Source organism: Neomonachus schauinslandi, chromosome 2 (genome assembly GCF_002201575.2).
Source record: "Neomonachus schauinslandi chromosome 2, ASM220157v2, whole genome shotgun sequence".
Lineage (NCBI taxonomy): Eukaryota > Metazoa > Chordata > Mammalia > Carnivora > Phocidae > Neomonachus > Neomonachus schauinslandi.
The window spans coordinates 117,217,031-117,361,209 of record NC_058404.1 but is presented as its reverse complement, the minus strand read 5'-3'; the positions used below and the strand labels follow the sequence as shown (position 1 = coordinate 117,361,209).

General features: G+C 37.3%; 1 protein-coding gene and 1 pseudogene across 1 annotated transcript; one reads left to right on the top strand and one right to left on the bottom strand.

Annotated features, from left to right (window-relative positions):
• Window positions 1-141, top strand: part of LOC110572132 — a 457-nt pseudogene extending 316 nt beyond the window's left edge.
• Window positions 142-43,804: 43,663 nt separating this feature from the next.
• On the bottom strand, window positions 43,805-128,214 carry PPA2 (inorganic pyrophosphatase 2). The gene is made up of 12 exons (XM_021680367.1): window positions 127,962-128,214; window positions 112,695-112,759; window positions 110,802-110,846; window positions 105,460-105,513; window positions 103,634-103,753; window positions 95,360-95,446; window positions 90,080-90,206; window positions 71,760-71,887; window positions 69,280-69,365; window positions 61,664-61,733; window positions 45,070-45,109; window positions 43,805-43,998 (listed from the first exon to the last, which is right to left on the bottom strand). Exons 1-12 carry the CDS (start codon window positions 128,134-128,136, stop codon window positions 43,970-43,972), a joined length of 1,026 nt encoding a protein of 341 aa, XP_021536042.1. The 5' UTR covers window positions 128,137-128,214; the 3' UTR covers window positions 43,805-43,969.
• Between the last annotated feature and the right edge of the window lie 15,965 nt (window positions 128,215-144,179).

Sequence of the window (144,179 nt, the reverse complement as noted above, 5' to 3'; positions counted from 1 at the left end):
TGGCGAAGACAGGATCGTTTTCAGATGAGGATCCACAAGTGACTCATTGATTTGCACAATCCTTCTGAAATTGTTAAGCAGATTACTTCCATCAGTATTGAACCAGGAGTTGAGGTTGAAGTCACCATAGCAGATGCTTAAATCAACCTTTTTAATAAATTGATTATCAGTTGTTAAAAAAAAGAAGGAGGAGGAGATCTAACATAATTCCATGTGGTATTAGCCCTGTCTCACACTTCTAACCACTCTTTTATCAGGACCACTTATCATAACATCTAAGATTGTCCATCTCAGGATGCACTTGATATCAGTGAAATCATTAACTTGAAAGGGTAAAATCATATAAGTGGCTGGGAGATGACCAGCCAGAATTTTTTTTTCATGTAGTTATGCTGAGGTTAGCTTTATAACTTTTTTCCCCTGGAACATAAAAGATGACATGTTTACTGTAGAAAGTTAAGCAATATAGAAGAGAATCAATAAAAAGGCTAAATGTCAACCCAAATCTACCAGACAGAGATGACCACTGTCATTGGTGAACATCGTTTTAAACCTCTCTTCATGCAAAGACATCATTATAAAATTATATATAAATAAGTTCACAATTCATGTGAGCTACTTTATCCCTTTATTTGTCTGCTTAGGCTGTTATAACAAAGTATCACAGACTAGGTGACTTAAACAACAGAAATTTATTTTCTCACAGGTATGGAGGCTAGTAGAAGTCTAAGATCCAAGGGGAGAACAAGGCCAGCTTCTAGTGAGATCCTTCTTTCTGGCTGTAGACTACTAACTTCTCACTGTGCCCTCACATGGCTTTTCCTCTATGCATGCCAAGAGAGAGCTCTAGCATCTCTTCCTCTTCCTGTAAGGATACTAGTCCTATCAGATTAGGGACCAACCCTAGTTACCTCATTTAATTTTAATTACCCCATAAAGGCCCTATCTCCAAATATAGTCACAGTGGGGGTTAAGGCTTAAAAATATGAATTTGGGGAAGACACAATTCAGTCCATACTATCCCCCATAAAAATTTTAAAGATACTTAAATTCACATAAATAAATATAGATCTATATGATCGTTTTAAGGATTTCCTAATATTCCTTTGTATGGATGCACTATCGTTTAAACAATTACACATTTGTGTTGTTTCTTTTTATCTTGATACTGTAAAAAATGCTGCAATGAAAACACATGTATTGTATGTATATGTATGTTTACACTCTTTCCAACAATTTTCCTATGATAAGTTCCAGGTAAAAGTGTCCTTGTGGGAAATGAGGCTTGGGAAATGGGTACCAAAGATGCTGCTGTTCTGGCTATTGTCATTGATGTGAGTAATACAGTCTTCTGTTTCTGACCCAGGCACTCATGAACTGTGACAGCGTAACTCGTTGGTTTTGCCAGTAATGTAGAATCTCAGATGCTTCCCTACTCTTGACACATTTTTACCACAATTTATGATAGCATCCATTATCCTTGCTAATGTAGGGCATTCTCTACCTCAAACCTCATATGGCTAATAATAGTTTTAAAACAGTAGAATCTTTTTTGTAATTTTTATAGGTTTATTGGGCATTTCTATCACGTATTTGGTAAGTATTGATTTTTCTATTATGTGTCATGTTTTTTGTATAAAATTGGAAGAGTTCTTTGTACATGAGGAATATTGGCCTTTTGTCTGATAGGTTGAAAGAAACTAGTTTGTAAGTATTTAAATGTGTGTTTTATTTTTCAATCAAATCTAAACATCTTTTGTCTTATGGGTTTCATCTTTGTGTCATGTTTTCTCCTTTATAAAATACATGCACATTGATTTATGCCCCTCTAGAAAATCAGATGGGCCACGGATGAGCAGGAAGAGTGCACAACACAAACAGACACACACAGACACACACATATACACTTCCTGATTTATTCATCCAATTTGGTGAAAGTGAAGTGACTGCACAAAGCAGAAGCAAATGCTTCATATCTCATTATAGCTTATCTTGGCCCACACCCCAACATGCTAATTACAGGGAGCCCAGTGACACTATTCTGTCTATGCTGGGGCTACCACACTAAGCCACGATTCTCTTATACTTAGAAGTTACATCCCTATTCAGGAAGACTTACACAAACAATTCCTGAACTTAATTACACTTACCAAGACCCAGATCTCTTGCACCAAAATTCAGTTTAGCCACATCTTTACCCCTTTTAATCCCCTTTCAGAGAATTAAGCAATTCTGGCTTGTAGAATTTTTATCATACCAATAACATACTTTTACTTGTCCAGAAAATTTTAGATTCATTTTTCAAACTTCTCCATTTCACTCCCCACCACTAACACTAAGATTTTAATTATTATTACATTAAATATACTATTTTAAGAAAAAATGACTTCTGAACATATTGTATCTGGCTATACATTTTTTTCAAGAATCTTTCATGCCCCTTACATTTTACAATTTTCTCCATATTATCCTATACATGTCTTGATAACTTTGATCTTTATTCTTTTATTGTTGACTGCTAATTTAAGTATCTCTGGATCAAGATGGTGACATAGGAGGCTCCTGAACTTATATCCTCCCATGAACATACCAAATCTACAGCTACATATAGAACAAATCCCTCTGAAAGAAAACCAGAAACTAAATGAAAGACTCTGACACATTGGTTAGGCAAGCAAACACCTACATCAAAACAGTTAGGAGAGGATGAGACACAATCTCTCCATAAACTTCATCTCTAATGCAGTTAACACATGGCCAGGAAGAAACTCACAACTCCCAGATGCTCCCTGAGGGGTGAAGGGTTTGGACCTTACATCTGGTACCCCCAACATTTCAAACTTCACATTGAGAGAAGGAGCCCCAAAATATCTAGTTTTGAAAGTCAGTGGGGCTTGAATCCGTGAGGTCCACAAGGCTATAGTGGATGTGAAACAGGCCTTAACAGGCTCCCATGGACTCACTGAGGTTATCTCCCCAGGGCACAGTGCAGAGGCAGCAGAATAAAATGGGCTCAGCCATCCTGTGAAAGAGGCCTATTTGCTTATCTCAGAAACTTTGGTCTGAGGGGCAGGTTTCTAATTTAACACACACCTAGGGACAACTTTAATAATCTCCAGAGACCACAGAGACTGGCAGTTGTCATTTTCATGTTCTCGCTCTGCCTTATTCCATGTGCCAGTATCTCCTGGGAATGAAATTAAGCACATGACTGGCACCCTGACTTTTGTGGCTGCCATCAAGGGGATGCATCCCTTGATTGCCTGGATCTGATGGCCAGTGGGGCTTAAGTTCAAAGTTTCAACAGGACAGTAGCAAACAAACAACAGTTTTGAACTATTCCCCCCAGGGCTCAGTGCAGAAGGAACAGACAGAAACGCTCATCTCCCAGTCTCCTCTGAAAGAGGCATATTTGCATATTTTAAAAGTGATGCCTAGGAATCTGACTTCCAATCAGCATGAATCTAGGCACTGACGGAGATCCTCCACCTTGGGACATTGGCAGGTCTTGGCACACCCTCAACTACTGGGAGCCACTAAAAATACAGAGGCCTGCTTGGACAGTCAAGAGATTTAAGACAACTAAAAGCTAGGGCAGGGTTGAACAGTAAGGTTCATCTACACAACAATTTCTTCAAGAATAGGAGAGGCAGTTGTTTTATGAAATGCACAGAAACCAAAACAGAGTCGAGGAAAATGAAGAAACAGAGGAATATGTTCCAAATAAAAGAACAAGATAAAACCACAGAAAAAGACCTTAATAAAATGGGGATGAGTGATTTATCTAAAAAAGAGTTGAAAATAATGTTCATAATGATGTTCACAGAAGTCAGGAGAACAGTGTGTGAACAAAGTGAGAATTTCAACAAAGAGAAAACATAATAAAGTGCCAAACAAAAATACAGATCTAAGAATACAAAAACTAAACTGAAAAATTTATTAGAGGGGTTCTATAACAGACTAGATGAAGAAGAAAAGATGGGTGAAAAAAAGACCGGGCAGTGGAATTTATCCAATCAGAGGAGCAAAAAGGAAAAAATAATGAAAAACAATGAAGATAGTGTAAGGGACTCATGGGATACCATCAAACCAATCAATATTCACTTTATGGAGGCCCTAGAAAAAGAAGAAAGAGGTAGAAAACTCATTTGAAGGAAAAACAGAAGAAAACTTCCCTAACCTGTAGAAGGCAGAGACATCAGATCCAGAAAGCCCAGAGTTCCAAATAAGGTAAACCTAAAGAGACCCACACCAAGACACATAATTAAATTGTCAAAAGTTAAAGGCAACAAGACAATCTTAAAAGTAGCAAGAAAAAAACAACTTCTAATGTACAAGGAAACCCTCATAAGACTATCAGATTTTTTTCAGCAGAAAAAATTGTTTCAGCAGAAACATACTGAGAGCAAACCACTGCCAACCAAGAATACTCCATCTGGAAAATTGTTCTTTAAAATTGGATAAAGAGTTTTCCAGACAAACAAAAGCTGAGGGAATTTATCATCATTAGACCAGTCTTATAAGAATTATTAAAGGGACTTCCACAAGCTGAAACAACAGAATGCCAATTAGTAACAGGAAAAATATATGAAAATATAAATCTTAACAATAAAGGTAAATATATAAATTTAGAATACTCTAATGTAATGGTGGTGAGTCAATTGCTTATAAATTTAATATGAAGGCTAAAAGACAAAAGTAGTAAGAATAACAATAATTTTTAATGGATATACAAGATAAAGAGAGGTAATGGTAACATCAAAAACATAAAAGGTGGGAGAGGACAGTAAAAATGTAGGAGTTTAGACTATGTTCAAACTTAACCTGTTATTAACTTAAAATAGACATATAAATATGTTTTATGTAAGCTTCATGGTAACCGCAAAGCAAAAATTTATGGTATATACACAAAAGATAATGAGTAAGGAATCTAAGCATACTAGAGAAAAATCTCAAATTACAAAGGAAGAGAGCAAGAGAGAAAAAAGGTACAAGACAACTAGAAAACAATTAACAAACTGCCAATACTTACATACTATTAATAATTACATTAAATGTAAATACACTAAATTCTCCAATCAAAGCAGAGTGGATGAATGGATTAAAAAGCAAGACCCAACTATATGCTGTCTACAAGAGACACTTTAGTTGTAAGGAAAAGGATGAAAAATATATTCCATGCAAATGGAAGCCAAAAGAAAGCAGGCAGGGGTAGTTACTCTTATATCAGACAAAATAGACTTTAAACACTGTAAGAAGAGACAAAGAAAGTCCTGATGAAATGACAAAGGGGTAAATCCCACAAGAGAATCAATTCCAGGAGAGGATACAACAATTGTTAATACGTATTCACCCATCATAGGAGTGTGTATATATATATATATATATATATATATACACACACACACATATCGAATATTAACAGACCTAAAGGAAGAAATAGACAGCAATACAATAATATAGGGGACTTCAACACACCACTTTTATCAATGGATAGATCATCCAGACTGAAAAAATCAATATGGAAACACTGGACTTAAATGCCACATTAGACCAGATGGACTTAACAGACATTTCTAGAACATTCTACCCAAAAGCAGAATACACATTATTTTCAAATGCATATGGAACATTCTCTAAGATAAATCATATCTTGGGCTCAAAACAAGTCTCAATAAATAAGAAGACTGAAACCATACTATCTTTTATAACCATAAGATAGTATGAAACTAGAAATCAATTATAAGAAAAAAATGGAAAATTCACAAATTATATAGACAATACAAAGTCTGCTCCTGAACAACTAATGGGTTGAAGAAACCAAAAGAGAAATCGAAAAATATCTTGAGATACTTGAAAATGGAAATAAAACATACCAAAATTTATGAGATTCAACAAAGGTGGTTCTAAGAGGAAAGTTTATAATAATAAAACACCTACATTAAGAAAAAAAAGAAACTCAAATGAACAATCTAACTTTATCCCACAAGGAAATTAAAAAAAAAAATGAAGCCCAAAGTTAATAGAAGGAAGGACATATCAAATATCAGAGTGGAAATAATTGAAATAGAGATTTAAAAACATAATAGAAAATATGAAACTAGGTGGGAGGAGCAAGATGGTGGAGGAGTAGGATACCTAAATTTCATCTGGTCCCAAGAATTCAGCTAGATAGGTATCAAACCATTCTGAACACCTACAAACTCAACAGGAGATCAAGGAAAAGAATAGCAGCAATTCTATGGACAGAAAAGCGACCACTTTCTGGAAGGTAGGACGTGCAGAGAAGTGAATCCGAGGCGATATTCAGGAAGATAGACCACGGGGAGAGGGAACCTCTGTCATCCAGCTATTGGCAAGTGAGAGAGCAGCGGAGCACAAAATCAGAACTTTTAGAAGTCGGCTCCACTGAGGGACGTCGCTCCAGTGGCTAAGCAGGGGGGGTGGAACCCTCGCTGGGACAGTGTGGTCTAAGGACCCTCAGTGTCACAGAAAGACTGGGGGTGCCTGAGTGCGGCAGAGCTCCCAGGTATCGGAGTAGGGAAGGAAGTCAGCTGCAGAGACGGAGCCGAGGAGTGGGCTCTGACCTCAGGGTTGCCATAAACCATGATCTGCAGCACAGTCGGGCCACTGCTCTCCAGCAGGGACCCAACAAGTGGCAGATCCGGGGAGACTCCCCTTCCTCCCCTGGCAGGAGTGGAGCGGGAGCGCACCTCAGGGATCTGCTGGGTTTGGAGACTCCACACGGGGTTGGGTGCCAGAGATAGAAACGCTCGGTCACAGGCCGGGTGAGCATGGAGTGTGGCCGGAGACCGGGGAGATGAGAGTGATTGATGCTTTTCTCTGGGGGCTCACTGAGGAGTGGAGCCCCGAATTCTTTGCTCCTCTGGGGCGGAGATTGGGAGGCCGCCATTTTCACTCTCGTCCTCCAAAGCTGTGAGGAAAGCTTGCAGGGAACAAAAGCTCCCAAGAGCAAACCCAAGCAGATTACTTAGCCCGGACCTGCAAGGGTGGGGCAATTCCACCTCTGGCAAAGACATTTGGGAACTGTGGCAACAGGGCCCTCCCCCAGAACATCAGCAAGAACAGCCAGCTAAAACCAAGTTTACCGATCAATGAGAACGGCAGAACTCCAGAGCTAGGGGAATACTGCACATAGAATTTGTGGCTTTTTTCCCCCTTGATTCTTTAGCCTTTTGAACTTAAATTTTTTCTTTTATTCTTTTTCTATTTTTTAATTTTTCTTTTTCCTTTTTTCAACAAACATCAATCCCTTTTTAAAAAATCTTTTTTATTTTTCATTTTTAGAGTCATATTCTATCCCTTCATAGTAGTTAAACTTATTTTTGGTATATATATATATATAAGTTGTTCTCTCTTTAAAATTTTGGGATACAGTTTCTTCTAACAGTCCAAAATATACCCTAAATCTCTAGTGTATGGACTTGTTCTAGTCTCCTGCCCAATCACATTCTCTCCCTTTTTTTTTTAATTCCTCTTCTTTCTTTTTTCAACCAACTTCTCAATTCCTTTTATAAAATCTTTTATAATTTTCATCTTTATAGTCATATTCCATCCCTTCATCATATTTACCCTTATTTTTGTACAGATATGTTTTTCTTTAAAATTTTGGGAGGCAGTTTCTTCTAACAGACCAAAATATGCCAAAAATCTAGTGTGTGGCACTGATTTATGCACCAGCCTGATCATATTTGATCATATTCTTTTTTTTATCTTTTTCTTTATTTTTCTTTTTTCTTTCTTTCTGTTTCTTTTCCCCAGGTTCAGGTCTGTTCTGATTTATTTATTGTATATTTTTCTGGGGTCGTTGTTACCCTTTTAGCATTTTGTTCTCTCATTCATCTATTCTCTCCAAAATGACAAGATGGGAAAACTCACCTCAAAAAAAAAAAGAACAAGAGGCAGTACCGACTGCCAGGGACCTAATCAATATAGACACGGGTAAGATGTAGGAAATAGAGTTCAGAATGACAATTATAAAGATACTAGCTGGGATGGGCGCCTGGGTGGCTCAGTTGTTAAGCGTCTGCCTTCGGCTCAGGTCATGGTCCCAGGGTCCTGGGATTGAGTCCCACATCGGGCTCCCTGCTCGACGGGAAGCCTGCTTCTCCCTCTCCCACTCTCCCTGCTTCTGTTCCTGCTCTCGCTATCTCTCTCTGTCAAATAAATAAATAAAATCTTAAAAAAAAAAAAAGATACTAGCTGGGCTTGAAAAAAGCATAGAAGATAATAGAGAATACCTTTCTGGAAAAATAAAACTAAAATCTAACCAAGTCGAAATCAAAAAGGCTATTAATGAGGTGCAATCAAAAATGGAGGCTCTAACTGCTAGGATAAATGAGGCAGAAGAGCAAATTAGTGATACAGAAGACCAAATGATGGAGAATAAAGAAGCTGAGAAAAAGAGAGATAAACAACTACTGGATCACAAGGGCAGAATTCGAGAGATAAGTGATACCATAAAGCAAAACATTAGAATAATTGGGGTCCCAGAAGAAGAAGAAAGAGAGAGAAGGGCAGAAGGTATATTGGAGCAATTTATAGCAGAGAACTTCCTGAATCTGGGGAAGGAAACAGGCATCAAAATCCAGGAGGCACAGAGAACCCTCCTCAAAAATCAATAAAAATAGGTCAACACCCCAACATCTAATAGTAAAACTCACGAGTCTCAGAGACAAAGAGAAAATCCTGTAAGCAGTTCAGGACAAGAGGTCTGTAACCTACAACAGTAGAAACATTAGATTGGCAACAGACCTATCCACTGAAACCTGGCAGGCCAGAAAGGACTGGCATGATATATTCAGAGCACTAAATGAGAAAAATATACAGCCAAGAATACTATATCCAGCTAGGCTGTCATTGAAAATAGAAGGAGAGATAAAAAGCTTCCAGGACAAACAAAAACTAAAGGAATTTGCAAACACGAAACCAGCCCTACAAGAAATATTGAAAGGGGTCCTCTAAGCAAAGAGAGAGCCTAAAAGTAACATAGGACAGAAAGGAACAGAGACAATATACAGTAACAGTAACCTTACAGGTAATACAATGGCACTAAATTCCTATCCTTCAATAGTTACCCTGAATGTAGATGGACTAAAGGCCTCAATCAAAAGACACAGAGTATCAGACTGGATTAAAAAAACAAGACCCATCGATATGCTGTCTGCAAGAGACTCATTTTAGACCCAAAGACAGCTCCAGATTGAAAGTGAGGGGGTGGAAAACCATTTACCATGCTAATGGACACCAAAAGAAAGCTGGGGTGACAATCCTTATATCAGACAAATTAGATTTTAAACCAAAGACTGTAATAAGAGATGAGGAAGGACACTATATCCTATTTAAAGGGCCTATGCAACAAGAAGATCTAACAATTGTAAATATCTATGCCCCTAACATTGGAGCAGCCAATTATATAAGCCAATTACTAACAAAATCAAAGAAGCCCATCAGCAATAATACAATAATAGTAGGGGACTTTAACACCCCCTTCACTGAAATGGACAGATCATCTAAGCAAAAAGATCAACAAGGAAATAAGGCTTTAAATGACACACTGGACCAGAAGGACTTCACAGATATATTCAGAACCTTCCATCCCAAAGCAACAGAATACACATTCTTCTCTAGTGCGCATGGAACATTCTCCAGAATAGATCACATCCTAGGTCACAAATCAGGTCTCAACTGGTACCAAAAGATTGGGATCATTCCCTGCATATTTTTGGTCCACAATGTTTTGAAACTAGAACTCAATCACAAGAGGAAAGTTGGAAAGAACTCAAATACATGGAAGCTAAAGAGCATCCTACTAAAGAATGAATGGGTCAACCAGGAAATTAAACAATTAAAAAAATTCATGGAAACTAATGAAAATGAAAACACAACTGTTCAAAATCTTTGGGATGCAGCAAAGGCAGTCCTAAGAGGAAAGTATATAGCAATACAAGCCTTTCTCAAGAAACAAGAAAGGTCTCAAATACACAACCTAACCCTACACCTAAAGGAGCTGGAGAAAGAACAGCAAATAAAGCCTAAACCCAGCAGGAGAAGAGATTAATAAAGATCAGAGTAGAAAGCAATGAAATAGAAACCAAAAGAACAGTAGAACAGATCAACGAAACTAGGAGCTGGTTCTTTGAAAAAATTAGTGAGATTGATAAACCCCTGGCCAGACTTATCAAAAAGAAAAGAGAAAGGACCCAAATCAACAAAATCATGAATGAAAGAAGAGGATCACAACCAACACCAAAGAAATACAAACAATTATAAGAACATATTATGAGCAACTATATGCCAGCAAATTAGATAATCTGGAAGAAATGGAGGCATTCCTAGAGATGTATCAACTACCAAAACTGAACCAGGAAGAAACAGAAAACCTGAACAGACCTATAACCACTAAGGAAATTGAGACAGTAATCAAAAATTTCCCAAAAACAAGAGCCCAGGGCCAGATGGCTTCCCAGGTGAATTCTACCAAACATTTAAAGTAGAATTAATTCCTATTCTTCTGAAACTGTTCCAAAAAATAGAAATGGAAGGAAAACTTCTAAACTCATTTTATGAGGCCACCATTACCTTGATCCCAAAACCAGACAAAGACCCCATCAAAAAGGAAACTACAAACCAGTATCGCTGATGAACATGGATGCAAAAATTCTCACCGAGATACTAGCCAATAGGATCCAACAGTACATTAAAAGGATTATTCACCACGACAAAGTGGGATTTATTCCCGGGCTACAAGTTTGGTTCAACATCTACAAATCAAGCAATGTGATACAATACATTAATAAAAGAACAAGAACCATATGATCCTCTCAATAGATGCAGAAAAATTATTTGACAAAGTACAGCATCCTTTCTTGATTAATATTCTTCACAGTGTAGGGATAGAGGGTACATACCTCAATCTCATAAAAGCCATCTATAAGAAACCCACAACGAATATCATCCTCAATGGGGAAAAACTGAGAGCTTTTCTCCTAAGGTCAGGAACACGGCAGGGATGTCCACTATCACCACTGCTATTCAACATAGTACTGGAAGTCCTAGCCTCAGCAATCAGACAACAAAAAGAAATAAAAGGCACCCAAATCAGCAAAGAATGAGTGAAACTCACTTTTTGCAAATGATATGATACTTTATGTGGAAAACCCAAAAGACTCCACCCCAAAACTGCTAGAACTCAGTTCTTGGGGAATTCAGTGAAGTGGCAGGATATAAAAATCAATGCACAGAAATCAGTTGCATTTCTATACAAAAACAACAAGACAGAAGAAAGAGAAATTAAGGAGTCGATCCCATTTACAATTTTACCCAAAACCATAAGATACCTAGGAGTAAATCTAATCAAAGAGGCAAAGAATCTGTACTCAGAAAACTATAGATCACTCACGAAAGAAATTAAGGAAGACACAAAGAAATGGAAAAACATTCCATGCTCATGGATTGGAAGAACAAATATTGTTAAAATGTCTATGCTACCTAGAGCAATCTACACATTCAATGCAATCCCTATCAAAATACCATCCACTTTTTTTCAAAGAAATGGAACAAATAATCCTAAAATTTGTATGGAACCAGAAAAGACCCCAAATAGCCAGAGGAATGTTGAAAAAGAAAAGCAAAGCTGGTGGCATCACAATTCCGATTTCAAGCTCTATTACAAAGCTGTAATCATCAAGACAGTATGGTACTGGCACAAAAACAGACACATAGATCAATGGAACAGAATAGAGAGCCCAGAAATAGACCCTCAACTGTATGGTCAACTAATCTTTGACAAAGTAGGAAAGAATGTCCAATGGAAAAAAGACAGTCTCTTCAACAAATGGTGTTGGGAAAATTGGACAGCCACATGCAGAAGAATGAAACTGGACCATTTCCTTATACTGCACACAAAAATAGACTCAAAATGGATGAAAGACCTCAATGTGAGACAGGAGTCCATCAAAATCCTTGAGAACACAGGCAGCAACCTCTTCGACCCCAGCCGCAGCAACTTCTGCCTAGAAACATCGCCAAAGGCAAGGGAAGTAAGGGCAGAAATGAACTATTGGGACTTCATCAAGATAAAAAGCTTTTGCATAGCGAAGGAAACAGTGAACAAACCCAAAAGACAACTGACAGAATGGGAGAAGATATGTACAAATGACATATCAGATAAAGGGCTAGTATCCAAAATCTATAAAGAACTTATCAAACTCAACACCCAAAGAACAAAGAATCCAACCAAGAAATGGAGAGAAGACATGAACAGACATTTTTCCAAAGAAGACATCCAAATGGCCAACAGACACATGAAAAAGTGCTCAACATCGCTCCACATCAGGGAAATCCAAATCAAAACCTCAGTGAGATATCACTTCGCACCAGTCAGAATGGCTAAAATTAACAAGTCAGGAAACGACAGATGTTGGTGGGGATGTGGAGAAAGGGGAACCCTCCTACACTGTTGGTGGGAATGCAAGCTGGTGCAGCCACTCTGTTAAACAGTTTGGCGGTTCCTCAAAAAGTTGAAAATAGAGCTACCATATGACCCAGCAATTGCACTAATGGGTATTTACCCCGAAGATATAAATGTAGTGATCCAAAGAGGCATGTGCACCCCAACGTTTATAGCAGCAATATCCACAGTAGCCAAACTATGGAAAGAGCCTAGGTGTCCATCAACAATGACTGGATAAGGAAGATGTGTGTGTGTGTGTATATATATATATATATATATATATATATACACACACACACACACACATATATACATACACACACACACACAATGGAGTATTATGCAGCCATCAAAAAATGAAATCTTGCCATTTGCAAGGACATGAATGGAACTAGAGGGTATTATGCTAAGCGAAATAAGTCAATCAGGGAAAGATAAGTATCATATGATCTCACTGATATGGAGAATTTGAGAAACAAGACAGAGGATCATAGGGGAAAGGAGGGGAACAAATGAAACAAGATGAAACCAGAGAGGGAGACAAACCATAAGAGACTCTTAATCTCAAAAAAAAAAAAAAACAACTGAGGGTTGCTGGAGTGGAGGGGGGTGGGAGGGATGGGCTGGCTGGTGATGGATGTTCGGGAGGGTATCTACTATGGTGAGCACTGTGAATTGTGTAAGACTGATGAATCACAGACCTGTATCCCTGAAACAAATAATACATTATATGTTAATACAAAATTTAAAAAAAGTGAAACTAAGAGCTGTCTTTTGAAAAGATAAATAGACAAATCTTTAAAAGTTAGACTCACCAAGAAAAAAAAAAAGAGGACTCAAATACATATATTCAGAAATTAAAGAGGAGACATTATAACTGATAAGGGATTATAAGAGACTACTATAAACAATTTTATGCCAAAAACTGGAGAACCTAGAAGTGGATAAATTTCTAGAAACATACACCTACAAAAACTGAATCATGAAGAAATAGAAAATCTGAACAGACCAATTACTAGCAAAGAGATTGAATCAGTAATGAAAAATTGCCCAACAAATAAAAGTCCAGAACCAGATGCCCTCATAGGTGAATTCTACTAACATTTGAAGAATTAACACCACTGTTCTCAAAAATCTTTAAAAAAAAAAAAAAAATAGAAACTCATTTTACAAGGCCATTATTATTCTGATTCCAAAACCAAACAAGGACACAGAAAAGAAAATCGCAGGCCAAAATACTTGATGAACACAGAGGCAAAAACCCTCAACAAAGTATTAGCAAACTGAATTCAACATATATTAAAAAGATCATACACCATGACCACGTGGGATTTCTTCCAGGGATGCAAATTAATCAAGGTGTAGCACAATGTGTTTTCACAAATGAAAGATGGTCTCTTCAACAAATGGTGCTGGGAAAACTGGAAGGCTACATACACAAGAATCAAACTTTCTTACACCATACACCAAAATAAACTCAAAAATGGATTAAAAATATAAATGTGAGACCTGAAATCATAAAACTCCTAGAAGAAAACAGGCAGTAATTTGGCATTGGCTGTAGAAACATTTTTCTAGGTGTCTCCTCAAGCAGGGGAAACAAAAGCAAAATTAAACTATTGGGACTACACCAAAATGAAAAGCTTTGCATAGTGAAGGAATCTATCAACCAAATAAAAAGGCACCCCACCAAATAGGAGAGGATATTTGCAAATGATATATCTGATAAAAACTTAATATCCAAAGTGTATAAGGAACTTGTACAATTCAACACCACAAAAGTAAAATAATCCAGTTAAAAATGGGCAGAAGACCTTAATAGACATTTTTCCAAAGACATATGATGGCAAACAGACACATGAAAAGATGCTCAACATCATTAATCATCAAGGAAATATAAATCAAAATCACAAGGAGATGGCATCTCACACCTGTCAGAATGGCTAAAATCAAAAAGACAAGAAATAACAAGTGTTGGCGAGGATTTGTTAAAAAAAAAAAAAAAAAGGAATGCTCATGCACTGTTGGTGGGAATGCAAATTGGTGCAGCCACTGTGGGAAATATTATGGAGGTTCCTCAAAAAATTGAAAATGGAAATACCATGTGAAGTAGTAATTCTACTACTGGATATTCACCCAAAGAAAATGAAAACACTAATTTGAAAAGATATATGCACCCCTTTGTTTATTACAGCATTACTTACCTTAGCCAAGATATGGAAGCAACCCAGTGTCCACTCATAGATGGATGGTTAAAGACATGGTAAGTATATACAATCGAATATTACTCAGCCATAAAGAGAGTGAGATTTTGCCATTTGTAGTAACATGGATGGACCTGGGCAGGCGGGAGGGCAATAATGTTAAGTGAAATAAGTCAGACAAAGAAAAGCAAATAGCATATGATTTCACTTATATGTGGAATTTAAGAAAGAAATCAAACAAACAAAAAAAGAAACAGAAAAATAGATTCTTAAATACAGAGAACAAACTGGTGGTTGCCAAAGGGAAGGTAGATGGGGGGATGGATGAAACAGATAAAGGGGATTAAGAGTACACTCATTGTGATGAGCACTGAGTAATATATAGAATTGCTAAATCATTAAATTATACACCTGAAACTAATACTGTATGTTCATTATACTTTGATTAAAAAATAAAACAAAGGATGAAAATTATATGATCATTTCAACAGATGCAGAAAAAGCACTTGACAAATTTCAACATCCATGATAAAAACTCTCAACAAACCAAGTATAGAAGGAACATACTCCAACACAATAAAGGCCATATATGACAAGTTCACAGCTAATATCATACTCTAACAGTGAAAAGTTCAAAGCTTTTCTTGTAAGATCATGAACAAGATGAGGATGTCCACTCACTACTTTTCTTCAACATAGTATTAGAAGTCCTAGCCAGAGCAATTAGGCAAAAAAAAAAAAAAAAAAAAGGAGAAGGAGAGGGGAGAGGGGAGGGAGGTGGAGGGGGAGGAGGAGAAAGACTAAAAAGTAAAAGGTACCCAAATTGGGAAGGAGAAATAAAACTGTTTCCAGAGGACATATTATATATAGAAAACCCTAAAGATGCCCCAAAACTCTTTTGGAACTAATAAAGAAATTCAGTAAAGTTGCAGGATTAAAAAAAAAAAAATCAATATGAAAAAATCAGTTGTATTTCTATACACTAATAATAAACTATCAGAAAGAGAAATTAAGAAAACAATGCTATTTATAATTGCATAAAATGAATAAAATGCCTGGGAATAAATTTAACCAAGGAGATGAAAGACCTGTACACTGAAAACTATAACACATGAATGAAATAAATTAAAGAAGATACAAATGATCTCATTTATATGTGGAATCCAAAAAACACCAAATGCATAGATACAAAGAAAAGATTGGTGGTTGCCAGAGGTGAGAGTTGGAGGGTGGGGAGTGGAAGAAATGGGTGAAGGTGGTCAAAAGGTACAAACTTGCAGTTATAAGATTAAAAAGTACTAGGGACATAACATGTAGCATGGTAACTATAATTAACAATATGGTTTTGATTATTTGTAAGTTGCCAAGAGAAAAGATCTTGAAAGTTCTCATCACAAGACAAAATTGTAACTATGTGTGCTATGGATATTAATCAAACTTATTATGGTAATATAATATATGCCTATATCAAATCATGTTGTCCACTTAAAACTAATGCACTGTAATATGTCCATTATATCTTAATTTAACAAATAAGTTTAAAAAGTACTATTATCGGTTAGGTCTTCCAACTAATTACGGTTAGTGTATGCAAAAGCCATTGACTTTTATATATTTTATAGCCAGCCATTTAGCTTATCTTCTATTGATACTAATAGTTTTTCAGTTGATTAGTTGAAAATTATAGTCATATATTTTTAGTCTTATATAGCTGCATTTAGGGTAGCCCGACAAAATAAAGGACCAAAAACTATTTGTTCAGTTAAACAATAGATAAGTCCTAAGTATTTCCCATCCAATATTTTAGAAATATCAATACTAAAAATTATTTTGTTTTTCTGAAAGTCACATTTAACTGGCTGCCCTCTATTTTTATTTGCTCAATCTGGCAAATCTGGTTGCATTGCTAGCACAAGTCATGCCAAGTAACACTGATTAAAGCATTGATGTACTGTGTCTGATTTAATAGGAATACTCTACAGTGTTTCTCTAAGTACTTTAATGATACTGATTTTATAAATTCAACAGGGGTAGGGACCACTCACAAATCTGTAAACTCAATCCCAGCAGAGAACCTGCCATATAGTTGTTGTTCAATAGATTCTGGCTCAGGGACTGATATGCTTTCTTATGTTAGCAAAGTTTGATAAAGATAAAATTATATAGCCTAAGCTTTATTATTTTGTAAAACTATGTAGGAATGTTTAACTTGAATGGTAAGCAAGACATGAAGGCATCATCAGCTGTGGAAAAAAAAAAACATAAGAAATCAATAGCAATGAAGAGTTTAGGTTCTAGAATCAGACCTCCTACGTTTATATAATCACCTCCATTTTTCTCCGACTGCCTGATTCTGGGCAAGTTTCCTTTGAACCTCAGTTTGCACGTCTATAAAATGAGAACGATTGCGTCTACCTCACAGAGTTAATATGAGGATAAATCAGGCAAATTCATAGTAAATAATTAGCACAATGCCTGGCAGAGAGCATTTTAGGAAATGCTATCTACTCATGTCAGTTATTATTATAGCTTCTCATTATTGAACACTCAGCAAGGGCTGAGCACTCTTCTAAACATTTTACATGTTATTTCATTTTCAAGATTTTTTTAATTTATTTATTACTTGACACAGAGAGAGAGAGAGACGGTGAGAGAAGGAACACAAGCAGGGGGAGTGGGAGAGGGAGAAGCAGGCTCCCCGCTGAGCAGGGAGCCCGATGCGGGGCTCCATCCCAGGACCCTGGGATCATGACCTGAGCCGAAGGCAGACGCTTAACAACTGAGCCACCCAGGTGCCCGTTATTTCATTTTAAATAATAAAAATAGAACCTTCATCTTAGTGTTCACTCTCTGAAGAAAAACAAAGAAAATGCTGAAACTTTTCCAGAAGTCTGTAAGTTGGTAATAAGACTTACGAAAGAGAAGCCAGTTATTCTCCAGTTGTGTTCCTGGGACGAGCAGCATTAGTATTACCATGTGTGTGAATTTGCTATTGCCACTGTAACATTATCACAAATTTAATGATGAAAATAACAGAAATTTATTATCTCACAGTTTCTGTAGATCAGATGTCTGGGCATAGCATGGCTCAGCTGGTTCTCTGTTTAGAGTCTCACAAGGCCAAAAGCGAGGTGTCCTCAGGGTTGCACTTCTTTCTAGGAGTTCTGGGAATGAATCCACTTTCCAGCTCATTCAGATTGTCGTCAGAATTCAGTTCCATGTAGGACTGAGGTCTCTTTTTCCTTAAGGTGTTTGAAGCTCTTCTCAGTTTCCAGAAGCCAACCACAGCCTTGGCTTGCAGCCCCCCTTCCTCCATCTTCAAAGCTAGCAAGGACAGAGTGAATGTTTCTCATGCTTGAACTCTCTCTGACCTCCCCTTTCACTTTTAAGGGCTCCCGTGATTACATTGGGTCCACCCAGATAAACCTAGATAATCTCCTATTTTACAGTCAGTTGATTAACAGCCTGAATCCCATCTGCAAAGACCCTTCACAGCAGTTCCCAGACTGGTATTTGATTGTATAACCAGAGGGTGGGATTCCTGGTGGGACATCTTTAGAGTTTTGCCATCACACCTGGGAACTTTCAGGAATTCAAATTCTCTGGCCCTAACCCAGCCTTATTGAATCAGGACTCTCAGAATGGGGTCCACCAATCTGGGTTTAACAAGACCTTCAGCTGCTTCTGATTCGTGCACACCAACATTTGAGAACAATTGAGATAAGTGGAAGGGTTAAAGCATCTGGTTTGATTTCAAAACTTAAAGCCAAGAAAATCTGTTCTCAATTTTAAAGTGAATCTCTGGAACTTACTTTAATAAATTATTTTATAATACATGGCTATATTAATTTTATCAACTATTACTGATTTCAGTTTTATTCAATAGTGATGGATCTCAATTGAAGTATTAATGGATTCAAATGAAATTTTTATTTCCCCAGACAAAGAAGTTTTCTGTGTGTGTACCTTCTTGAAAGAGTCTGGTTTATGGAGGAAAGTCCTTAAGCATGAGGATGATATATAATTAAGAACACATGAGGAACTTCATACAGGAGCCTAGAAACCCCTTTAACTCTGGTTAGTTAGGGGGGTCTGAGCAGGACTTTCCAGGCACGACTCACTGTTTATTTATTATTTACCTCCTTGATTTGCAATTTTTTCTTATTTCTTCTTAACTTCTTCTGAAATCTCAATTCTAACTATCAAATGAAATGAGACTGATGCAGAAGAAATGGGGCCCAAGGGTAAACAGGAGGAAAACAAAAGTGGGACACCTGGGTGGCTCAGTCGGTTAAACGTCCCACTCTTGATTTCAGCTCAGGTCATGATCTCAGGGTCGTGAGATCGAGCCCCGCATTGGGCTCTGTACTGGGTGTGGAACCTGCTTGGGATTCTCTCTCTCCTTCTCCCTCTGCCCCACTCCTCCCTCTAAAACAAAACAAAACAAAACAAAAAACAAGGAAGACAAAAGCTGTCTCTAGAAAATGAGTCTTCTGGGGCACTTGGGTGGCTAAGTTGATTAAGTGTCTGCCTTCGGCTCAGGTTGTGATCCCAGAGTCCTGGGATGGAGTCCTGTATGGGCTCCCTGCTCAGTGGGGATTCTGCTTCTCCATCTCTCTCTCTCTCTCTCTCTCCCTTTGCCTCTCCCCACTGCTTGTTCTCTTCCTCTCTCAAAGAAAGTAGAAAGAAAGAGAAAGAGAGAAAGAAAGAAAGAAAGAAGAAAGAAAGAAAGAAAGAAAGAAAGAAAGAAAGAAAGAAAGAAAGAAAGAAAGAAAGAAAGAAAAGAAAAAGAAAATGAGTCTTCAAGTTGGTTTCCCAATTGGCCGGATTGTGTGTACAGACAGTTTGCAAATGTAGACCAGAGGGTAATTATTTCCTGACTAAACTATGCTAAACAGACCCTTTTATCTTATATTTTATCTATACTAAAGTTATATTAAATGCTCTAAAGACATTTTTAAATGAAAGAAGAATAATGTGGCATGAAACATCTTTGCAAATGAAATGGCAAAAGAGAGCACTGCTGCTCTCACCTATAATAGAATACATGTCTGTAAACTCTAATGACTCATCTTCACTTAAATTTGCCCATTGTCTATAAAATTTGGGGGTGTGCAATCATAGTATGTATTAAACCTGACATATAAATCATTATAGAACACTTCCTTGAACTTCTTTCCATACACCTTGGGAAACCTACCAAAACCTCAGTGGATTTTGGACATACAATTGGTTTCCAGGATCCACATTCTGGATCAAGCTCAAGAGCCACCACATTAGCCTTCTAAGTCCACAGTTGTAGTTGAGCTGGTCTATCAGAATTGTTGGAGACTGAAGGTTTAGATACCCCCAACATCCATATATTAATTCCTAATGCCCATTGTCATGGTATTAGGAGGTGGAGCCTTTGGGAAGTGATTAGCTCACAAGGATAGAGCCCTCATGAATGGGATTCGTACCCTATAAAATAGACCCTAGATGTGAGGGCACTGAGAAGACAGTCATCTATGAACCAGGACTCTGGCCCTCGTCAGACACTGACCTTGCCAGTGCCTTGATCTTGGACTTGCCAGCCTCCAGGACTCTGAAATAAATCTCTGTTGTTTGGAGGCACCCAGTCTGCGGGGTTCTGTTACAGCAGCCTGAGTGGACTAAGACAATAATGTTTTGTTCTGTTGTTTTTGAAGTTTCTTGAATACCTAAGACAATTCTCCACCACCAGCCCCCAAATCTCCAGAAAGTGTTCGTGTGAAACCCCCTGCAGAATCAAACTCTGACTCAGGGCATACATAGTGAGGATTCGGGGAACGAGGGGTCAGATACATTGTGCAAATTGTTTAAACACACGATGGAGGAGTGGGCGCCCTTCCATTTGTTTTTAAAAAGATCCCCACTAAAGCAATCTCACAGCTAAACCTGTCACTTGAAGGGGCAGATTAGCTTAACATTATCTAAAACGGTCTTTTTCCTCTCCCTTGTGTGTTTCTGAGGCAGAAACAGTTACAATTCTATTTCAAGCTTAAAAAAATAAGAAGGCTCCACCTCCTACTCCTGGCGGTGGACCCGGTTTATCACATCCCCCCGCAGGCATTTACGCGGGAGGATTGCAGTTAATGTGGCATGTCAGTAAATTGAGACTCTCAGAGTTAAGGGTTAATCAAAATAATTGAGGTGATAGCAGTTAACTCTCGGGAGAATTGGAGTCCTCATCAGAAGCTGGCTGCACATGAGAGGGGAAGAAGAAAAAAAAATATTCAAGCCACGGCTCTTTGAGTAGAAACCTCTAGGTCCCAGCTGGCGCACGGGCTCAATTATCGGCTTTTAGCTTTAGTAGAAAGTCGAGCCTCCCCAAGCCCACTGGTGCTCCAGGCATTTTATTGGCTCATTAACTATAGGATTTTGCTTTGCAGCCCCAGCCAAATGTGATGTGCTCTCCAAACAGAACGTCTGATGAGCACGGCAATAGGGGCCATGTGCGCTTCCTTTTCCCCTTCTCGGGGCTTCTCTTTTTCCACCCACCTCCTATACACTGTATCCGCATCCCGGGATTCGTATACACATACACAGCTGGAGGCTCTGCTGCAGATTTTGCAGCGTCAGAAGGATGCGAACCTCAATCAGTACGTTTTCAGTGCGTGTGAGATTGTCACTCAGACATATATCCTACCCCAAATGGTTCACGAAGTAGAAGACGATGATGAGGAAGAGAGACCCAGTGGACTCACATACTACTAAATAAACGTCGCTTCAGCAAACGAAACTGTCTAAAAGTCAGAAATCATCCACGAACATGAGAAAACACTGGAAAGCTGCCTAATGAGAGCTGGGAAAGTCGAAAAAGAGGTTTTGCCTCAATTACTCATCCTAATAAAGAATAATTTGTTCTCTTGATTAATCTCCTCTATAACAAAAGTTCCACGCATTTTGGAATAGTGACCTGTTCGATGCATGCCTCGGGTTGGACTTTTAAACACTTAAAATAAGCCAATATAATGGAAGTGGGTGAGCACTGCAGAGAAATGTGCTGAAATTCCTGGATGCAATCCCAGCACACCCTGGAGGTCCCTCCTCCTCTGCACACTTCCAGATCCTTCCTTTTCTTTTTGAAGTAAGCAGCTTAGAAAAACTGAAAGAAATCTATCTAAAAACAATCTGCCATGCCATTTGCCATGCACATAAATAATCCTACTAGATTATTTTTAAAAATAATAAATATTAAAACCATCCAACGGATATAGATGAAGTTGTGGTGACACTGAACACATTCATATGGTACTGCTCACGTTCCAAAGTAATGAAACACTTAACTGGTGACACCCTGAGAGCAATCTGGTCATATGTATTAAGAACCAAAAATATGTTTATACCTTTTGGCCAAGGGATCCCACCTCGAAGAATGTATCTGAAAATGAATAAATACATAGAAGAAAAACTCATATACTGAAATTCATGTAAAAACAAACAAACAAACCATAAAACTACTGGGCTCTGGTTCTGTGCTAAATACCTACTCCACAAAGATGAATGGAAATTGGCTTCAGTAACAAACTTCAACCCCTTCACTCTCCTAGTGGGAGAAGACAGGGACCTAAAAACTTGCAATATGATGGGAAAAAATTACGTCGCCTGAGGTGTGTTCTAGGTGTAGTAGTTTACACAGAGGAGGTCGGAGAAGAAATAAAGGAGCATTTATTCCACACATATTGTAAGTGCCGTGCTAGGTTCTGAGAATAAGAAGTAAGCAAAACAGATGATACATGAGTTCAAGATGCCCAGTGTTTCCAGATGAAAAGAGTGGCAGATGCAATGGCCCCTGAGGAATAAGGTAGCCTAGTATATTTTGGGGAACGGAATGCAACACGTATTTCTGGAGCCTAGAGTCAAGGGTTAGGGGAAAGGGAGTGAAGAGTGAAGAGAGGCCAGGCTGTGGGGAACTCGCATGCCAAGAAAGGTGCTGAGACCATTCACCCGGTCCTTGATGTAGCATCCCTGAAGGATTTGTAGGGAATGACAAAGAGCTGCATTTTTCAAGGCGGTTCTGTCGCTAGTGTGGACAATGAGTTGGGTCGGGGTAGGGGTGGGCAGTGAAACCAAATGGGCGTCTCCTGTAATCGCCCAGATGAGAATCACAAAAACTTGAACTAGATTAGTGTCAGAGGGGACAGAGAGAAGACCAATTCAAAAGATCTGGTAAAGCAGGCCTTTGACATTCACAAAGGATTGTTCCTTGTAAATGTCCCATCTGATGACCACGGCAGTGTCTACAGAAGTGCCTGGCTTTCTCCCAAATAACTTTCAATTTCCACTTAGAGTTTCCTGTCTAAATACCATAAATTAAATAATTTTTACTTTTTCATTAAATCTTGCTCTTCCGCTTGAGCAGTCTTGCACTTAAACAGGAAGGCCCACTGAATGTCCTTCATAATGATGAAGTTGGTTATGGTGCTGACCTGAGCCACTGCCAAATACCACACGCCACTGATTCATCCACCCAAAGGATTTTCTTTAGACTGTCTTCTCTTTCTCTTCATTTTGGTCATTAGCAATAAGTAGTTAAGTATTAAGTTCTTTTTTTTTTAAGATTTTATTTACTTATTCATGAGAGACAGAGAGATAGAAAGAGAGGCAGAGGCAGAGGGAGAAGCAGGCTCCCCGCTGAGCAGGGAGCCCGATGCGGGACTCGATCCCAGAACCATGGGATCATGACCTGAGCCGAAGGCAGATGCTTAACGACTGAGCCACCCAGGTGCCCAAGTATTAAGTCCTATATAGAATCATATTTCATAAGAAGTAAAGTTTTGCTTTTGTCACCGTAAATGCTAGGACAAATAGGGAAACACAAGTTGAAGGCAGGATGATCTTGGCGGATAGCTCAGAGCAGTGATTTGCTTCTGCATATTAGCCTGACAAGATCCTACATTAAATTTTGCCTCAGAATGTAATGCAATAATGCTTGTAAAGCAGTTGGCTTAGTACCTGGTATAGAGGAAGCACTCAGAAAGTGTTAGTGATACAATGTAATTCAGAGTCTACAACTAATTAATTTTTTTCAATTAATGAATATGAACCCTCCACCTCAGGCCAAAAAGATTTTAACTACAATTTCAAAATACATACAAATATGCAAAAAAAAAAAAAAAAAGGGTTGCACAAGAATCAAAAAGCTATGCAAAAAACTATACATACTTGTACACAAGGGTGCTCAAGATCATCAGTAAGTGAAAAAAGTGCAAGCTGATGATGCACATACAGCAGGATCTTCTCTGTGTAAAAAAATATATAAAAATTTTGTCTCAGGGAAATATCAAGTTTTACAACTCTTAAAGTATCTCCTTGTGGTGCCTGGGTGGTTCAGTCGGTTAAGCATCTGCCTTCGGCTCAGGTCATGATCCCGGGGTCCTGGGATCGAGTCCAACATCGGGCTCCCTGCTGAGCAGGGAGGCTGCTTCTCCCTCTGCCTCCACCTGCCGCCCCCCACCCCACCCTGCTCATGCTCTCTCTCAAATAAATAAATAAAATCTTTAATAAAAAAAAGTATCTCCTTGTATTTTCAAAATAAAGTGATGAAAAACTTCACAATTGTTTTAGGGAAAATACTCATGTGTTATTTCCAGGATAACATGGCTGATATGGCCTGAGGACATTTTTGGAGTCTTTTGCTGGCAATGGAAGCTCTCACGCTGAGAGTGACGGAGGATGATGGAAAGTGACGTCTCAGTCACTGTTGAGAAGCTTTTATGTTCCCAGCGTGCAATTCCAATACCTGTATTCCCAGAATGGTGGGGTTTTTTTCTTATTTTTTAATCTTTTAGGAGTTTACATGTCTGTAAAATGTCATGTAATGCCACTGGGATTCATGCAAGCTGAAGATTTTACCTCTGGTATAAAAATAGAGCTTATTACCTACCATGAAAAAAATGTGAATGGGTCAGCTCTCTGAGGACTCCCTTCACCAGAGGGAAAGTATCGGCACAGTGTTGCCGATCTGTGAGAGCCAAGTCTGAAACTTCCCCCAGTAAGATGGTGATGATATGGGGCAAGAATTCCTTGAAAGGCGAATGAACATGACTTTGGGTGGAAAGCCTAAGGTCCTGCTACCGTAAGCGGGGTCTTCTAGCCAGCAGCATGAGCATCGCTGTGGAGCTCAGGCTCGGGCCCTATCCCAGACCACCTCGATCAGAATCTACATTTTATCAAGATCTCCAGGGGACTTGTAAGCGCATTAGAGTTTGGGATAGTCAAGCTTGAATCAGTGCTTTGTTGGGGCACTGTCATTAACATGTTTTTTATGAAAAAAAAACTTGGTACATTCATTCTTCTATAAACTTTCTATTATTCACATTCCTACAATATGGCTATTCTATTTTAACTTACTTGAATATATACACCTCTGATGCTGCCACTTTTCTGACAGAAAATTCATTTTTATGTATTGATTTTTATTTATTTACTTGAAAGAGAGAGCGCAAGCGAGAGAGAGCACAAGTTGGGGGGAGAAACAGGCAGAGGGAGAGGGAGAAGCAGGCTCCCCGCCGAGCAGGGAGCCCGATGTGGGGCTCGATCCCAGGACCCTGAGATCATGACCTGAGCCGAAGGCAGACGCTTAACCGACTGAGCCACCCAGGTGCCTCCTCATTTGTATTTTTTTAAATGACTCACTTTTAGGAAATGAACCATCCCTTAATTAAGAGAAGAAATTACTCTAGATGATGGACTTAAAAAAGAGCCCAGAATAGTGCAAACCCCAAAGTCACAGGTTTAGTGGGAGGCAGAACTGACCAGACTGAGTGAAACTAAACATGGAAGCAAATGGAAGAGGAGTTGCTGAGAGTAACTCCCGGGTTTCTGGCTTAGGCATGTGGATGGACGCTGAAACCTATAAATTAAATAATTTTAAATTTTTCATTACATCTTGCTCTTCTGCTTGAGTAGTCTTGCACTTAGGCATGTGGATGGGCCTGAGCCGTTCTGAGCACATGAAAGGAGGTGTATAATTTGGAAAGAAAAACCATGAGTTCAATTTTTGGACATGCCGACATCTGTGGATTTTCCAACTGGAGATACCTAAAAGGCAGCTAGACACACAGGTCAGGCTAAGGAAAGTTTAAGTTGACAAGATAGTGGGCCACTGATGCAAGGCCCAGAGCAGCCTCCTCCAGCATCAGGATTAAGGTCTGGTCCCTTCACTCCATTTGTTCTCAGTCCTAGCCATTTAACAGCAAGGGCACCTCTGATGTTCTCCACAATGTCCACGCAATCCTGAACGTGTCAGTGAGATGTGATGCACCCACCACGAAACCATATTGTTACTCCCTAGCAGGAGAGGGCCTTCTAAGTCCACTCGATCAAGGCCACTGGGGCAGTTTCAGGAAGTCTGCACCAGAGTGGACTGGGTCCTGGCAGGGCATATATGGGTTCCTGATATTATTCCCAAACCAGGCTGAAGACTGGACTTCTCCCCCAATTTCTCCAGCCTAAAACCAGAGGTAGCCATAACCACTTCACTGACACGTGCAAGATGTATATTTCTTCTCAGACCTTGTGTGTCCTGGTTTTCTAGGAGCGGTCTTCTAAAGCTGCATCGGTACCCTTGCTTCTAAAATAAATATTGGCCTTAGACTAAAGTAGAACTTAGCCCTGAAGGGTAAGGTCTGGAAAGCTGCAAGTGAGAAAAGAAGGAAATGTACTAGGTAATGTCTCCCACTATGAAATCATTAAAAAATCTTTCAGAGAGAAGTTAATTTTTTTGCCCTCATTTATATTTTTTAGTTGTTAAAAGCTGACAGTCCGGCAAGTGAAGGCACTTCTTTCATTTGGTAAATCAAATCAGCTCAACAAGAAATGATTTGGTGTGTTTGGGCTTTTGAATTTTTCAAAAAGTTACTTACTCTACAATATCAATTATAGAACACAAGTTTATTGGGATAACCTCTGAAACAAATAATACATTATATGTTTAAAAAAAAGAAGATAGTAGGAAGGGAAAAATGAAGGGGGGGAATCAGAGGGGGAGGGGAACCACGAGAGACTATGGACTCTGAGAAACAAACTGAGGATTCTAGAGGGGAGGGGGGGAGGGGGATGGGTTAGCCTGTGATGGGTATTAAAGAGGGCACGTTCTGCATGGAGCACTGGGTGTTATACACAAACAATGGATCATGGAACACTACATCAAAAACTAATGATGTAATGTATGGTGATTAACATAACATAATAAAATTTTAAAAATAATAATAATTTATCTTTTATAGACAGCACCCACCTAGAAAATCCAACTGCTGCAGGTGCGGGAGAAAAAGTGCATTCATACCTATTTCATAATGTCTCTTTAATGAGAGGGGATATTTAAATTCTAAAAATAGACAACCGATTCAAGCAGGAATGAAACAGCACATCTTGGGTAGTTGTTCGTGTTTCAGCTGAGCTTGGCTTTGGGTGGGGAGGGGGGAATGAATGCTTCTTTCTGCTTGAGAAATACTTTTTCACAGCCCAAGAAGAGGAGCTTGTGAAGGGTAAATACTACTTTAATGTTAAAACAAGGAACTTTCATTTGGATCCCATGTCTTGCTTCTGGTACTCTATACTCCTCAAAATCAATGAAGGAAGAGAAGGCTATGTCACAAAAAAAGTTAGTCAACAGCCACATGTCTTTTATATAAACTCAAAGACAATATCCAAATAATTTAGTCATTCTGTTAGCTAGTTTTTCAAATAGCCCTCTACATATAGTAAACATCTATAGGAAGCTCAGACGAGACCGCAGAGATGGAAGGCAGGATGAGAGTGTTGACCAGGTTGGCAGAACTTGATCACAGTAACATCAGCTGCTGGGGTAGCTCCTTTTCATAGTGGCCACTTTGGTTGAGAAAGAAATTTTCAGAGACATCACATGATAATGTTTCTGTGAGCTTCCTTCTCTGATGACAAGTGCAGGAAAATACGATTTCAAAGATTAAGTGGATGAGATTTTATGGCCATTGCCTATCAGCAGTATTATTTCCCAGGCTCCACATTTATTGAACTATGTGCCAGGCACTGTTCTAGGTATTTCACATACATTATCTCATTTGATCCTTAGCAAGTCAAGTTTCAGTTATAGAGAAGCCTATCCTTTTCTCTTTGCTCCCATACCTTGTTACACTCCAGGAAGGGGTTGACCTTCATATGACAAGATTCTAATCCACCAGGTCACAATTGACTAGACCAGAGGTGGATACCCGACATCAGGTAAACTGTGCCAATCACATTCATACTGGTAAGAATTTGTAGTTGTATATAGTAACCAGGTTGGTCTCTATTGAATGTTAGAACCAATAAATGTTCTACTGGAGAGGCCATGTTGGATCCATTTTCAAGTCTTCGGGGATAATGAAGAATGATACAAAGACCATTTGGCCTTCATTTACTCAGAAGTCACATTGGTACCAGACTGTGTTTCAGTTACCAGATTCATTTGCTTATGAGGCCCACTATACTTCCTGCCCTTGGGGATTCATAAGACACCCGTATCCTTACAATTATTGCTCCTTTCTTCTTAAATCACGTTGAGTAGATTTCATTCAATACAACACAGTGGTCTCAAAGAGAGTATTCTTACCTCCACTGTACTGATGAGGAAAGAGACTCAGAGAGTTTAAGCATGTTGCCCAAGATCATGCAGATAGTAACAAGTAGAATTCAAGCCCAAGTCTATATGACTCCTAAGTCTGGGCTTTTCACCACTAGGTTAATTTAGATCTCAAAATTTCAGCATACATTGAGGACTGCTAAAGCCGTCTGAATCTACTAAACTAGAGCCTTTGTGATTTTCAGAAGTTACTGCTGTGGCTTCTTGAAGTTTAATATGCAAAACAAATGTTCATTGGAAACAGACAGGCATAGAGCGTCCATATTTTTATCTACATCATTACGTCGAGGGAAGTGAAACTTCCTGCTTTCTAGCTGAGTTGGCCTTCTTTCAAGGACTCCAATTCTAATTGCTTTTGCAGAACATGTATACCTCCAGTAAGTTAGACCCATCTCCTCCCATGAAAAAATTTCATTTTCTTCTGGTCAATTTTCTATGCACAGTTTATCATCACTAGACCGTCCTTACTGTTTATCTTCATGGACTGTTTCCCTGAAGAAATTGACATATATTTTTTTTTTTCTCTTTGTAACTAGCTGTGAACTCAGTTACTCATACAACTTCTGAACAGCCCAGCTTTAGATTTAGCTATTAGCCCTCCTTTATGGAGAAAGAAAGCTCACTTAAGTGATCCTATTACCCCTTCTGAGCTCTCTTGGCTCTCATCCTAGGATGTGAGGCCTCACCAATCTATCACCCCATATAACTGCTTGGCTCACAAGAATCTGGACTTGGGCCACTCTGATTCAGTGATTATGTGCATGGTTTAGGTTAAGATGTTTTTATTGTAGTTCAAGCAAAAAACCATCACTTGCTGTAAATCCATCAACTCTGGTTACTTTAAATTTGTTACACTCATAATACTACAACATCAATGAGAATTTTAAAAAATTATCCAGGTTCCCACCACTTTAATAAATCACCTTCCTCAGTGAGTCTACATTCTTTTGTGTCCTGTTTGTGTAAATGTATACTTTTTACCCACTTTTAACCATAACAGATGCTACTTTGTATTTACCTTCCCTTCACCAAACTTGTCAGGAAGAACTTTCCTATAGTGCTAATTTTTGAAATTATCATTTGAGAGACCACATCCACCAATGTTAGATGTGAAACTCTGTGTGTTTCCTGTTACTTCTTTAAACAATTCTAAATCTGGTAACTACTTAGCCTTTTAGCTGACAAGCTCATCGTCGGCCCCCTTACCGTGAGCATCGACCAGCATTGGCCATGTGCAAAGGTCAAACTAGCAACAGGGGAGGTAATCCCAGGATCTTATCAGTTAATCATTTGCCTGGTAGGGGGTAAACCTGGGTCTATCACTTCCTTGGCAGTAATCTTGGCAGAAGATTTTGAGAGTTTTCTTCATAATTAATTTAGGGTCTAGGCCTGGAGAAATGTAAATCTGGGCAAAAAACCCCACAAAACCCTACTATTTATCCTAAAACACACACACACAAACACACAATCAAACCTTATCAAACACAAATACATGGAACCACACAACAAAAAAAGGGGGCATGGGGAGTAGGAAGTATCCTATGTTTCTTCATGTGTATATGAGGACTGTCACTCAGCTTTACTTTTGTGAGGGATTACTTCTACTTGTAAAACTGACCTTTTGTTATTGAGCAGGTATATCTCTTTCAGATAGTTGGATGATTCACACAGGTTTGAGGACACTGGGGAGAAGAGCAGGGACTGTGGTGGGGTTTTTTTGATGGTTGCAAGGAAGCGATAACATTTACAGCTGACACCAGAGACCTGATAGGGACCTATTAACGGTATTGAACATGTTTTCCTTTGCTTTTGACCCTATGTATAGTTATGATGTCAGATTAGATTTATAGCAGCTTCAAGTTGTATTAAATGATATTTTGCTTTCTGTAATACTGTTATAAAATAAAGTGTGTTTATTCTCTAAAAAAAAAAGGGCTTTTTTCCCATTCAATCTCAGTGTTTAAAAAGCTAGACAATTTGCTACTTTGTTACTTGGTTGCTGTGAGCTACAATGTACTCAATTCACCTGTTCAGCCTATCTCTGATCAGTTCCATTCTCCTGGGTCCTACTTAGTTCTGACCAGGGCCACTCCCTTCCCGAAAGGTCTCCATTCTAGTCTTCTGGGAGCAGCCTGAAATACCCCACTTCCCCTGCCTTTTGTAGTGGCCACCATGATGTTCCCCCCAGCTGTTTCTGAGCTGGTTCCTAAGCTCAAGACTAAGTGACTCAGCCCACATCAGTAAACTCGTCATTAAAAGATCAAACTATTTGAGCCATAAACAATGTAGATTAAATGCAGTCAATCCCTTTACCCAACAATTCTAAATTAAATACAGACACACTGAACATATATGCTATGAAGACATAAAGGAGGAAACACTGTTTGCCAAGTTCCAAAAAGTTTTAAAAAGAGATTTCATTACAGGTAATCTGCTGAAGATGGTAGGTATCTTTAAAGTTACCAGTGGTAATGCCAAAAAAACTAATTTTAATTAAAAGCTTTAATTAAAATTAAAAAATAAGTTCAGGGGGCTTTCCTTCAACCTCATTCTCACTGGCCACTCCTGCCTTTGGGTGGCTAGCCACCTTGTCCCTCCAGCTTGGCCTCAATTCCCATGCCCCACCCCCACCCCCCGCCACCCAAATTGGCTTAATTTTGCACTCATTCTCATTCTCACTGCACCTTCTCGTTCCCCTTCCTGGTACTTCCTATTCCTTCAGGGAGTTCATTCACTTCAAATACCTGCAATTATCACCTACACATGGCTTCTTAGTATTAGCTGGAGTCGCAAGTAATAACAACCTAACTTGAACAAGCATAACAATTTAAAAGGTATTTACCTAAGGGATCCTAGACAAGAATGAAGTTGAACCTTAGGAACACCTCGGATCAGGGACTCAAAACATGTAGCCTTTCTTACCTATTCTGTTTTCTTTTTTGGTATGTCTGTTTCATTTACTTTTGTGCAGTCTGAATTTATATCTGTTTTGATACAGAGAACAGGAAGCCTGGACTGTAATGTCTTGGTCTCAATTCCAAATCTTTAAGAAAAGATATTGATTGGCTCAGCTTGGGGGTAGGTCTTAAATAAATCCATTTTGACTGCGGGTACCATCATGGGAAAGGGTCAGGTGCTCACCTTGAATGGAGCAACTATGACTGAGCGGTCATAAGAACACGGTATCTCTAATTGTCACCTCCAGACTGAACACATAAAGAATTGCTGGGTATTGTCACATGCTAACACTTCAAATTTCACAAGCCTGAAACTGACCTCATCATTTCTCACCCAAATCATATGCCACCCTCACCCCCACTTTACTCTGCATCAATGAACAGCCCTGGCCAAAGCCTTGAATCATCCTGTCTCATCTCTTTCTCTTTCCGCTGTGATGCAGACATCTGTTTACATAATAGTAACAGCTAATGTTTAGTGGGCATTTACTGTGTACCACTAAATGGCATAAACATTATTGCACTTAATCAAAAGAAACCCACAAGGTAGATACTATTGATCAAGCCATTTTACAGTTAAAAGAGAATGAGGCTCAAAAAAATAAACAACTTGCCCAAGATCACACAGCTACAAAGTAACAGTGCTAATAAGCGAATTTAAATTAGTTTGATTTCAGAACCAAAGATTTTAACAATCATGCCATACTATCTTATTGCTCTGACACATGCTTGTTCCTTAATATTTCTGATGTCTCCTATCCTACAAATTCCTCTCCAATCACCTTATGCATCTACCAGAAGAGCCTTGGCACTGTCATTCCCCTACAGCCACTAAGAATTCTGAAACTGCCCTGGGAACCTGGAGTTAAGTGTGACACCCAGACCCTCAGCAGTCACAGTGTTATGTTTCTTGACACTTGTGTGTTAAAATCTCTAATAGTTGTTTAAAGTTCGGGTTTTTTTTTTTTTTTTAAAGCAGTTAAATGTATTAGCTTGTTCTATCTTCCCTTAAAACAATTCATTCCTCTGTATCTTCTGTTTTTCATTACTCACCAGGCACCTTACAAAAATCTCAAAGCGTAAAATTCTTTAGTTGCACATTATTGATTGCTGGCCTATGGTACAGACTTCACCTTTTCCTTGACTGGATGTCCCTCACTTTCAGACTCCTATTACTATTTCTAGGAAAATCTTTTCCCATAATGAGCCTTAATTTTATAGAATAATACTTTTTTTTTGGAAATTCAACTCAGGTAAACCTCATGAATTCTCTGCCAGAGTCCATTTTCCCCAGGAACATGGAATATTGGCCTCCTGTCACACACAACGTTCTGCTGGCCGGTGTTGAATTTCTGCTGGTTACAGCTAGTGGTTGTGGTAAGCAGACTTTAAGGGTGCCCAATGATCCTTGCCTCCTAGTATCTACTCCTTTGTTTAGTCCCCTCTCTCACGTGTAGGCTGAACCAGTGACTTGCTTCTAACCAAAAGGATATGGCATGGTGATGTGATGTCACTTCCATGATTAGGTTACAAAAGATGGTGATGGCCATCTTGCTGGGGCACTATTTCATTCCTGGCTGGCCCATGGAAGAAGCAAGCTGCCATGTTGGAGAGGCCTCCATGGCAGGTTACTAAGGGTGGCCTCTAGCCAGTAGCCGGCAAGAAACTGAATCCTCCTAACAAACATGTGAGCATAGAAGAAAATCCTTCCACAGTCAAGGCTTAAGATGACCTGAGCTAGAGGACCCAGTTAAGCCTTTCTTGTGTTTCTGACCCAAAGAAACTGTGACCCACAGAAACAGTGAGATGAGTTATAGCCTGTCAAATGCTACGAGAGTTTATTATGCAGAAACAGATTAATAAAGTAACAAAATTAAAAAAAATCAGTTTTTTAATAACCGTTTTAACTTTTATGTTTGTTAGACAATAGGGCTATTTATGTTCATTCTTTTAGAGTGTTTCCAATTGATGGCTCTCAGTATACTGTGCTAGAAACAGAGAAGGAGGCCAATGCAAATCTGAGCCTGTGTTTCCCTTGTTATACTCCACTATTTGGGAAATCGGAGCAAGCACACTCCCAACATAATCATGGGACACCTCAGTCTAAAGGTAACCTGATGATTGTTCTCTCATGGAAGTCTTTCAATATGACTTCAACGAATGGTCACTCGGCTAACATTCTTTCTACACCATTTTTTTTTTAAGATTTTATTTATTTATTTATTTGAGGGGGGGGAAGACATGAGTGGGGAGAGGGAGGGTAGAGGGAAAGGGAGAAGCAGACTCCCCATTGAGCAGGGAGCCCAACATGGGGCTCGATCCCAGGACTCTGAGATCATGACCTGAGCTGAAAGCAGACCCTAAACCGACTGAGCCACCCAGGTGCCCCTTTCTACACCAAATTTTTGATGTAATATTCTTTTGCCTAAATCCTACACAATGGTGATTTAAATTTCAATATGGAAAAATAGACCATATTAGTTCAAAGGTCTTGAATAAATGAGAATAGCAGGGAAAATTCTCTAAGCTCTGAAATGACTCCAACATCAATCCCAGAGTTAGTGCAAATCAGGCTGCCAAATAATCCAATTATCGGTTGTAGTGAAGAAATTAAAATTACCAAACCCTTCTTATGATGTTGTCACAACATTGGTGTTAATGACCATGTTTTCTGTGATAGTAAAGAGCAAAAAGGGCACCCCCCCCAAACTGACAATAACATTAGTTCCTTATATGTGAAGTTACTGTACTCCTCATGAATTACAGGAAGATAATTGTTTTTGTGAACTATTTTCTTGGGAGCAGAATTTTTACACTGATTCTGTCATCAAAGGTTTATGTCCAGTGATGGGTATTAAAGAGGGCATGTACTGAATGGAGCACTGGGTGTTATACGCAAACAATGAATCATGGAACACTACATCAAAAACTAATGATGTAATGTATGGTGACTAACATTTAACATAATAATAAAAAAATGTAAAAAAAAAGTAATGGCTATTCATAATAAAAATTTTTTAGAAAAAGAATCCATATCTCTCCCTTTAGAAATAACCCCAATTAAATTTTTGTTGCATTAAAAAAAATTTATATCCCACTAAAGCAATAGCCAAATTTCCGTTTGTGGAGAAAATAAACAAGGATTCATTGTTTCTCCCTTTTCTTCCCCCCAAGAGGCACCACCTTACATCATACATATGGGTACACACACCAAGATGGTCAAATATATGTTGTAATAGTATATGTTATAATAATGTTCGCCAGTGGAGGAAAGGGGGATAAGAAGCCAAATGCCATTTGCATGTAAAAAGTATCTCCTTTCTCCAAGAAATTTGTACTAATCTAAATTGAAATTGCATTCTAAGCTGGACACTCTCATGTGCATGTTTGTATCGGCAAGGAATTGTTTGTCACAGTCCTCCCAAGTATCCAACCCTGAGGCCAGCCCTTAACATTCCTCACATAATATGTTTCTGGTAATACATTGCAAAGAGCTTTCATGGGATGGACAATTGGTTAGAAAGGATGAATCTGTGCCACAGAGTAGTTGGCCAACATCAATTCCAGCCCCCCCCGCCACCTGTTTCGTCTGAAATTCTGTTTTAAATCTTCCATTCGCTGCACATTGGAAAAAAGCAGTAAGGAGTGGCAAACCTAATTTGTTGCACTTTTTGTTTTACACCATGGGAAAACATCCACCCAAACAGATGTTAGTATAAGGGCAGCATTTTTGATAGCCTGGCTGGTTTATGTCCCTGCCGTTTGCTTCAAGTACTGACACATCATGAAGAACTTAAGATTGGCCCATAGCTTCATGGCCCAGTGTAAATGTGAAGGGGGAAGAGCCATAGATTTGCATTTAGCTCTTTCCTGTTCCCAGCATGGGATACTGGGAGCCAAAGACTAGACACATGCCACCAAAGATGAGCAAAAAGCTTATTGTCAGACTCACACACAAAGATCAAACATAATTTTGCAGGAAAAAGTGGCTGTAAATCACTCACAAGTACTATTTTCCAATTTTCAATAAAACTTGCGCTGTGCTGAAACTCAAATTAGGGTTTGAGAGCCTACCAGGAAGTTCTTATGACAAAAAAGAAATCTCCATATAAAGATTACTGCAGACATTTCAAATAACTTTTGGTGGGGAAGAAATTTACAGCCCAAAATGGCAAAATGTTGCATATCTTCATTTCCACAGTCATAACAACACATTAAAAAAAAAAAAAGATTTATTTATTTTAGAAAGAGAGAGCGAGAGCGAGCATGAACAGGGAGAGGGGCGGAAGGAGAGGGAGGGAGAGAGAATCCTCAAGCAGATTCCCTACTTAGTGCAGAGCTTGACTCGGGGCTCAATCCCAGGACCCTGAGATCATGACCTGAGCCAAAATCAAGAGTTGGACGCTCAACCGACTGAGGCACCCAGGCGCCCCAACACAATTATTTTTAAACACATCCTCACAAAGGGGCAAATGATTACCTCTCTACTTTAAAGGTGGCAAAGTCCAACAAAACCAAAACCAAAACTAAAACCCTAGGCTTGGATTCAGAAAATCTACTTTCTGGTCAGTCTCCCCTACTCGCTTGCTAGATAGCTTTCGGCAACCAACCTCTCTGGACTCTACTCGCCTCATCTTACACGCAAGATTCTTTCCAGTTCAAAACATTCTATATTCTAAATCCTCCTTTAGATTCAGAAAAGCAACTAATAGCCTACAGCGATTGTGCTTTTGGCAGACTGCTGAATTACATAAAATTTATTTGTAAGTGGTTAAGTATATTCCAGAGGCAATACTACTACCAAAGAAAATTACATTTGTAGTACTTGTTTTGAGGGGCAGAAGGATAGAGGCTTGGGATGGGTATTGGTAAAAATCAAATTATGGTTTAAGAGCCTACCAAGAACGGGGGGGAAATCGGAGGGGGAAACAAACCATGAGAGACGATGGACTCTGAGAAACAAACTGAGGGTTCTAGAGGGGAGGGGGTGGGGGGATGGGTTAGCCTTGTGATGGGTATTAAAGAGGACACGTATTGAATGGAGCACTGGGTGTTATGCACAAACAATGAATCATGGAACACTACATCAAAAACTAATGATGCAATGTATGGTGATTAACATAATAAAAAAATTTTAAAAAAAAGAACCTACCAAGAACTTCTAAAGTCTTCAAGAATAAATAAGCAATTTTAAATTGCTATAAAAAACTAAAGGAGAAATCAGAGGAGCAGCATTTGATATTGTAGAAAGAAATGGGAAAACTAAACTTTCTGTGAGAAAATCATTCTCTGAAATACAGTTTAGAGTAAGTGGAATTTTGAGTGCAATATATGCTCTTTAAAACTATTTTTTCACGAGAGTTCCTCAGCTAAACTATTTATATGAGATCCACATGGATTGCATTTTTCTAATTTCTCACTATATATTTTTCTCATTTGTTCTATCACTCTCTCAAGATTATTTAGCTCTTCTAGCACTGAACTACTCACAGTATTTCTAACTTGAAAACCAAAAATGTGTTATTTCTACTTTCAAATTTGGGAGATCATGTTTCAAACATGGAAGTTATTATCAATAATTACACTAAAACTCATGTAGGAAGGCACTGTGGAACAAGAAGTTTAGCCTTTGGGACCTGAGCCTATTTTTAAGTGTTTCATGTTTATTTTTGTCCCATACTCCACAAAAAGAGCAGCAGTAAACATGTGATGATCAGCCTTAGTACTTTCACAGTTAAGGTATTGTTTTTGTGTAAGTTAAACTTTTCTTCCTGAGTATTAGAGAAATCTTACGGAAAAATTCTCAAAATGCCTTAAATACTAATAAGAGATAAGATCCTTTTCAAAATTCTCAAAATGCCTTGAATACTAATAAGAGATAAGATCCTTATCTTTCTGGATACCACTTACTCACTTGGGAGGAGAAAAAAAAAAAAACAGGTAACACTAGTCATTGTTTCAGAAAGGACACAATATTCTAGGCTGCATTAAAAAGGTATGTGGAATGCATAAAATAAATGATCAGTTTTTTTCTTTTTTCTTTTTTTACACTGGGCAGATGTCTACTATATATTCATTTGGGGGCCCCACAGGGGAAATAAAAGATAATAAAATAATTTGGAAAGGATTTCAAGAAAATTCTCAACAAAGAGTACAATCTTAGGAACTAAGAATTACACAACTTGGAAAAAAAATTTAATACTTAACTTGATACCTGAGATTTATGAGGAGTTCTAAGAATACAGTGATCAGGTCTATATATATTAAAAATAAAACAAGCTAAATTAAAAGTACTGTTATATTAGATATGTTAAATTTCCTCTTTTGGAGATCCCTAAAAGGAATAGATTCTTTTTTTTTTTTTAGATTTTATTTGACAGAGACACAGCAAGAGAGGGAACACAAGCAGGGGGAGCGGGAGAGGGAGAAGCAGGCTTTCCGCCGAGCAGGGAGCCCGATGTGGGGCTCTATCCCAGGACCCTGGGATTATGACCATGTGGGGCTCTATCCCAGGACCCTGGGATTATGACTGAGTCGAAGGCAGATGCTTAATGACTGAGCCACCCAGGCTATAGATTAGATTCTTATATTTCAAAGATATTATTACATGGGCTTTTAGAAAACAGCAGAGGTAGCCCTCAAAATGCTTTCGTTGCAGTAATAAACACTGACAGCAGATGCTAAAGGCCTGTGATTTCCGGGCATCCACTCAACCTCTGAATTTACTTAGTGTGGTAAGTGTAATGGAAAGAATATCTGTCTTCCTCACAGGATGCTGTATCAATATAGTACAACAAACGTGAATTGTTAATGTGTAAAACAAAAACGCCTAAGTCGTCATTATCCAATCTCTGCTCTAAGTTTATAATCCAGTAATAGAGACCATCCGAACAATTTTAGTAGAAGCCAGAATGACCCAAATCCTGGGAAGGAGGAATAAAGCCATCGTGCCATTCTCCCCTCAGAGAGGAGAAAATGGTTGATTTCAACAGGAGGGCTGGGGAAGGAAGGGTTCACAGAAACGGCAGCGTTTGAGTTGCGCTGCAAGGATGAGAGCTCCAGGTTGTAAGTGGTTAAGTATATTCCAGAGGCAATACTGGATATTGGAGGAGCATCGGGATACAGTGGAAAGGACGTCATCACGATGGAGTCAGTAGCCTGAGCTCTAGTCCACTTCTGCCTGCCCCGGCCCCGGAAGCTCCCAGGCGTCTCCAGCACAGAGGGGGCCCTGAGCACGTGCCTTTGCCCGCCTTGCTGGTGGTTTAGGCAGGAAGGAGCAGTGAAGTGTACGTGCTGATTTAACTGTGGACTCAGCTGTTTTTGTCCACCTGTGCACAGAAAGGCTCCTCATGTAGGAGATTCTGGCCGGAATCCTAGTGTGTATGTTCTACTTGCCAATGGGAAGGACGCTTGCCGAAGGATGGTAATCCCTGATCTTGCCGACTGCCAAGTTCTCCTAGCTGGAAGACTATAGATGCACTTCTGCCATCCAGTTTTACCTGCTTTGATTGGAGAAGTCTCATTGTTTGCTACTTTTTCATGACTTTTTTTTTTAATTGTACTGGTTCTACCAGATTTTGTTCATTTTAGAGTGTGAGTCTTAAAAATTTATCTTACTTTTCATGTTTAACTTTTGACAGACATCAGGAAGCAGTAACGTAATATAGTCCTTTGTTAGTCCTGCTTGCAACAAGGAAAATTAGCATATTTTGCCCCTGCTTCCCCAGTTAGCTCAGCATAAATACTTTCAGGATCCAGGTTTAGATGTTTTTATTTGAATGTGGGCTTATGTCTTTAAATTTGGATGCAGTTTTCAGGATTCAATTTTTGCCCCTGAGACTAAGGATATCATCATATACACTGATAAAAACATTCAGATCCAGTAGATAAATAGGTAAAGAAAACAAACAACATTTGTAAGACACTATTACTAGTCAAGATGTAGGAAGAAATTTAAACCTATCACAAATAACAACAACAAAATACCCTGTCACAGGAAGGGTGGGAATAAAGAAACTAGAAATCTCATGTTGCTGGTACCAATATAATATGGAACAGCCCTTATGAAGATCTTTTTGGTCCTGAAGTGTTCTTATTCTATGAGTACATCTTATGGAACTTATACTAAGAAAATGGCCTCAAAGAAAATGTTTTCCAGTGTACTGGATTACTGTAGAAACCTCCTCAGTGAACTTCCTGTTTTTATCCTGGCTCTACACTGCCCCCAACCCCTCACTTCCAGCACAGTCCATTTTCAACACAGCAAGCAGTGACCCACTCTTCTGCTTAGGACCCTTCATGGCTCCTGATTTTATCAGGGTGTGAGGCCAAGTCCTTACATGGGCCTATAAGGCCCTATTTGCTCTCTCTCCGTAACCTGTGGGACCTCATCTCTGCAACTCTGGCTGTTCCTCCTGCCAGTCAGCCATACTCCTGCTTCAGGGCCTTTGTTCTTGGTGTTCCCTCTGCCTCAGTGCTCTTCTTCCCCCAGACACCCACGTGAGCCCACTCCTGCTTCTCAGCAACCCTCTGCCCAGCTGTCGTCTTCACAGGGAGGCCTGTCCTCACCTACTCCATTTAAAATTTCAATTCACACTCCTACCCCTGGACCCAGGCTGGATTGCCCATGTTCACCTTACCCTGTTCTTGTTCTTCCATATACAATATAAATTACCTACGATGTTCATGATCTGTCTTCCCCACGCAAATGCAAGGTCAAGGGCAGGGACTTTTGTGTGTCTTGCACTGACATAGCCGAAGAACTTGGAATAGTACCTGGCACATATATAGGTAGTCAATAAATAATTGCTGAATTTTAAAACAGCAAAAAAGAGGAAGCATTTCTAAAAACAGAGGGTTGGCTAAATAAAATCACTGTAACCAGATGCATTCAGGACTGATGTAATTAAAGCCCTCTAATCTTTCGGCAGGCTTCAACCCTTTGCAACGAGGTACTCAGAAAGGGGAAAGAGTCCTTGATGTGTTGGGTGTTCCTACTAGAGAAGGGACGCACTGAAGCTTTCCTCTCGGGGTGCGCCAGGATACCTTGAGTCGTGGCATTCAGGGTATGACTGATAGATGCATTGTTGGTCCTGCCACAGAGAGCTCAATTTTGACCGAAGCCAAGAGCAGCTTATGCCTTCCCTCCTGGCTGCAGTGGGCTCCTGGCTCCCTTTGAGTTGGGAGATAATATGAGAAGTGGAGTTTGTTCTCACAGGTCATCCAAATAGGGTAACGTCAGGTCAACGGCAGAAGCCCTGACCCGCAGCCAGCCTCACACATTTTACAAAGCTCTCGTCTTGTCGCCGCGCGGTCTCCGCTCCTGTCAGAGCGCAGCCAGCCGTCTCACTGCTGCGACTTCTCTGCGGCTGTCCCATCAGAAGCAGAAGCTTCTGTCACTGGGCCTTCGGAAGACAGGTGCCGGGTGTGGTGCTGGCGGGGTGGCCGATTCCTGTGGGCTCAGGCACTTTATCCAACCAGTTTGATTGATAACTTAGAAATCAAGTTATTCCCATCAGGTGTAAATTTTTCTGATTTGAAACCAAAAATACATTTAATATTTAACACTAAACTTAGTATTAACTTTATTCCCTTTAGTTTTTTTTGCTTTTTTGTTTTTTTTCCTCCCAGGAGGCAATGATAACCTTCTGTGCACAGGCCCACTACAAAGGCAGACATCTAGTTTTCTTTCTCCTCTTCTTAGGGGAACAGTCTCAAACAGAACATCAACTGAGAAATCCCCAGTATGATCTATCTCTCGATTATCTAAACCAATGGGTTTAAAATTTGAATATATAAGACTCATGGGGATGAGGGGAAAACATGTTTGGGGCCCCCTCCCCCCAAATTCTGAGTTAACAGATTTTTAGGGAAAGCTGGAAAGATTTTTAAGAAGCATTCTAAGTGATTCTGAAGCTGGTGTTTCAAAGACCCCCCACAGGCGAACCCTGATACACACCTTGGACAGAATGTACAAGGAGGATGAAAAAAGACACTACCCAGAATTTATAGATGTAATCCACTCTATAATAAGATAGTAATAATAAGTAATAAAGATAAATGAGCAGTCACAAGACGTATCTTTATCTATGACAATATTCCCTCTTCTGGGAATAAATCATCAAATGCTGCTCTTAATGAGTATACACACTGCTAAACATACATATAGTCCTTGATGGAGAAATGGGTTTTATGAAATTCAATGCACTGCTTCTGCACAATGGGGTGAAATTAAATGTCCCATGTATGAAATGATTCTGTCTGTATGTGAAAAATAAAACCTCAGAAAAATTTCAGATACTTATAATAACAGCAAGTTTGAGAAAAATGAATCAACAGTCTACCTCTGATTTTTCACATCCCCGGTTACTGCTCTAGTAAGTGTTACCTAAACCCATCCACGGGTCACTTTTGGTTTCCTAATTTGTCGGAGGCAATTTTAACAATGATTTACTCCACTTTTTCCAGGAGTTTTCCTTTATAACTATATAGTATAAAACTTACTAATTGTTCCATGGGAAAGGGCTGGCAAAGATCAGATCAGCTAGTCTGGAAGACACTATGAAACAATCATGAAACAGCCATTCAATTAAATGTAACTGTCACCATTATAATGATGGCCATGTAGCAATGTAGAAAAACGCCTATAAGAGAAAAATTAAAATTCAAAATTATATATTTATTAAGATTGTAACTACGCAAAATTGTATACTGTGAAGACAATTTTGATTAACCGTACTGAGGTCAGCAAGGCTCACTAAGTAGCATCTAAGTACTACTAACTTCTAGGAGGGGAGGAGTCCAGCAGGTGTGGGTTGCCCCACCAGACATGGCCTCTCTCTTCCAACTCTCGGGAGATTAATACACAACATGCCACAAGCCCATTAATTTGTCTTTTGATAACTCAGCTTACTGTTTACAACTACTGCAATAATAGTTGTTCCTTATTTCCTCTATGCTTTATTTCCACAACATAAAAAAATCAGTGAATCAATAAACTTAAAAACAACAGATTCTCTCCTCACATTCTTAGATGTCCTCCAAAGAAGTTTACATATTCCCAAAGACGTCTCAAGTGAACATTACTATGTCACTTGGGCTAATCACTTTAACCCTCTGTGCCCATCTCCTCATCTGTAAAACAGGCATACTCTGAGCTGTGCCTACATCACAAGGCGGCTGTATGTGGGAAGCAGCATGCACAGCAGGGTGGAAAAAGAGCAGTTAGAGCCATACTGTCAAGAGTGTTAATTCTGGCTCTGAAACTGACTGTGTGACCTAGGGCAAGTTACAGAACTTCTCGGAGCCTCAAAATGAAGTGGGCAATCCCTACCTTATAGGGCTTATGCATGCATGACATCTAAAACCAACAACACAATAGATGCTCAAGAAATGGTAGCTATTGTTTCAGCGCTTTGTAAATTTCAAAACAGATTATGCAAATAGAACATGCTCATAATGGTAACAGAAAGAGAAAAGGGGAAGAAAAGATCTGAACGGAACTGGCCAGAGCAGCCCAGTAAGGGAGTGTGAGCAGACAAGATATTCTTGGAGAGGAGTGAGTAGCGTGGCGTGGCTGGAGGGTGGGACTCCTAGGGAAATCCGAGGGTCTGATTCTTCTTCTCCACAACATGGAAAGCCATTGAAGGCATTCTGAGAAAATGTGACAAGGAGACCTTTGCTTTAGGAAAATAACTGGCCATGTGGAGGATGGCATGAAAGGGAGAACAAGCCAGAGGCAGAACAACTGGCTCAGGAGACAGGAGGGCATGAAGTGGAGCTAGAGCAAAGGGGCCGAGGCGGAGGGCTGGATCCGGGGGCCACGGAGAAGAGCTGGGAGGCTCCAAGGATCCAAGTGAAATCAGGGGGGAAACCAGCACAGGGCCGGAGGGAGGTGGAAAGGAATGGAGAGGGCCAAGAAACATTTAGATGATCTTCATGAATGAAGACAGGAGGAGGTTGTTCAATATGATTTCAAGGGTTTGAGCGGGGTGGCTAGGAGAATGTGAATTCCACTGCTGAAGAATGAGGGAAGATAAGAGAGTTCAGTTCTGGACCAGAGGGGTTGCAGATGTCCAAGAGACATCCAAGAGACAGACCTCACGTGCGAGACCTGGGCTTCTTATGAAGACTTGAGCTTCGTTCCCAGAGAGGTGAGAATTGAGACTAAGGGGCCTGAACGAGAATCAGAGAGTTTAGGCCCTCTAAAGTAATAAATTCTAGGAAAGAACCTTAATAAATGTAAACACATTACACAGGCCTAATAGGGGACAGAGTTTGGCTAAAGAAAGGTTCCACCAGCAACTTGAAAAAAGACAATGTGGTATGAAAATGAGAGTAATTATCCACAATAATCTAATTAGCTTACTAAATTTGTAATTTCTACATTAACCTACAGAAATAAAAGCTGATAAAATTGATGGGTTCCTTCAGCCACAGAAATTAGAACTGGTCAAAACTCAATGCTTCTAAATTTTTGCTATGAAATTAAACAAAATCTTCTTTTCATATCAATAAATACCCAAATAATTTAAAAATATCAGTCTTTATTTACATATTGTATATCTCAAAAAACGCTGGGGGAAAAAAGTTTCAAGAGGAAATCAGTAAATTCTCATAGATCTGCCTGTTGCTAGCACTTGGGGGAGAGGGAGTCGTGGAATTCCTGGAGATTGGAATCTTGATGGCAGAACTTCAAATGTTCGAATCACTTGCCAAGGAAGTGCCACACTTGCTCTGTGTTTGAAATGGGGAAGAGGGTGTCGGGGAAGGGGTAAAGAGGGAGGGAGGGAGGGAGGAGGGAAGACAAATTTAAATTCAGACCTTTAGGAAGTATTTAGGCAGAGAAAAACAATCATAAGCTTGGTATGACACATTTCCCTATTTCAAGTTACTCCCCTTTAAACTCTTGTCCTAAGTTCTCTCATTTGGCTCAAGCCTTATATAAAACTGTGCTAAAAATTCCAGAGGCTTCCCATTTTATTCCCTTCATCTTTCTGGATCATTTTAGTCTCTACGGAATAACACAGAAGTTAGTGTCCTAGCTATAGCATGAAAGGTCTAGGAAAACCTTGTACTGTAAAATTTGACTGCCTGTCAAATATCCCAAAATGGGATAGTATTGAAAAGAAACAGTCTGTTAGTTTCCCATATAAGGAATACAGCTTGCTTTCCCATGAAATGTCTACAGATCTGCTCTTTTCTAAACATCATAGAACTTGACACAGTAAATAGTTCTAATTTTTCCTCCAATTTTGTGAGTTGAATGCTCTTCTAATGTTTTATATTAAAACAAAGGATCAAAAATCTTGCAAAGTTTCAAAGATGAATGCTTCGTGCCTATGCTTATATTCTGAAATTCTTACTACACGACATTTTTACTTGTTTCTCAAAACAGCTTCAAATAATGGTTAACAAAAAATACAGTATTTTCAATCCTACTATAAATTTTGATTTTAAGATATTTATTTAAAATGATTCATTAAAATGATGAGATAATAAAGAAAATCTCCCAAATTCAGGTATCTGGAGTCTCATTAAATTTATCAGAAGTACCTGAAACCTCTCAGTACTTCACCAAAAATGTCACTAACACAAACTATTTTCTAGCCTAGAAGTAATATATGTGCTCCTTTTCATTTTCTGAAATTAGGAAATAATTGATTTCATCTGAAAATTTTAATGACTATTTTAAAAGGTATTTTACTTGGTTTATATAACTTTTAAATTAACCTATTGTACTTTTTCTGGTTTCCACCATTATAAACAAATTTATATATCTAGCTCCTCAAGAACCAAAAACCGTACCTTCCTCTTTATTTCTTCCCTTATTTGGTGACGATGACACCTGAAAGATAAAAATAAAGAGTCCCTGTTACGAATATCTAGATGTGGAAACTCCATCCACAATGTTTTGTTTTGTTTTGTTTTTCGTGAAACTATAAAACAAACTTTATGCGCAATGGTTCTCTAACCTGAGAAAAGTAAGTACTCCTCTCTGCCTCATTGCTTCTTCTTTGGGATAAACAAACCACAGACAGAGTCAAATAAAAAAAGCATGCTTGAAAATATTTTTCTCATTAACCCATGGGAACTACTGAGAATGCAGAGGAGAGAGAGAGGTTTTCTTTCAGTTGTTTCCCTGGCTGAGGACTAGAGGACAAAAATCCAACACAAACATTCATAGACACATCATGCACATGCATGTACACACACACACACACATTATATAATTTATTTAGCCGTCTTCTAGAGCATTTAATTTTTCTGTTTATTTCCATGACTGGGCCAAGATTTATAAAACAAATGTAGTATAATCTGTGATAGACAAGTCTGAAAGAAAGGCTTTTCTGAGATATCATTTTTCCTAATTAAGAACAATACATTTTTTAGTTTTTGTTTTGTTTTGTTTTGTTTTTTAACATTTTATTGAGAGATCCCTCATCCATGGAGAGGAATGCACAAAGCGCAAGAATAAACATCTATGTAATCACCACCCAAGTTGAGAAATGGAACAGGCCAGGCCCTTCCCCAATCATAACTTTTTCTCCCCTCAGGATAACCACTATCCTGATTTTATATCACATTTGAGATTTCAAATTTAATAACCAACTTCTAATTCTCTGATTTTGCTCACCCTCAATAGGAAAGATCTGTTTCTAACCTTTGAGGTCTGGGACAAAGGTACAAAGGGAAGACCGCATACCATACATGTGAATACTTAAAAGTTATAAATCAAGCTAACAAAGTGATGAATGGAGTATAAAGTATGCTCCATCCTCCTATCTTGAGAAATATACTTTTGTAACGACTTGGAAGCCCTCGTTTGGCATTCTAGACACCCCAGAGACTGCCTGAATATAGCAGAGTAAGGAAAAGAGGCACGTGGCCCTCATCCTGCCCCACTTCTCTCCCGTTCGCAGGCTCCAGGCTGTAGTGAGGAGCCTCCCTTGCACAAGGGCAGAAATTCCAGCCCACACATTTATGTACTCCTTGCCTCTGAACAGCCACCCAATGGCCCCTGCAGAAGTAACAGTGAGCACACTGTTCACAAAGGAATGAGCATGGACTTGGGGAGATGCCCATGAAGACCCTGGAAACAGGCTTGCAGCTATGTGGGCAAAGGATTTTGAGTAGCTAGAGTGTGGTATGGAATGCGGGGGCTTGGCTCCTGGTGAATGCACAACTTTGGTCCCTTGGTCTTGCCTTATGGGGAGGGACATAACTGATGAAGGCCAAAGCAAAGTAGGGACCTCCTTGCTTAGGTCTAAGGGCAGTACTGAATAAGAACAAGTCAGTAGGAAGAAAAACTTAAATTTCAGCAACAGTAAATAGCCTCTGGATAATTAATGCGTCAACTTGGAAGGTGTTTGTAGCTGAGGTTAACATTTAAATAGGTAAACTCTCAGTAAAACAGACTACCCTCCTTAATGTGGGTGGGCCTCAACCAATCAGTTGAAGGCGTGACTAGAACAAAAAGACCAGCCTCCCCAAGCAAGAGGAAATTTTCCGGCAAACTGCCTTTGGACTTCATCTGCATCCCTGGCTCCCGTCTGTCTCCAGCTTGCTGGCCTACTCAGCAGATTCTGGACTCACTAAGCCTCCACAATCACTTTTTACATATATCTATACATCCTATTATTTCTTTGGAGAACCCTAATACATTCCTCTGAACCATAAATAGTGTAAAGTTATTTTTCCTTTCACTCTTTAAGAAAAAGGCTAATCAAATGTACTTTATGTTCTGTCACAGAAAAATGATGTAACAAAAAAACCTCTGTATAAATTCTATACAGAACATCCTTGAGATTTCCAAGTACTTCAAAAAAAAACCAAGAAAAAATTCTATTCAGCTTCCTAGCACAAGAAAATGCTTAACGATGGTTGGTTTGGAGGATGACAGAACTTACGTAAACCTGGGTGTGAAAGTACCACCACGGTATAAAAATTATACTCATTGAGAGTAGGCCTCTGGGATTTGATGGCTGTTTTACTACACAGACAGCAAGAGTAACTTCTTTATTCTTTGCAATTGGTATGCTCTTTCAATTGTGCAGGATATCTATTACAAAGTTTGTTGGAAAGTTAGCTGTTTAGCTTTCCTGTTCAAAATGAGCAGTTGTTTCTTGCTGGAGCTGCCAAACATTTCAGAGGAAGGAAACATGTGGTATATAAGCATACATCAGAGATATTGCAAGTTTGGTTCTGCCACTGCCATAATGCAAGTATTGCAATAAAATGAGCCAAATGAATTTCTGATTTCCTAGTAAAGGTTATGTATACACTCCATTAAGTGCACAATAGCATTATATCTAAAATAACAATGTAAATACCTTAATTTAAAAATTATTGCTAAAAAATGCTAACCATCACCTGAGCTTTCAGTGAGTTATAATCTTTTTGCCAGTGGAGGGTCTTGCCTTGATGTTGATGGCTGCTGACTGATCAGGGTGGTGGTTCCGTACGTTTGGGTGGCTTAGCAGTTTCTTAAACAAATAAGACAACAGCGAAGTTCGCCACATCGATTGACTTCTCCTTTCATGAATAATTTCTCTGCAGCATGCGATGCTGTTTGATAGCATTTTACCTACAGTAGAACTTTTTTCAAAACTGTAGAGTTAATACTCTCAAACCCTGCCGCTACTTTATCAACTGAATTTATGTAATATCCTTTGTTATTTCTACAATCTTTATAGCATCTTCACCAGGAACAAATTTCATCTCAAGAAAACACTTTGTTCATCCATAATAAACAACTCCTCATCCATTCCACTTCTACCATGAGATTGCAGCAATTCAGTCCCATCTTCAAACTCCACTTCTCATTCTCGTTCTCTTCCTATTTCCACCACATCTGCAGCTACCTCCTCCACTGAAGTCTTGAACCCCTCGAAGTCATCCATGAAGGTTGGAATCAACTTCTTCCAAACTCCTGTTCATGTTGATATTTTGACCTCTTCCTTTGAAATACAAATGGTCTTAATGAGGTCTAGAATGGTGAAGTCTTTGTAGCAGGTTTTCAATTTACTTTGCCCAGATCCATAGAGGAATCACTTATCTGTGGCAGCTATAGCCTTATGAAAGGTATTAAGTAGTAAGACTTGAAAGTCCAAATTACTCCTTTGATCCATGGGCTGCAGAATGCATGTTGTGTTAGCAGGCATGAAAACAACATGAATCTCACTGTACATCACCATCAACTGTCTTGGGTGACCAGATGCATTGTCAATGAGTAATAATATTGTGAAAGGATACTAGGTCTCAACAGTGGGCTTAAATAGTTAGTAAACCATGTTGTAAACAGATGTGCTGTCATGCAGGCTCTGTTGTTTCATTTACAGAGCACAGACAGAGTAAAGTTAGTAGAATTCTTCAGGGTCTGAGGATTTGTGGGATGGCAATGAAGTCACCAGCTTATGAGCCCCTGACAAGTCGGCCTGTCCTCTGAAGCTTTGGAAACCAAGCACTGACTTCTCCTCTCTAGCTATGAAAGTTATAGGTGGCATCTTCTTCCAATAGAAGGCTGTTTCATCTACACTGAAAATCAATTGCTTAGCATCTCCACATTCATTAATCATTTATCTAGACTTTCTGCTGACTTGCTGCAGCTTCTTTTCCATCAGCACTTGCTGCTTCACCTTGAACTTCTGTGTTATGGAGACGGCTTCTTTCCTGAAACCTCATGAACCAACCTCTGCCAGCTTCCAACTTCTCTTCTGCAGCTTCCTCACCTCTCTCAGCCTTCACAGAATTGAGAAAAGTCAGGGCCTTGCTCTGGATTAGGCTTTGGCTTAAGGGAATGTTGTAGCTGGTTTGATCTTCTGTCCAGACCGCTCAAACATTCTCCATAACAGCAATAAGGCTGTTTTGCTTTCTTATCACTTGGGTGTTCACTGGAGTAGTCAAGAACTTTTCCTTTGCGTTCACAATTTGGCTTATTGTATGAAGCAAGAGGCCTAGTTTTGGGCCCGTCTTGGCTTTCAAAATGTGCCTTCTCCATTAAGGTTAGTCATTTTTTGCTTTTAATTTAAAATGAAAGACGTGGGACTCTTCCCTTCACTTGAACACTCAGAGGCCATTGTAGGGTTATTAACTGGCCTAATTTCAATATTGTTTTGTCTCAGGTGATAGGAAAGCCTCTCTTTGGGCCACATGGGGAACAGCCAGACAGTGGAACAGTCTGAACACACACATTTGTCCATTGTGTTCACTGCCTTTTATGAGTGTGGTTTGTGGCGCCCCAAAACAATTACAATAGTTAACATCAAAGCTCCCTGATCACAGATCACCATAACAAATATGGTAATAAAAAAGTCTGAAATATTGTGAGAATTACCAAAACATGACAGAGACACAAAGTGAGCAAATGCTTTTAGAAAAGTGGCACAGAGCCAACAGACTTGCTTGACACAGTTACCACAAACCTCAATAAGTATACAATGCAGCATCTGTGAAGCACAGTAAAGTGAACGGCAATAAAATGAGGCGTGCCTGTACAAAACAGGGTAACTGAGCAACTTCTCATTAACCTACGAAGTATTACAGGACAGAAACGAACAAACTACTCTAGCTGAAACATTTATCATTACATTTTATTTTAAAAATAATTTCCAGGGGCGCCTGGGTGGCTCAGTCGGTTAAGTGTCTGCCTTCGGCTCACATCAAGATTCCAGGGTCCTGGGATCGAGCCCTGCATCAGGCTCCCTGCTCGGTGGGGAGTCTGCTTCTCCCTCTCCCTCTGCCCCTCCTCACTTCCCGACTTGTGCTCTCTTTCTCTCTCCGCACTCTCCTTCTCAAATAAACAAAATCTTAAAAAAAATAATTTTCAGAATGTTATTTCTTCATTTTTTTTTAAAGATTATTTTTATTTTTAAGTAATCTCCACACAGAATGTGGGGCTCGAACTCATGACCCCAAGATCAAGAGTCACGTGCTCTACCAACTGAGCCAGCCCGGCACCCCCTTATTTCTTCAATCTTAAAATATATTTCTTGGTTAGGATATATTCAGTATGTACAAAGCCTTATAAAAAAAGAAAACAAACATCACCAATAAGTTGAACGCTCAGAGATAAGAACTCTTATAGTTTGGGGGTCATTTTTTTTTTTTTTACATTTTTCCGTATTAACATATGCCAAAAGAGAGACCAACATTTAAATCTGAGAACAACAAGGGGTTCATGAGACACATCTGCTCAATTTTTGACCTAGAGTCAATGGCTTCCTGATTCTTAAATGTAACAACAAACCACACCTGCTTACAAAAAATGGAAGAACTAAGAGCAGCACAGAGGAGCACCTAAAAGTGACCCAATCCCAACTCTGTCAGAAGTCACCACCACGACGTTTTCATGGTAAGAAATGAAGAAAGCATTTTCAGTTACTTACAGGAAAAATGTGGGCACCCTCTAATCATCTAATATAAATTCTCCACAAAACAGTATTATTTTATACTCTTACTCTAAAAATGCCATCTCTCCTTTTCCCACTCCAAAAATACTTTCATAAACGAATCTGGAGTTTGCAGTACCAAAGTATTCCTCTTTCTTTTACCCACCAAAGAAAGCTTACTCTAGCCTCTGTCCCAATTCATGCTTAAACTGTATTTTAAGTTGATATGAACCATTAATACAACTGCTCTGTACTTAGTGCCTTTACTTCATATAACCCCACCAGGTCCCTACAAGCATCTTCCATTGCAGGTTACATTTGTTCAACTTAATTAACTAACATGATACACTGATTGAAACACTATAAAACTGTGCTTTCCTATATAAGAATTGATATTATTTCACTTTATTATAAGGGTTCAAAATTAAAGGGAAAAAAAGTTCCCAGTTTTTCATTAAGGTACAGCAGGGTTGTAGTTGATTAATTTAATTAATTAAATTGATTTAATTAAATTAATTTAATTAAATTATCTTTAATATTCTCTTCCTGCATTATATTTCCACAGTTCATAAGGCAATTGCTGTGTATTAGTTTTACTTTTACATTTCTTTTCTGATTTTTGCTTTAGAAACCCAGCAAAATATGACCAATTCTTAGTTATCCATAGACAAAATGTAGAGTATTTTAGGTTATGTAAGTTTAATCTACTTCCTCTTCCTTCCAATAATGTATATAATTGGCTAGAATCAAACAAAATGACCTTATTTTCATTTGTTTCACCTCTGAGTGGTGATGCAGAATGAGCTTTTAAGAAGTCAAAAAGGAACATCTTTATGATAATTCATTATTAAAATTTTTTAAAATATCTTTTCTTGATAAATCAGGATCTGATTCTAGTGCACTGTCCTTTAACATTCAGCTGAGGAGTCCTGACATCAAATACAAAATCACCGTCCCAAATTTCACACAACACTGCAGATATCACTGCTTCACTAGAGAAATAAAGCCTACCAAGTGTAGTCAGTACATTTTTAATTAAAGTAGAAATTTCCCCCTTACTCTTCTCCTTCAACGCACTACTCATGAACCCGTGAACCATCATCACGGCCATCTCTGAGCTTTGTGTGCTCCAGGTTTGCCTGAGACTGCTTTTAGGGGAAACCTGGCCAAGAGAAGGCAAAAACAAAGTGAGACTGCTACTGCTGAGACTTCTCTGGGAGGTACTCTCTTCTCCCAGTTCCAGAAGTTTCTAGTGCTTTCCACCATTCCTCTGAGCTAAAGGTTCACAGTATCATGAGACTGGGCCCTGCAACTCAGTGGGAGTGTGCTACTTATTCTCTTTGCCCTGAATCCTAAATTCTAGGAATTTTAATCCCTGAGGCTACCAGGCTGTGTAGGGCCTGAGACAGGTCTGGGAATTTCTTTATCAACGAGTGTGGTTCTTTCTCAGTCCTACATGCACTGAGTTTGTGTGTGCAACCTCACAAAGGTCAATTCTTTTTTTTTTTCCCCAGCAAAATGACTACAGTCACCAAATAGTAAAAAACCTTGCAAATTACCTAATTCAAACTTTGCCCAACTTCTCATGATGCCTAGAGGTTTTCCATTTCCTCAGAGAGCAGAATACAAGGAAAGTGCTTAAATAGAAGCATGTGGGAAAATTCTGGGAAAAAAATTCCCAGATGGGAAAAGTGGTTAAGTATTAGAATAAGTTATGTTGTAGAAACTAACTTCTCTTTCCTCTTCCCTTTCTTCCTGTTCAAGTCTCTGAATATAGGACTGATTCTCACTGAATAATTTAAATTAGTCACAATGACTTTTCCAATATCCAACAATGGGATGGGCTATCTCATGAAGGAGTGACATCCTCATCACTGCAAGTATTCAAGAAGCTGGAATAGAAGGGATTTTTCTCTCTGTGGTCCATTGAATTCAACAACATTAATGCCAATAGTGATAATAAAACCCAACGTGTATTGAATACTTTCTAGCTGCTTCACATTTTACCTGAATTATCTCATCCAATTCTCTACAGTAACTCTTATAAGGAAGATATTATTCTTAGCTCCATTTTATAAATAAAGAAACCAGGCATAAATAAGTTAAATAATTTGTCTTAAGTTATGAATGAAAGACCTGATATTTGGACCTAGACGGTCGGACTCTGGAACTTTTTTTTTTCCCCACAAAGAAACTCACTGGACTAACACCAACATAAAATAAATGGTGCACACTGTATTTATATTATCGTTTAGTAAGTTTTGACATATATACACAAAGTCATCATCGCAGTCAAGATAATAAACATATTACCCACTATCCCCAATTTCTTCCTGTCCCTGTAAAAGAAACTGCAAAATCTTTCCTCCCTGGCTATCTCCCAAACTCTCCAACCAATGATGTTTTGTGTCACTATACATGAGCATTTGCATTTCTTAAAATTTTATATAAATGGTATGATATAATATGTATATGTCTGCTTTTATATACTCAATTTTCTAAATTTTTAAAAATTGTCAGCCATGTTATAAGCATGTATCAAATATTCACTTCTTTTTATTGCTGAGTACTCCCACTGCTGAACATACGGTCTGAATATACCACAATTTATCTATCCATTCATCTGTTGATGGACATTTGGGTTGTTTTCACTTTTTGTCTATTACAAAGAAAGGTGATATAAACATTTGTGTACAAGTCTTTGTATGGACATATACTTCCATTTCTCTTGGGTAAATATATAAAAGTGGAATGGCTAGATCACATGGTAGGTCTATGCTTAACTTCTCAAGAAAATGCCAGATTGTTTTTTCCATAGTGGTTGTATCATTTTTCATTCCGATCAGCAGGCTATGGAATGACCAGTTCCTCCACATTCTTGCTCACAACTGGAATGGCCAATCTTTTATATTTTTAGCTATTCTAAGAAGTGTGCATAAGTATGTCACTGTGGTTTTTAATTTATATTTCCTTAATGACTAGTCAAGTTGAGCATCATCTCACATGTTTTCAGTATGTCTTCTTTGGCTAAGTGACCATTCAAATATTTTGCACATTTCCTTTGGGGGTGAGGGGATGTTTTATTTTCTTATTAATGAATTGTGAGAATTCTTTATATATTCTAGTACAAGTCCCTTTCTCAGGTGTATGATTTTCAAATATGTTCTTACTGTATGTGGCTTTTTATTCTCTTGAGTATTTTTTTACAGAAGAGAAATTTTTAATTTTGATAAAATTCATCATTTTTGAAAATAGGTTATGCTTCTAGTGCCATATCTAAAAAATTCTGCCTAACTAACCCAAGATCAAAATAGGTTTATAGTTTTATGTTTTAAATTTTGGTCTAGGATGCATTTTAGACAATTATCATATATACAGTGCAAGGTATGGATTGAAGTGAGGTTTCTTTGGTACCATATGGAATAACCAACTGTTCAAGTACTATTTGTTGAAAAGAGTATCATTTTGAAAATCAGTTGTCCACATATATGTAGGTCTATTTCTGGATTTGGTTTCATTAATTTGTCTAGTTTTACACCATTACTAAAGTATCTTGATTACTGTAGTTTTATAAAATGTCCTGAGATCAGGAAGTTACTATTCCAACTTTCTTCTTTATAAAGTTGTTTAATTTATTCTAGGTCTCTGGTACTTATGAGTTTGTTACACGAGTTTGTTAATTTCTATAAAAAAGTGTATTAGAATTTGATTGACATTGCTCTGAAATCTATATAGATCAATTTGAGAAGAACATCGTAATTTGAGTCTTCCAGCTCATAAACATGATGTATTTATCATGTTTATAAATATATCTATTAATATAGTTCTCTGATTTCTGTCGGCAATGCTTTAACAGGTTCTTCATATATTTTTTTCCAGATTTATCCCTAGGTGTTTCATATTTTTGATGCCATTATAAATATCATATTTACTTTTAGTTTCCAACTGTTTATTTCTAGCATATAAAAATATAATTGTTTTTTGTATATTGATCTTGTATCCTGCAACAAACGTTAAAATCACTTATTCTGGTCGCTTTCAGGTAGATTTTATTGAATATTCTACATAGACATTCATGTCATCTTCCTTTATAAGCTGGATGCCCTTTCCTTCTTTTTATTGCACTGGCCAGAACCTACAATGCGAATAAAAATAGTGGAAGTCAGCTAGGCCAAGTATTGTGTTTATGGAAAGATTTTAAGTACACATTTAATTTGTTTATGCCTATTTCTTCTTCAGTGAACTTTGGTAATTTATATATCTCAAGGAATCTGTCCATTTCATCCAAGTTGTCAAATTTACTGGTATAAAGTTTTTCATAGATTTTCCTATTTTTCTCCTAATAACTGTAGAATCAGCAGGGATGTCACTTTTCTCATTCCTGATGCTGAAAATTTGTCTTCTTTCTTTTCTTTCCTGATTATTCTGGCTAAAGAGGTAGCAATTTTATTGATCATTTCACGAAATAGCTTTTGGTTTTACTAATTCTCTCTGTTGTTTTCCAAGGTGTTCAAATTTTTTAATTATGAATACTTCAAACATGCAGAAAATGCAGAGACAATTATAACACATACCTACTCCCTACACTTTTAAAAGAGTTAACGTTATTTAGAAACTTCACAGAAGTCTCTTTTTCTCCCTACGCATCAGAAATTAAAATCGTATTTATTTCCCTTCTCAGAAGTAACCTGTAACCACCATGCTGACACTGGTGCTTACTATTCTTATTTATGTTTCTAAAATGTGAACACCATTATCAGTTTGTATCCATAAAAATATATGGTACTGCTTTGGGTGTTTTGCATACTATGCACAATGTCTTGCTGCAAAAGCTTTTTCTGCCCGACACTGCACTTTCAGGTTTTACCCATGTAGAGTCACACAGTTCCAATTTCCGTATTTTGCCTGTGGCACAGCATTCCACCACATAAATTTACCACAGTTTATTTACCCAGCTCTTATCCATAGACTTTAGTCAGTTTCCAATTTTGCCATGTCTGATCACATAAACACACACGTGTACTTAGAAGAGCAATTTCTGAGTAGTGGATTCTAAGTATCTTCAACTTTACTTACAATTACTTAATTGCTCTTTAAAGTAGTTGTGTCAATTTATACTCCCATCAAACATATCAACAAGTATGAGAGGCCTCCTTTCCCCACTTGCTTAAAAACACCTGGAAAATCAGACTTCTACACGTTTGCCAACATGGTAACTGTGAAATTATATTGTGTCTTAGTTTTGTTTTGTTTTGTTTTTTAAGATTTTATTTATTTGACAGAGAAAGAGACACAGCAAGAGAAGGAACGCAAGCAGGGGGAGCGGGAGAGGGAGAAGCAGGCTTCCCGCTGAGCAGGGAGCCCGATGCGGGGCTCGATCCCAGGACCCTGGGACCATGACCTGAGCTGAAGGCAGATGCTTAACAACTGAGCCACCCAGGTGCCCCTATTGTGTCTTAGTTTGATCTCACTGATTATTGGTGAGATACAGCAAATTTTCACGTTTACTGGCCATTTAAGTATCCTCTTTTGTGAACTGTCCATTTATATTGTTTGCCCATTTTTTTCTTCCTACGAGGTTATCTTTTTCTTGTTGATCTGAATAAGTTGTTAAATCTTCTGTCATTTCTATACAAATATCTTCTCCCAATCAATGGCTTATATTTTACCTCATTTTATGGTATCTTGTAACTGTTTACAGTTTTGGTTTTTTTTAAACTTTATTTAAATTTATCAATTCTTTTTAGGTTATTCCCGGCCTTTACTACACCATATAAATTTTAGGATCATCCTGTCAAGTTCAATCAAAAACCTTAGTAGGATCCTGATTAAAAGTCAAATGATTTCATTAATTAATATGAGAGAAAAGGCCATTTTCATGATTATGTATATTCATCTTCTATTTTTTAAAAAATTCATTATGCTGTACTTCCCTATTCGTACTTTTCCATTTATTCTTGATTTAATATTGGTCATTTATATTTTAAACAAAATTGTCAATTCATCTGTGTTCTTGCCAAAAGCATCTCACAGTATTCCCTTCTAATTATTTAAATATCTATGTCCATAATTCTGTCTTTAATTCTTGACATTTTCATTTGTGCTTTCTCTTTCATCCTTCCTATAATAGTTTTGTCTATCCTATTATTCTTAAAAAAAGAAACCCAGCTTTTGTTTTAATTGATCCTTGCCATTATCTGTTTTCTTTCATTAAACATTTGCTGTAGGGGCGCATGGGTGGCTCAGTCAGTTAAGCGTCTGACTCTTGATTTCCGCTCAGGTCATGATCTCAGGGTCGTGAAATTGAACCCTGTGTCAGGCTCCGTGCTGGGTGTGGAGCCTGCTTAAGATTCTCTCTCTCCCTCCCCCTCTGTCCCTCCCTCCACTAAAAAAAATAAAATAAATTGCTCTACTCTTTGTGATTTTCTTTCTTATGTTAAAAGATAAGAAAAAGAACAGAGTAACTGTTGAGTTCAGAATCTGGCCTCTCAGTTTTCATTTCTGCTATATCATTTTACTGCTCTCAAAAACTGTTTTTGCTGCATTGTGGAAGTTTTGACATATAGCAACCCAGTTGTCACTCAATTTTAAGGATTTTATGATTCCTTACAATTTGTTTTATTGTGGTATAACTTTATTCAGAAGTGTTTTTAGTTTCCAAACATATGGGTTTGGGGCTTTTTCTTTTAATATTTTCATAAGTGATAAGTAAACTTTATTATACTATAGACAAGAGAATGTTGTCTCCATGAGATCAACTCTTGGGCTTTTTTTTTTTTTTGGCAACTCTTTTTGTGGACCAATACTCAATTTCTGGAAGTGTCCACAGGTACTAGAAAAAACGATGCATTCTCTAATTACATATGTCTATAAGATTAAGCTTATAAACTTTGTTTCAATCGACTCAACATATTTTCAAAAAATATTTACATAAAGGATCCTAAAAGTAGCATCTTAAATCCCAGTAGTCAAATAAATTGTCATCAATAGCAATTAATATTATATCTGGAAGGCAAATCACATAATGCGTGCACATACCTACACAAACACACATTTTTTGTTCCCTATAAATGCTCTGAATCTTGCTCCTGGAAATAAAGCTCCAATTTCTAGTCACACCATCCTCAAGAATTGCAAAGTCCCATTATTTTCTGGCTCTAAAGCTACATAAAAGTTAAAAAAAAAAAAAAAAAAAAAAGACACAATATCCCCAGACATGTAATTAGGTGGTCCTCTGGTTGAACTATTACAGACTGTTACTCTTGTTGCCAGAGAACCACGCTGTGGCCCGACTCCCAGAGTAACAGGGCAGTGCTCTCTGCCTCTGTGGATCCCCAGTGTGTTGAGATCTGCACAAGTCTTGCTTTTGACACAGCCTTGCCTTTCATGATTGTAAATAATTCAAACATCTACATCCAAAACAAAATCCCATAATTCTTTTGATCATTTCAATTCTCCTTATCCTCTTCAGATCCACTATCCTTCTTAAGACCTGACTTATGCATGACAAATTACTTCTATAGCTATTTTCTGTTTTGTTTCTCAGATGCTTCCAAATAATACTCATCAGGCTGTCGGCTTTTATTTTATTTTTCTCGGTTATAATGACAATATTCTTCCTATGACCTGTACATATTGTCAGGTAACTACTTAATGATTTTTTTCTTAATATCTCAATGCTACTTACACTTAATTGTGCTTTCATCAATACATATTCACAAGTATATGCTTCCTGTAACAGTTCTATTAATCACTCAAAAGTTTAATCCATGTCTTTTCTTTTTGTATTTTAAAAGTATCCATTTGCCAAAGCAGTTAATTTATCCTAAAATCTCACCTAATCAACTCATCCTGAGTATTCTATCAATATAGATCTTGTTGATTAAACTTGTTAGAATGCATTCACTCACTCTAATAAAGCCCACTAATAAACTCTGGGGTTATAATTTGATTCTACATAATCCCAGGATTGATGTGGTCAGAATGTGAACAAATTTGATGGATAACTTCAATGTCTTAAGTTATTTTGAGCAACCAAAGGGCAAACAAAAACTAATAGTACTTTGACATCAATGCAATGCTCAGTATATAGCAAAACAGAGAGATCTGGGAAAATATACCTGAATAATTTTGATTCAAACATCTCAGTGTAGTTCTGAAGAGATGAAATGCCAAGTCAAAATACTCTGACTACAAAGAACTTCGTTATTTTAAGTTAGTAAAATTTTCACAAGAAAGTATTATCTAATCTGGGTTCCTGAATCACTAGATGCTGCAAATAGAGCAATTCTTCAACTTACACATTTTAAATGGTGAAATCCCATATATGATATGCTCCATTAGAAGCAGTGAAGAAGGACTGATTTCTCTGCATCTGGATTTTCTGAATAATCAGTTTAGCACTTTCTTCATGATTATGAAGCACAACAAAGTTACCACACCAAGTAATTAAAGCTGGATATTAATGTTTCTGAATTCTAATCTTACCTCAGATCTAACTATCTAAATCACATCCATGTCCTCCAATTATTCTTTTTTCCAAGAGGATTATTTTCCTACTAATATGATAGGAGACAAATAAAAAACAGGATGTAAGACAGAAACTTTAATCTTGTAGCCAATTTTAAGACAAGAATCTATTATACCTATTATTTATAAATCCCAAACTAAAATGGAATAGTCTTAATCTGAGATTAGCAAGAGACTACTTGGGCAAAGATAAAAAGTTTTTTGTTTTCCTTTTTCTCCTTAAAGAATAATAAATATTGATGAGAGCTAAGTTCAGAATATAACCTACATATATACAAAACTGAAAACTTGGGGAAAATAAACTGATATTGTACTTTGCATTACGAATAATGGCATCCCTGATCTTCCCTACCTCCCTATAATCTGTTTTCATCACTGCAGCCAGAGTAATCTTGTCAAAATCTAATTACTCCTCTGCTTAAAACTAGCTCGTGGTTCCGTATCTCATTCAGAATAAGAAACAAATTTCTTAAGACAGTCTTTACAGACTATTTTACAGGGTCTTTCATAATAATTTGCCACCGCTTCCACCCCTCAGATCCAAACATTTCTGATCTCACCTCCTCCTGTCTCCCCTAGACTCTCTCTACTCCACCAGTCACTGTGTTTCCTTGGGTATTTCTTGAACATGTCAGGCATCCTCTTGTCTCATGGCCTTTGGGACTGTGGCCTGGGATGCTTTTCCTTCACTTGGCTAATACTCTTACCTTCTACAAATCTTGACTCATGTCAGTCTTCTCCTAGTGAGGCTGCCCCTGACTCCCTTTTTAGTAACTACAACTCTAATCCCACTCCTGGCACTTCATCCCCTCTGCCCTGCCCATCTTTCATAATGGCATTTATTATGTTCAGACACACTACAGTTGATCCTTGAACAATAGGGGTTTGAACTGTGCAAGTCCACTTATAAGTAGATTTTTTTCAATAAATACAGTACAAAACCAAATGTATTTATTTTCCTTATGATTTTCTTAGTAACATTTTCTTTTCTCTAGTTTACTTTATTGTAATAACACAATATATAATTCATATAACGTACAAAGCATGTGTTAACTAACTATGTTATCAGTAGTAGTTAAGTTTTGGGGGAGTCAAAAGTTATACATGGATTTTCGACTATGCAGGGGGGTCAGCACCCCTAACCCCCTGCATTGTTCAGGGTCAGCTGTATATATTTTCCTTGATTTTTTTTTTTTTTAAAGATTTTATTTATTTAACAGAGAGAGACATAGCGAGAGCAGGAACACAAGCAGGGGGAGCGGGAGAGGGAGAAGCAGGCTTCCCGCAGAGCGGGAAGCCCGATGTGGGACTCGATCCCAGGACCCTGGGATCATGACCTGAGCCGAAGGCAGACGCCTAACGACTGAGCCACCCAGGCGCCCTATTTTCCTTGTATTTATTATCCATTTTCCCAACTAGAATGTTAGCTACATAAGGGCAGAGGGTTTTCTTGTCTTTTCTTTAATACTGCATGCCCAGTACCTAGAATCTTACCACACACAGCAGGTACTAATTCAACAGCTGATGAATTAGTGGGGAAAAAAATTCAAAGCAGCCACAGTGAGTAAACATTTTCATTGTTCCTGAAGTAAAGATCTAAATTCACTAGTTTCAATTTCATAATTAGTTTAAGATTAAAAAGAAAAAGCTTAATTTATAAATGGGATTTCTAGGCTATGACCAATCCTGAACACACTTTATATAGCAACATTACCTGATTATCTGAATATGAATTTTCTTATTTAGTGGTCTCCAAATCAAGCATTAATTTCCTAATAAATTCAGTTGCCTCCAGGCAGCCTTATCACTAAGATATGTAAAAATCCAAGGATATCATCTTAGCTAGAAGGAAAGCTTGCAAGACAGCCTATAAATGGGGAAAAAAAGGAGAAACAGTCTTCTTCCATTTTTCTTGAGCCAAAATGCACATGCACCAGCAGCCAATCATAATTTTGACAATGGATGGTGGGTCACTCATGGGAACAGGACAGTACAAGGAGAGTAAATGCATATAAACAATAAATTGGTGATTTTAACAAAAGTAGCTTCATATGAAATTAATTAAATGGTTAATATACCTTAAGGGTATTTTTTAAATTGTTTTTGAGAGAGAGAGAGAGAGAACATGAGTGGGGGGGGAGGGGCGGAGGGAGAGAGAGAATCCTCAAACAGACTCCCTGCTGAGCACAAAGCCATGACCAGGAGATCATGACCTGAGCTGAAGGCAAGAGTTGGACACTTAAACCAACTGAGCCACCTAGGTGCCCCAATGTGGTTAATGTACTTTAGAAAACAGAATTTAAAAATTCAACGAAAAGATTTTCAATTCTCCAGATTAAAAAAAAATAGATTCTAATGTTATTTTTTTAACTATGCTTCCCAAAAGACTTGATACAGTTCATTGCTAGATTTTTCAGAATTTCTGCTAGATTTCCCTGTGACATTTGTAAGATTAAAGAATGCTTTGAATATTTGCCCCTTACCAGTTCAACTATTGATCTTGCTTCCTCTTGAGTGCAATGGAAAGGGCTGTCACATACCTGCACGTTTGTGCTGGAGAGGAAAAGACAGTATTATTAATTGGGATAAAAAAGAAGCAATTACCAAAAAAGCAAACCAACTCCAAATACTCCACGTTGAATGTAGAATTCCAGTAATTTATTTCCATCCAGTGAAAAAGGACCTGAATGAATATAAACTGAGATACTTGTACATTCTTTCAGGCAAAGTTATAAATACAGTGCTCCACAGCACTGCACATTCTAGAATTTTTTTTAAATTTAAATAATAGTATACAAATCTAAATAATCTCCTGGTATATAAAAGACTGTACACCACAACTACACTTAGCCTTTAGTCAGGAAAAGAAAAACCAAACCTGACCCACGGAATGATGACTCTAAGGAAGAATTTTCATCTAAGTGATGTGATGAACACTGTAGCTGGCCAGGGAAAGATGCTATGGTAGCTCTTTCTCAGACAACAGGTGTGGAAGGCTAGGCAAACCAAGAGTGGTGAGAGGAAAGCACATGAATATGCAAACTCGGTTTTCTTACAGGAGGGCAGGTCAGGAAGGTGTAGGCAGGAGCCCCTTCTCTGGTCAAAGCCTTCCCACACAACGGGGAATGACAGGCTGTCTCCACAAGCATGTCACCCATGGTGTATTTCCTACTTCCTGGATGAAAGCAGAGGCATCATTCCTCCCAAACATATTAAGAAAGATTTTTAAAAATTTCATCAAAGAAATCAGATTAAAATGGATACAGAAAGAGGCAGTAGAGGAGTTAAAGCCAAAGGAAAAAGTAATTAGCAGATCCCTAAAGAAGATGAAACCCACATACACACACACACATACTTGCCCTCCAAGTAGACTTAAGAGATATATATTATCAAATGCATTTTCATAATGGCTTTTGTGAAATATTTTGGGATATATTGACAAAAAGATCTGTCTAGTTATTTATTTATCTTTGTAATTATATCTGTCTGTAATCAGACATTGGGTAATAGCAATTACAGTTAAGTGGCTGTTCTGCTTTCTATCCAGACTCACAATGTGGGATTTATTTTCATTCTTGGCATGAATAATATTTGATGCAAGTTGGCATTATCTTTAATACTATTTTGTATTCTCTCTTCCACAGCCCATATTTAAGTAGGCTAAAAACTGAAAAAGGTAAGGCCTTATAAGTCAGATGTTTCCCTAAAGAATGTCAAAACTAAATTTTAAAAGAACAAGGCAAAAAATTAGACACTGCGAAGTCTTAAGTGCTAGTCCTCTAAGGAAAGCATGGTGTATGCTAAATATGCCATATACAATGTTTTTAACATTATAACTAAACCAAAGTAAAACATACCTTGGAAATTCTGGGAAAATGATGGTAAGAGAACAGGGGATTCTTCTCTAAATAGGGCTGCCAGATAAAATACAGAATACCCAATTAAATTTGTATTTCAAATAAGATCAAACTATTTTTTAGTATAAGTATGTCTCAAATATTGCATGAGACATTTATGTTAAAAAGGCATATTGCTCTGAAATTTAGATTTAACTGGGTATCTGGTATTTTATGTTAAATCTGATAACCCATTTCTAAAATAACCCTCTGCCCCTTACGACAAAGCAAACCATCAACAGATATGGGAGAAAAGAGTCAATATTAAAGCCAACAATGTAAATTTTTAAAATTCTGAGTAACTTTTTAAATATCTCCAGTAAAATATCTCAACAAGTAACCAATGGAACTGAGGAAAGCCAAGAGGCTCTGCCGTTTTCACCTTGGACAAATTATTAGTAATGGCTCTTTCAAGAATGAAATGTAAGGTATATACAAATAGACTTAAGAAATTCTTGCAAGACACACCAATATAAAGATGAGAGATCACAATTTACTTTTTCTCCAATCGGTTCTTCTATTAGCACTCTGTTAGCTAAAAAACAGTGCCAACTTCCTTATCGACATCCTTTTAGTTAAATAAACTATACAATCTGGGTTGTAATATATTTCCCTCAGGATTTAATGTACTTTAAATGTTTGAAGGCATGTTCTCAGGAAACATTTTTATTTTCTCTAAATTTGCCCTTACGTAAAAATAGTTAATACTGATTCATATTTATTGATTCAAAAAATTATTCTTATACTAAATGTTAGGGACATGTCTAGACGCTGGGGATACAATATTGAATGATGGAGCCCCTGTGCAGGTTATAATATTTAGGGTTCTTTTTAGTCTTAAACTATGACTATGGCCTGCAAGAGGAGAAGCAGTGTAATCATTTAAAGGAAGGATGACTAAGGTGAAGGTGTCTATTATAAATGAGATTTAAAATAAGGACTAAGGAGAATGTGCTGCTTTCCTTTTTATAATAAGATACTAAATATTTTGTTCTAAAGTTACAAACATTATATAGCCTATACACAATCTTGCTGACCAAAATAAGCAGACGTGACATTAGATGATCAGCAATACCAAAAATGTTGTGGATGACAAACCAAACTGCATTTAAAAATAATAAAAAGCTGTATTAATAGATACATAATAGATGCAAAATAACTGACTAAATAAAAAGATATAGAAATAAAAAATTACCTGCAAATAGACACATACAAGATGAAATTTACAAGGCGAACAATATGGAACGTTTTAGTAAAGAGAAAATTATTTTCTTCAAGACAATCTCAAATCAAAGTCATGAGAATCCTCAAAGACAGTGTCCAGGATATAGATTTGCCAAGGCTTTTCATTCTAAAGCAAAGTAGTCAAGAAAAAAGGAGGGAAAAATTTAAGGAGATAAGAATGACAATGATTTTGGACCATAGCCTCCAGAGGTTACAGAAGAAAAATAACGTTAAAGTAAACCTATAGAAAGCTAAAAGAACTGGAATTCTCCATACATAGATCAAGTACACCTTCCACGAGAAAGGTAAAAAGAAACAATTTTAAGACCTACACAATTTGGAAGACATATTTGTATATATGTAATATATACAGTTATTCAGTAAGCATGTGTAAACTACTATGTGTCAAGTCCTGTCACTAAGTGCTCAGATACAAACTCAATTTAAAGCATAAAAAAATAACAAAACACTCCAAGTTCTACATAGAGGAGTATACAGCAATCATCTGAGAGTACAGGTAATCCTGCCCAAAAGAAATAAAAATTCGTTGCAGAACTGCTTCTTGAAGAATGAGCAGGCATTCACGGAGGAAAGACAATGAGATAGGAGGGGACAGAACATGAGGCTGGAAAAGCAGTTTAACATATAGAAGAGCTGGATTATATTCCAAGATCAAAGGGAGCCACAAGACATTTTTAAGCAAAAATGACAATCACATTTATATTTGTCAAAGATAATTCTGACAGTACTATATAGAGTACATTAAACATGAAAACAGTTGCAATATAAAACAACTTACGAGTAAATGACAAGTAACTGAATTAAATAAAGTAAAACTGAATTAAAACTGAATTAAAAATTAAATTAAAAAACTCAGATGCTCTAGAAGTGCATCTGGGAATCCATCAAAACTTGAAAAGTTTGGAAAACAGATGGGTCTGAATAAATAATGGTTAGTGAAATAAAATAACCTGGCAAAATGAAAAGTACATTTCTGATTTCTTAAAAATAAGGTAGATAAATAAGCCATGGTGGAAAAAAGACCAAAAGGAGCTGGACAGTAGAACTCAAATGGCAAAAACTATTTTTCCTACAACATAGTGGAAAGTTACCTTAGGGAAGAATAGAAATAATCAAATTCTCTCTGTTAAAAGAATATGCAGCTTTCAGAGTAAATACTAAGCAATGGCAAAAAAGAATAAAAATAACAACATAAAGAGACTACTCAAAGTATCAATTACAGAATTTAATACATGCAGGGATCCTGGAAGCAGAAGAGTTGCACTAGATTTGAGAAACAACAAATACCTGTTGGTTTTAAAATATTAGTCAACAATTTACTCCAACAGGTATTTACTGGGTGGCTACTACATGTCAGGCATAAGGAATATAAAGATGAATAAGGTAGCTTTATTCATCTGCTTTGGAGGAGCTTATGTTCCAGAAGAGGAGACAAATTCATAAACCAAGCAGTTAGTAACTGGTAAATGCAATGACAGAAGTTCACAGGGAGCAAGAAACGCAGTGTCTTGGCATGCCAGCTAGCACGAGGCTAGTCTGGGGGAAAGCTTCCTAGAGAATGCGAAGTCAAAACTAAGTCTCAAAAAGAGGAGTAAGTTATCGAGTTCAAGAAATGAGAAGACAATCATGGCAGAGGAAACAGCATGAATGGCCTGGAAGTTAATCAGAGCATGGTGTTTGTGGGGTGACAAGTGTTTCTAAGTTGTTGGAACTGAAGTAAGAGGCAAGAAGTGATGGAAAATGAGGGCAGACAGGTAGCAGGGGCCAAATCCTAGAAGATTTGTTTGCTCTTCTATTAGAAGTTGGGACTTTACAGTTCTTAAAGCAGAGAGGTTTATCAGAAGCACCTATATAGGAAGCTTTAAAACATACAGATGCTTAGACCCTACTCCTCAGAGATCTTAATTCACTAGGTTTAAAGAAGAAGACAATGCACTTGAATTTTCCAAGTTTTCCTAGGTAATTACAACACACTATACGTGATTTGAGAGAAATGCTGTGAAAAAAGAAAAAAGAAATGTGGACCTAAACTCAACTGAGTAGGGAAAACAGGCTAAAAAGGAAGGGGGGAGGTTGCTAATCAGTAACAGTGTATATTTTAAGGAATTAAGAGAAAGAAGCAATTTACTAAGACAAAGGAAATAAAAACTTTACTACTATGAATATATTTTTACAAATCAAGTAGTGATAAAAATAAGAAAATGGACAAAACGAGTTAAAACCTGAAGATTCTGACTTTAAAGTATCTAGATGCATAAAATTTATGCCCAGAAACTTATGTCCTGAAAATTTTTAAGCTAAAAAAATTATTTAGTTGTATTTCTTTAAAAAGATAGAGGTAGAATATAGCTGGTAAGAGAATAAGTTTGGAATCTGGCTTAAATCCTGGCTCTACCACTCGGTGTGACCTTAGACAGATCACCTAATCTCTATGTGGTCTCAATTTCCTCATGTGTAAAATGGGGACAATGATACGTATCTTACAGGATTCTTGTGAGTATTAATTAGATAACACATATTAAACACTTCAAAGATAGTACAAAGTTCAATAAATTGCAATTCTTACTGTTAACATAATCCTTACCATTACCTAGGAGGCTACAGAAAAATGACTCCAGAGAGTACAAATAAAGTTACCCTCAGAGTAAAGATAATTAGACTCAGCATGGAAGGAATGACATCAAGCGACAGAAAAACTAACCAAAGCAATAGTCTCTAGCTGTGTAGCTGAGGAACCTGGAAAACATAAACCCTTCAAGGACTGCAAAAGCTTTTCAGAAAGTACCATAAGGAAGAAGACGAAAGCAAACAGCAAGCAAATACTTCTTTGGACACCGAGAGACCCCTTCTTTTTAGAGGAGCTCACCACATGAATATCTCACTTAGACTATCTTAGAATATCATAAAGAATACCTAGGTCTACTAATTACTAGGAGGCATTCAGTTATACCCAGTTTTGTTAATAAATTGTATTATTTAAATTAGAAACAACCACCTAAATTTTAAGACTATGATGAAAAAAAGAGTGGTCTGCATAAGAGGTAAGAGGAAAGGAGAAGATCAACGAACTGACAGTATTTTTTTTTTTTTTTTTAAAGATTTTACTTATTTATTTGACAGAGAGAGACACAGCGAGAGAGGGAACACAAGCAGGGGGAGTGGGAGAGGGAGAAGCAGGCTTCCCGCGGAGCAGGGAGCCCGATGAGAGGCTCGATCCCAGGACCCTGGGATCATGACCTGAGCTGAAGGCAGACGCTTAACGACTGAGCCACTCAGGCATCCCATGAACTGACAGTATTACTTGAACTTACAAGAGAACAGAATCTGAAGGTATAATGCCCAAGCAAGCATTTGTGTTGTAGGCAAGATGACCCTCTCGATGACATGGATAAAATATTTCTTTAGACTAATTACTTACTCTGCCTGATTACGCTAATCATTTCTTTTTCTTTTTTTTAAGAGAGAGAGCATGTGGGCGGGGGGGGGGGGGGGGGTAGAGGGAGAGGGAGAGAATCTCAAGCAGGCTCCATGCTCAGCGCAGAGCCTGACATGGGGCTTGATCTCATAACCCTGAGATCATGACCTCAGCTGAAATCAAGAGTTGCTTAACCGACTGAGCCACCCACACACCCCTATTCTAGTGATTTCTTTAATGTCTTTCTTGATTCCCAGACTTCATGCTCCAAAAGGGCAGGGACTCTATTTATTGTAGTCACAGCAATAATCCTAATACCAGCACAGTCCCCAGCAGAAGACCCTCAAATCAGTATTTGTTGGAGAGTGAACAGCTTCCCAATTTCTCCTGATTCAGAGAAGGGGACAATGAAGTTGGGTAGTACGCTATAGAATCTGTGTTTGCTTCCTACAGTCAGGCTTATCAGAGCCCACTGTTTTTGTTTCTAAACCTGTTTATGTGAGTTGCCCTTGTTACTATTTCATAATTTAAGCAGTAATTATGCTCATCAAAGAAGGGAGTGTGGAAAGAGAATAGGTTCTATAAGTAGGCTCTAAAACTACTAAGGCTAAAAAGCCTCAATAAAGGTGACTCACTATAATAACTTGGTGTCAAAGAAAACTGTAAAAAAGGTTTAGAAAAAAGAACCTAAAAATCTATATGAGTTTTTAACTGTAAGCGGTTTAAGGATTAGAGAATCTTATCTTGGTTTTCTATTCTATATTATGTTAGAATATATATAATTTATTTAGAACCTATATAGAAAAGGTCTTAGCACTATACCCAAAGAGGAGTAAATAAACGTACATTTAAATGTTTTAAAATAGGAACACAGGGGCGCCTGGGTGGCTCAGTCAGTTGAGCATCTGCCTTCGGCTCAGGTCATGATCCCAGGGTCCTGGGATGGAGCCCCACATCGGGCTCCCTGCTCAGCGGGAAGCCTGATTCTCCCTCTCCCACCCCTCCTGCTTGTGTTCCCTTTTTCGCTGTCTCTCTCTCTGTCAAATAAATAAATAAAATATTTTTAAAAAAATTAAAAAAAAATAGGAATACAATGTTTGAGTTATGTATGTCACTACCATTTGATTCCCTTTCATCAATCAGCTAGTGATCCAGATCATGTTGGAAAAAAGGCTTATTACTATTTCATCAAGAAATGATGTGCTAGTTACACATAAACAAAATAACCATTTGCATACTGAAAAATCACTTATTTTTTTTTACCCCATCTTTGCACATATTACAATGTATTATAATTAAAATGCCTGTTTACTCAACAGTATCCCCCACTAAACTATAAATCCCTTGGGAAAAGGGACCATGTCAATTCCTAGTTTCACAGTGTCCAGCACTTGGTATTGCTTTCCATAAGCACTTTTTAAATGAAAGAAAAAAAAAAAAAATTGCAACTCTTAAAAAAAAAAAATCAGACGTGACTAGCATAATATGGCTGTTTAGTACCATTAATAATAAAATAACATTACACAGAAAGACAAATTCTTACCAATTTATAGGCCCTCCATCACACTTCTTCATAAGCAATGTTTTCCAACATTCATGAGTAGATTTAATAACTTCAAGAGCAAAAGCCTAGTTCCAAACCAAAAACAGACATAAAGATCACATCATTATACTTGCATGGAACTATTCTCACTATGACAGTTTGTTTTTAAGAATATGAGCTCTGGAGTTAGGCAAACCTGAGTATAAATTCTGGCATCCTTTTTTATCAGCTGTGTGACTTTTGAGCAAGTTACTTAATCTCACTAAGTCTTAATTTCTTCATCTTTAAGTAGAAGGTAATGGAGATAATGTAATTTGGGGCTGGCAAACTAGGGCCAACAGGCCAAATCTAGCTCACCACCAGTTTCTGTAAATAAAGTTTTATTGAACATAGTCATGCCCATTCATTTGTGCATGGCCTATGACTGCTTTAGCACTACAATGGCAGAGGTGAGTAGTTGTGACAGAGACCATAAGGCCTACAAAGTCTAAAATATTTACTATTTGGTACTTTACAGAAAAAGTTGCCAACACCTGATTTAAAATTATCCAGCTGTTGAAAGGATAAGTAAGTTGTATGCAAAGTGCTTAGTCTAGTCCCTTGCCTGTAAGTACGCTTATACCTATTAATTTCATCATCATCAAAACTGCAGTCTAACTGTATAATCATTCTAGAATACCCACTGTCTAAGTAAACCTCTTACACATTCTCAAATTTTTTCTTAGTATAAATTCATACTGTGTCCCAAAATGCAAAATCAACAATACATGCCTCTTGCTAGATACATATCTAAAGGAACACCTGCTTTGTTATTCCAAAGCAGCAAATTCTTTTGATTCCCCACCCACCCCGAAATGTTGTTAGTTTTCCTTAAGGAGAGTCCTTATATATTAACCAATTCATACTACCTCCTTTCTCCTTCAATGACAACTAAACACATATGGTAAGAAATGAAGAAAATAATCTTGGGAACCAAGATGTAATGAGAAATTTACTTCTGAAAAAAGAAAGTTCTCTCAGCTCTATTGTTGCCCGAGTATGGTTCAATGAAGTGGTGTTGGGGAGTTCCACTTAAGAAATGGGACAAAAACCACAACAGCCAAACTATGGAAAGAGCCAAGATGTCTGAACAGAAAAAGAAAAAAAAAAAAAAGAAAAGAAATGGGACAAAAAAGCCAATTTATTGTCCGGATAATATAAGGAAAGATTTTTAACCAAATCATTCAGATAATTATGAATATTTAGAATCACTTTTCCACTTGCTTAAAGGGGTCAGCAGGAAAAATCTAGATAGCACAGGAGTCATCTTTTCAAACATGGTGAAGAGATAAAACTTAATTTTCCTGAGTTAGGCACTGTGTTTTAAACAGAAGTGGTAAAAAGTAATGCATAAGACGATTATGTTCCGAAACCAGGTTCTACCAATGATCTAGTCTTCATTCAGAAAAAAATTAATGTTTATCAAAATCAAGCAAAAGAAAACAAAACAAAACAAAAAAACAACCACCCCCAAACCACCTCACTCTATAAATTCATGATTTAGCAATCTTACCCTCAGGAAATAAGGAGCCACACAAGTTCAAACATAAAATATAAAATATAACATTTTTTACAGGAAAAAGAAAAAAAATAATTTATCTTATAAATTTTCAATACTTTAAGTAAGAGTATCTATTTGAAAATAATAGTTTTATATCTACATTTAATAAATCTTAGACAAAGCCCTCAAGATCTTAAGGATTCCTTCAATGTGCCTTTTCAAAAATACTAGGTCAAGCAATAAATTCTTATATAGCAAGATATTATAATTTTAAAGTTTCCATTAACATGGCTTATTTTACTTATAAAACATACTTTACTTATTAGTACCCACTTAAGTGTTGGTGTATAATGTGTAATTTATATAGTGGTATTAACTTTAAAAAAATATTCCATGACTTAGACTTGATGTCTTTGGCCCATTTTCTCCATTTGTGTCATATTACAGACACTTCATGGTAACTCTGTGGTATTCTATTAGAAAAATCCTATGACAATAAGATAATTCAAGTGTTTTCTTATTTGTTAAGCAGCTTAAGTCAGTCATGGTAGAATGAACTTTTAAGGGGGAAGCCCCTCTGGATTTACATTAAGTAAAGTAAGTAACTTTTTCCTCTCCAGAATAGGAAACGGAAGCTGCTTCTTCATACACAATTTGCAGAGTTAGACTGATCATGGAAATCCTTCATTTTCTGAGATGAGGGAGATGTCAATAGATAAAGAGATGAATATATATATGTATCAAACTTTTTAATTCACTTAGATCTCCTGAAAAAAAATCCTTTTAAATATGTATGATAAAATAATGTCCTTAAAGTCAGTATAAAGCACTTTTGTTACCATGTTATATACAAATATTCACATAAGAAACCCCCCACACTAAAAGAAGTATCGTACAAGTATCACAAGGTACGTTTTAAAATAAAGATTATCATCTTCACCTTGTTCTTGAATTCTCCATTAAAAGCAAACTGGTTTTCTGGTTTTCCTTCTGGCACCTTATAAAATCTAAACCAATTAAGCGTAGCTTCCAAGTAACCTGGTTTGTATTTCTTAACATCATCGATATCTGCAAGTGAAGAAACAAAATACTTTTTGTTAAAAACTGAAATTCATTCTTTTTTTTTTATTATGTTAATCACCATACATTACATCATTAGTTTTTGAGGTAGTGTTCCAGGATTCATTGTTTGCGTATAACACCCAGTGCTCCATTCAGTACGTGCCCTCTTTAATACTCATCACCAGGCTAACCCATACCCCCATCCCCCTCCCCTCTAAAACCCTCAGTTTGTTTCTCAGAGTCCATAGTCTCTCATGGTTCTTCTCCCCCTCCGATTTCCCCCCCTTCATTGTGTGGTAGAGCACTGGACTGAGGGAATCCACCTCTGCAGCTAACGTGCAGCATAATCATCAACATGTATCATACCACCTCTGGACTTGAGATTTTTTTCATATGAAAAATATTACTCCTTCATTCTACAAACATTTCTTTTTTTTTTTTTTAAAGATTGATTTATTTATTTGAGAGAGCGAGAATGAGAGAGAGTACATGAGAGGGGGGAGGGTCAGAGGGAGAAGCAGACTCCCCGCTGAGCAGGGAGCCCGATGCGGGACTCCAGGATCATGACCTGAGCCGAAGGCAGTTGCTTAACCAACTGAGCCACCCAGGCGCCCTACAAACATTTCTTAAGCACCTTCAGATACTACGTTAGGCACAGGGAATAAGCAGATGAAGACAACAAAGTTCTTTTCCTCAAGGAGCTCAGAGGTCTAATTAAAGGAAAGAGACAAATAGCAATGTAGTAAGATTAAGTGAGATATGCTTAAGGACTGATGTCATTCTGTGAGCAATGGAGGGCTTAGAGTAAGGTAAGTTACATCAGGATCTGTGTTTCAGAAATATTAAGCTAAAGGACCACTAAAGAAAAGATGGAGAGGACAGTCCCCAGAAGAGAATATACTAAAGTCAGATGAGAAGGGTTTTACACACTTACACACCAAATACTTAGTTTCTCATTCTGTGTCAGACATTGTTCGAAGCAATGAAGTAGAACAGTAAACAGAAATAAGCCCCTACTTTCATGGTTTATATAGTAAGAAGAGACAGATAACAAATAGAGAAACAAATATAAATGTTAAGTGGTAAAAGTCTGATGAAGAAAAATAAAGCAGAGTACAAAAGAGAATGCAAACAGGGCAATTTTAAACAGAGTGATATCTGGATGGTTCAGCTTTTCATTTCAAATTCTTTAATGATTTCCAGGATTTATTTTTAAGTTCTACTACCACAAAAACAGCTCAACCATCACATTTTGAGGAGATTCACTTAAAATATAATAGGAAATATTACTATATTAATAACCCCTTCCCCAAGAGGTCTCCAAAGAATGTATCCTTTCCAATATCAATTCAAAAAATGTATGAGGAATAACTTGTTAAAACTAGAAATCTTTACTCTCCACAAGACTGTGACCTATGGGAAATTTAGCATAGTCCTTTATGCGCAACATAACAGACTTGACAGCACTTGAAAAATTAGAAACTTATAACTAAAAATAGATGACACAATGCACTGGGATAATTCAAAGATCACTGGTTTCAGACTTGCTCATCCAAGTCTCATGGGAATCCCCACTCACTGGGCATGATAGGGAGAGGTAAGCATTTTGCAGGCATGAGTTAGACGGGAATTATGCTTTTGCTTGTTGTGCTTGCCTTTTGCCTGTTAAGGTTTAGTAATAGTTTCATATGTCTCCAGAAGCCAGATGTTTCACGTAAGTGAAATGAGTGTGATAAGGCAGACAGCATAAGAATGGCAGAAACCATGGCAAATGGAAGATTGAGTATGCTGCCTTAAGGCAATCAAATTAAAAATTTTTAAATACATCAACGGGCCATACGTCTATCTCAAGTTATTCTGGGGCAAACAGAAATATTACAACTAAGGGAAAAAATAATCACTTGAAACTAAACACAGGGCACACCTACTCTATTAATCATAGTCAATACATACTTTTTAAGTAATGGAAGAGGTTTAAGATAGTGAATTCTAAAGACTAAGATCTTTTTAGTATTATACATTGTATCTTAGGTCATAGAGTTCTTTGTCATGTCCAAAACAGAACACTCAGTATATATTTCACCTAATACTCATTGTTTCCACGTCAAATTCTGATTTTCTTCTTAGCGTATAAAAAGTGCTTCTTTCTAAAGTGGCTTTCTATTAATCGTTTTCCACATTCTGTATTTTTGCAAAATAGCTCTTAAATTGACTGAGTTCCTCCCATTCTTTTCTTAACAATCTTTTAAGCTCACTGAAGGTAAACAACCAGAAAACAATTTAATCAATGGTTCAAAATAAATAATTTTCTATTACTTAAATCTGATTTATCACTTTATCATTGTACCTTACCCAATCTACTGTTCTCTATCCCACTGCAATTTTTATTTTTTTGTAAATGTTTCTTTAACTCAGTCACTTCAAATAAGAAAGGAAAAGCTAAGTTATCCAATATCTAACTCGGCTTAGGCAGCTTTCTTTTCAGACGTTATAAAGAAGGCCTGTTAGGCAAAGACACCGATAACAGAAACCCTGACAATTTAATAATGCCCAATAAAACACTCCAAACATAAGATAAACATTTCCATTCTCAATTAATTATAACCTAGAGAAAAAAAGGTGTATTTTCACACAGAAAAACAAAACAAGCAAAAAATTCAAAATACACAACTTAAAACATTTTAAAAACCTCAACAGCAAATGCCTCAAGCCAAAAATCTCCATACCAATAGCCAGTTCAATTAATTATCCTTCTGAAAATATGAAAAATTACACATACAATCTATAAACTGATTGAGTTTTAAAAAGACCTCATTTGTTCCTCATAAACTGAATAACTCATCTGTTCTTCATAAGACTGAGAACTGAGAAGTACATTCATATTAAACATAAGAAAACTACAGCTAAGAAAATGCAAAAGAACTGCCAAACTTTATCTAATACATTCATGGCATAATCAGTATCATATAAATACAAGTCTTCTAATTCCATGAATTCTGCTTTTTCTGGTATACTGTAGAGTTACATTGTCACAGGTTTTCTTTATGTTAAAAGAACGTAAGTGTAGATGTACTTTTTAGTTTTATTGTGGTAAAATATACACAACATAAAATTTATCATTTTTAAGAGTACAATTCAGTGGCATTAAGTATACCCACAATACTGTATAACCATCACTTTCATCCACTTCCAGAATTTTTCATCAGATGTATTTTTTTACAATATATGTTAAGAGAAGCAGCAATTCTCTAGGAGTTACTTATTCCCATTCTTGGAGTTAACTTCATATGGAAGTTTCTATTATAAAAATTATACAATGTATTTTCAAGATGAACTAACCCAACAATAAAATCAGAATAATCTAGAAGAGTTATTTTATATAATCAAGCTAAACTTACTTCAGTTTGTTTTTAATTACAAATCAAACTCTTTTAACTGAGATCTACTTGATCAACTCCCTGGATGATTAGCAAAGACTTTCCACTTCTGTAAAATATTCTGACCGATGTCCATAGTGGTCTGTATGTTGAGTCTGGTAGACAACTCTGGAATGAAGTCCACACTTTGCTTGTACCAGTTAAGTTTTAGCTTTATCATGCATCAGGTATGTTTATTCCCAAAACATTTTTGCCAACTGTATCAGTACTTATAATCATGAGAATTAGTAAAATATTATATAAGGCAATGATTTTACCAGTACAAAAAAGACTGTGTTTCTGCAAAAGTAATTTGAATGTTTTGAAAGAATTCAATAAAACATGTTGCTAAAAATATTTGTTGTCAAATTAGGCCTGAGTAAAAAAATACTTAAAGATGAGAAAAAGACATAAAAATCTACAATTATGTATCTAGCTCTGCAAAGAGTATTTTAGATATGAAATGTCAGGGACAGCCTCTGATAAAATGTATTTTAGCAAATTCTTGGATGAAGTGTAGCAACAACTCATTCAAATATCTAGAAGAGGAGGAGTCCTGAGAGGAAGATAGGAAGTGCCAATATTCTGAAGTGTGAGTGTGCTTAAAATGTTTAAGGAAGACCAAGAAAGCCCTGTGTTTAGAGTAGAGTGAAGAAAGAGTGTTAGGAAATTAAATGAGAGAAGCAGCCGCAGACCAGTCACAAAGGACTCTAAGGGCCATCCTCCTTGAGATGAGAAGTCATTAGAGGGTTCTGGGCTGAGGAGTATGGGTTTTAGGAAGATCGCTCTTTTTGCTGTGTAGGTAAAAGACCGTGTAGAGGAAGAAGTAAAAGAAGGAAATCAAGTAACAAGCTACAGGAAGAATCCATACAGATGAAATATGATGAGGGTCTAGATAAATGGTAGTTGCATGGAGGCGGTGACAAATGGTCAATTTTGGGTATTTTTAGAAAGCAGAACTGAGAGGAATTACCAATGAAAGAAAAAATTAAAAACAAAACCCAGTAAAGATCAGACTTACATAAAATTTAAAGTATCAAAGAACTAAAAAGGAATAATTGGCAATATTAAGTAACAATTTAAATTATAGTACAATTAAAAGCAGTCACCTAAATATTTATCACCCTAGTTTTTTTTTAAAGCTTCATAAAAGGTATCATACTTCCTACAAGTAGTATACAGCCCTTGTTTACTTTATAACAAAGCTGTTTCCAAACATGAAAATTTAATTAACAAAGATTATATGGAGTTTCCTTAAGAGAATTTTTATATTAAAACTAAAGATATATAATTTATAAATAATCATAGTTCTACATAAATCCATTGGAATATTTATAAATTTCTTTATTAAATGCTAGCTATAAGGCAAAACAGAAAATGATGATGTAATAACAAATTTTAAAGCTCAATTTGGCTTTTCCAAGTTCAGTGCTTTCCAGTTTAATTTAGTTTTTCTTAACTAATTTTGATTTAGGAATTTATAAAAGCAAAGAAATTAATCTAAAATATCTTAGTCAAAACCCATCATTCTCTTAGGGTGCCTGGGCGGCTCAGATGGTTAAGCGTCTGCCTTCAGCTCAGGTCATGATCTCAGGGTCCTGGGATTGAGCCCCACATCAGGCTCCTTGCTCAGTGGGGAGCCTGCTTCTCCCTCTGCCTGCCACTCTCCCTGCATGTGCTCTCTCTCTCTCTGTGTCAAATAAATAAATTTAAAAAAAAATCATTCTCTTTCTGTAGACATTAGAGGACCGTAATACTTCACATTTTTTAAAAGCAATTTTTGTGACCTATCGTTTTCCTTCATCAGAGATACTGGTATACATTTCATGTAATCTGGTTTCTTTTCAGTATAAACCAATTCACTTGTTTCTAAAACCTAAAAGAATGTCACAAATTGTGATCTACTAAGCAAAAAGAAAAAAAAAAAGTGGTTTGTCAAGTTTCTTCTGTTCTTTTTTACTAAAAATACACTCTCACACAAGGGGGAGTTTCTAGTCACATGTGCTTGCCTAGACTTCAATTTTACCCAGATTTCGGAAATAAATGATGTAGAAGAGGTGAAAACTTGAGCTGATATGGTTCATTTTATACAGACAGCTCATCAAGAATGAAAAACACCTAAAATATGAGATCTTTTTAATCTAGAAACATTTTAAGGAATAATGAACTATAAAGATGATGCATTAAATTATGTACTAAAAACAAACAGAACATAAAGAAATTTTAAGCATGAGAAATTGAGGACAACACATTTAAGCAAATACAATAAATCTACAGATCAGCAATAAAAAATTTTAAATAACTCTCTTGCCTACCAAAAAAGAACCACACCCAGTCCTCTCAACTTTTTGTATAATTAAAAATTGGATATTGAAAACAAAAATATACTTTGTTATTTACTTAATGAAAACCTTTTTTGGTCCAAAAGGAAATAAAAACTCTTAAGAATATTCAGAAAATAATGAAAATAAGAACACTCAAAGTTTTTAAGAAGAAATAAGGTAAATCAGGAAAAACATCCCATTTGGAATCAGACGGCACTAAGTTCAAACTCCAGTTCCGGCATTCATATAGTGCATCATCTTGGGAAAATACATTAGTCTGTGTGTTTCCTCAAACACAAAATGGAAAAATCATGGTTGTTGTGAGGATTAAATAAGATAACATATTAAAAATCATTTAATAAAAAAATAAGGGATAATTTTAAGAAATATTAATTATCATCCTTCCAATCCCCTAAAGTCTTTCCACGGAATGTAGACACAGTTATATTCACAGGGAAACCTAGAGCCTCAGATGCTCAAAAATAAATAAATAAATATGAATTAATAATTTAGAAAATTAATGAACATATTTTCATTAATACTGAGTTATTTTATGTTTAATGTGTATGACTCTACTGAGAAATTGAAGAAGCTAGGTATTGATATAAACACTGTAAACAAGCACTAAAAATAACATAAAAGGCATCGGGACATACACACACATACACAAATGCATACTTAATGTAACATTTTTCTATAAACATACTTTTTCTTATGGTAAAGGTCAGACCTCAAATGTATTTGTAATTAATCTCTTATTTAATGATGTACACATTTACCTTTATTTCTAGTATTACTGCAGTTTAGTTCTTATAAAGTTTTTTCATTTCTACCATGTTTAAGTTAAATCTAAACAACCATTTTTTAAAACATTTGGAACAGAGAGGAAATATATAAATAAAATTCCTTTATTCTAGAGTGAGACTCACTCAGTTCAAGTACATTACCTAAGTTATCAATTAAAAACAATGCCCATCCGAAGCATTTCTCTTTACAGAAAACAGAAACCTCTGACAAAGATGAGGGAGTGAGTTCATGTTTCAACAAACTCCCTCAGGTTTAACTACACCAAGATAGAAAACATAAAAACAGAAAACCAAAAATACTCAAAAACAAGATAAGCACCTTGCAGACTCAATATGGAACAGAAATACCTGTCAGGTAAAAGGAAGAGGACCATTTGATTTATTGCACATACTAGAATATTTCTGGGACTCCTAATCAAGAGAAAAAAAGAGCCAACAGAAATCAATCCTGAGATGACCCATGCAAACGAGGATTTTAAAGTACTTATTACAAAAATGGTCAAGGACTTTCAAAAAAATACGGTTATGAAGCATTGAACATGTGGAAATTTCAGGAGGAAAAACTATAAAATTATCAGAAAAAAGAACCATATGAGGGAGTATATGAAATGAAAAATCAGATGGATTTAATAGCAGAACTTGGATATGGCAAAAAAAAAAATCACAGAAGTAGAAGACAAAAACAATAGTAATTATCTTGTCTGAAGAAGAGTAAGGAATAAAGACTGTAAAGACATAAAAAAAGCTTTAGTGACCCATGAGACAATAAAAAGTGGTCTAAAATATGTGTATTAGAAGTCTCAGAATGAAGGTGAGAGAATGGGGTAAAAAAATTATGGTAAATAATCTGGGTTTTACCCAAATGTGTTAAAAACATGAACTTGAAGATCTGCAAAGTTCAATATACCCTAAGCAGGATAAATATTAAGGAAAGGACACCTTAGCATATCACAGAAAAACTGCTGAAATCCAAAAACAGGAGAAAGATCTTTAAAATAGTCTGAGAAAAACATTACATTATATACTGGGTAACAATACATTAACTGTTGATTTCTCATCAGAAACAGTGGAGACCAAAAGAAAATGGAACATCTTTATAAAAATCCCTTTAACTCAAAATTCTATATCCAGTGAAACTACACTTCCAAAACAAAGGCAAGAAAAGACAATATCAGATCAATGAAATAGAGAGAATTCATCACCAGCAGAACTGTACTACAAAAAAATGCTGAAGTCTTCAAGTTGAAGGTAAATGACACCAAATAGAAACTACAGATCTTCAGCTTCTTTTTGTTTTCTGTAACAAAATATATGGGTACGGACATGGCAAATACATGGGTAAATGTAAAAAATTACACATGTGTGTGTTTCTTCTAGTTTCTTTAAAAGATATTTTATTATTTAAGACAAAGAATAGAGAGAGGTTCTGGGAGGAACAGGATCTCTCACAGAACTGCTGGTAGAAGTGCAAAATGATACAGCCACTTTTGTAAACAGTTTAACAATTTCTCACCATGTTAAGCATGTAATTATCATCTGACCCAGTAACCCTATTCCTAGGTATTTCCCTAAGATAAATGAAAACATACGCTCACACAAAGACTTGTATTTAAATGTTCATAGCAACTTTATTTGTATTAGCCCAAAACTAGAACCCAAATTTCCATCAAGGAGATGAATAAACTGGTATATCTGTAAACGGAACACTATTCAGTAATCAAATGGAACAAACTATACTGATTACACACAATAATACACATGAATCTCCAAAGCATTAAGCAAAGACTGCATATGTACATGTATAAAAATGTACACGACTCTAAAGAAAATTGCAGTTGTTAAAAATGCCAGAATTTTTAAGTATAAATATTTTCTCCCTTCAAAATAAGTGAAAATTCACCTTTTTTGGAGTTTTTTCAGACTTTGCTCAATACACACATCTTTTTATCAATAACTATAAGCATATTCACTTATTCATCAATTTTAAAAAATTATTGAGCACCTATAACATGCCAGGCACTGTACCAAGCTTTGTAATGGAAAAATTAGTATTAAATACCTAGACACAAACCTAACATAAAATGTAACAAGATCTTCACAGTAATCTACAAGTACTTCACTAAAAGAAATATTAGAAAGCCTGAATAAATGGCAAAATATATATATTCATTGATGCAAACATTTAATATTTTAATGATAGCAGAAATCCTTGACAATTTGATCCCCAAATTTGCAAAGAACAAAGCATAAGAAAAACCAAAACAAGTCTGAAAGTTTGTTCCACATAACAAAAGGAGAAAGATTTGTCTTTATTATGAGGCTATAGTAATTAAAATAAAATAATGTGGCACTGGCTCAGGAATAGATCACTGACACTAAACAGAATCCAGAAACAGACTCTGTGTATAAGTAAGAATGCAATATATGATAAAGGAGACATTTCAAAACACTGGGAAGAGAACAGATTTTTCTGTTAAATGGTGATGGGAAAATTGTACATATGGAAAAAATAAAATAAATTCCATACAGATTAAAAATCCAATTGTAAAAAAAATTAAAATACAAAAGAACAAAATGGAAATAAGAAAAACATCTTTCTGACTATGGGGTAAGAAATCCTTAAATAAGAATCAAAATGTTAAAGTCGTGTATAGAAATGATGGACAAAATGGAATACATCAAAATTGAAATATCTAGAAGCCAAAAGGCAACAGTATCTCTGCAGATGCGGAGAAAATATTTGCAACCTAAATTAATAAAGAATTAACTTCCAAAATATCCAAGCAATTTCCATATATCAACTCAATAGAAAAATGGTGAGCAATATGCATAGGCAATTCACATAAAGGAAGATACAAATAGCCAATAAATATATGAAAAAGACACTCTATCTACTTAGCATTAAGTAGAATAATGCAAAATTAAATGAAGATACCATTTTTCATCTATCAGCTTGGGAAAACAAATTTTTTAAATGCTCGGTAATAGTATGTCATTGAAGCTTCAAAATTTGTAAATTAGATATTATTTATTTCCTTCAGATAAATTAGGAAATTGGGGTTACAAAATTTACTCAGGATCTCAAAGGATACAGAGTAATCTTAATATAATAGCTTTAAATACGGGGTGACACCTGTGGTATGTGTGTGGTGGGGGAGGGATATCCTCAAATTTGATTAAGTGATTACATCTCCCACTTATATGTATATCAAAACTATTATCAATTATTCTAGATTCAAGACTTGAATATCCAACCAGCAGAGGATAAGCTAATAGAATGATTCTCAACTTGGATAAATCTATCAGAATCACCCAAGGAGCTTTAGCGAACTATACAGACAGATGCACATTTCTTACTTCCTATCCACATCCCCAAACTGAGAACCACCTGTACTTCCATGAAGAACATCTGGAGAAAAAAATTAAAATGCTGTTTTTATCTGGATTATTTCCACCAAACCATAACATGAAGGGAAGGAAGCATATAATCAGCTGAGGATTTTTTTAAATTTTTAGATAAAAATCAGTTACATAAATGTAATACCATATCTCTTTGCTCATATTATTAAAAAAAAAAAAAAAAAAAAAAAAAAAAGAAAAAGGTAAAATACTTAAAATTTTTACAAAAAAAAATAAAAAAAAAAAAAAAAAAAAAAACACTAGGAAATGGTCACATGCTTGAAATTTTGTCCAGAGAGGATTAAAAAAAAAAAAGGAAAAAAGAGCTCCCAATTCTATGGGACTTTACCAAAGGAAATGATGCAAATGCACAAAGCTCTCGTTCCAATACTAGAACTGCTGCACTCACAGAGCTAAATATGTGCACAACTGGCCTCTAAACAAAATCTGTGGGAAGCAAGAACATATGTTTCTAATGATAGCTTATAAACATTCACAAGAAACAGTTCCAATTCCATAACACGCACTGTATTTTCTGCATCACAAAGAGAGGCTCTAGCTCAGTGACTTAATAGTTTGAATAGTTTGTTTACTCAGATCCCTAAAAGACTTTGTTTTTCACACAGCTCTACACATCTATGCTTAATAGTACACAGACGGAGGGGCAGTAACCCCAATTTTGTTGACCTTTCCTTCTCCATTACCCTTTTCTACCAATTCTGCTCTTATCAACACCTGTACCAGTATATATTAATAGCATGAAAAACAATGGCAATGAACACACATCAAAGTAGGTTATACCAAACAAGGTAATTCTACACAGAGGCCTATCTGTATTGTATCAGAAAAACCTCTTGGAAAAGAGCTGGTAGACTCTTTTTCCCAAAAATATAAATATTCATTGCCATTTCACAAAAAACTTTATATGACCAGTAAAATTAAAAACCACCCAGGTGCCTTGTACATGGCAGAAAATCAAATAGTTTCCTAATTTAATTTGAAACATATAACAAAGTGGCTAAATACTCCAGTTTTGGGTTGGAAAGACCATCAATGAAGTTACAGCTCCATCATGTAAAAGCTACCCTAGAGTACTTAAAGATGTGCCAGGCGCCCGGGTGGCTCAGTGGGTTAGGTGTCTGCCTTTGGCTCATGCCCTGATCTCAGGATCCTGGGACTGAAGCTCCCTGCTCAGTGGGGAGTCTGTTTCTCCCTTTCCTTCTGCCCCCCCACCCCTGCTTGTGCATGCACGCTCTCTCAAATAAATAAAATCTTAAAAACAAACAAACAAAAAAGATGTGCCAATGTCCCCCAGAAATCTACCTCATAATCCTTTAAACTGTTTCCTTCAGCATTATCTTTGAAGATAATTTATTTAGGTGTTTCTACTTTAAAAGAAGGCTGAAAATAATGAATTAAAAATATTTCCTAGAACAACCAAAATTTAGAGATCGGTAAATTATCCCTAGGGTTTTTCCCATTACAGGATCATTCCTGCACCTTTGGAGATGAAGAAATTAAAGCTTCCAGAGGTTACACGACGTTTCCAAGGTCAGTAACTTACACAAGAGGGATTTTAGAATTTAGGCCTCCCCTACTCTTCACCACATCTTCACAGGAATATGACTAAAACCTAAACAGCACTGAAAGAGGTCAAGGTTTCAAAAAGAAGGAAAAGATTCCAAGTAATTTAATTCTATTCTTAATTATAGTACATTTCACTCAATTCATCCCTGTTCCTCAAACTGCCTCCTCCCACACCCCATCCTTACACACCCAAGCCTATCCCAATTAATGAAATCAAAGGAATGAAGATCAAAAAAAGCCATCCTTTTACTGGGACCTCTAATCTTAAGTGTCCCACTGATGTGAAATGATTTAAGAGCAAATGGTCAGTACTCTCAGAAAGCAACACTGCCCAAGGCCACAGATAAATTCAACTACCCCAGTACTCTTCAGAGGGGTGGTGGAATGCAGTGAACAGCATGAGCTCTGGAGCCCAGTTGGATTCCAGTGGCTCCCTGTATGACTTTAGACAAATTACTAACCAACCCCCACCCCCATGGCACTGCCTCAGTTTCTTAATCTGGGGGGGAAAAAAAAAAAAGAGGGGGAAGACATTACCACAGTTTGCTTGAGCTTGTGTAAACATTAAACAGATATTCCAAAAGAAGCACTCAGGATAGTTACTAGACACACAGGAATTGCTGCAGAAATGTTAGAGCTTTGGGGATGACAATGGTGACATGCAAGCCCTTTCTGTCCCAGAGAGTACATGCACAGAAAAGCAAACTGAGCTCCAGGCCATCTGGCTATAAGGTTAACACAAATATCTTCCTTAAGATTTCTGTGCTATTCTCTATTTTTCCCCCTAAATAACACTATTAAACTGTCTTTTATAAAGTACGGAAATCAAACACCATGTTAATTTGCTTATTTTTAAAATAATAATTGCAGGGACACCAGATGTTCTTTTAGCAAATAAAAATTTGAGCCAAACAGATTTGGTTTCACATGTATATTACTGTCTTGAAAGACATAAAGGGAACTCTGCAGTTTTACTTGACTTTTAAATTTCTCTAAATGTAAGCTGAAATTCTACGTATATCAAATACATATAAATTATGATAATTCTAAGACAAGTACAATGCCAGCCTTTGAAAAATTCCCAACTGCCTCATTTTAAATAATCCCTTTTCACTCATGCAATTTATTCATCCCAGAATGTATCTACATCAATATAATTGTTCTGATTTCCATTTTTGTTCCCTAATTTTTCATTTTATAAAACAGTATCACTGCACAAGTAACAATTTAAAAAGAGGACAAGAGACAACAGTTGTCATTTATTTAACACTCTGAAAGCTGAAGTGGCTTCTGGGCCTAAATAACCTCCTATAATGTTATGTCACCTGACATAAGGTCCTTAGGCATCACTGGCAGGTCTGAAGAGGCTCAAACATCTGTTTGGAGAATATATGAAGCTCTACATTATAGAAGGTGGTTAATTTAGCCAAAGGAGAAATTTACACATGCCCTAGCATTTTAATCTTCTTAAAAAGCTCTGAACTTGGTTATTTCATAACCAAGCGCTATTATCCCTAATGGCCAAGGCATTCCCTAGTAACAATTTAGAAGCCCTGGGAGTCTTATTAACTCTTTCAGGCCATTAAGGTACCATTAAGAGTATGAGAGCCTGGAACCTAATTATAGTGTATTAAATGGTCTTAGTGCTCTTCAGGTGTTAATGAGCCAGCCAAAGTGACCAATTTTCTATCAGGGAGTACAAAGAATTTGTTTTTAAATGTTATTTTAGACTATTTTTAGATTTTTCACAGTGGCTACTCCAGTTTCAGAAGGCAAAACTTGAAGATTTAAATAAGATTAAACTTACAGAAATACAGCCAGCAACCACAGCTTCTAAGTGAAACATGGTCTTTGATGCAATGGCTAGTTTTAGTTTAGTCATGTCAAAGTTAAAAACTATAAATATTAAAACAGGATATTATATCAAACTCTGCACATACATTCATTTGGATCAAAAAAGTTATTTTATAATAAAATAACCCTAAAATGTCCTTGCAGAATCATAATTAAATGAATTAATATAGAAAAAAAAATTCATTTAAAAAATATATATGAAAATATGGAAGGACATGCTGTCTATAAATTAAAACAGACTTCTCTGCTTTCAAAAAAGAAAAAATAGGTACTGATCATGTCAAAAAACAGCTTCTTTTTCTTAAGGTAGTGGAAATTAACAAAAGGGATTTATTTTTTAAATGTCTAACAATGAAAATGTGTAAAAATAAAAAATTCTCTATGAATTTCTGTATTACACACATCCTCAGAAAACTACAGAATCAAAAAAATTCCAGATAGCTACTCTTTCCTACATGGTTTTAACCTTTCCTTCTGTTGATCCATCTAATAAAAATGCCAAGAAGTATAGATAACAAATGTTTAAACTGTTATAAAATCACTTACTCCTCTGTGATTAAAAATACCAATTCATACACACTAATTTATATTTAAAGTTACTGCATTATAGGGGCGCCTGGGTGGCTCAGTCGTTAAGCGTCTGCCTTCGGCTCAGGTCATGATCCCAGGGTCCTGGGATCGAGCCCCGCATCGGGCTCCCTGCTCGGCGGGAAGTCCGCTTCTCCCTCTCCCACTCCCCCTGCTTGTGTTCCCTCTCTCGCTGTGTCTCTCTCTGTCAAATAAATAAATAAAATCTTTAAAAAATAAATAAATAAATAAAAATAAAGTTACTGCATTATATATCAAAGTTAATTATTAAAGAGAAGGTGACCAAAAAAAAAAAAAAAAGACATTTCCAACATGTATGGACTCAGAATCAATCTCCCATGCATTTTCTGTAAAAAAAATTTGGGAAATGCATACTGGCCAACAATGAAAATGGAAAACAAAAAAGAGGACATGAAAGAATCTAAGAAAAAACAGAACTCTTAACCCAGGGCAATGAAAAGAAACCCCATGATGACTGCTGTGCAGCAAGCTGTTCTTTTGTGTCCATAACTGGTCTTTCAATAAAAAGTATGATAAAGGAGGTAACTAATATTCACATAAAGACTGTAACTGCTAGTTGTTATTTTTCAATTTTCAGATTCAAGAGACCAAACATAAAAAACAGTTAAAGAACAGAATTTAAACATTATAAATTTAGACATACAGAGCTAACGTATAGTTCAGAGAAGCTGGTCTGTAAAGGACAGAGAAATAACAGAAACCTCAATGCCCTAGTTCTATACTGGGCAACCACAAGTTACTGTTCAAAATTAATGAAGCAATAAATAGAGCTCAAAGTGTATTACTTAGAGTTATTAAGATAATCGAAGATGAAATATGGTAATAAAATTTAAATGTTTAAGAAGTTAAATTCCTTTGGTTTTCAAAGCAGCAACCTGAGTCAAAAGGGAAAAAAACATAAATTAAGAAGAGAGGTGTAAAATGCTTCGAGTAGAGAAGCAACCACGCAGGAGAACTAAAAACATAAGGAAGAAGAGATGAGAAGTCAGACAGGGGGTGAGAAGGGGGAAGGAGAATTTTACTTTTTATTTCATACACCTTTTTATTACCCTTCTGAGTTTTTATTTCCAAGTATATGATTATTTTTATAATTAAAAATGCCATCCACAATCCTGTCATCGTGATTTTAAAAGGGACACATAATAAAATTTTTAAATGTTACCAAATGTAAGATTAAATATTGTTAATTTTCAAAGATGTAAGTAGAGACAGTAGAGACAGAACAGCAATAAATTTTTAGTATCTGTTAGCTAATATTGTTAGCTAATATTTAATCATACAAATCCAAATATACATTTTTATCTTACTGTAATAAAATCATAGGTTGTTGTAATAGGCATTTCATCTAACCTCAAAATCAAGAAATGATTCCTTTATTTCTAAGGTCCCCTCCCCCTGCCAAGGTCTTAAGCTCCTACTGAATTATAAGTTAGGTACCTTTAGAAGATAGATTATTATAAGAAAACCCTATTAAAGAGTATAATTAAATCATACAAACTGATCTCCTAAAAAATTCCTACACAAATTTAGGAAGCTTTCAACCCCTGTAATTCCTGAACATCTCTCCATTCTCATCCCTAATACCCCCCTTTAGTAGGTGCTAATGAAAACACAGACAACACCAGGCTAAGTAGTGAAGAAAAAAGTTAAGATTAAGAATGATTTCTGTCCATTAACATCTGCTTAAGCAGGAAGACAACAAAAACTCTCTTTTGTCTGAAATAGTTGGGAGAACAGCTGGATGATGTTTGAGAGATACAGTAAATATAAATCAAAACTTGAGTTTAAATTAAAAATAAAGGCTCCTATGTAGGGTCATCTAGTATTCCATGATTCATGATTTAAAAAAAAAAATACTTATACTACAATTTTTTCAGCCTTTTACTTTGTACCTATATCTATTTTTTCCTTTGGTCACTGTAAAATAAGAGAAAAGAAAATTCAGTAAAGATATGTAGTATATATTACAATAATGTGAAGGTAAAAGGAATAAGAAGTAATAAAAGAAAATACCTCTAATTCTTAAAACTATAAAACTTACTTTACAAAATCTAGATATTTGAGAGTTATTACCTCAGGTACTACCCAGAGTGAACAACATGCAAATATCTTTAAAGTAAATAATATCCATTTTCCCTCTGTATACCTTACTCATTCAGGAAATAAATACAAAAGTCAGCATACCATTTCAGAGCAAAATATGTCAATAACACTCATGTAATCTTTTAATTTTAGGATTTTAAAAACGTATTTTGAAGAAGCACTGTTGTATTTTTCATGATGAAGGTATGTGTTCCTTCTAGTGGAATGGAAAAAAGTCCCTTTTTTCTTTCAAAACAAGTTCTTGTTGTAATTATTCTAGTCTGATGTCACCTCAACCCAAATAAACTTCAGAATTTCTGCATGTCTTTTTGTACAAGCATACACCAAAAGAATTTAGAAGATGCCAAAGGGCAAAGTCATCTCTATTCAGCAGAATTAAAGTCAAAAGAGAGTTAAAATTTTTCATTCTAACCCTTAGGAAACTCAAGAAGGAGGTAAGGTACTTAGCCTTATGTAATCTGGTTTCAATCCTGCTAGTTACAAAAACCGTATTACTATAATCAAGTATGAATTGCTCAGTACAGTACCGTAGGTGGACAATGGCCTTTATAATCAGACAGAAATGAGTTCAAGTCATGGGTCTACTATTTAATGGATGTGCAAACTTGGGCAAGTTATTTAAATCCTTGGAGCACCTTTTAGATTAAGAATAATAATATGCAGTAGAACAGTACTAGTGCTTTGCATATGGTGAGAGTTTAAAATGTTAAATCACATCTCCAACAGGACTGGGCTAAAGAATAGTGTATTCCACCTAATAAACAGTTTCTTTCAGGCTTGCGGCCTTTCCAGTTTAAAGGGGGAATCCCTTAGCAGAGTTTCATGACTTCAGTGTGCCCCATCACAAATCGATTAGTTAGCGGATTTGTTTTGGCTGGCTTTGGCACCATTGTGTTATCAGTTCTCATCTGAGAAGCAGTTAACGCATTAAAAAAATTTTAACTGTGTATTTTACTCTCCTTACATACATATATCCGAGAAATATGGTAATAAAGAAACCCAGGGTAAAATAATAAGACAGACAAGAAATATACATGGATATGGACTCAAGTCTCATATTTTAATTGTAGTTTTTATGCTTTAGTTTTGCCCCTGAGGTTACTTGTACTTCACCTTATCAGACCCTTTCTTTTCTCAATTACATGCAAGAATGGCATAAAATCTCTCTCTGGCTGTTCCATGTGCAAGAAAAGGTTTTAAATGCACATAAATTAAGAGAGGTTAACACATAAGTGTTAATGAGTTTCAGTCAATTCAGAAATGATATATCTTCCAGATAAGAATTGAGGTCTAGAGGGAACCAGGAACCTGAAAAAGAATGAAACTGAAAGAAAAAAGGTTAGATAAATACGGGGGAAAATAGTCAAAGAATAATAATAGTAGTCATATTTTTAACACTCACTATGTGACAGATGCTTTAAGTAAATCATCTCTTATTGTCAACAAGCTCACAAGTAGGTAAAACTCTCTCCCTTTATAGGTGACCAAACTGAAATTGAGAAAGGTTAAATGATCTACCCAAAGTCACTCAGGTAGGAAGTAGTACAGAACTCAAACTGAGGTCTGTCCAATTCCAAGAAAGTCAACTCTTTATCATACGAAGCTATTTCTGGGACATCAAAATTTTGTCCAAGAGCAGTTACCTTTCCCCCCGTTTTTGCAACACAGAACAAAAACTAGGTATAGAAACACCTTATGTCCTTGATGAACACTTCTCCCTTAGTCTTCTTCCTGTTACCCAAATGAACAAAAGAGAGATTTAAGGAAAAAAAAAAAAGGGAAGGAAGGAAGGGGGAGGGAAGGAATGGAGGGAATAGAGGGAAGGAGAAAGGAAACCCATAGTATATACTTTTCTTAGTCTGAAGTACCACCTGTCTATATCCTTTTCTCTTTTTTGTTCTTCCCAGCAATATGACACAACTCAGACACAATCAAAACGGACTGCCCTTTATATTCTGTGGATGTAGAGAGCATAACAAAATAAAACACATAAATTTAACTCCAAATATACACATTGTATTTTAGATGAGCCCCTTTTAAATTCTAAGAATTCCAATGCCACACCGATTTACTTCTATTTCTGGAAAGTTAAAGACTTACCCTGAAACTTTGAGGCTTCAGGATCATTCACATTGATAGCAATTATTTTCCAATCTGTTTCCCCCTGATCAATAAGAGCCAAAATTCCAAGGATCTTCACATGAATAACCTCTCCACAAGAAAGAACCTTTAAAGAGAAAAGAAATTCAGCATTTGCAAGGCTTTGGAGAAATTTACTCATGTATCATAAAAACCCATGTGAAAGATTAAAAGCACTACAGACTGAAATTTAATAAAGCTTTAATAATTAAAGATAATGTAAAAACAGTCATAAAGCCTTTTATAGTATCCCTTTTAGAATTAAGTTTCTGGATCCCTTTTGGAAACTGAAGTTATTTATAGATCTTGCAATTTAATGTACTAGGCCTAGAAACTCATACTAAACAGAAAATAAACCTATGTATGTCATTGCACAGTATAAACCTCACTTTCGCTGCTTGGGGATAAAAAAAGACCTGAGAATCCTTCTAAATTGTTTTACAAACCACATTTATCAGTCACTAGTGAAAAGTAAATTTTTAACATATTAGAATACAGCCTTAAGATAATGAATGACAATGAAAGAATTAACATGTTAAAAATACAGATAAAACAGGTTTCACAAAATGCTTTAAAAAGATTTTAAAGGAAACCAAGAAACTGCATGATGTTGAAGCAGATGTTCCATGTGTTAAAGAAAGTTATTTCAGTGGTTCCCTCAAGTTGCCAATGACAAGTTTATATGCATGCATTCTTTCTATATCCTTTTATTTTTAAAGGTTTGGTTTGCTCTACAGAATTTCACTGCAAGTTAAAATTTGAACACATGCTTCAGAACAAATTCCTTCATGACTCAAAATGCAGCTTTTACATTTGGAAAGCAAGGTATGCAAAAGAAAGTCACTTTTATGTCTTGAAATTTGAGAAGAAAAAAAAAACCAGATCTGAAACCATGAAGTCAAATAAATCCTTTCAGAACATTTCCAAAATGAATCTAAAATCTTAATATAATTCTGTGTGAATTTGTAATTAGTTACAACTAATTACACAAAAGATTAGTGTGACTTTATAAAGTAAACCAAAATCTCACTTTTAGGGAAATATGCACAATTATGTTAGCCAGACTCACATGTTTAAGCTCTATTAAATACCCATCACTATATTAAACACTATGTATATAAAAAGAAAGAATCTCTGTTCTCAAAGGTTTCCAGTCTTACTGGGGAGACTTACACACCTCATGCCAGGAGAGCCTTTATAAAACAAAAATGTTCAAATTTGAAGTTATCATATAATTACCAGTGTAAGGCTGGCCACACTGGTTAACTCACTGATAAACTAGATCACTGGTTCTCAACCAGATGCAATTTTGCCCTCTACAGACTATTTGGCAATGCCTGAAAACATTTTTGATTGTCAAAAATGGGGAGGTTTTACTAGCATCTAGTGGGAAGAGGCCAGGGATGCTGAACAGGACAGTCCCCTATAATAGAATTATCCATCCAAAATGTCAACAGTTCCAATTGAGGACCCTGCAGAAGACTTTGGTGGCAGGGGCGTCTTATCAGAATTCCTAAGAATCATGTGTAGTTTTAAAAAGCACATTGTAAATTTTATTTTTATTCACAAAAATTAATAATTTACTTTGAAACTTCACACAACATTAAGAGCCGATTTGAGATATTTATGGTTACAAGGGCAAACAGGAAGCATGTTTGGGGATTATCAAGTTTCATCAGAATGATACTTGCTCTCTGATCTCATAAGCAACAGAAAGGGATTGGATAAACCACCGTCTTGCTATAATACCTTTAAAGACTGGAAAGGAAACTCTCAGGCAAACCAAAAACTCAAAATAAGATACTTAAGAACAAATGGTAAAATTCTTATGAACCGTCTACAATTCAATTTATTCTAAATCAGTTCAACAAATGTATGCAGAACACACAGGGTTAGACACCAAGTGAATAATACATAATCCCTCAAGGAATTTCAACAACCTTAAATTTCTATATATGTGGTTCTAACTCTATTATCAACTTCCAGGACTTTGCTCCCTTCCCTTTGTCCATTTACAACATAGTGTTCAAAGACGCTTTCTACTATTGTGTTCCTTAGATGATTTAAGGACTCTTCGCACAGCCAGACACAAAAGAAAGGAGCACTGTACCAACAACAACCAACCTGTTCTTTAGATGGTGATTAACACTGATTTCATACTTACTAAATGTTATTTCAGGTCTCATTAACTAAAGGAATAAACTGCACTGGCTACAAGATGAAACTTATTTTCCCAGTTTCATCATAAAACTATCAATCTACCCCCTCCAAGGAAATTAGTGTGTCCAGTAGAGTCTATCACTGAAAAATGAGTTGAGATTCTGAAACAATGTAGGTTTGCCTCAAAGGTTTTAGGCAGAATCAGACTAGGGTTATTACCAACTTTTCTAGCTATTATGGAAAGCTTTCAAAAGATAGGATTTTTAAGTCATAAATATTATGAAGCTGAAGTCTTTTTCCACCATTCCTAAAGGTGACATTAGGTAAACTACTTCACGCAATTATTTTAGAACTTGGTTTCTCAACAGTGAAATGGAGATTGTATCACTTATTCCTTGAAGTAAAGAGCAAAGGCTGTAACACATACATGAACTAGAACAGAAGAGGTCTTCTACAGATATTAATATTCTTTTTCTCTCTGGGCTCTACATGTATTCATCAGCTCACACTTGTCAACTGCTAACTTCTCAGGGGCCTGGTATGAGCAGAATATAACAGTGGTCTACAGCAAAAGTTCTACGTTGATTCTGAATTTGAATGAGGTAAAACCAGCTGGACCCAATCCATACAAGGAAACCATGGAAAGTAAAACTGCTTATAGCCTGTTATCCCGTGTTTCTACTGTAGTGTAACGAACTATGACAAACCTAAAGGCTTAAAACAGTGTAAATTTATTGTCTCACAGTTTCCACAGGTTAGAAGTCCAAGCACAACATGGCTAGATTCTCTGCTTACTAGATTCTCTGTTTAACAACCTGACGAGGCCAAAATCAAGGTGTTGCACAGGCTGGGATCTGATCTGAAGGTTCTAAAAATGAATCCACTTAAATTCAGTTCCTTGTAGTTGTAGGACTGAGGTCCCCACTAACTTGCTGGATGTCAACTAGGGACGGTTCTAAGCAGCTAGAAACCAAGTGCATTCCTTTTCATATGCCCCCTTCTCCATCCTCAAGCCAGCGATGAAATATCAGTATTTCTCACACTCTGAACCACTGAGTTCCTCTTCTTCCAGCGGCAAGAGAAAGTTCCTTACTTTTAAGGACTCATTTAATTACACTGGATCTGCATGGAAAATCCAGGATAATCCTTCTTTAAAGTAAATTGTTATATAAAATAATATAACCAAGGGAGTGACGTATTACCATATTCACAGATTCCAGGGATTAGGGCAAACATCTTTGAGAGGCCATTCTAGAAACCCTGCCTCCTATAGCCAGTTCTCCCAAAAGAAATTAAAAAGGAAAAGCTATATTCAGGAAAACCTTTAACTATACTGTGTAACAAAAAATAAAATGGAAAAAATGTCCAACAAAATCAAAATGTTTATATATTTACCCCAAGAAAAAGAAAACATGGAAAGATAAAAACTATATGACTGGGCGCCTAGGTGGCTCAGTCGGTTAAGCATCTGCCTTCAGCTCAGATCATGATCCCAGGGTCCTGGGATCGAGCCCCGCATCGGGCTCCCTGCTCTGTAGGGAGCCTGCTTCTCCTTCTCTCTCTGCTGCTCCCCCTGCTTGTGTTTTGTCTCAGTCAAATAAATAAAATCTTAAAAAAAAAAACAACTATATGATTTATTGGGATAGGAGGATTGTGAGGGAAGGTTTATGCTTGATTTTATTTCCATAATATAACTACAATTTTCTTAAACAATAAAAAGTCCCAAATGTTGAAGAAATTTAGGTCAAAGATAAAAACAAAACTAGGCAAAAATAAAAAAAACCTGTTCCCAAGGAAGAAAAATGAAGGGAGATCCAATTAGAGAAGAGCTGGACAAAGGCACAACCCTCAAGCCAAACAATACTTAAGAATTAGAGATAGGATCTTGAAAAGAAACCAAGAAAGAAGCAGAATTAGAGCACAACCAGGATAGTATGATACAATCAAAGTCAAGTGAGGAGACTGTTTCAAGAAGGAAGAGTGAACAGTATAAAATGCCACAGTGAGTTCAAGTTAGACAAAGCCTAGGAAACAAGCCTGCTAGATCTGGCTAAAAGAAAGTTAGCAGGGACCTTTCTGAGAGCAGTTTCACAGAAATACTGGGGGCATGGAAACAATTTCGAAATAGGTTTGAAGATTACATGGAAAGTAGGAGATGCAGATGAGTGTTGAAAACTCTTTTTATGAGTCTTCATGTGAAGGGGAAGAAGGCACAGGGGAGGAGGCCAATAAAGAAAGAGAAGTTGTGAATAAAGAACAGGGAAGGGGTGAGAAAATACTGTTATAGGTGGAAGCCCAGGTCTTACGTAAGAAAGACCGTTCTCACAGTAAGAGAAGAAAGGAAAGAAATAATGTTTGTAAACCCGGGTAGTTTGGTAGTCCAAAAAGAAAAGATGAGGGAGCTTTCATCTGCTGGTTCCTATGTGCTCGACAAAATTTAAAGACAAAATGTTCTACTGTTCATTAGAACAAAGTGCAAGGAATTGAATGTCAACAGGGAACAACAAGTATTAGCAATAAATGCAATAGAAAATAGAAAAATGGACCAAAAACACAAAGAATTCTATAAGTAGCAGCACCCTATGAAATTGCAGGTTTTGTTCTTCCCCAGTAGGTCTTGGCAAACCTGGAAGCAGACATAAAGACAAGAATCCGAGTTGGCTTTATTCAGTATTGAATTTCCTGTCTGGATAATGGGCAAGGAAGCTGAAGACAGGACTCAGCAAACTTTTTCCATAAAAAGTCAGTCAGTAGTTACTTTAGACTTTGTGGATTGTATGGTCTCTGCTGCTACTCAACTTCGGGACAGAAGCAGCCACAGACAATACGTAAGTGAATGGGCATAACTGTGTTACTGATAGAAACAGGTGGTGCACTATATTGCACTTGCCATGGGCTGCAGTTTACCAACCCCTAGCCTAAGAGAAGGAAAGAAAGATACAAAAAGGGACTCGTATCAGAGGGAGCAAGAGGCCAGACCTTGGGAGAGCTGAAGAGCTGGTGCCTTCCGAAGAGAACTGAAATTTTATGGCATGAACAAACTAGAACACATATTAGAATAACAGGGTCCAGGAAACAAACCTTTGAGCCTATTTCACAAATATCAATAGGATCATTATCTCCACAGCAGTCTGTACTCTTATCTTTTCGATGGGGATCTTCCCAAGTCTAAAAAAAAAAAAGGGGAGGGGGAGGCAGAAATGTAGGTTAATGCTCACTATAATGTATCTTAATCTTTCCACATGATCACAGAAGTTTTATAGATAGTCATAATCCAAAGGGAAATTTCTCAGAAATTTCACAGGCTCCACACCCACATGCCAGTACAACCCTAAACATCATAATAATTAAGACAGATTTATAGTATTTCCTCCCTCTGGTCTCTCATTTTTCTGTATAATCACATCTGAAAGTGGGCAGTATTTCCAAACATACTCTTCTTCCAAGTTGAGTCAGCATGTGAATTCATGCTCTCTTTTCAAGTTTCAGTTCAGAAGTTTCCACTGTCTGCATCACTTCCACGGGCTGCCTAAACTGCTGCTTCCATCATTCATTGCTTCCTTTGACATAGTAACAGCAACGGGTCTGGCTCCCTGTGTCTGAAAATAAACGACTTCTACTAGAAAAAACCTAGTTTTCCCTTCATAAGCTAAAGAACAAGATAGAATCTACACCAAATAAAAGAAAAATCTATTTTTGTCTCATTTCATTCCATTTAAAAAATCCGCTACTTTGCCATCAAATCTCAAGACCTTCACAAGAGCATGAAAAGATGTCAACTCTTTGGTTTACTGAGAAGAGTATACCCTGCTGGTTACAAAATATACACATGAGCATTTCTATAAATGAACAGCATACCAGAAATTCGTTATCAAATTTAAATATCCGTTAGGCACCATCCTTCTCCAAAAGCCTCATAATTACCTGATTCTAAATGGAACTGTAAAAGTTCCCTAAAATTATTTTCCTCAGATATACATTACAACATGCGCAGAGACTGCGTCACCTCAAGACTGTTATGTAGAAATAATTTCAGATTATTCAAACTTAGTTCCTCTAATTTTATATTGATAATTTTAAAAGTATACTCTTGTTTACAGCTAAACCCTAGATAAACTTCAATATTTTCCTTCTGGTCCAAATTATATTTAGGAATAAACTGAACCCCACCTTGCAAAAAAAAAAAATCAGTAAATCTACATTTCACTACCTCAAATACTAATATTAATAATAAAATATAAGAAGAACAAACATAATTGTTAACTTTACATACTGGTTACAGGGGAGAGACACTTTCTAAGTGATACACACAACCACACACACACACACATACACCTACCTATACCCCATGAGGAAGATACCATTGTTGACCCCATTTTACAGACAAATAAACTGAAGTACAGAGAATTTAAATTTGCCCAATGCTCACATTTTCTAAATGGTGGCAATGGGATGAGAACTCAAGGTATTCATCATTATGTTATGATGCCCAAGTTTTGATAATGACAGCAACCGAATGGCAATTACTTTCAGATATAACCTAATTCTACTTCATGGTTCTCTTCTTTTAAATACCTTCTCTTACTCACAGAATCTCCTAAGTAGGCAGCCATTCACACAGCAAATATTATTGAGTACCTACTCTGGGCCGGAAGTTAGGAAGAGAGATGAACCGGACACTGTCAGTACCCTAGAGAATGTCAAGTTAGTAAATGGTACAGCATTTGTCATAAATGCTACAAAATTAATCTTGATGCGCTGGAGAAACCAAGATGGGACTGAGATAAGACTGAAATCAGAAAACCCAGAAGCAGAATCAGAAAATATCTGAGAGGTTCTTCCTTCCTGATACAAGAAGCCTCTCTTGAATTTCCCTTAACTTTACTCCCACCCTCAGAAGGGGACAAATGTGTTAGCTAAAGTCATTCTAACCTAAAGGAAGATGCTTAGACCGTAGTTCTACCTCCATCACAAACTACCTTGGCCAAAACATCCAGATCTCAGTTTCCTCACCTATTAAAAAAATGGCCTATGTAAGACAATTGCTAGATATGTCCCAGCCCTGAGTTCTAGGACTGTTAGTGGTCATTCATCATCCACATGAATACTACCAATGAACAGGAGGCTTACAAATTCATGAGATAACTTAGTCCATTTTGATCAGCAGTAATTTTAAGAAACTCCTTCCTTGAACTGAGGCAAAAACAGTCTTCATATAAGCTATACTTCATTTGGTTTTGGTGGGTATTTCCCATTTATTAATTGGTTGGTCTATATTACTCTCAGAACTCCACTTTCAATATTATCTATCAATTTATTCCTCCTGTCAAGGAAGTAAGTACATAAGTGCAAAATTCTAAAGCTATACAATCTTGATACTTTTACGGCAAGTTCTTCACGATTTCCCTTACAGCAAAAACACCAGAATGGTTCTAGTTCCAGTCCTGCCTCTAATACTTTATGCACAGGCCTCCACTGTGATTACAAAAGAGATTCACGCTAAATGACTTCTAACTTAACTTGAAAACACAGTATAATTTTAAGCAAGCACCAGGAGAGGAAATCTTGACAAATTTAAAACTTTGATTACGCCCCCTTGTGGAGCTTTAACTGGATAGCTAGGCAGAGAAACAACTAAAAAAGCTCTATATCCACAAGAGGAAATTCCAAATCTTAATATTTGCTTCACAAAAGTAAGAAAAAGATTAGCATCCAAAATTTAGAAATAACTTCTACAAGTAAATAAGAAAAAGTGCAACCCAATACAAAATGGGCCAAAGACAGGAACAGGTAATTCAAAGAGGAAACATGAGTAACTTATAAATATATGAAAAGATACTTAGTCTGATCAGAAAAATAAAAATTAAAACTATAATGAGACACTATGTCAAAAACCTAAAAATCTGATAATGCCAAATACAGCTGACCCTCGAACTACTCGGGGTTAGGAATACTGAACCCCTACACAGTTGAAAATCTGAGTATAACTTTTGACTCCCCAAAAACAACTACTAACAACCTACTGGTGACAGGAAGCCTTATCAATTACATGAACAGCACATATTTTGTATGTTACATGCATTATAAACTGTATTCTTAAAGTAAGCTAGAGAAAAGAAAATGTTATCAAGAAAATCCTAAGGAAGAGAAAATACATCTACTGTAGTGTACCATAAAAATCTGTATATAAGTGGATTCAAACCCATGCAGTTCAAACTCATGTTCAAGGGTCAACTGTACTGGTAAGGACGTAAAGCACCTGGAATACTATATACTGCTGGTAGGAGTGTATATTGTTACAATTTCTTTTGTAAACAATTTGGGCATACCTAGTAGAGTAAAAAAAGTGTGTAGCTCACAATTAAGCAATCTGTCTCATAGGTATATACCTACCAGTACATACCTAAATATGCTACGTATAAAGAAAAATTTTAGCATGGACCCAGGAAGAGCATAAAAAAGAGAGAAACTATCAACAGAAATATAATGTTAATCTCACACAAAGAATGGCTATAAAGCTATGAAAATAAATAAATCAGAATACACAGATTACTGATCTAGCCTAAAACAAATCTTTCTCATCCTTGTGCAGGTGTTTGAGATCACTGCTTTATAATCTACAAATATTAATTAATACATTTGTAATCACCGTGCTCTGGTCTTTAGGTGAAAAAAGCATTGAACTGTACAGAGCTGTACACACAGGTGCTTCCTGAGAACTACTTCCTGATTAATCAGGATTCCAGTAACCAAGTCAAGGGAAGGAGGATCCACCTAGCCACTACCTGTACTTTTAACAGATTCAATCTGGAGCAAAGGCCACTGCCAGCTGTCTCACTGTTAGCAGCTAGTATCAGTGGCAACGGTGTCATCGTCGAGAAAATATCACTGAGAACTCACTACGGGGCTGAACACTTCGCTCTGATTATCTCATTCAATACTGACAAGGATCTGGTGGGGTAGGTGGTATGATGATACAGATGTACAAATAGGCCTCAAGAGATTTAGTCACTGGTCCCAGGTTATAAAGCTAATAAGTGGTACTAAATGCTACTTGGGGTCAATGAACCAAATTTATAATGAAGTTCAAAATAAAAACACAACAGTATTACGTTAAGACTGAAGAAATCTTAGGCGGAAGGCAGAGGGTTGGCAAAACGGGTGAAGGGGGAGTAGGAGGGACAGGCTTCCAATTACGGAATGAGTAAGTCACAGGGATAAAAGTACAGCATAGGGAATATAGTCAATGGTATTGTAATAGTGTTGTATGGTAAGAGATGGTAGCTACACTTGGGGCGAGTGTAGCATAAACTACAGAGTTGTCCAATCACTATGTTGTGCAGCTCAGAGTAATATATAACACTGTGTGTCAACTATACTTCAATTAAAAAAAATTTTTGCATTACAAAAAAAAAAGATTAAAGAAATCTTAAATTTCGTGATTCTAGTCCTTTAACATTATCCAGTCCGTTAACATTAATGGGTCTTCTAAATATTCACTCAGAAGATGTAACACTGAGTAATCCACTATACAAGGAAATATAACTGGGGGAGAGGAAAGAAAATTTTTGCTTAGGCCAAACCCAAACTTTGGGGAAGGCATTACTGCTAGTGAGGGAAAAGTTATTAAGGTTTAACAGTCTAGACAGCTAAAGATCTGAAATAATGACAGCACACGGATGAATCACGAGCCGAGGAAGAGAGACTGCTACTTAAGCAATCCTCTGCTGCTTAATGTTCTTCCAAGCACGGTTGGCTTGGTAACTATTCTGAACAAATGTCCCTCTGTTACAGGACAAATCATAAGAAAACAGCAAAATCTAATACCCACACACACATATGAAACAAGTGTAATACACACAATGCATTCATTCCCCAAATATTTGTTAATCACCTATGCCGTGCCCGGTACTAAGGTAGGCAGTTAGTTGGAAGACGTCAATGAACAATAAAGACAGAATCCCTGTCCTCCTGGAGTCTGCATTCTAGCTGGAAAAAATTAACAATAAACATAATAAGTAACTAAATTATAGAACATGTTAGAAGTTGGTAGGTTCTATAAAAAAGGGAAAAAAATAAAGTAGGGAAGCAGGAGGCAGAGTTAAAATTCTAAAGGATTTTCAGGGCAGGCATCATGAAGAAGGTGATTTATGACCAAACGTAATTTAAGGACGTAAGCCATGTGCATTTCTGGCAAAACCTGTTCCAAGCTGGAGGACATGTAAAGATGAAGACCTGCGGCCTGAGTGTGCCTGGAGAACAAGAGGAATCGTGAGAAGGCCAGTGTGGGAGTGAGGGAGAAAAAGAAGGATGAGAAGCTGGAGATGAAATAAAAAATATAAACGGGACCAGGAGCTGGCTATCATTTTAACAGACTCATTCTGTCTTGATAGTGACAATGAAGCGAAAAGATATTAGGTACAATTATCCTTTCCCATAAACAACTGGCCTAATTTCAATTTTTCATAAACATTAATCAGTTCACTTATTGTTTGGTAAATAACTTCTATGCAATCTAGTGTATTCTTTTGCTGAAGACTAACACACACACTTTAAAAAGATGGTAAAGATCTCTGGTTAAAAATGGCAGAGAGGGGCGCCTGGGTGGCTCAGTTGGTTAAGCGACTGCCTTCGGCTCAGGTCATGATCCTGGAGTCCCGGGATCGAGTCCCGCATCGGGCTCCCTGCTCGGCGGGGAGCCTGCTTCTCCCTCTGACCCTCCCCCTCTCATGTACTCTCTCTCTCTCTCATTCTCGCTCTCTCAAATAAATAAATCTTTAAAAAAAAAAAAAAATGGCAGAGAGACTACAGGTCTATTTCCTCCTCCTCACATCCATTCTAGCCACTGGTCTTTCTGTTACTCAAACACTAGGCCTACTTCCACCTTGGGACCTTCACACTTCCTGTTTCTTGTTGGACTCCCCCAGAAGTGCATGGTACTTGTCCCCTCACTTCCTGAAGGTCTTCACTCAAATAACCCCTTCTCACAGAGGTCTTCTCCTTATCAAAATTGCAACATTCCCAATATATCCTAGTCCCATTCCCTGCTTTACTGTTCTCCAACACACTTACCACCATTTGACACACTATACATTTTATTACCCTTTCTTTTGTCGGTCACTCTGTCCAGAATAAAAGACCCAGAAGGATTTTTGTCATTCTTATCACTACTTTACCTCCAGTACTTACAACACTGCCTGGCAAACATCAGGCACTGATATAGTATGTACTGAAGGAACAGCTCTGTGATGCCTTGGTATAGAAACAAGGGAAACTAGAAACACTATAAAGAAGTCACTGTGGTGGAATGGAACCGAGGAAACACAATTGCTATAAAAGGAGGCTAGAACAGGAAGCAGAGACCAGATTAGTCAGGGTTAAGGAGCCATGCTAAGAATATTATATTTTGGGGCACCTGGGTAGCTCAGTCAGTTAAGCATCTGCCTTCGGCTCAGATCATGATCCCAGGGTCCTGGGATCGAGCCCCACATCAGACTCCCTGTTCAGCGGGGAGTCTGTTTCTCCCTCTTCCCCGCCCCTCGCTTGCGCGCTCTCTCTCTCTCAAATAAATAAAATCTAAAAAAAGAATATTATATTTTAGCCTTTTGAAAACAGGAAAGAGGTTCTCATATGAGCAAAACATTAGTAGATTTAAGTCTTAAAATGCTATTTTGGATGCTAGATGGTTATTAAATTTCAGGGCAATAGTTCAGGATGAATTAAGAGACTGCTAGAGTCTATAGTAAAACTACTATACCTAACAGACTACTATAATAGTAGGTAGGGGCACCCTGAAAAATCAAACACATCCAGAGGAGTACAAAAATTTGTCAGGACTTTAGATAGAAAAACTACAAAAGCTCAGAATTAGTAGATGAATTAGTAAACTTATCATGCTCCATGGTAACCAGTGGTTTAGTTGTTAATAACCCCCTCTAAATTCCTTCAGAGGGAAGACCATATAATAAAAGTACCAGTAGCTATAATAATGTGATCATTATCCTCTTGGCACTCTTCTAAGATCATTGTGCAATAATTCATTTAACTTCAACATGACCATATGCACTAGGTACTTTATCATCTCTATTTAACAGAGGAAGAAAGTGAGGCACAGAAGGACAAAGCAACTTACCCAAGGTCACATTACTACTAGTAAGTGCCATCTGCTCCAAAACCCACATTCTCAGTCACTTACTATGCTGCCTTGATCTTATGTATGTATATCATTTTTCTTTGTATACCCAATACCTATACACTGCCTAGCACAAAAATCCTTAATAAATGTTTCATGAAATAAACAAATATATGAACTTTAGTTTATCCCCTGCCTACTCTACTTTATATGTCCCTGTTTTGTCTTTCTCCAATCCAACTGCTTCTTCGGCCTTCCCCTCATCCATACATCCTCTCCTACAAACAGTATCCCATAAGCTTAAAAAAATTGTTTTTTACCCTCTTACTGCTAGGTCAAACAGAATGTCTACTTAGGCACCTGGGGAGTCAGACACCTGCCTTCATTATTTCAACAGACATTCTCATTCTTAGTACATCATTTTAGAAGTGTTTGTTTTAACCAAGAATGTATCCATGTGGGTGGTCTAAATGCATCAAAGGCAGGCTGACCCCTTAGAAAACAATTTTCTTTCTTCTTTTCCTGTAAATATTTATTCTACATGGGCAGCTGTTTTTTTTTTTTTTGAGTGGGATAAAGGCAGACTCCTTTTTCTCAGTTATTTCCCCAAAAGCATTTTGGAATTTCATGCAAAATATTAAAATTAATAAATAAAATAAAATATAAAACTTAAATATCCAGACAGATGGTCTAATATGATGGCTTTTATTATCATTAAAGACAGATGCTTCTCTATGTCCCCTAAACCTAGACTTTTGATTCTGCATACTCTGAGTTTTACTCACTAAATAATCTGGAAGGAGATACCATTTCCCAGGGGTGAGGAAACATGAGAAGAAAACAAAAAGGGATAAGATAGGATGCTATCATACATGAATACATACAAAAACATAACTTGTCACATTCAAAGAAATGACTGAAGGTAAAGCAGGTAAAACATTTTTCACTGACTCTTAACTGCCAAGCCCAGAAAAATAAATGTGTTCAAATGCCAAATATAAGCGTTCTATATGCTTAACTCCAAGAACTTGAGTACAGATATATATATAGTTTGAAAAAAAAATTATTGCTATAATAAAACTCCACATTAAAAAATTTTAAATTTACAAATCTCTCAAACTGACATGCCCTCAGAACCAATTTAAATTCAAATAGTTCACAGGATTTACAAGGCAATTTTTTCAGAAGACAGAGAAGTTTTACCATTATAACAAAAATGTTACCTGTGGGAGGGCACCATAATTCCAGATATAACCCTTGTGAGGAAAGATATTCGCCACATAGCGTAGCTTGCCATCCTTTGCATCTTGTTTAATGGGATTCAATGGCTCCTTTGTGGCAATCTAAGTAGATCATGGAAAAAAGGGGAGAGGAGGATGAGCAATGACTAATCCTATATTCAAACTGTATATTTTAAATCTGTCTGCTATTATTGGGCTAAATATTTATATTCCAACTTACTGATCAAAGATACTTTAAAATAAATTAAGCTAACTCTTATTTCTACTTTACAGTATTGTGTAAAAAAAAATGTCTGAAAACATGGGATTATATATTTAGGCACTCGATTATATATGCACTCGTTTCTAACACAAATAAGAGAATGACTGAAATAGCAAAAGGATAAAGATTAACCTACTTGCTTTTTGAGACTAATTTGGGTGTCTTACCATCAACCTTATGATAGTAAGTTTAACTTAAAGATTTTCACCGAGTCATTTCATTTCAGTTACCTTTCTATCAAATATACTCAGACTACCTTGCAAAAAAAAAAAAAAAAAAAAACTATCCCATAAAGTATAACTGAAGCCATTTTTGAATGAATAAACACTGCTTAAATTAGGTAGACTCTCACAGATTCTTGATTCTATACCTAACTGAGATAGAAAGTAGCCAGAATGCTGAAATATTCTGAAGGAAGACCAAAAAAAGAATCTATTTTTTGTACTTTTCCCTATTAAAATATTAACCAAAACATGCTACTAGGACCTGGTGAAATTACTGGCAATTCTCTAAATACAGATTCTGAAAAAAATTAAAATAAAATAAATAAATAAATAAATATAAATTCTGAAAAACATACATCTATATAACAATCCTTAATTAAAATACTTGAGGGGTGTCCTGGGTGGCTCAGTCAGTTAAATGCCCAGCTCTTGATTTTGGCTCAGGTCATGATCTCAGTATCCTGAGACTGAGCCCTGCGAGAAGTCTGCTTGAGATTCTCTCCTCTCCCTCTGCCCTTCATCCCACTTGCACGTGCTCTCTTGCGTGCATGTACGTGGGTGCTTGCATGTTCTCTCTCTCAAATAAATACATAAATAAGATCTTTTAAAAAAAATAAAATACTTGAAATAAAACTTGCCATCACACCCAAAGCTATAGGACAAGACTTAAATAACTAAAGAAACTAAGTACCATAAACTAAATTTCACTCAGAACTATAAGGAATCTTACCTAACTGAAGATGGAACAATAAAATTCTGAAGGGCAAAAGTGAAGTTCCTGATAGGCTCATGTCTCAAGGAAAAGATAAAAAAAAGGACAAAAAAAAAGGTAACCAGGGGAACAGCAGATGCCCTCAGATACAGCACTTACAAATCAAGAGTTGGCCAGGAAAATGCTTTCATTTCTAGTAGAGTAAAATCTAAAGGACAGGTTAGTGCTCAGAAACTAAACTTGCCATCAGTCCCAAATAAATATGTTTCAATTATATCTGTGAACAAAATACATCTCAGAATCTGTTTAAATAAACCTTGAAAATGTTTGTTCTTTTCAAAGACAGAGGAGTCAAAGAAAATTAAATAAATATGTGTATAACAAACCAGAGAGACAAAAATGGAAAACACTCTTTTTTAAAGTGTAAATTCAGCCTTGAATAATATTTTGCTATTTGAGAACTTCGGTTCACAAAAATGTTTTCAATTGTTTTTACCATAAAGAAGTTTGTCGACCATCCCAAGTTCAAAATATTGCCAAACAACTTGAAACAAAGTTTTTATATCATTAATTATAATTTCCACTTGATGGTAAAAGAATATATCCATACCTCCATTTTAGCATTTGTCCACCGAGGTACTTCTACAACCATATTAAACAAATTCTGCAGTTAAAAAAAAAAGAGATAATTTTGAAAATTTTACCTATCTTTCATCATTTATCTTTTGTGCAAGAATGCTGTAGTTTCTTTCCCCACAAAAACGTGTGGAGACTACATCATACATCTGCATATGCCTTAAATTTCTTCTGAAAAATTAGAGAAGTTATCTACACCACAGCAGGATTTAAGCCATCATGTCACATGAACACTACTGCACTGATAGGAGTTGCTATATTTCACCTTCACAGTGTAGTGACAGAACTAGAATGGAGTCAGGTAACTTGTTTCAATTTTTATTTTCCAACTAAAACAACAGAAGTGAGAGACAGGGTCCATCATGTAAGCTAAAGTCTCATTTTTCCAACCTGTAAAGTAAGTGTAATAATCTGTCCTACTCACTACACAAGGTTGTAATAAAGATCAATTATATAATTTAAATGAAAATACACAAAAAATTATGAAGTAAAATATTTTGAAAATCACAAAGCAGTATTTAAAGACAAGTTATTATGATCATAATGTAAAATTAAGGTGTTTGGCATAGGTTAAGTATCAAGTTTAAAAAGTCAGACTGATGCCTTTCTACACTTAGCTTATCTAGGATTTCTGATTCCCTAAAGTTACAAAAGGACCACTGCTTTTTTTTTTTTTTTTATCATTTTTGAACTTTGCAGAGTATTTAAAGCAAAAGAGACTCTAGGTCAATGGTGAGTAAAAATAATTGTCTACAGTACTTAGGAATACAAGTCTATAATTTCCTATAGTTTAGGCCTTACAAAGAGGAAGTCTCAAGATTAAAGTTGACTTTCATGCCACTTGGATATCAGTAACTAACAACTTACCATCGGAAAGTAATGGTTTAAAACAGGGCTACACCAAGTGTGGCCAAGAACCAGAGCTAATCTGCAAGTTCACTGCTACTGGTTCATTTAGAAACATTTATATAGCAATTTGATGGAGTCATTTTTAGGTGTACTGAACCTTGAATTACACTTCCCTAATAATTCATTTTTATTGTATTTTTAAAAGTATCAGTTCACAATAGATCAGAAATAAACCAAAAAACGAATCCTTTAGCACAGATCATCTGAGAAAGCAGTGATTAAATACACTTATTCTCAATTGTGCTATGCATCAAAATCACCAGAAGAGCTTTAGTCAATTAAAAAAAAAAGGTTTCCTAGAGCCCACCTCCCACATATTTGAATTCAATAGTTTTAGGATGGAGCCAGGGCACTGCTTATTTTTAAAAGCTCTGTACGCAATTTTAATATGCAGCCAGAGTTGCAAACCTCTGGCTTACAGCACTGCTAAACAATATCTGGGGGCTTAGTGAAACATGTATGCTATTAATTCAAAGAATGCCATTTACACAATTAAATATAAATATAAACTGAGCCACAAAAGTAACGATGGTTGTTAAGTTTTTCTAGTTAAGACTAAAGTTTACCAATGACAGAAATGCATATCCATGACTAAATAAAGAACAAAGCCAAGAATGAGTTCTCAACAATTGCTCCTTAGAAGTATGTCTCATACCTATCTTAGAAACCTTATACACAGTCTTGCTGTTATGTTTCATTTTCTATGCTCTTTTATGAGGTACCCCGGCACCTGCTTAAATATGTCTCAAGTAGCTGTTAAAAAGAAAAACCTAAGTAAATGGCAGATGTTCACATAATTTATTCATCCCTGAAAGCCTGGCTATAAGAGAACAAATGCATACAGATGAATCCCCATAGGTGACAGAGAAGACCAGGCTGGTCACAACTGTTTTACACAATGACACCCACCAAAACCACTCACAGAGACTTGAAATAGGCCAAAAGAACAAAAGATAAGGTTTGAATTTTAAGCCTGCAAACCATCTCTCCTTCATCACTTGTTCCTGATCTCTGAAAAGCCAATCTCCAGCCTGCTTTTCTTCTCTCCAGCTAAAATGCATATTACCTGTAATTTTTTAAAGCCAATGTTAGTCTGGTTCTCCTAAGATTACTGTTAATTATAAATCAGTAATGGTCTGCTGAAATTTACTGGAAAATCACAAAGACACGAGGGGACACATTTCAAGTGAGAAAGCTGGGTACGAGCAAGAACCATTTACCTCCTCCTTCAGGGGTTTTCTTTCTCTCCACTTTTCCCTTCTATTTTTATTGCAAAAACCAAAAAGAAAAACTCATTAAGATATGAAAAAAGTCAGTAAATTTTATATACTTTGGGGAAAAAATGGGAGGAAATCACCCTTCTTTCCTCTAACTCTTAAAAGATCAAATAAACTTTGGACAGCAAAGGCAACAAAAGCAAAAATAAACGAGCTAAACCATCAAACTAAAACCTTCTGCACAGCAAAGGGAACAATTAACAACATAAAAAGGTAACCTATAAATGGGAAAAAATATTTGTAAGTCATATATCTGACAAGGATAAATATCCAAGGCACAAAGAACTCATGCAACTCAACAGAAAAAAAAAATATATATATCTGATTAAGAAATGGGCAGAGGGGGCCCCTGGGCGGCTCAGTCAGTTAAGTGACTGACTTGGTTTCTGCTCAGGTCATGATCTCAAGGGTCCTGAGATTGAGCATGGCGGCAGGCTCTGCACTCAGCAGAGATTCTGCTTGGAACTCTCTCCCTCTGCCCCTCCCACCATTTATGTGAGCACATGCATGTACGCTCTCTTTAACTCTCTCAGATAATCTTTTTTTTTTTTTTTTAAAGATTTTATTTATTTGACAGAGAGAGAGACAGTGAGAGCAGGAACACAAGCAGGGGGAGTCGGAGAGGGAGAAGCAGGCTCCCCGCTGAGCAGGGAGCCCGATGTGGGACTTGATCCCAGGACCCTGGGATCATGACCTGAGCCGAAGGCAGACGCTTAACAACTGAGCCACCCAGGTGCCCCTCAAATAAGTAATCTTTTAAAAAAAATGGGTGGAGGAACTGGATGGATGGTTTTCCAAGAGACACAGTCAAAAGGTACATGAAAAGGTGCTCAACATCACAATTACCAGAGAAATGCAAATCAAACCACAATGAGGTTATCACCTCACACCTTCTGGAATGGTTGTCATCATCAAAAGACAAGAAATAACAAGTGTTGGTGAGAATGTGAAAAAAGGGGAATGCTTGTGCATAGTGGGTGGGAATGTAAATTGCTGCAGTCACTACAGAAAACAGAATTGCAGTTTTTCAAAAAAAGAAAAACAAAGCTATCATATAATCCAGCAATCCCACTTCTGGATATTTATCCAAAGAAAATGAGGGGCGCCTAGGTGGCTCAGGAGGTTAAACATCTGCCTTTGGCTCAGGTCATGATCCCGGGGTGCTGGGATGGAGCCCCGCATTCCTCTCCCTGCTCGGCATGAAGCCTGCTTCTCCCTCTCCCTCTGCCTGCCACTCCCCCTGCTTGTGCTCTCCTGCTCTCTGTCAAATAAATAAATAAAATCTTTAAAAAAAAAAAAAAAAAAGACAATGAAAACAGGATGTTGAAGAGTTATCTGCACTCTCATGGTCATTGCAGCATTATTCATAATAGCCAAGATACAGAAACAATCTAAATGTCCGTCAATGGATGAAAAGATAAAGAAGATATGCTTCATATATACAATGGAATATTATTCAGCCATGAGAAAGAAGGAAACCTGCCATTTGTGACAACATGAGTGGACTGTTAGGGCATTATTCTCATTGAAATAAGCCAGAGAAAGACAAATACTGCATTGTACCACTTTTATCTGGAAGGAAGGGAGGGAGGGAGGGAGGGAGGAAGGAAGGAAGGAAGGAAAGAAAAAAAGGACGACCGAGAGAGAGAGAGAGAGAGAGAAGGAACGAACTCACAGAAACAGAGAGTAGAAAAGCTGTTGCCAAGGGCTTGGGGTTGGAAAAAATGAGAGAGAATTATATATAAATAAACACATAAGCTATAGACTCAAATCAGGCAGTCTCTGACATATGAACCATGTTCTAAGAATTAAATTTTAAGTTGGCTGCATGGACTCAGAATACATTTTTCCTGCCAAAAAAAAAAAAAAAAAAACCTACTTCCAGGTTAATACACAAAGTCTCCATGAACCTATAAAGCCTCGAAGCCCTCAATATCTATTCACCCCCATCTAAGGCAGTGGTTCTCAAACTTCAGTGTGTAGATGATGCCCTGAAACACTTGTTAAATATGTGGACTAACCAGTCCCCATCAAGCAGATTCTGATTTAGTAGATACGGAATAAGCCCTGGAATCTGAAATTTTAACAAGTGTTCTATGTTATTCCAACATAGACAGTTTAAGGACCATTTTAACAGACACCAATTTAAGAAAATACAATATGGATGGCAGGCAAAGCTGGTAGGGATTAAACAGCACTCGCAGCTATTTCTGCAAGTAGATTCAAAGGCTGGGGTCCTAAGTTTTAGTTGGAGTAGAGAAAAAATGGAAATAAGGTTAACGGGAAAAGAAGGCTGAGGAAGGTGGCAGGAAAAACTGGCATCAGCAAGATAAAAAGGCATCAACAGCATGAGATGGGATGACAGGCATCAATCAAATGTTCAGGTCCTAAGTCAAGAACTATTAAAGGTTTGACAGTCACATATTTAAAAGATATATTTAGAACACATTTATTTTACCATATAGTTGGTGTAACTTTGTTTCTCCTCTATCCCCAAAAGACTTGTTCCTGAATTCTAAAACAGCCTCTCAAACCACCTTTTCCCTTAAAATAAAAAAATGATAAACTGACCAATTCTCATAAAGTACCTTTACTTTAGACTATCTACCATGATAAATAACTTGCTACTAAAATCTGGGTTCATTTCCTGATTCTCTCTGGCTCTTCACTTATAAAATGAAATGGTAAGGAGGTTCCTAGAGTAGTGAGATTCATAAACAGAAAGTAGAATAGTAGTTACCAGGGGTTGGGCAGAGCAGGGAATGGAGAGTTTATGTTTACTGGGTAGAGTTTCAGTTTGGGAAGATGAAGAAGTTCTGGCGATGAATGGTGGTGACGGCTGCACAAGTGAAAGTATTATAATTAAACTGAACTGCAACACTTTAAAAACTGTGCAATAAATGGTAAATTTTATTTTCGGTATATTTTACCACAAGAAAAAAAAGTGAAACAGTAAGATCATCCCTAGCTTCCTTAAACAGGTACTAGAAGAAAAAAAAAAACAGAGAATGCACACAAAAACCTTGTAGGGGGGAAAACCTTAGAAGCATTTTACAAACGCAAACTATCATCAAGGTCTTGAATGGACAACAGAAGTGACTCACAAAAATAAAAACCTTTAGAGATATACCTCATATTCATCATTTCGTGCTCTCTTTGTAGGAATGCCATTTTCCTATAAAAGAAAAGATGGTATTTGTAATTTTAATATTTCAGCAAAGAATACAGCTGCATTGCAAAGCAGTGAAAGTAAGCCTACTACAGAGACATTCCACTACAGAGGCTGCCCAGAAACCTGACTCAACAGAGAACCTACCAAATGCCCAGTTCCTTTTCTCTCAGCATCTGCATCCCCAGTGCCTGAGCATTACAGTGTTTCATAAAATAAATTATCAGAAAAGCTAAATCTCTTTCAAGTATATTTTCCTAGTTTTTATAAAACAATCAAAGGCTCTGTTTGGTCTTTAAGGAAAGACTATCAGTTTCCAGTGATTACACTTAAAACAGTCATTTCATTATTGAAATGAAACTCTAGGGAGTGTGACTAACAAGCCATGAAAGTACTCAGCTGCACCTCCTGCCTGTGAATTCCACCAAGGTGTGATTACTATGCCTCCATCAAGCACTTCCAAATTAAAACAGAGTATGTGATGGGTTGGGAAGAAAAATTATGCCATTCACAAATGCTCACACTTCTATGTAACTTTTACACACCAAAAAAACCACTACTGAAGGAAAAAATACCACATCTCAAAGTACAGGGTGCAACCATTATGGCTGAGGATGGGGGAAGCCTATCCACACAACCACTGTGTGTACCAATCTCCACATGCCCAGAATTCACTGGCTTATCCTGTTGTTATTTTGCCCCGCCCCACTCTCAACTTTGCCTAACCCCAATCTCACATTCCCCAAACCCCATTCTCCTTAGGCAGAATATCATGCCCACTGGGATGCTTCTAGTCCACTCTTTGCTCCAGCTCCACCCCTACCTACTCCATGATTCCCAAAAATATTAATACTACTATTATGCTAAGTAAACAGATTTTGTCATGGTACACCCCCACATGAAGAAGCACCGACCAACCCCTCCTTCTTTCATTACCCTATTCTAGTTTTATAGCACTTAACATTATTGATTGACTTGTTTTCTGGTTGTCTGTCTCCTCCAGTTGAGTGCGAACAAGCTCTCACAGCTATCTAATTCACCACTGCAACCCTAGTGCCTGGAATGCTGTCTAGCTCATAATGCTGCAATGACTGTTTATTGAAAGAATAAATTAATTAATAAATGAATAAATGAATGCATGCGCTTTTGGCCAAAAGTGAGGTGAGGTGTTAGGAGACATGAGATACTCGGGTTGGACTGTTTATTGGCCAAAAGAAAACAAAACACATGGGGGGAACACACAGACACACAGTAAAATGGGAGTTCGTTCTGCTCTGTCTTTGGCTTCCCTCTCTCTCCAGATTATATGCCCTCCTGTCCTGTAGCTGAATACTACTTAGAATTAATGAGCTGGAAGGATTACAGAAGAGCAATTAAGAATGCAACCTCTGCAATCAGAGCACCTAAATTCATATCCCACCTCCCACCTCAGAGAACAGATCTGTGACCATGGGCAAAGCACTGAACCTCATTAACAAAGTAAGTGTAATAACAGTAGCCCTAGCTGTACTCAGAAAATGCAAGTCAAGCTCTGAGCACAGTGTCTGGATAAGCACCATGAGCATTCAATAAATCTTCACTATTATTTTTCCTGTTTGCCATCATATTGACAGTCCAGTCCTCTGAAGGGCTGGAAGCAGCACTAATCCCACCTCAGTGTTTCATAATCTTCCTCCTGGAAGGATCCTATTCTCATACTAATTCTAATTCATGAAGGAGGCTTACAATCCTGTTATGACAACTCTGTTGTCCTTCTTGACTTCCAACCTCATTCTTTCCTTGAGATGCTTCCAAAAAGCATTTTGTGATATTAGAAGTATATATATTCACCCCCAAAGCAAGTTAAAACAATACCTCTGTTGAGTCCACCTTCAGAGGAATATCATGAAAGGGGGAAATGTAGTGACCAGCTACATTCTCTGCAAAGAAAAAAACAAAAACAAAATAAAAATACAGAATTAAAGCATTAGAATATCCCGTTCTTGGGGCACCTGGGTGGCTCAGTCGTTAGGCGTCTGCCTTCGGCTCAGGTCATGATCTCGAGGTCCTGGGATCGAGCCCCGCATCGGGCTCCCTGCTCTGTGGGAAGCCTGCTTCTCCCTCTCCCACTCCCCCTGCCTATGTTCCCTCTCCCGCTGTGTCTCTCTCTGTCAAATAAATAAATAAAATTAAAAAATCTTTGGAAAAAAAAAAAAAGAATATCCCGTTCTTTAGAACAATTATATCCTTATCCACTTTCAAACTTTTTAAAAAAGTGTTTAAAGATTTTTCAAATTAACCTTAACTCTGAATTTAAAGTTTAATTCAACTTTTAAAATTTGCCCCAATATGATGACCAAAGAGAATACATACCAAATAAACCGTATTTTGGTTTGCCGAAATAATTTACAGTTGACCCTTGAACAGCGTAAGTTTGAACTTCATGGGTCTACTTATACACGGATTTTTTTTTAGATACAATACAGTACTGTAAATATATTTTCTCTCCCTTATGATTTTTTTGTTTTTTGTTTTTTTAAGAGTTTATTTATTTGACAGAGAGAGAGAGAGAAGGAACACAAGCAGGGGGAGTGGGAGAGGAAGAAGCAGGCTTCCCACTGAGCAGGGAGCCCAATGCGGGGCTCGATCCCAGGACCCTGGGATCATGACCTGATCCCAAGGCAGACGCTTAACAACTAAGCCACCCAGGCGCCCTATCCCTTATGATTTTCTTAATAACATTTTCTTTTCTCTAGTTTACTTAATTGTAAGAATACAGTACATAATACATATAACACACAAAAATGCATGTTAATTGACTGTTTATGCTATTGGTAAGACTCTTGGGTCAACATAAGCTATTAGCAGTTAAGTTTTTAAGGAGTCAGAAGTTGTACACAGATCTTCGACTGTGTGGTGGGCAGGTGCCCCTAACCCTGCCTTGTTCAAGGGTCAAGTGGACTTACCTCTATAGCTTAAAACATCCAAAGCAGAAAAAAGTCTGAAATTGACACTCACCCAAATATGAAAAATCTCACTTTTGAAAAGAGATTCATTAATAAGTGATTGGATTAAAAGTGATGTCAATTTCCCTAGGAGAAACCTAGCAACAGAATTCCCAATTTCTGCCTACAATTCACATGAACAAAGATTTAAATGTTCTACCCAGTTAAAAGAAAAGAAATAAATCATTGGTTCCCACTCAGTGATAAGGATGCTTATATTAGGGTAAGCTTAAAACAAAAAGGAACTTTAATAATAGAAACTATCTTATCTTCATTGCATACTGAAATGCATATTTTAAATACTTTTAAAAGTATATTATTTAAGGGACGCCTGGGTGGCTCAGTCAGTTAAGCGTCTGCCTTCAGCTCAGGTCATGATCTCAGGGTCCTGGGATCAAGTCCCACATTGGGCTGCCTGCTCGGCGAGGAGACTGCTTGCCTGCCGCTCCCCCTGCTTGTGCTTCCTCTCTCCCTAATAAACAAATAAAATCTTAAAAAAAAAAAGTATATTATTTAAATAAAATACAACTTAATATGCACTTTTATTGGAACACATCTATTTCCAAAAGCTGGGCTTAATAGAGCCATAAAATTTTTTCAGTTTATAATTTCCTAAGTCAGGGTATGTTTTATTTCTGGCCTGCTACCTCTTTGGCATAATTTTCAGATTTAGACTTTAAAAATATTTTAACAAAATAAAACATGGACTGGCTGACAGCCCAATAGCAATGAGTACAGGCAGCACCCAAATTTTGGTTTTCAAATACCATTCTCCAATAAAAAAGAACTAGAGCTTCTTAAAGAAGGGGCTGATTCTAAGGCTGGGACAAAGAATATACAAGATAAACCTGATGGATCCTGTAGTACCAACAATCAACCAAGTGCTGAAAGAAACAAAAGGCTGGCGATATGTGAAAAGGAAATGCAGCCAATCTGTAAGAGCCCCCAAAGGCCAAAGCTGGAACAAACTGAGCAACAGATAAGAGATTATTTGATTATAAGCCAAAGGATAAAATAAATATACATGAGACCACACTAATACAAATGATTGTGTAAATAAATAAATGAGAGAGAAGAGACAAACCCTCCTTATAGAAAAATTCCAGGCAATAAGGCAATATCTATAGACGTCCCCCTCCAAGAAGTAAAGCTTACTGTGGTGCTCCTGAGTGTAGACTGGACTTAGTGCTCACTTCCAAAGAACACAACACAGAAAGGGAAAAACAGTAGCATTACAGTAGAGAAGCTTGGCAAACAGTACCCTTAGCCAAATGATCAAGGTTAACATCACCAGTGAAAAGTCATGTTGATAACCACGTACCTCCTGATACATTGTGATGAGAAAAGTACTTCACTTCTGTTGTATTTTTCCCCCAAACCCATAACCCAGTCTCATCACAAGAAAGACAGCAGACACATCCAAACTGAGGAATATTCTACACAATACCTAACCAACACTCTTCAAAAGTCTCAAGCTCATAAAACAAACAAGGAAATACTGAGAAATTGTGAGACTGGAGGACAGTAAGGAAATAAAACGACTAAGTGCCATGTGGTACCTTGAACTGGATCCTGGAACAGAAAAATGACACTAGTGGACAAACTAGTGATTCCCAAATAAAATCAGGAGTTAATAGTAGGTACCAATGTTGGTTTCTTAGTTTTAACAAACGTACATTGGTAATGAGAGATGTTAACATTAGGGGAAGTTTGGTAAGAGATATATTGGAATTCTGTACTATCTTTGCAACTTTGCCAAATCTAAAATTATTTCAAAATACAGTTTATTTAAACAAACAAAAACAAGCCATGCTTCAGCCCACTAAAATTAGAAGCAGGTAACTTAACAATGGCCCTCACTTCACCAAAATAGTATTTCTTCTTCTCATGTTGTGTAGGTTTCCTTAGCACTTATTACTAAAGTTCTCCAAGGAAGTTTTTGTTGTTTGCTTTTGTTTGTTCTGCTATACTCTCCACTGGGTCCCCAGCATCCAGGAAGTACCTAGCATTTAGTAGGCATTCAATAAATATATCTCTATTACTATTTCATTTTTCCCTCCAAGCAGTTCATGAAATTTTTCTTTTCCCACTTTAGCAACAAGGTAACTCCTGAAGGACCCATTCACAGGGTAGGATAAAGAAGAGAAAGAGCACACAAGTGGCAAAGTATATACAATCTTGCTATGATCTACAAAGTTCTTTTTCATTAGTTTTTTAAAAAATGCACCTTTAAAAAAAACCTTTGGCATACCATTCAAATTCTCTGCCTGAATTTAAAATCATCTAGGAGCAACGCAAGAACAAAATTATCAGTTTGTTGCATGATTATTTACTTTTCTATAAGTAATACAGATACTTAAATGGGTAACATTTATTTTCTATTAAGATATGGCAGTGGGACTGGGTATTTACCCCAAAGATACAAAAGTAGGGATCCGAAAGGGTACGTGCACCCCGATGTTTATAGCAGCAATGTCCACAATAGCCAAACTGTGGAAAGAGCCAAGATGTCCATCGACAGATGAATGGATAAAGAAGAAGTGGTATATATATATACAATGGAATATTATGCAGCCATCAAAAGGAATGAGATCTTGACATTTGCAACGACGTGGATGGAACTGGAGGGTATTATGTTGAGCGAAATAAGTCAAACAGAGAAAGACATGTATCATATGACCTCACTGATATGAGGAATTCTTAATCGCAGGAAACAAACTGAGGGTTGCTGGAGCGGGGGGTGGGGTGGGAGGGATGGGGTGACTGGGTGATAGACACTGGGGAGGGTATGTGCTCTGGTAAGGGCTGTGAATTGTGCAAGACTGTTGAATCTCAGATCTGTACCTCTGAAACAATGCAATATATGTTAAGAAAAAAAAAAAGAAGAAGAAGGTAGCAGGAGGGGAAGAATGAAGGGGGGGAATCGGAGGGGTAGACGAACCATGAGAGACGATGGACTCTGAAAAACAAACTGAGGGTTCTAGAGGGGAGGGGGGTGGGAGGATGGGTTAGCCTGGTGATGGGTATTGAGGAGGGCACATTCTGCATGGAGCACTGGGTGTTATGCACAAACAATGAATCATGGAACACTACATCTAAAACTAATGATGTAATGTATGGGGATTAACATAAGAATAAAAAAAAGATATGGCAGTGGGAATTGAAAATGATATAGCCACTTTGGAAAATAGTTTGGCATTTTCTTATAAAGTTAAACATTTGACCCAGAAATCCTACTGTTAAGTATTTGACCAAGAGAAATGAAAACTAATGTTTACAGGAAAACTTCTAAGTGAATGTTTATAGGTGGCTTTATTCAAAATCACCAAAAACTGGAAGCAAACTAAATGTACAAATAGTAAATGGATAAATGAACTCTGCTACACCCATATAATGGTATTTTGCTCAATGATATACTAGTACCCAATAAAAAAGAATGAACTATTGATACACACAACAAAATGGATAAATCTAAAATGTATCATGCCAAGTGAAAAAAGCTAGACTCAAACAATTCCGTTTGGGTGACATTCTGGAAAAGGCAAAACTACATGCATAAGAAGTAGATCAGTGACTGCCAAGAGTTGAGGGTAGAGGGTGAAGGTGACTTGAGAGACCACATGGAAACTGTTTAGGAGTGATGGATTGTTCTGTGTCTTGATCACGATGGTGTTTAAACAAATCTATATTCTATCAAAACTCAGAACTGTTCATAAAAAAGGACTGAATTTTACCGTATATCATTTTAAAAATAAATATGAAGCAAAAAAAATAGGTTAAGAAAAATATGTATTAAAGTATAAATGTCAGCTCTTGTTCCAATGAACAGTCACCAATCTGTGATTCTTTTCTCAGCTTTAAGTCACAAAGACAAGGTAGTTTTGAGAAAAATACAATCCTTTGGAAGATTATGTCAATTATTATATTTGGGACCTATCACTGTGATGGGAATTAACAATAATCTCAGCTCTAAGAATTCAGGTAACCAAGTAAACCAGGGAACTTCATTATTACAATTATGGAAGTATAGGAAATTTGACAGAATAGTTAGGCTGCCTTTGTAATTAAGAATAAATGATACCTCTAACACATTGATTTGGTGTTAAATTTCTCTAAAGCTCCAATGTTCTTGTTAACTGGAGACAAGCCCCAACAAACTCAGTAAGATTAGGATGAAAGCATATTACTCAAGCCTGAGTAAAAATGGGACCAGCCTAAGCTGTGATCACTAAAAGCTAAAGATTTATGAAGTGTGCTGAGGCAGCTATCTCTTTAAATCAGGATCTAAACATGATATTCAAAGACTATGGTAATGCCAATACATGGGTTTAAGTTGTTATCTAACTGGCATCTTGGAAAGTAAAAGGAGTATTAGTGAGTGAATGGTCTGACTCAGATAACTACTACCTACTAGAAACCATCTGGATCACAAAATTGTATAGATAAAAATGTATTAATGAAGAAAAAAGAATAGAAAGGATTATATCTGCAACAGTAAAAATAAAATATGGCTTCAGATGTCAGATAATGAAAATGCTTTGATGGGCAATATACCAAAAACTCACACAGAGCAATGAATACAGAGACCAAGAGCCTGACTTCTAGTTACTGAGCTTGATAAAGTCACTCAGTTTCTCTGAAACTTAATTTTCTCATTTTTTTCCCATTAGCATTATGTAATTTAGTTTGTAAAAGGTAATGCAGTAGATGCCGGAATACAAAAGTGCTAAAAAGTGAGCTATGGCCACAGCCCAGACAGGGCATGCACTACATCATCCACATCAGCATCATCCAGTAAGTACAAAGGCAAAGGAGTCCTCTTGGCATAATCAGAAAGCTAATCATTGACCTAATGCAGAAAGGATGAGAACCCATTAAGTTTTCTAGGGTCAGCGCTATTAGTATGCCAGCATGCTCCATATAAAGAGTATTAAGACTCTCCAAAGGTAGATGTAAAGATAGGTGCTATTTACCCTGATCCTCTGAAAAATGAAAAGGGTAATGTGCATTTTACATACGAGTCACAGAGAGATGTGGTATATGCGGCAAGCTCTGGGGCAACATGTACCGCTCTATGAAGAGGACAGAGCTGAAGCACACGGTATAGACAGCCCTTTCTCAGAGCCTCAGAATAAATCGGTAATAAATCCTGAGTCAGAACTTCATTATTCGAAGCTCAGACTGCTCGTGTCTTTAGATTTGAAACCAAGTTGTTGCCGCCAATTTGCTTTTTAAAATACCTGTTTTGCTGTTTAAACAAAGCAATTTATGTACATGGTTAAAAACCTGTATCAGTCTCCACCTCTCTCCAATCCAGATCCACTGTCAGCAAAATTTTTCACCTCTTTAACTTACTTGAAGTCTAGTGATTATCTACATCTCTCCAAATAATGTATTTGTATGATTAGTTTTTACCTTATCAATTTTAGAAATTATCTACTGATTCCAATTCTAAGAGATAAGTTTAGTTCATTTGACCTCCAACCTATTCCTCTTAAATTCTCTACTGACCAATCTTAACACTTTATAGCTTTATTCCTTGTTCCACCAAACATATAGTATTTGACCGTACTAACTGGCTTTTTACTTCAGTCCCCTCATACTTCTCTCTCCTACTTTTTATCTTTTGCCTTTTTATTTTTTCATTTCAAGGTTGATAAATGTTCTATAATCACACTGAATTTTCTATGCTCTTCCTATTAGTATAGTTCCAAAATTTTTCTAAGGATAGGAAAAACTTGGTTTGTTAAACAGGTCTCTGGACCTCCCAACCTAGGGAATCAGAATCTTAAGAGAAATCTGGGTATCTAGATTTTTAGCAAGGACCCACAAATACTTCTTACACTGAAGTAAGTTTGAGAAGCACTGTCTATGTATTGATTTTTGGCCAAGTATAATGTTATAATTAAATTTCTTCTCCTGTTCAGCTTCTGTTTTGACTTGTGCTTCTAATCATGTTTCTTCCATTGTCAGTCATAATCATATCTATAAATTATTCAAATGCCTCACAGATTCCACAAAGACTATGGAATTCTCTCTACACACAAACAGCTCCCTTTGGAAATCTCTATCCTCTTGCTGCAACATGGACGGGATGATTTTCTGGCATCCTAAGACTTTGCTTCTTTGGTCTCCAGCTCAGATCTGTTTTCTGGATCCCCTGCATTCATCTTTTTTGGTTTACTTACTCGTTTTGCAGGAGCATATCCCTAACTTGTATTCTGTAAGAAAGGATGCATATGAGGTAAATTTCCCAAGTCCTTAAATGTCTGAAATGTCCTTATTTGGTCTTCACCCTAGATTGATGGTTGCCTGGTAAATTCTAGGAGGAAAGTTATTTTTTTTCAGAATCTTGAAGGCTTTAAGTATTCTTTTGTGCTCATAAGTCAAATACCAGTTTGATTCTCATTCCTTTAAGGTGACCTGTTCTCCTACCCTCCCCTGCCCTGTGCCCCAAGACTTTCAGGATCTTCTTTATAAAAGCCTCAGTTTTCTGAGATTTTGCAATATGTCTGGGACTCAGAACACTACGGTCCTTAAATTCTTAGTTCTCTTCTACGATCTCTTTGATAATTACCTCTCCATTCCTTCTGGCACTCATGTTAGTCAAATATTGGACTTCCTAGATTAAACCTCCATGTCTCCTCTACCTCATTTTTCTATCTCTTTGACATTTTTTTCTACTTTCTGTAGATTTCTTTACCTTATATTCTAACTTTTCTGGTAGGTTTCTTTACCTTACATTCTACCTTATATTCTAACTTTTCTGTATTAGTTTTCCAGGACTGCCATAACAAATGATCACAAAGCTGGTGGCTTAAAACAACAGATCACCATTTGTCTCACTACACCTTCTACTGAGTTCTTTGTCTTTACAATTGCAGTATTTTAATATGCCTGTGATTATGTTTTCTTCACAGCTTCCTCTTCCTTTTTAATGGATACAAGAGCTTCTAAAATCTCAGAGGACACTCACTGGACTTTTTAAAAGTCAAATTCTCTTCTACTTCCTTTTTTCTATTTAATTTATAAGATTTCCTTAAATTCATTCATTCGATATTTACTGAACACGTAAGTCCTGGGTATACAAATTCCCTGTTCCTTTGGAATTTATATTCTAGTGGGGGGGGCAGGTATAGAAGCAATGAATATGAGTATGTTCTTACTATATTGGGTACAATAAGCGCCATAAAGGAAAAGAAATGAGAGCAAGAAAGGAATGAATAAGGGAAGAGATAAAATTCAAATGGAAAGGTCAGGGAAGATCTCACTGATAGGTAACACTTCAGCACAGACCTAAATAAAGTGAGGAAGCAGATCAAGCAGATGTCTAGGGAGGAACAGTGCAAGGAGGCCAGGATGGTTGGAACACACTGATCAAAAGGAAGAGTGGCAGGTGACAAATTCAGGGAGGAAGTCCAGTATTAGTCACACAGGACCTTGTATACTGTGGTGAATATTTGAAATTTATTTTGAGCGAAATGAAAAGCCACTGGAGTTTGGAGCAGAGCCTGGACGTGATCTGACTCACATTTTAAAGGATCAAGGTGACTTCTGTGTGGAAAGCAGACTACAGGGGTATCAGGATGGCAGCAGGGGGGGAGAATCAGGAGGCTACTACAATTGGTCAGGTGGAAGATGGATAAAGTGGCAAGGGTGGAAGTGGAGAGAAGTAACTGTCTTCTGGATACACTTCAAAAGCACAGCTGAAGGGAGAAACTACTGAATTAGAAGTGGGGTTAAGAGTAACAAAGGCACCAAGAATGATTGTTGAGTTACTGGTTACAGATGTGAGGACAGAAAGAAAGAACCGAGTGGGCAGAGGAATCCGGAGGTCTGTTCATGGTAACCTTGAGATGTCTCTGAGACATTTAGGTGGGAAGAGAGAATATGTTTACTGGATGTGTCAATCTCGAGTTCAAGAAGAGATTCAGGCTGGGGGCACCTGGGTAGCTCAGTCGGTTAAGCATCTGCCTTCAGCTCAGGTCATGATCCCAGGGTCCTGGGATTGAGCCCCACACTGGGCTCCCCGCTAAGCGTCTCCCTTCGGCTCAGGTCATGATCCCAGGGTCCTGGGATCAAGCCCCACATCAGGCTCCCTGCTCAGCGGGAAGCCTGCTTCTCCCTCTCCCACTCCCCCTGCTTGTGTTCCTTCTCTCGCTGTCTCTGTCAGATAAATAAAATCTTTATTAAAAAAAAAGAGAGAGAGAGAGAGATTCAGGCTGTTGCAAATCTGGGAGGCACAGATGGTATCTAAAGCCACGGGGCTGAACCGGATCACCTCGAGCAACAGCTACAGTCAGCAAACTTTGGCCCATGGCCTGTTTTTATTTGTGTAAATAAAGTTTTCTTGGAACAAATCCATATTCATACTTTTACTCTCTCTGGTTACTTCTGTGCTACAAAGGCGGAGTTAAGTAGTTGTGGCAGAGACCCTACGGCCTGCAAAGCCTACTATTTACTATCGGGGCCCTTTTCGGGAAACATGAGCCAACCCTAGCCCTGGAGAGAGAACAGACAGAGATGTGGGCTAAGTACTGAGCCCTGGGGCATTTCAAAAGTTCAGAAATCCAAGGATCCAGCAAAGGAGACTGCTGGAGAAGCCATCAAAATCAAAAAGAGTGTTGTCCCAGAGACAAAAAGAAAAAAAAAAGAGTTTCAAGGAAGACAAAAGATCAACTGTGAAAAGTTCTGGTGATAATTCACATAAGAACTTAAAACTGATCATTATATTTGTCACAAGCAAGTCGCCTTTTGACAAGAGTTTGGTAGAGTAGCAGCAATAGCAGTAGGAGGGAAAGCCTGACTGAAGGTGATCTTTGACAATTTCGTTGATATTTAAGAGTAAGAGCCTAGAAAGACTGATGTGTACACAGGAAAGGCTTGTTGAAGGGTCAGCTTCCCGTGGAGACACAGGAGTAAGAAGTTGGCTATTACACTGGGGGCTTCCTAAGTGAGAATGCAGAGGGCTCTGCTGGGGCAGCAACACCAGAGGGTTGTTCTACGTCCCTCCACTTTCTTCAATTTCTGTAGAAGAAACCAACCAGCCCATTCCACAAACCCCAAGCCTCCATGATAAACATCTGTGTGCTATTCCATAATAAAACTTACATCAACCCCCCTGTGTAAGCTCCACTTCCCGCTCTCACCCTCTCTCCTATTGAACATCAGCACACCCACAACCACTCTGAGGTTCCGCACAGCAGTTTGGCTTCTTTTTATTCTATACACCCCTCAGCACATACACTTACACGCTGGGACTTCCTCCAAGCTGTTTCATCAATAACCATACCTCTGACTGTTTTTATGTTCTATAAATATTTTGAAATCTCCAGCTCTGATGGGTCCTCCTTATTTGCTGTTTTAGGATTCTCCTTTTTTATTCGCTTACTATCACTGTAATAGGATATTCACTAGGAGGCAGATCAGACAAACAACTGTAGTCACCCTGCCATTTTGTTTCAGTATTTCGCTTTGTCAAAAATAATAAACTAATGAATTGTTTCAGGCCCATCAATATATACTGGACATGGCCAAACTGTGTCAAAACTTTCCCTTCGACTAGACTGAAATGAGATTTTATTCTATTATTTTGTAAATTACCTACGTTTTTCTCTCATAACAGCAAACTGTATTAGGACCAAAGTTTATTAATGGTATTAGCAAGTGAGAAAGTTGAATGGAGTACAAAACCTGTATTTGATAATATGTGTATACACCAAATAGCTACCTGTATGCCAACTACCATCATACTATTACATATTATTACTAAAACCATTTACAGAGATTCTTACTGGAAGCTTTAGCAATGACAAACACCAAATAAATACAAGTAATTTTTCAATATTCACACAATAGCCATTATGTTCTACATGACCTCTATATAATTCAAATTCTATGATATAAGCCAACTTAAAAAAAGGTTACAGGAACTCATATATTTAAGACTCAAACACATATTGTGTGGATTATTCACAGGAAATTTTATTAAGTCCAAATGTATGGTAGAGTCAATGACACATACCATCACCTACTCCTCAAATGATATCCTATGAATGATAAAACAAATTCATTGTTAAAGAACTGTGATTCATTTTTATTCTAAATAAAAGCAACATGAATTACCTACAGCACAGTGACTCCAAGTGAATCAGTCACCCGTCCCATAGTAACAAAATGCAAACTATGAAAAGCATAGCTTCTACTCATCTTTGAGAAAACATAAAAAAACAAAAATAATGATTTTTGTGTGTGTGTGTGTGTGAGAGAGTGCAAGCAGGGGAAAGGGCAGAGGGACAGAGAGACAATCTTAAGCAGGGCTCCATCTCAAGACCCTGAGATCATGACCTGAGCGAGTATCAATGATATCAAGAGTCAGAGGCTCAAACCACTGAGCCACCCAGGTGCCCCATGAATTTTCAAGTTATTAACAAAACAAACAAGGAAATGCAGGCTATCCAAGGAATATTGACTTGCGGTGCTGTCTTTGGTCCCACATAAACAAGTCTATGATTCATTATGATGAATTCATTATGATCTCACAATCAAAAGACTGCAGAGCAATATCCATTAAAACTAAGACCTAGGGGGGCGCCTGGGTGGCTCGGTTGGTTGAGCCTCTGACTCCTAATTTCGGCTCAGGTCATGATCTCAGGGTTGTGATACTGAGCCCTGCCTGGGGCTCCTCACTCAGCAGGGAATCTGCTTCTCCCGTTATTTTCTCCCTTCACAGAATATGACAAGAATTTTGGTCTTATGACTTGAAGTCAAAAAGAAAAAAGAAATAACATATATTAAATATTTACCATGTACCATGTGTGACACACTGATAACCTTACACATCTGATCTCATTTAATGCCACAGCAATTCTATAATATCATTAGTACTATCCCTATTTTGCAGATGGAGAAACTGAGCTGAGGGATGTCAACTGATGCCCAAGACAGTCAAGCTAGGCCTACAATCTAAGTGATTTGACTACTAGTCTAGAACTGTTTCTTTGACACACTTGCTTTTGGAAGTTTCAGAAATTACCTCACCCAGTGCTTCCCCAGCTGAATTCCATGAAACGCTAGAGTCACTACGATGTTAACCAATGTTCTGAGAAATAAGGGCTCTGGGGTTCAGCAGTTTTGGACAAGTTACTTTATATCAGAATTTCCCAGAACTTTAATATGCACACTGTGACTCTCCAAGAAGGTAATAAAATGGGAAGTGTTCTGCTCATTTATGAAACCATGAAGCACTTTGTTTAAAGAAAACCTAATAATATACTGTGGTATGTTTGTGTTCAACTCAGCACAGTTTGGAAATGACCATCTATTCCCATTTCCTCTTTCCATGGTTTAATAAAACTGAGATACAGGTAAGTTAAATGACTCAGTCAAGGCCACAGAGAAAGTTAATAAAGGGCCAGGGCTGATACCAAGAACCGATGATTCCTGCCAGGATGTTCTTTCCCCTATATCATCCCATCTCACTTCAGTACTGTTTCTACAAAGTCTAACACTAACTAAAAGGAAAAAAAATATTAAACCTATTATTCTGATTCTTCCGAACGGCAGTACAGAGAAACCATTTACAGAAATAAAGCTCAAAAATGGTCCACCTCCCAGCGCAGTAGTATTTTAGAGAACTAGGATATATTTGGAAATGTGGGAAATGATTTCACTGTAATAATGCTGAATAACACTTTTCAGCCAAGTAGTGTTACACTCATGTTTTTCTTTGAAGTGACATACAACTACACGCTAGTACTGCATTAGACACTGCCAACGCTCAAAATATCCAATTTGAGACCATCTTTATAAGAAGCAATTTGTTCACTGTTTTCCTCTTTCTCCTTACCCTAAAGGGGCTTCCTTTCATTTTGTCCTACCCTTGCCAGCAAGCAGTAAACAGTGCTGGGCCAAGGATGCCACCTGGCGTTTTAGATCAGGAACTGTTTAACCTGACATACCCTTCCACTCAGTATCTCACCACCTGGCCCCTCTCCCAAACCACACTCTTCCAATTCTTGCCCATTTACCTCAGTAAAACCTTTTCTCTTCTTTTTTATCATTTATCCTAACTCAGTGGGAAAAAAGACATTTTTGGCATTCTAGTTATAGAAAAATCGTTGAGTCTGAATACACTTGTAGCTAAAGAAAGAAACCACAGCGTAAGGCCAATATAGCCTTGGAAGTACCTTACAGAGGCCCTGTCCCAGTACAGAACGTTAAAATATCTACTGTTTATCCAATGCCTTCAAGGAAGATCAGCACCAAGGACCTTGAAGATCACTGCTGGGTCAACTGTATTCTATCACAGCTAAAAAAACGCCCTGTAAGAAATGAAGGAATCACCTGCCCAAATAACACACAGTGAGAGCACAGGGCAGAGTCAGGATGAAGGCCTAGGAGTCCATTTCAAAGCCTATGCTCTGTCAACTATCCCATATGCCCCAGGCTCCTTGAGACTGTTTTTTCTCAGTTAACATTCAAGTAAAATATTTTTCAGTGTTTTTATATCTTTCCTTAATTACCTATACTGACATTATGACTCTCTTGAGAGCAGGGCCCATAACTAAAATCTCCTCAGTGCCATGGCTAACTGTTTCTAGCACACTTCATAAATATTTATTGACTTTCTTGGTCTATTACTACTGTACTTACAGCAAATCCAGAATATTTTCACCATGTTATGCGTTTAGACAAGCTTTTATCTGCTCAAAAACCTAAATGCCATTTAACACTCTATAGAAAACTGTGCCCCAAATCACATCATACATGACCTTTTGGAACACAATCCACTCAAATTTGGGACTTCTTGTTAAGGGTTCCTCTCCACCTGATGAGTCTTGACTAAACAAGGATGGGAAAGAATATGCAGCACAGGGGAAAAACAAAAAAAAAAAGCAACCAATTTTGAAGAATATGGATATTTTAATATCAGTTACATCATAATCCAAAAACTAGACTAACTCCGTTTTCTCTCCCATAAAATACTCTTCGACGCTAAGTTCACGTAAGATACGTGTAAATATTTTATAAATTACAGATATCAATAATGAATACAGGTATTACTTATAATAATTTATATTGTAGACTGTCTGACTAATCATTTTATATACACTTTATCATGAAATTCTTACAGCCCTGTTCTACAGATAAGAAAAAAACAGGGCGTAGCAGGTTAAGAAACTCATCCGGGGTCACGGAGCTAAGAGCTGAAAAATCCAGGATTCGAACTTAAATCTGAAAGTTTCCAAAGCCAGTGCTCTTAAGAGATGGGCGGTAAGGCAAGGCCTTCACAGAAAAGGTACTACTCCCCTCAGGGCTCGGAAGTCAATGAGGCACGAAGGCAACGCAACCAACCTATTTTCACCCATAAGTGTAATATGTGGGTGCAAAGAAAAATGAGAATAACGGAGACCGGGGTCGTTTTCTGACTTAGCCGGCCAGCTCAGTGGCCCGCAGTTCGCTTCGTCCTCTGGGGCGTGCTCAATGTGAGGAGACAGGGCTAGCCGGAGCCAGCCAGGCTCTTGATCGAGCATCGCATTCAAAGTGCAAACCTGTGAATATAAATTCATGCTTCTGGGAGATCCTCCGCCAGAGTCCCCCCAACCCTATCCCCACCCCCAAAAAAGACCCACTGGACTAGGCATCTCCAAAGTTCTGCCCGCCTTTCCAACTGTAGGCGGCCCTCACTAGGAGGAGCGTGGTTACGCCCACCGAGGGAGCCCGCCAGCGGCGGACTCTGCCCTTCCCTCGCACAACTAAATTACCGGAAGCCTGAGCGGCGGCAGGGCCTTGCCTAAGGCTGCGGGGCGCGGCGCGCTGACGGCGGGCGCCCCTGAGCGTCTGCCGCCGTTGGGGGAGGGCGGCTGGCCTGGCCCAGGGCGACTCAGCGCGGCGCTCCCTGCCGCCCATCACCCTGCGTCTCTGCGCTCCGCGTTTGGGGGCTCAGTGCGCCGCCCCCCTCGCTGGCAGCTCCCGTGGCTCGGCGCGGGCCCCCGCATGCGGGGAGGTGGCCGGGCCTGTTCGGCCACCACCGCAAGCCCGAAGGAAGGAGGGTGGAGGCCGCGCGGACCGCACAGGCCCCACCCCGAGCCTCCTCCTGGCGCGCCGCCCGCCGGGGGCCCCTCGAGCTACTCACTGAAGAAGAGGCGGTAATCGGGGGAGTAGGGCTGGCCGCGCTCCTCCGTACGGTAGAAGGCCATGGCGCGGTGCGGCCCGGGCCCTGCACTCTTTCCCCGGGGCAAGCGGGCGGCAGCGGGGCACCCCGCGCGCCAGCCCCAGCCGGTGCGCAGGAGCGGCAGCAGCGCGCGCATGGCGTCGACGGCAGTCGGGCTCCGCGCAGGGCGGCGCTGGGGGACCCTGGCCCAGCTGCGCGCCGGTGCCCCCTACTGGCCGGAGTCATCACTCCCGCCGGGGGCTTGGAGTTAGATCCCCGCCCCAGCCAGTCTCGGGCCCGCCCTGGAGACCGATAAGAGAAAACAGAGCGCCCAGCGAATTGACAGTGACGCGCGCTGTCCAAAGCGAGGCCGGGGTTCAAAGATGAGCAAGATAACATCCACCACCCCTGAGGAGCTCACGGCCGCTTATTAATGCAAATATGCATTCATTACTTCACTCATACGGTTAATATTTACTATCATAATATTATTTTTATTATAATGATATAAAATTGAGCGATTATTCTATGCCAGGCACTGCTCTAGATCCCGTCCAATGTAGAAGACAAGCATTACACACACACACAAACATCATAAGACATGAAGAGACCTCCTTGTGAAGATTTTACCCTGACACTGATTTATAGAACAACAACAACAAATAGGTAACTTCTTCAAATGCTATTTCCTCCGTGAGGCCTTTCCTATTTTACCCAACTAGAAGTGATTTATCCTTTCTTTTCTTACATTTTCACTTCTACAATGGCACTTGGTACCGTACCTATATGTTTGTGAACCTATCATGTTCTCTATCACCCCGACCGACCCAATGGATTGTTAATGAGCCAAACACCCAGGAATTAAGTTTAGTATTCTTGCAGGATGTAGCAGCATGCCCAGCATATAATAATGGCTCCTTTGCTGTGGAGTTCAATTGCTCCTGGAAGTCCCTTTTACCAGATTTTTCTATGAGCATAGGAAATTCTGTTTATCCACTTTCCAGAAAAACTAGAAACAGTTTTCCATAGGCAGTATCTCCACTTCATATTCTTTCCCCATCTCAATTCAAATGAGCTTCCTCAACCTTCTAAGATCACCAGTGACCTCCAGTCAATATGAAGTTCAATTCTCACAATAAATCAGAATGAGAGAATCCAGAAGAAAGCAGTAAAAGAGATTTTTTTCATTGGAAATGAAAACTGTTAAAGAAAATTAAATATCTGTTATTCAGTCTAAAAGTGAAAGTAAAAATAGTAGCAATTTTACAGAAAGAGGCAAAAAAAGTTCACTTATGCTCTTTGCAAAAACTAAGTGAAATGGTTTTAATTAAAAGAGGAGGCCTGATTTAAATAATCTCTTAAAGTTCTATAATAAAAATTGGCTTCTCAGTGAAATGTTAATATGGACAATGAATACATAAATTCATGAAAAATATAATTCTAACTTAAAATCCTGGCTCTTACAACATAAGACAAACATCTTTGCAAAGATTATATTAATTAATTTATATTAATTAAGTCATGATTATGGATCTGATTCTAGTCTAAACTAGTTTCTGTCTCTTTCTGTTCCATAGCTACAAATTACATCTTCTGGTTCTTAATGTTAACAAGATAGACAAGATTTTTTAAAATTGGTTGGAACAAACCTTTACTTACAAAAATCTGCCAGCAGAAATCTTACCAAAATGGCTCTATAGCCAACATATAACTATATCTAGATGGTGGTCAGGATTTTGATCAACATAAATGTCTGGAGGTAGGTGATACAGGGATCTCCCATGTGAGAGAACCAAGTTATTTCTGTCTTGTTGCTCTTATGTTTGATTTCCATTGCTAAGGTCACCCTCATAGTTCAAAATGGCTGCTACAGCTCCAACCATCACATCCTCATTTCACCTAGCAAGCAAGCAAGAAAGAAAGAAAAAGAAAAGAAGGGTGTGCTCCTTCCCTTAATAAACACATCCCAGAAACTGTAACACTACTTTTATTGCATTGTGTTGGGCAACACTTAGTCTACTGGCCACAACTAACTATAAACTAGCAGCCTATTTTTCTGAGTCAACAGAGGCCCTAGATAGAAACTAGATGCCATAGTACTACAGAAAAAGAAAAAATGAATATTGGAGGACAACCAGACATTTGTCTGCCACAAATGTCATTTTATTTCCCTATATAGTCCAACTTCCTTAGAAAGGTCTGTGAGAATTCTACATATCTCTACTCCAACTGTGAACTAGGTTCACATTCTTCCCAACTAGGCACCTGGGTTCTTTCAATTTTGCCAATTATTTCATGACAGTTAAAATTAAGAGCCTGGTCTACTCAATTTCCAGAAAGGATCATAGGAGATATTGTCAGTAACCCCTTAGATTCTACTTAGATTGCAGATCCTAAAATGTTTTTGTCAACAGTGGAGGATTTGTAATGTGTAATCTTGATTAGGCTAAACTGTAAGGCAGACTCTCCCATAAAGGTGGGCGGGGGAATTTCTTTTGTGCATGTATCATAGTGGCTATATAATTTTGTTTCCTCATGTAGGAAAAAAAAGCTTAATTGTTCTATTCACCTTTGAAGTTCAGATGTTTCAATAAAATAAACCCTACGAGACAACGTTGTGGGCTAATTTCTAATGATCTATAGATTCTTAGAATAAGACCAAACCCAGCAGAATATTCTAGAGCTTAAGCTAGAGTTGTCCATTATAGGGCCAAAATCACTGGGCCTTTATAACCCCAGTGATCAGATATGGGCTCCCTAGAAAGGGCATGACATGGACAAAGCAGAAAAGTCCATCCCTGAGAAGGCTGACAACTAAAGCAAAAGTCTTTCATTAAAAGTGGCACAAAACCAGCATCTCCCACAGCTATGAAACTGTGGTAGAGATAGGAGTTGGAGCTAGAGAAAAATTAGATAATTAGTGAATCCCAATTCTGTTTCTTCTTTTAGCATTGGTAAGTGTAACACAAAATCTAACTTGGATGGAGTTGTCATTTTCTGAAATGCTAGATTATCCTGTTAGGAAATAAAAGAATTTTGGAATTGTGGAGTAGTCATTTATGTGTGATATTTTGTAAAAGCAGCATATGTCTCTAAAATTAATTGTTCTCCTTACCTATAACATGATAAGTAAACAAATTTAAAAATCTGCTAATTGCCATTGCTCACACTTACTAGCTAGTGGCTGACTTTAGGGGCTGGGCCATGAAATATAGTAGGATTCAACAAAAGTAAGGAGAATTTTAAAACAATTTTGAACATTTACTTACTTATCTGTTTAGGGAGACACAGAATATTTCACTGGCTTTTTGAATACTTTATCTAAAGGGCAACTTTGAAAATATTTTCATCTTACCAAACATTTAAAACATTTGTCATATTATCAAATAAATGTTACAAAAGTATTTGTAAATGTTACCTAGAGTTCCTGTTCATCCTCTGTTTGTGAGCCACATATTTTCCTTCTAAATACATGTCAAAGTTCCAGATCATTTCTCACTAAAATATTGACTATTACTCTACTGGGGAACAAAGTTATTATTATGACAGTGCAACAAAACAACAGGATTTTTGTCTGTGAACTTTAGAACTTGAAATATATTAAATGCTGTTGTGTATTCATATACTTATTTTTGTAAAAGTCACGATACCTCAAGAGAATAAGAGAAGCTGCAGATTGGAGAAAATATTTGCAAAAGATATATCTGATAAAGTGCTGTCACCAAAATATACAAAGAACTCTTAAAAATGAAAGATAAGAAATAAACAATCTAATTTTAAAAATGGGTAAAAGAAAGAAAGAACAAAGTAGTGAGAGATACTGCAAAGTGATTAAATAAGTTTGTGGGTGACAGAGCCTAATAGTTGTCCCCCCAGGATCAGTACCCCCCCTTCTTTTGTAGTGGGAGAATTTTTGACTTTTCCAAATAAAAACTGTACTTTCCAGCTTTCCTTGCAATAGGTGTGACCATGTAACTAAAGTCCACCAATGGGACATCTAGGAACATTCCTTAGGAAAATCTGGTGTATCTATGCAACAAAATATTGTTCAGTCATGAGAAAGAAGGAAATCCCGCCATTTGTAACAACATGGAGGGGACTTGAGGGCATTAGGCTAAGTGAAATAAGTCAGACAGAGAAAGACAAATACTGCATGATCTCACTTATATGTGGACTATTAAAAAAAAGAAGAAGAAAGTAAGAAAGAAAAGCTGAATTCATAGAAACAGAGTAGAGTAGTAGTTGCCAGGGACTGGAGGGTAGAAGAAATAGGGAGATATTGGTCAAAAGGTACAAATTTCCAGTTGTAAGTTCTAGGGATGTACTGTACATCATGGTGACTATAGTCATGCTAAGAGAATAGATCTTAAATATTCTCACCACACATACATGCAAAAAAGGTAATCATGTCAGGTGATGAAGCTATTAATTAACATTACTTTGGTGATGATTTTATAATATTACATGCATCAAGTCATCAACACTGTACACCTTAAACTTACACAACCTTAAATGTCAATTATATCTTAATAAAGCTGGAGTGGGGAAGAGAGAGAGGCAGTTAGCTCATCCTTTATCTCTTCCTCTTCATCATTTCTTACATTCTGTTATTTAGAACTTGGATACTACCTTGTCCGTGAAGATAAGCGCCATGCCCTTGATGAATGGAACTTTGAGCTGAAAGAAGCTTGCACCCCAGAGGACTTTGTGGAGCAAAGTGGCCAGATAGCTCCAGAATACATACCTTTGAACTTTTACATGAAAGAGAAATAAATATCTATCTTATTTAGCCACTAGTATTCTTTTTGTCTGTTTGTTTCTGTTTTCTCTCCCAGCTGAATTTAATTCTAATCTTCATTTTCTTCTTCTTTCATAGAAAATATGTTAGAAGAAATTCTCACTAATTGAAAGCCCCCTCTTTACTACCTATATAATTTCATTCAAAATGTTGTGAAAATATTACATGAACTATTACTTATGAAGTACTTAAGTTACTTCTCTTAGTAAGCAAAAATATGTAGTAAGTTCAACTATAAAATCCAACCGAAATGATATTAAAAGAGAATTTTAGTTGAAATGTTAAGCAGATTGGAAGGACATTTTTGCAAAACTCTTATCTAATAAAGAACCAGTATCCAAAATATACCCAAAGAACTTTAAAAACTCACTAACAAGAAAATAAATGACCCAATTTAAAAAATAGGGAAAAGCTCCAAAGAGACACCTGACCATAGAAGAGATACATATGGGAAATTAGCATATGAAAAGATACTCCACATCATTTGTCATTGGGGAGATGCAAATTAAGCAGCAATGAGATATCACTACACTCAAAATGGCTAATATCCAAAACACTGACAACACCAAATGCTTCCAAGATGTGGAGCAACAGGAACTCTCATTAATTGCTAATGGGAGTGGAAAACACTACGGCACCTTTGGAAGACAGTTTGGCAGTTCCTTAGAAAACTAAACATACTCTTACCATACAACCCAATAGTCATGCTCCTTGGTATTTATCAAAATGAACTGAAAACTTATGTCCACACAAAACCTGCACATGGATGTTTATAGCAGCTTTATTCATAATTACCCAAACTGGGAAGCAACCAAGATGTCCTTCAAGAGGTGAATGGGCAGATAAACTGTGGTCCAAAATAATAATAATAATAATAATAATAAATAAGGTCCATCCAGACAGTGCTAAAAAGGAAATGAGCTATCAAGCCATGAAAAGACATGCAGAAACTTTAAATGCATATTACTAAGTGAAAGAAGCCAATCTGAAAAGGCCACATATTATATGATTCCAAATGTATAAATTCTGGAAAAGACAAACCTATCAAGACAGTAAAAAGATCAGTGGTTTCAGAGATTGGGAGTGGGGGGAGAAATGAACAGGCGGGGCACAGAGGATTTTTAGGGCAGTGAAATTGGTCTGTATGATTCCATAATGATGGTTACATGTCCTTATGAAGCCACCTCAGCCCTCCAGCCAACCTAGTGGTCTTCCAGACTTAGCAAGCTCCCTTAACCTGCGTGATTAACTAACTTTTCTTTGTGCATCTGTAGATCATGCATTCTTTCATAGAAAGAATAGAGCACCTCTGCACATCACAAAACAGAAATCAAAGCCCCCAGGCACAACCTCCCAGCACTCAGATAATGTCTGTATCTTGTACCATTGAGTCTGTACAAATGTTAACTGCCCTAAACTCCTGTAAAACCCCTGGGGCCCTCAGAAGCCTCAGAGTTGGCCACTGGATGGAATCTGCCTTCTCCCCAGGTGGCCAGTGTCTTGAATAAAGCTCATATTCCCTTCCAATGAAAACTCATATCTTAAGTATTGGCTTTCTGAGCAACAGGTAGCTAGCTGAACTTGGGTTTCTGTAACAATTATACATTTGTCAAGATGCATAGAATATCAACCCCAAGAGTGAATACCAACATAAACTAAGGCATTTAGGTCACAATAATGCATCAATGTAGGTTTGATTTTAACAAATGTACCACTCTCATGAGGGTTATTGATAGCGGGGGATACTGTGCATGTGTGTGGGGTAGAGAGTAAAAGGGAAGCCTCTGTACCTTCTGCTCAGTTTTGCCGTGAACCTAGAACTGCTCCACAAAATAAAAATGACTCCGGGAGATTTAACTCAAAAACTTTTGAAACAGTATCTAGCATGGTAATTTAAGAAAATATATAATTTCTTTTGTTATTAACTGTATTTTTCTTTATCATCTAATGAAAATCATGTTTTATTTTGACTTCCTAACTAATAATGCCTATAAGAGTGCCACTAGTACCTTTAGTATTTATAACGTTTGCTCTTAACTTGAATTGTTGTTGCTTTAGCGTGGGCATAAAATGGTACATTTGTAGGCTAGTCTGCAAAATCATTAATCATTTTATGTTAGGTGGAAGTAGGTTCACCTGTGGGCATTCCATGGACAATTTCGCTCTTCTAGAGATCCTATATACCCTTCCTTATTGTTATTGGACATTTTTGTATCATTTTATTTTAAAGCAAGTGTCCTATCTAATTTTTACCTTAAACAATTTTACCCACCTCTTTCACCACCCCCAACTCCAAAGCTTAATTGAAAAGCTTAAATGCTCAGAGGTCCTTTTCTGAAGACTTACTGAACACCTACTTGGAAATATACATTTCCCCCCCAGATATACAGCTATTAAAGAGCAACAGATTTTAGCTCCCACTTTGAAGGCTTAATATAGATAGGATGGGCTTCTGAATGGGCAATAGTTCACTGGTAATCATTTTCTCTTCATATTTCACAAATATCAGATCTATCTGCCAATCCACACCTGTATGTAATTCAGCAGGATGTTTTTATGAAAATTCTCAAGGAGATTGTTCAACTCAAATATTAGGACATAGCTCCGGTATCTTGAATCAAGAAAGTATACTATATATTTGGTCCAAGTGAAAAAGAAATTCCCACTGGGCCTGACACCTCTCAACACCTGACCGAGAGCAAATGGCAGCCAGGTTCTGCAACCTCAGTCTTGGTGGCTCCGCCTTTAGGACGCCTAACAGCAAATTGTACATTTTTTTTTCTGAAGTGACATAGTTTCAACGTTCTTTACCTGACTTTCCACTATCAGAAGAGTCCCTGAGAACAAATCTGTTTGTTTTAAAGCAAGTTTTAAGCAACTACTTGGAGAAAAGCACTGTGGGGTTTCAACATCACAGTGGCTTGGCTTGCGCATCAGAACAAGCCAGGGGCTGGGCTGCAGAGGGCAGATTCCAAGGCCCGTGTGTTCCTAAAGTCTGTTCCTAAAGCCCAGAAGCCTCAAAAATGAAATCCCAGGTACCCAAACACCTTGTTCTACCAGGAAACAACAAAAGGAAACAAATATCAAGATACCTCCTAGAAGAGTCTGCACCCCTCCGAAGGGAGGGACCAGGAAACTTGATCACGGGATTTTACTGTGTAATGTTTTTTCTGTTTGGTGGAGCGTGCTAAGGCACGAGATTTACAGAGAACTCTGGAAAGATCTGAAGCCAGTCTGGCTGGAAAAGCTGAAGGATAGATATTTGGGTGGGGAAAGAGAGGGACTTTATAAAAAGAGCAGAGATTTAAAATGGATTGTAATGAAGTTTTGCTGTAGGTGAAGACTTTCTTTGAAGCTTACAGGGACATCTGTGTTACTCATGAAGGTTCTTGGAGTTAGACTTGTGCTTTAGGAAGATGCAGTATACTCAGACTGGTCCCCATGCAATTCAGATACATGAGAGTTACATATATATTCAAACAGGAACACTTCCTTTGTATCACAGAACACAGACATGCATTTAATTTTAAGGATAAAACATGAGTCTTGAGAGAAATGTCAAGATTCAGGGAATAAACTTTGGGTCACATGTTCTCTGTGGGTCACTACTGCCCCCAAAGAGGTCTTTTTGAAATTGCCAGGGTGTTTTCTGATGTCACAGTGATCAAGGAACATTACTGTCATTTAGTGATACTGTACATGGTACAACACATAAGACAGTCCTACCCAAGAAAGTTTTGTCCCGTGTTCTTCATTGCTCTGAAATGTCCCATCAGACATTCGTGTGAGTGTAAAATCTGTTTTCTAAAAAATTATGTCAGCCCAAAAACTAATGACATTTCATATATAACACAAAGAATTTTTTTACATTGTTTTAAGATACACGCATGGTATTTAAGACTCTGATACTATATACTGTATTAATCTACATTTATAGCTCTTAATTCATGGTGATTCTATATATGGATGCAAGCATATGACTATTTAGTATGTCTTTAGTACTGGTGCCTGAGCATTTTCATATTGAAATACATATAATTTTATTACAAATTATTTTTCTTTTGTGTTTTCTTTATAATCATTACAATGATTTTTTGAAATTATGTGTAGTAGATTTTATTATCTATCAATTTCATTTCAGGAGAGTAAAGACACAAAAGACTTCTTATTAAAAGAAAAATTTAGTTTATCCATTCATCCATAAGAAGAAATGAAGTTCTGATACATCCTTGGATGGACCTCAACAGCATTAATGCTAGGCAAAAGATGCTAGACACAAAAAGTCACACGTTGTATGATTTCTTTTTATATGATATATATAGGATATATATCCAGACTAGGCACATCTGTAAAGGCAGGGAAAAAATTAGCAGTTGTTAGAAGAATGGGGCAAAGGAGGAACGGGGAGTGATTACTTAAAGGGTATGGGTGTTTTTCTGAGGTGATGAAAATGTTTTCAAACTATAGAAGTGGTGATTGTACAATATCATGACTGCACTAGATGCCACTGAATTGTACACTCTAAAATGGTTAATTACACGTTATGTGAATTTCACCTCAATTCTTAAAGAAGGGGAAAGTTAAATCTATTAACTTTGAAAATAACTGCGTTAGGAGTTCTTGACCCTTTCTGTTCTATGGACCCCATTTAGCAGCCTTATGAAGCCTATAAAACGCTTCTCAAAGTAATGTTGGTAAATACTTAAAATACATTGTTAAAGAGCAAACCAACTATATTGAAATATATCTACAAAAATACTTTGGGGAAAAAATGTTGTGATCTAATAACACACTTGCTTCTTCACTGAGGCATTAAGTGACTAGATCCAGCAGCAGATCTAATAACTACCATCATTTTGAAGTAGTGATGGATGTCAATGAGAGACACCTGTAACATTGAGAAAATGAAATAACAATTATATATCATTTCTCCTGGAGAATAAAAGCATAGATAGTACTCACACTACTGTAGGGTTTGTTGCCTACATTTATAAATGCTAAATGTTAGTTAGAAGTAAGTGAAAATAAAGATGCAATCTTTTTTTAAAATGCAAGTTTACTGACCCCCTAAATCCTCCCTTAGAACCCCTGGTGGTAAACATCTAGTAAAGGGAAGGGGTATATATTTTTCCCTGCTGTCCTTAGAAATACTTTGTTGGATGGCTAAGAGCTGAACAGAAGAATAGAGGACAAAGAAAAAAATATGTTGGTGTTCTGGATTTCTCTTTAAGACTGTCATGATTGGGGGTGCCTGGGTGTCTCAGTTGGTTAAATGGCTGCCTTCAAGTCAGGTAATGATCCCAGGGTTCTGGAATCAAGCCCTGAGTCAGGCTCCCTGCTCAGCGGGAAGCCTGCTTCTCCCTCTCCTCCCTGTTCCTGCTCTCTCTCGCTATCTCTGTCTCTCTCTCTCTCTCAAATAAAATAAATAAAATCCTTAAAAAAAAAAAAAAAAGGCTGTCATGATTGGGGCACCTGGGTGGCTCAGTCAGTTAAATATCTGCCTTCGGCCCCAGGTCCTGGGATGGAGCCCTGCCTGGGGCTCTCTGCTCAGCGGGGAGCATGCTTCTCCCTCTGCTTGCCACTCCCCCTGCTTGTGCTCTCTGTCTCTCTCTGATAAATAAATAAATAAAATCTTAAAAAAAAAAAAGACTGTCATGATTGAAGAACAGATAAGAGATCTGTCTGTCCTTTACTTATTTTATAGAATGTTTTTCTTACTGATTTTAAAAGATATTTTGATCCAAGTTTTGATGAAAAAATGACCCAGGAAGCAGCCTCACCCAATAGAAAAATGGTTGGTTGAAAGACGAGAAATTAGTTTTATTCCCCCTTGTCTGGGGGAAAAAAAAAAAAGTTGTTGTTAGCATGAAGAAATTCTTTTCTGAATGATTATAGGTATATATGTGACAATAAGTCCATGTTCTGAGGCCCATATATCTCTTAAAAGAAGGAAAGAGGAAAATCGAGTTGTTTTTAACCAAGTCCCAATGATATGCAGAATACATTTGGTATTAAGCTTTCAGTCTTTCTGGCTAGTTACTAAATTGGATGTAATAAAATTCATCCATCATACAAGAATCACATGTGATTTAACTACACATTGTTAAATGGCATAAAAAATAGAAAGTTTTGCTTGATTAAGTATTATTACTGCTTCTAGGCTAAAATAATCATGAGAAATTTCAGCTGCAAATGACACATTATAAATCCCTTGTAATATTATAAATATAGTAATCATGGTAATACTCTAATCCAATTCAAGGGTGAGCTACTAAATTGGTAATAATAGGTCCTGAACAAAATCTAATGAGACAACCCATTTTCTCTGCCCACTTTCTAGATTTTCCCTTTAGGCCTTGAGCAGCGGGAATTAATTTTGTTTTTAAATGGTTTAACCATAGAACTCCTATTTTTTTCCCTCATTTATAATATTCTAATTACACAGAATAATGGTTTTAAAATTGCATTCAAAAGAACCCTGGATTCCAAAAGCAATCCCTTGAAATAAATTTCAAGTAATCCATTGCAAGAAAATATGGACAGGATTAATTTATAACCAAACCTCAGGCCCACACCACAGAAGAATTTCAGGACCCCAAAAAAGAATGAAGAACAGTTTCATAATTTCAATTGGTGATGTTTGTGTTAGAAACCCAGTAGCCAAGGAGTTTTCCTTGTTTGAAAATCATGTTTTTAAAGAAAGAACTCATTCTTGCCTTCACTGCTTTATTCATCCCTTCATTCATTGAACTAAAATTTACTAAAGATGTAGTATATGTCAGGAACTATGATAGTAACTGAATATAGAATGATGAAAAAACATTTTTAAACATATTTGCCCTCATGGAGTTTGTAGTCTGGTAAAAGATTCAGGCATTCAACAAATAATCAAATCAATCTATTGATAAGATTAAAATCTGAGGTAAGTGCTGTGAAAGAAAATATAAGAAGCCATGACAGAAAATAATAAGAAGACTTGATTTAGGCTGAAGATCAGGGGAGGCCTTGGTAAGGACATGACATCTTAGCTGATACCTAAGGAAGTAGGAGAGAGCCAAGGGGAAAATGACATAGGGAAAAGAATGTGCAAAGGTCCTGAGGCAATATTTGCTTGAGAAAATTTTCTAAGAAAATATTTGCTGCACTATAAAATATATATTTTTCACAGATTGGATTCTCCAGGAAGCAGAATCTGAGACATAATATTTTTTTTTTAGGAAATACCCCTAGGATCAATCCCTGTGGAAGGCAGGGGAAGGACTCAGGAGTTGGCTAAGGGAAAAGTCCAGATGCAATGCAGACCCAAACAACAGCTTTAGCTGACCACACAGGGAGGTCTGGAGGTAAAATGGCCTAACAGAATTGCCTTCTAATGGGCCAGAATTGCTGGACCCTTATAGCCTTTCCTCTATTACATCAGTCCTCTATTGCATACGGATGTTAGCTGTTATGGTAGAGGGTATGACCTTGGGCAAGGTGGCTCTGCAGCCGATGCCATCCCCGAAAAGACTAACAGTTGATGGCTTTCTGCTAATGGTGCTCCTAGCAGCTGGGGAAACAAGTTCCTCCTTGAAGGGGATCTGAGCGGCCCCTCTCCATGAATATCACAATATTCAATTTTATGAGAAGCTTTACAAATCAATAAAAACAAAAACATCCCAATAAAAAACAGAGTGGAAGACAAAAGGGGGCAAGTCACAGAAAAATCACAAGTTATCAAAAAACATGTAAAAACATACTCAACCACTGTTAGCAATAAGAAAAAGGCAAACTAGAATGAGAAGCCTTTAGCTTTGTTGTGCATTGCTTTGGCAAAAATTTAATGACTGATGGCAGTAGTCATGATTGGAGATAATAAATTTTATGTAATAAATAACTCTCCTCAGACCCGTCTGGCTCTCAGGTTAGAAGTGCCCCAAGGAGAGGTGTCCTAGAGCTTAGGATGTGTACTCTTGAAGGACCTGGAGCAAGGGAACAGCAATTACATGTCCTATTCATGCTATGGAAACCAGCTTTGGTTATCAGTGATTAATGGGTCCTGTGTTCACCAGCACTTCTCATAAGAGACCGACTGGGGCTCAAAACTGCATATCAGGCTGCTGCCAACAAGATCCTTTTTATCTACCGGAGGAGCCAGCCTCTCGATGAGCAGTGACATGTGGGCTGTCTGAGCTGCCTAGGACTGAGTCTTGCCCCATCTGAAGAAGGGCAAAGGGGAATGGGCAACAGAAAAAAGATGGAGGCCTTGCCCACAAAGTTAAGGAGACCATAAGCCGCCCAAGTATCTCTGGTAGCTATTCACTGCCTTTCGGGTTTGACAAGAATTGAGTAGGTATATAATGGTCTTTAGTGATCTTTTTAGGAGAATATGCAATCAGCTAGAATGTTAATCCCATGCATAATTCTAGTATATATACATATATATATATATATATATTAGGATATATACTTATACTTTATATGAGTATACTACTTATATAAAAGCTCTGACCTAATACTAGTATGTATATTTATAAAATATATGTATCTTATTTATATAGCTCATGTGGAATATTATTTATTATATATAATTTCACTTTTTATCTTATTGTTTTACATTTTCTCTCCTTTAAAACAATTTTTTCCCCTAAGCTTTACTCCAAATGAAAATAATATCAAAATTACCTAACTAGTCTGCTAAGACTCTTTTTTTCTGGCTTTGATGTCACAGTGCTATCCACTTTATCACATGAGGTTTCCCTAGAGAAGAACAACCACTACCATATGCCTTTAAGAAAGAAAATGCTGGTGCTGATTAGCTCCATTTGCTGAAATCACTTTCCTTCTTTTTAATTATCTTTGTTTCAAGGACTCAGAAATCATTTATTTTTTGGAAAATAAAAGAAAACTTCAAAGAAAGTTAAAAAAAAAAAAAACTTCCCTTTAGCTGTCTCCAAGATTACAAAAAGAAAAAAAAAAATGCGTACGTAAAAAATAATATCTTGGTAAGGGAACCCTAAAAGATAAATATAAAAGTGACAATTGAAAGTGCTTTTCTCATGACTTTTGGAATTCTACAGCTGGTCCTTAGCTATCAATATAATTATCTCACTTAATCCCTGTTGGCTTTTCTTTTAACTGATCACCAGTAAAATTCAAATTTCCCCATCCCAGAAATGAAGCTTGAGTCTTTCCTCAGACACTGGGCAAGAGAGATGATAAAGCATTTAATCCCATTCTTAAACATTCAAATGAGTATTTATCCTGCATTTGCAGCTGTCATATGGTTATTTCAATTCCCCTGCCTTCTACCAAAACACTTTCAGTAATATTTTCTTGGAAATGTCATCTAGACCAGGTTACCAGCCACTTTAAAAATATCAGTCTCATCATATTATAATGGTATCTCATTTTAGACCCCGAAATGTTATTACCCAGTGAAATCGTATGTCCTTTTCCTGCTCCAAATGACCTTCACATCTTTCCAAAAACCAAATTATTCAGAGGACAAAGATTTGACATTACTGAGAATATTCCAAAAAGAATGCCATATTCTGAAAAAAAAAGATAATACCCATAGAAGTTTGCCCTTTCAAATTTTCAAAATATCTTCAAGCCTTTCATCTCATTGATTCTTCATGACTTTCCTTAGGTATTATTAGTCCCAGGGAAAGAAACTGAAGCCTGAAGAAGTCATTCTAGGCCATTCATTCATTCATTTGATATTTATATTAAATATCAGATCAGACCATGTCTAAAGTTACGTAGCTAGCAAACAGCAAACCAGAGCTGGAAGACAGGTCCGATCTTCTGCTCTATCATACGGCCTGTGGCAGATTATATTTTCTAAACTAAAATCTCCCATTCCATGTGCTCTAGAAGTTTGCCACACCTCTGTCAAGAAGTAAAATCTACTCCTCCTCCCTTTGAGTCTAGGCAGGCTGTGACTCACTTGTAACTAATAGAATACAGTGGCAGAAGTGAAGTTACAGAAATTCCAAGGCTTGCTTCAACTTCATGACCTAGACTACTTGCTCTTAAACCTTGTTTTAAAAGGTAGCCGTCCATGTGCCCTAAGGTCAGCATGTCGTGAGGAAGCCCAAATTTACCCATGTCAAAAGATCACATGGTAAGTCTCTGAGAGCGAGATACCCAGGCGGCACCCATCTGCTTCAAAGTTCCTTCTGTTCCGCTCCAGCCATCAACTGACTGCAGCTGTTTGAGAAGCTGCATGAGCCAGAACCATTAGGTGAGCCTTTTTTGAGCTTCTAATCCACCGTGATAATTAACCAGAACACTGTCACTAAGAAAAATCGTTTGTGATAACTGTCTGTGTGGTAGATGGCATTAATCACTCAGGATTCTTCATCCTTTCTGTCTCCACGCCCTTCCCATGTATCTTTGAATTTTGGGATGATTTGTTTTGCATAATGGTTAACCAATACACTGAACTTCTTTGAAAAATATATATCCTCTTTAGACAAGCAAAAAAAATACCTGTTACTATGCATAAGTCCTGATTTGTTCTTTGAAAAGTTATTCTTTATCTTATAGTCATAATTCACTAATCCTCTGTTTTGGAAGGTGTGGCTGAGGTTAGCTGGGGTGTGACTCCTGTCTTTGTTATTCTGCTGATACTGCTGCTGATCTGGGCAAGATTAATTGGTGTGATCAGTTGGCTTATAGGGATCTCCCCAGTAGTCAGTCTTTGATACTCCTCTTCTTTAAGGACTAATTCTTCTGTGCCCCGTCCCACTCTAGCATATGTTCCAAAGGAAGCTGTATGGTCTTGTCTCCATGGCTAGGGAAGGCTAAACTCGGGTTTACGACTCAAGCTAGGCCAGTCAGAGACCTTCCCTGGGATTGTCAAAACTGGAGCAGTACGTAATACATATATGAATCTAGAGCCATGGCCCCACTACTCTACAATATGAAGAAACCTGTCTGCAACAGTGAGAAGCAGAAAGAACAGGAAGCACAGAGGGAGAGCTGATGGTTCCAGTTACTGGAATTCCTGGAGCTGCACTAATCCCTGTCTTTTGGAGAGGTGGTTGATTAATCTTTCATTGGCACTGGGAGATTCACCAGTACCCTGCCAACAAATCCTCTTTATTGTTCACATTTTAGTTGCATTTCTGTCACTTGCAACTAAGAGTCCTAACTCCCTAGAAAGCAAGTAGATGCCTCTGATTCAAACAAACAATGTGAGAGTTTAGTGTGTTCAGAGCCCCAAACCTTGGACCTTGCCAAACCTTTGTCACCATCAGTAAAATCAGGGATCACCCTCCCACATGTAACCACCTTGCACTGGGTAAACAACCATGAATCCTAAGGGCCCCTGTCTATAATCAGCTCCTTATTTCAGAAGAGGAGAATGATTTGTCTAATGAATCATTTTTTTCCCTCATAAGGTTGAAATTACT

Bases quoted from the DNA above. Each gene is read 5' to 3' on its own strand.
- PPA2 (XM_021680367.1), bottom strand. From the start codon at position 128,136: ATGCGCGCGCTGCTGCCGCTCCTGCGCACCGGCTGGGGCTGGCGCGCG. The intron at 112,760-127,961 runs GTGAGTAGCTCG...TTTTCTTTGCAG, and splicing joins CGATTACCGCCTCTTCTTCA to AGAATGTAGCTGGTCACTAC. The intron at 105,514-110,801 runs GTATATCTCTAA...TTTTAACTGCAG, and splicing joins CACGAAATGATGAATATGAG to AATTTGTTTAATATGGTTGT.